Source organism: Lytechinus pictus, chromosome 9 (assembly GCF_037042905.1).
Source record: "Lytechinus pictus isolate F3 Inbred chromosome 9, Lp3.0, whole genome shotgun sequence".
NCBI lineage: Eukaryota > Metazoa > Echinodermata > Echinoidea > Temnopleuroida > Toxopneustidae > Lytechinus > Lytechinus pictus.
In genome coordinates, this window is record NC_087253.1 from 13,864,651 (window position 1) to 14,008,829 (window position 144,179).

The following is a 144,179-nucleotide window of genomic DNA, read 5'->3' on the forward strand; positions in this document are numbered from 1 at the left end:
TGTACAGTCAAGTCAATCAAAAACTCACACAGGTCACAGACAGTAGACACAGTCACACAGTCAGATTCATAATATTCATCATATTCATAACAACACAACCCACAATCAACCTGTCCACATCATCGACATCGACAACACTCAACAGCAACTCAAGCGAAAAATATTGTTAAAGAGATTTTCTTTTACTTACTTCGACAAGTGTTTGATGATCTGATTCTTAATAATCGACGTCATGATTCTCTCTGTATTCTACCGCTGAAAATGGAAGAAAGGTGTTATTAACTTCTAGCTAGGCCTAGGATGGCAAAGTTTGTGATGACATTTTTAGTGTTACTGTCGACGAAACGAAATTTGTTATCCTACATGATCGATAGCCCTTTCGATCGCGCGCGTCACACGATCGATATTACCTAGGCGTTTACCAGGACAATTTTTACAATATTTAATCACGTTATCATAAATGATGATTATACAATTAATAAGATTAATACACATAATTTTTTAAAGCATGAAAATTAATTTTTAAAGCTTAAAGTATTCTACAAGGAGTAAAGATCACATTAATATAAGCAGTTATGGTTTATTTCGAACCGCAACGTCTAACATTAATTCAGGAATTGCTGGCGTAGATGGCGCTCCAGCAGATTTCATTTTCGGTACGTCTCTAAAATTTTGTTCAATCAAAATCAAAGTGCATAGAGCTAAACTAAATTACGGCAGTTCAAGAGTCTTCCCCCAAAATGAGGAGGCACAATCATTGCTGCATAGTGCATAAGGGGAAAAATTATAAATTCATGAAAGAGCGACTATTGTGAACTTTGTATAAATGAAAATTAAAAATTGTGAAGATTCCCGGGGTAATACTGGCAGGGAGTCCAAGGCACTTACAAGCTTTGCTTTTTAGTGGACCCCGGCCCTCATTTCCAATTATACTGTTTTTTGTTTTACGAAGTAAGAATGCTCTTCTGTAAAATTGTACTTGATTTGTATTACTTTATATTACTTTGTATTATGTTTTGAATGGAAATGGAATAAAGAATTTAATTTAATTGAATGGGAGTCGAGTTATATGGACCCTATTGTCATTAACTGCATGAAAATTAATTCGTTGGGTGATTAAGACAATAAGTAATAAGATGTTCTTTTTCCCCTTCACAAAGGGGTAACAGACAAGTGCTGTGTGAAGGCAGACTTGTGATTTTCACAGCAGTTGCTATTATTACAGAAAAAATGAATATCTTCTTTTTAATGTGAAAAATATGCCCTAGTTTACAGGGGGCCATCGGCGGGGGGGGGGGGGGCATGCCCGCGGGGACTCGGCGAAAGGAGCAACAACCGAGTGAGAGGGAGGGAAAGAGAGAGGGTGAGGGAGGGGGGGGGAGAAAAATTTGAGAACTTAAGAAAACGGGTGATCATGCAGAAAGAGATTGAAGGCGGAATACTAGAGAGAGAAGGTAGAGGGAAAATGAAGGTTGCAAGGGGTAGAGGGAGAAGAAAAGGAAAATATGGGAGGCAAAATAAAAATGCCTGAAAAAATAGAGAAAAGGGAGGATGATTAAGAATTAAGACGAAAGGAAAACAAAACTAATATTAAGGGGAGAGCCGCCCTGCGCCAAATTGTTGTTCAAATTGGGGCACCAAATTAATGTAGGCATGGGGGTACCACTATACTTTATTTCAAACTCAGGGGGGGGGGCACCATGTTGATTCGAAAAAGGAGGCTTGAAATCTTAAAATCGGGGGCGGGCCCCCAAATTATCTAAAACTTATAGGGGCATAAGTCCAAAACTTTGGAGGCGCATATGGGCACCAAATCAGAAAAGGGCTAATATATAGGCCTAGATTAAAATAAAATCTAGAGGAATGCCAATAGGGGTGGCAGTCACTATATCTACACCGCTATAGCTAGCTCCACCTTTATACATTTTTATTTATTTGGGATACTGATATGGAGGTAGGGCTCAGTTAGGTTCCTCATATATTGGTGTTAAAATTAAGGGGCGGAAAATCAACTGCTGCGCTTGGCGCCCGAATTCAAGTAAAGTGAGCCAAAACTTAACTTGGGTGCAAATTATTATTTTTTGTTTCCTGCAAATTTCATTTTCAGATAGGGCCTATGGCGCGGGAGTCTGAGGTAGGATTGTTGATTCGATCGATAGAGAAGGGGGGTCAAGACCATTATAATAAACTTATATTCCCACAAACTTAATTGTTCCACACAAGGACTATATCATTTCAAAACTGACTTTTTTAATTTTCATGGATCCAATCTGCTATAGTAATGAAATGTAGTGCGAAATTCGATTTTTAATATGTTCCCAACAAACATTGAAAGAGGAAAATAATACTATGAATTGAATACTTTTTTTTCTTCTTTGGAGCATTGTATTTTCGGACTAGTAAATGTGTTTGATCCCAATTTCAATTGATCTGCCTATATATATCGAATAAAACTTTATATGTATATAATACCTTTCTTGACATATTCGTACCCAAAATATAGGATACAAATCATATAATAATATATTTTTATTAGACCAAAATTATTTGTCACTCTCATTTTTTTCTTTATGTTATTGAACTTCTTGGCGACACCGTAGAAGTACTAGAACTACCTGTTTGTGTGGCCGTGGACGACAATTCAGATAATATCAGCATTTCTAACGGTAAATCGAATTTGAATCCTCTCTCAAAACAACATATTGGGTATTTTGAATAAAATATAGTCTTTTTTAATGTAAAAGTGATCTAGTAATAATGTTTTTCGCCTTAATTTGGGATAATTACGCTCTGTTTTTTTTAATTGTCCCACCTATTCGAAATGCTGTTTGTAAATACAGTATTCAGTAACCTGCCTGCCCACAATTCGACATGTTAACCTTTTCTCCAATATTTTATTGTTCTAAAATGCCTTCTCACAAAATGAAATTCGTATAAATGTTAATATGATATAGGCCTATTTGTCTATTTTTAATTGCTATTTTTATTTTGAGTAAGCTGCCCAGTTTGTAATTGTAATTTGTATGGCAGAATTTTGACATTTGTTTTTTTTTTCAATATTTTTTGTTCTAAGACTAAGTTGGTAATTAAACTAAATAAAGGCAAAGCCACTCACACGTATTGCGAGGTTAGTATTAGTATGATGGGGTGTCCAAACTTCGCGCACTTTTCAAAAATATTCATCAGATCAGGCTTAAATTTTTTCACAAAATATAATTTATACAAAACCAATTTAAGAAATAGTAACCACATTGACGGCAAGGGAGGCAGTGTAGCTCAGTCGGTTAGAGCGCCTGTTCCGGAAAAGATCGTAGATCTCAACGTGCGTGGGTTCGAGTCCCGCAGCATGCCGGAAGACGTCTAACAAAAAAAAACTGATGCTAGCGTTGTGTGTTAACGTGCCTCACCGCTGTGTTCAGTGCGGGTGTGAATGCAGTTGGAAAACACTCCGTCCATCGGAAAGGACGCAAATGTTGGTCCCGTGTATAGGAGAGTCACAACCTATGCACGTTAAAACCAATACACTATTCGTCAAAGAGTAGGGTGTTCACCCGGTGTATTGCACCTGCCGGTCCCCGGTACTACAATACTGCAATAATCTTCAGGATTGAAGGAGGCAGTGTAGCTTGAAGAAGAAGAAGATCGTAAACTATAAAATCATGGACGAAAATGTAAAGTAGGTCAAGGGGATTCACCGGTATCGCGATCTCAAAATTCTATTCCGATCGGCGAATGCGCGCTGTGCTGGAAAACCGTTCAGAAAAAGTGTGACCTAACTTCGCGGACCAAAGTTTTTGTGGACATTTAAACAAAAACTCAAGCTCAAAAAGGGAAATATTTATATCAGATTGATGACAAAATGCTATAGAATTGGTTAGTACCACATTTAACTCACATTTTTGATGATTTCTGCTTGCAAAATGGTGATATCGTGATGCTTGTTGAGAATATCAGATTTCTTCAAAACGGGCGCTAACAGTGACAAATTTGCCGATCTTTTGCCAATATTTTCATGAATACTGAACTCATCCTAAAGAAACTTACACTAACGGGTAATTTTAGGTCGCTTTTCACATTGATTACGTCAGATTTTAAGGACATTGGCTAGTTTTTTAGATAATGACCGTCCGCGAAGTATGGACACGCGCGAAGTTTGGACTCACTGCCATATACTAACCTCGCACCATAAACTGCGTTTGGCAATGGATTTCTAATTAGTGGGTCGTGCGTGCCGCGATCCTACATCTGGTGTCCACAACACACAACTTCTATGGCTTGATTTTTCTGTGCGCGGTGGCGTGGCATGTAATGAACCCTTGAGTGGGCAAAGCTAAATTAAAATTTTTTACACAAAATGAAATTTGCATCAATGTTTGTGTTTAATTGCAATGTTAATTTTCTCCTTCTTTCTCAATATTTCATCAAATCTTGAAATGTATCACCATGTTTTGCTCCCACCATTCCGCCCGCACCCTCAGCTCTCTGAAAGCGCATCGCATCGCGCGTTCAAAAATCAATGCGTGCGAGAGCCTAGTACCAATGAGGTCAATACATAACAGTATTGACTTAATTGGCAGCAATAGCACACAGTGATGGCGACAAGGCTTGTTGCGGGGTAAACTCTGAAGTGTGATTTTTATTTTTTTCTCTTTTTGCAATGTAATTATGAACTTTTTTTGAGTGAAATTAGTTAGTCTATTGTGTATTGCAGAATAGATATCACAAATTATATCTAAGGTTAAAATTTTTGATTAAATATCTGTGGATTTTGTACAGTGGTGCTTGAATTGAAAGTCTGACACTTAGCATTTTTCAACTTATTGAGGTCCCACTGCTCCCGAGAGTGGAACGAAGATGTTCCTGCACATTTCTTCTTCTTCTCCTCCTTCTCCTTCTCCTCCTCCTTCTTAACTCCTTCTCCTTCTTCCTCTTCTTTTCTCTTCTTCTTCCCCTTCTTCTTCTTCTCCTTCTTTTTCCCCTTCCCCTTCGACCCCTTCCCCTCCGCCTTTCCTTCTTCTTGTTCTCCTCCTCCTTCTTCTTGTTCTCCTCCTCCTTCTTCTTGTTCTCCTTCTTCATCTTCTTCTCCTCCTCCTCCTCCTCTTCCTTCTCCTTCTTCTTCTCTACAAGTACAGGCTGGCGTATCGTCGTACTATTGACTCTGTGAATAGTCTGTCACTGCGGAAATGAAATTGCCCCAAAGTAATTGGTTTTTACTGTTATTTGAGGCAAAGAAAAAGGGAAATGTGTTCACTTGGTGCAAGTACACATTTGCACCTCCAAACAAATCTGGCGGATTTAACGGAGGCTGGGCATAACAACAAACTTAACCTTCACAACTTGCGCACTGGCTTGGCTGGTATTTGGACACATCGACTGTGTCACAGTATAGAGTAGAGGCACTAGTCTGAAAATGAGGATTGTCCCTGTTTTAATAATACAGGGATAATAATAATAATAATAGTTACATAGCGCTTATTACACTTGTTTCTAAAGCACTTTACATTGAAATTATTACCCCGGTCATCGGATCCTGGCATGCCTGCACACAATGTATGCACTTTCTCCACTCCCTGGGGAGCATTCTAACAAGAGTTCCAAGACTCAATTGCTAGGCATACTACATAGGCTTTCGCATCCTACCGGGTACCCATTTAACGCCTGGGTGGAGAGTGGATAGTGTTCACCCATAATGATTTCTCCACACAACAAGAAATCTAGGAAAATTTATTCTCCTGTTCAGTCCCAACATCAAGTGTGCTAGTCAGTGTAAACATATCGGCCCATATTCTGAAGTCGGGTTTAACTTAAACTCGGGTTTAAAGTTGTTGTTTAAGTATGGGAAGCCAAAAGTATCAAATTTTTAAATTAAGTTTTATGTTTCTTATGTTTACTGTGCTCTTTCCTGATTCATCGATGGTGAAGACAATAATCTTTTTATAGACAATTTTTTTAAAGACAATTATGAATGATTTGAGAGCCAAATGAGCTGAACTATTATATCTCTACTGTTAGTGATTTATGTAACAATTGGCTATCCATACGTAAACCACAACTTTAAACCCGAGTTTAAGTTAAACCCGACTTCAGAATACGGGCCATCAGGTTTCATGATAAGATAGTAGGAAGATGACAAGTCTAATATAAACTAGAATGGTGAACTGGAGGGAATGGAGGTCGCAGAATCTACCATATTTTAACACTCCCAGTTCGCGTAATTGCTGTCTCACAGGGGGAAGTGAAAAAAAAACTGTCTTCATAAAACAGGGACAATCTCAATTTATCAAGAAATAATTTGTCTTGATTCATAAATGAGGATATATCCTTATGGGATGATCCTCATTTCTGGACTCTACTGCTAAAACAAAAGTGCTTTGAAGTTCTGCTCTCTATTCTATTGGACAAGAAAGATACACTAGCTCCAGTTCACAGCTGTGATAAGTTGGTTTTGATGAATATCTTTAAAGTGTCTACACAATTTTTTTCTCCCTGGCTGTTTCTTTTTCATCTAGATGAATAATATTGAATACAACATGAATGAAAGTTCAGTATCTTGTTTCAATAAGACCTTTGTAATGTTTAATGTTTCCCTCTGCCTTTAAGATGATATTCTTAATTGAATACTTTTCTTGCTTGTTTGATCCATGTAGTTCCAATATGACGGCTGCTAGCGTGAGGGCTTCCAATATCTGGGCAACGTGGAACTCGATCAGCGACGATGGTCTGGTTGGGTGGGTACCCTCTACGGTAGCAGCTGAAGGCATCCGGGAAGCGTTTGAATCCGAGACCGGAATGAAGTTCGTCACGGAGTGGAAAACGGGACCGTGGAGGAATCCCAACGGAGATGATTCTGATGTCGACCTCGTGGTGGTGAGGAAAAAGTCAAAGAGTTCCAAGTTGAAGGCAAAGGAGGAGAACCAAACGAATGGAGAAGAATGGGAAGGTGCCGCTGACGAAGATCTTGATGAAACGGAAGATCAGACCGAACCTCAGAAGGGAGGCCAAGAGAAGGGTAAGTTATTGATGGATAAAAATCAACTGATCATCATCATCATCTGTAATCTTCAAAGGGCTCTGTAGCCTATCTCAAAGATGAAAAACTATTCATTCATATGCATTTGTTTCATTCATAGAGTAAAAAAAAATTGCAAACATGTTGATATAATAATATAGGGTATTTATATTGCGCACATATCCACCTTGTTAGGTGCTCAAGGCGCTCCTATATTACCAGGCTAAGCTCGGCGTTCATAGCGCACACAGCTTTTTAAGGAATTACTTCCTACCGGTACCCATTTACCTCACCTGGGTTGAGTGCAGCACACTGTGGATCAGTTTCTTGCTGAAGGAAAGACACAAACAATATAAAGACACAAACAACAGAAATAAAGTGAGGAGACAGCTTGAAAGGCAAAAGAGCATTATTGGTGCTGCCACCAAGAAAAGGCAAATACAAAAAGTACAAAAATGCATTGCTATTGAATGTGTTTGCATATGCAAGATACACGAAGGATTGATTTGTACATCAATAATGTAGTGGTAAAAGCTGGTATATACATGAAGAATACAAAACAAGGTTGTAAAGTATAAATCTTTCTAGTGGGCTATGATTGAAAACTTCTCAGTAGAGAAATTGGCTTCTGTAGTTTTAAAGAACAAGTCCACCCCAACAAAAACTTGATTCGAATAAAAAGAGAAGAATTCAACAAGCATAACACTGAAAATTTCATCAAAATCGGATGTAAAATAAGAAAGTTATGACATTTTAAAGTTTCTCTTTATTTCACAAAAGAGTTATATGCACATCCCGGTCGGTATGCAAATGAGGGAACTGATGACATCACCCGCTCACTATTTCTTTTGTATTTTATTATATGAATTATGAAATATTTTTATTTTCTCGTCATTGTCATGTGAAATGAAATTTCATTCCTACCCGATTCCGTGGAATTCCATTATTTTAACATGTTGTGGTTCAGGCAAGGAGGTCCTAATCGTCAAATTCGTAAAAATTGAAATATTGTTTAATTCAAACAATAAAAAACACAAGAAATAGTGAGTGAGTGACATCATCGACTCTCTAATTTGGATGTAACTGGTTCGTTCATATAACTATTTTGTTAAAAATAAACGAAACTTTAAAATGTCAGAACTTTTTTATTTTACATCCGATTTTGATGAAATTTTCAGCATTGTGCTTGTCTGATTTTTCTGTATTGATTCAAATCAACATTTTGTTGGGGTGGACTTGACCTTTAATTACAGTTTTATGATGGAGAGATGTAAATGAAAATGATTTGCTAGAAACTAAATCTACTCAAGCTCAGATAATCATCAGGTATGGTAGTGGATCGTATTACAGAACACTTTTCATGAATTCAATCATATCAAACACATTATTCTCATAAAATTCACCAAACTTTCACCATAAATACACAATTACCTACAAAATATAAATATATAAAAATTTTGCCGAAATCGTTTTTCATTATCGGACCCCTTTTCGCATGTGAAATATTTTGGTCACTTGAAAAAGGTATCGTATTACTGGACGTGTGTTTTCTATGGGAAAATTTGAAAAAAAAAAATCACTGATGAGCTATTTTGACCATATTTTATTATTTTTAGAATATTGAGACTTTGCAAATGTGTTTTTGACCACTTTTTCATCATCTTTCTATTCAAGTTCTCTTTGGAAGGGTGTTGCTAAATTTTGAGCATATGAAATTATTTTCTGATGCGTATGATGCGCGCGTTCGGTAATACAAGGCCGGTCGGTAATACAATCACTCACTATATAGGTATAATAATCATTATTGCTACTATGAATATAATATGGACATTTCACAGTTTTGTATTCATTCAACATATCCAGTTCATATTCATTTTGTAATGCAGTTTTAGCAATGTTAGTGAACTTTAGCAAAACAGTTGTCTGATAATTTGAATATCTTGTGATACTTTTGTTTTTTCCAGTTGTGCCATTCAAGACGCGATTCACAGATACCATATGGAAAGAAACCACTGTGCCGAATGACGGTGTACCATTCTTTAGCATATCACGGTTCATATGTTCATGTATCTTCGGCAAAGACAGACACGATAGAGGTAAACAAAGAATGCGAAGACATGAACAGGAACAAAAGGTATAGTAATTGATTAGTTGTGAATCTATTGGGGTGTTGCTAGAAACTTGCGATCAATTGCAAGTCAAAATTTTCAGCTCCTAAATCAATTGTATGTCTTTTGATTAAATGCAAATTGTGATTGATTGCTTATACTGCTCCTTGAAACAAGGAGTGTAATCTGATTTGCTACAGCTGATGTTGATCTATCAGTTGTAAAATTGCTACAGAATATTTGCAATTGATTGCAAATATCAAACCCCTTTAATTGTGCAATTTTTTTATAAAAGTACATGTATCAACTCAACTGTTCATTATGAACTTAAAATAATCATCAATCCAAAGTTTTATAATCCGTTTTGTCCAGTGAAGTTGGGTAGCTAGATTTACTTGCAAAAATTGACTTGTGCTTGATTTAGAATTGAATTCAAGTTTCGTGCAAAACCTTAGTAGTGCCGTCAATTGAGTACAAGTACATGGATATAAACACTGCACAAGTCCATCTCTTGGTTAAAATGAGTTGAATTTGGGTAATCGTTGCTTATATAAGCCCATCTTGTGAGTAATTTATGATGTTGAAATTCTACCTACCGGTAGATATGCCCCAAATGAATGAAAAAGTGACAAATATCCTCATTGGAGTAACACAAATATTGTTTCATTTTTCTTAATTTACCTAACCAAAATGAAATACCATTGATGTAGGTCATTCTTCTATTCATATAACTTTATTCTTTGATGTGTTTGTACAGAGATCTGAAGAGGAAGGGACCCCTCTTCCCAAGCGGAGACAAAGAGCTGCTACAAGAAAGGTCTGCTGCCCGGCCATGCTGGCTATGAAAAAAGTTGTGCGGTTTCCAGACTTTAAGGTTTGTATTTGAACATTCTTAAAGGACAAGTCCACCCCAGCAAAAAGTTGATTTGAATAAATAGAGAAAAATCCCACAAGCATAACACTGAAAATTTCATCAAAATCGGATGTAAAATAAGAAAGTTATGACATTTTAAAGTTTCGCTTAATTTCACAAAACAGTTATATGCACATCCTGGCTGGTATGCAAATGAGGAGACTGACGTCATCCACTCACTATTTCTTTTGTATTTTATTATGTGGAATATGAAATATTCTAATTTTCTCCTCATTGTCAAGTGATACAACAATTAATTCCTACCTGAACATGTGGAATTAGCATTGTTTAATACTATATGGTTCAGTCAAGTTGGTCCTTCTTGTCAAATCTAAAAAAAAAAAAGAAATATTGTATAATTCAAACAATAAAAAACAAAAGAAATAGTGAGTGATGGACATCATCGACTGAGTCACCAAGTTGTGCATATCACTGTTTTGTGAAAAATAAGCAAAACTTTAAAATGTCATATATTTCTTATTTTACATCCGATTTTGATGAAATTTTCAGCCCTATGCTAGAACTTTTGATTTTTCTCTATTTATTCAAGTCAACATTTTCCTGGGGTGGACTTGACCTTTAATCATGGTCAGGGGGGGGGTGGGGGGGGGGGGAGATTTGAAATTTCCAATGTTATAATCAACCCAAAACCTAGGCAAATTGGTGTATGGTACCCACATCATCTACTCTCTGTCTGGTATCGTCCGACGTACCGGTATTCTAATCCTAGTTTATCTACAACTAGATTGTCTACGATCCATTTGGTCTAATTGCCATTTAGCCGATTTACCATTTTGTGTGATATCGATAGGCCATGCCAATTTTATCCAATATTCACTTGGTCTAATCTCACTTACCAGGAAATAATTGTCATGGTATCGCATCGCAATTTGCTCTACAATTTTGAAAGACTGCTATGCATTAAGTCTTTTGTATACTTTAGCATATTTTTACATAGGACTGTACATAGTTGAGAGCTTTTCTCTGATGACCAAAAATGCTATTCAAATTTGTAAAGCAAAATTATTCCCTGCTTAATTTGTATGGACTATAAAAGTCAATTCTTTAATTCGTCGAATGAAATATGGTTCAATAATAATTATTGAACCACATTTCATTTGATGAATTGAAGAATATTAAGTAGACAGAGAGAAAATGAGATCAGCCACAACGAGACGAAAGAAAATTAGACCATCCAGTACGAGACAAAATTAGAATTAGTATAAGTTTATCGCACAGACTACTGTTCAGATATTTTAATATTATTGCTATGATTGTCATTATATAATCCATTGACTGATGACTTCTGTTACTCCCGTAGACTATGTACAGTGACCATCCAAAACAAGTAGGCAACCGGTATTAGCAATGCATTTATATTTGACATCACAAGATGACTTGTATATTAACCAATGACCGGTGTTGAGCGGTCATTGGTAAATTCAAATGACCAGTCACAGTATTGAGGTGAAGATGGTGTATCAAATAACAAGGATCCACATCACTCTTTTATAAAACAAATAATGTACAGGTTTTTTGATGAGGATGGTTTATCAAATAACAAGGATCCATATCACTATCTTATAAAACAAATAATGCACACGTTTTGAGATGAGGATGGTTCATCAAATAAGAAGGATCCACATCACTCTTATAAAACAAATAATGCACAGATTTTGAGATGAGGATCGTTTATCAAATAACAAGGATCCACATCGCTACATTATAAAACAAGTAATACATACATTTTGCTCAGGCATTATAATGATTACATACCCATGTTTCCTTTTTAATAGTACAAAGTCTTCTGCTATGAATTGGGCATGTTGGAACTGTTCCAGATGTATGTTGTGCGTATAATTCTTACTAACGCCCTCGATAACATGTATCATCCATTTTCCATTTTTCCTATGTATTCCTTTGTTCATACAGGTGAATGAGTTCACACCCAAAAAGTGTCGTGAGATGCGGGAGACCCTACGAGCCAAGCTCCTTTCGGGGGAGGAGGTTCGGAGAGAGATCCGCGTCTACATGAAGCTACCAACGGAGGCAGACCACGCAAAACACGAGCTAGTTGGGGTTGGTATATGTATATATTTCATTTGGGATGATATAAAGATCTTGATAATGTTTGACATTGATTTATTGGGGGACGATATATCAACATATTGTAGCTGGAGATAATGATGTCATAAATGTATGGTATATGTATCATCAAGTATGCTGTCATCTACTGATCTCTCTCAATTAACGAGATGGAGTGATGTCTAGTAACAAATTGGTGCAAATTGTGCGGATGTATGATGAAATACAAAACTTAAATACCCAAATATGTCAATATTATGGAGCCCTACTCTACATCTTTTAAAAATCTTGTTATTTTTAATTTCTTTTAGGAACCAAAGAAGAAACGAAAGAAACTGATCAAGTACAACTCCAATGCCCCAACAGCTACGCTTGAGGACATCGAAAATGCCTACAAGGTCGTTCAGAACAGCGCCCTCTGTAAGCGAACTCCCATGATGCTCCATGCCGAAGTGCTGTTGGACCTGGACGTCGGTTGTGAACTGGGTCTGAAGCTGGAGAACATGCAAACCACTGGTAAGTCTATCAGTATACTGTATAACATGACTGTCCAAAAGAGAATTAGATCGGATGAAAAGGAAATTGCTATCCTAAATTTTCTTTTTTGCTTTTTTTCATTTTTTTCATACGCGAGTATTACATGTAGGTGCCTAAAAAAAGGGCTTCCTGCATGTGCAAGTAAGGCCATGGGTTGTGCTAGAGACCGGAAAAAATGGAAAGAAAGCGTGGAGGCCTTATGTGCCACAGGGCACGAATGAGGATAGTAGAAGCAGTAGCATGTGCAATATCAGTTAAATATCAGCATTGCGCATAGTGTATTTTTGTACATTCAAGATGTCTGCCACATACTCTTATTCAGACAGCACCAAGATAGAAATGAGGCAAGCCTTGGGGCAAGTCTCATTCGGAGTTGGGTTACATTTATCTATAACGTGATTTTGATTTTGACTATCTTGGTAAACTCAGATGAGGTATTGGGGCAATGGAAGTCATTCTAAGTTGTGCTTCCAACGCTAGCACCTTCAATAAGATTGGTCGAGGGACAGGCCTAGTTTGGATTTATCAGTGACAAGATTTTGAACATCTTTGTTAACTCTGATTAAGGCCCCACAACACAGGTTAGCGATTAATCGCCTAATGAAATAGCCTATCAAGATCATCGTTGCATGCACATTTTGCTCAGTAGACTGACTAGGAACCAATCAGAATTGTTCTTTCAAATTAGTGATTAATCACTAACCTTTCTGCTACAGGCCTAGGTGTTGTAGCGAGGAAAGGCATATAATATTACTTCCAATACCAACACCAATACAAAACTTGAAAACTTGAAATGTGACTTGAATTGATATCTTCATAGGGTTCAAGATCTTTTAGTATCATTGATGATTTAAGGAGTATCTTCTACAATGTACATGTATTTTAGGGTTTTGAATCATCACATTTTAATGCAATTTAAATAAATAATTCATTTCTCTTTTTTTTTTCATTTTAAATTCAAATTAGCAAAACTTGACTGCAATTTTACCATTTTGGTTTTATAAATCTATTGAGATTATCCAAATTTGACTGCAATTTGAATGAATTATTCTTTCTTTTTCTTTTTAAATTAGTAAACTTTGCCTTCAATTTGAATACCTAATTTGTTTTATTTTAAGTTAACTAAATTTGATTGTAGTTTAAATAAATCATTCTTTTAAAAAAAAAATTCCCCTTGTAAATTATCCAAATGTTACTGCAGTTTCAAATGTACATTTTTTTTTTCATCAGGCTCTTTCAAAGTTAGGGGCTTAGCCAATCAGCTCGCTCAGATTCCTCAGAGCATCAACAAAGAGGAAGTAGAACTGGTTACCATGTCAGCAGGGAATTATGGGAAGGCGTTTGCGTTCGCCCTACAGGATTCAGGTTTCAAAGCGAGGGTGCTCATGCCTGATACAGCCCCAGCCAACAGGGAGGAAGTTATGAAGGTGAGATTGACCTGTTCCATGGCATTTGCTCTGGCAACAATTGCTCCGCTCTAAATTCCACACACTAATCAAATGATCAACTTCAACTCATGGTTTGACACTATACCCTACCCTAAACCTAACATAAAACCCTATTGCAACCCTAACACTAACCCTACATCTAAGACAAAATTAAGCCCGTAGCAATTGTTTGTCATGACCAGATTGACCTGTATGCTGAATCCCATGTAACTTCGCCATTGTCTTACTCTGTATGGAAATTATGGGAAGCCAAACATTTCAAAATTGCAGTTTCATTTTCTGTTTCCTGTCTTTACCTCACTCTTTCGCGTGTTTCAGTGATGAAGAGAACTATTTCAGGTATTATTCCCGGCCAATTCTGAATAATTTGAGTGTCAAATAAGCTGTCAGATTGAACTTGTACTGTTAGAGTCCCCTGTCATAATTGGCTATCCATAGTTAACAAGTTAAACTGGGATTTGAATAAAAAAAAATTATCAGAATATGGGCCATTGTCTCTAAAACTTGCTCTACTTTGCCTTGTAACCTTCCAGTCAAAGCAATTATTTAGACCAAGGCCCCATTTCATAAAAAGTTGATATCATAGCAACTCCTGCTGGGATATATATAATCTTTCATTGGAGGAGCAAATCTAATCCCTAGGCTTTCGCTGGTGTTATTTCCTTTTTAGTGTGTTTTTTTTTTCTTTCATTCTGATATTCACTGAAATTGACTATTGTTATGAGTGTAATTGTGTTTCTGGAAATAAAATAGAATAAATCAAAAAGCAGAATAGCAATTATTGTTAGAATATCATCTTTCAATTGAAGAGCCAACCAAAAATCAGAATTTTCTCTGTTGTCATGTTAGTTGACATTCAAGCAAGACTTTGGATCTTAGCAACATTTTATGAAATGGGGCCCTGATTATGCTGAACATGTATCATGAACCTCTTTTAAGTCGAATCTACATGTATGTGAAAAATTGAACAGAATTCTGTTTTCCTAAAAGATTTGACTCTGGCAAGGTAACCTGTACTTGCTGACAATGTCCATGGTGGAGCGTTGTGGCCCAGTGGATTAGTCTCCGGACTTTGGAGGGTCGTGGGTTCAAATCCCAGCCATGGCGTAGTTTCCTTCAGCAAGAAATTTATCCACTTTTCCACATTGTGCTGCACTCAACCCAGGTGAGGTGAATGGGCCTAGTACCTGGCAGGAATTTATTCCTTGAAATGCCGAGCACGTGAAAGCTGCTTGAGCTACAGCCAATGTAATAATATCCAAGTCCTTTGGAAGTGCATAGAGATGTTATTCAGAATGTGTTATGCACTATACAAGAACTGACTATTATTATTATAATGAGATTCATGAAATCCTGATTTTGTTGTACAATCTTGTTTCAGAGTTATGGTGTAGAAGTTGAGAGACTGCCTAATGATGTGCTCAAGCCCACCATCGATCACTATGTCACAGAATATGGAATGCACTATCTACATCCCTTTGACGATTTTCATCTGATTTGCGGTCATGGAAGGTAATTGTAACCCTATCGAGGCCGTTTACTTCCAGCCAGTTTCCCTGTGGTTTACCATGTAGTTTTCATTGTCAAATGGAGTTACCTTGCAATTCCAATGTTGAATTAGAGCATTAGGAAACACCAAATTAAGCCCAAATTCTTTACACTTTCAGCTTGGCTTTTTTACCTATTTGTTTATTTTTTTAAACCTAAAATAAAGGTTAACAGAAGGGAAAATTAATAAGATATCTGTGATCCAAAGTGATTTGATATAGGCAGATTTATTTGTACAATAGTTCTTGGTTTACTGTGACAATATAATGGAATATTTAGGTATTTGTTCTAAATCGTAACAGTGACATGGACAAGTTTTGACTTGATGAGAGAACAACTGCCTACATGTAACAAGAAGTTGATGACTGGCTTATTCCTGCTGGTTCCAAGATTTTTTTAAACAAATTTTCAATTTAAGCCAGATCAACTGATATTGTTTAGTGGATATAAATCCCAAATTGTCTCTCTGTTTACCCTGCTTGGAATATTTTTTTTTCTAAATACAGTCTTCATCTGTTTTGCGGTATCTGGGGGCCTGTTTCATAAAGCTGGTTGTATGTTACAATGACTTTACCCATTATTGACAACTCTTTCCCATGGTTAATGATATTTCCCTTTGTAGCTTATTTAGCACCCTTAGAACCTGTTCTTCTGTTTTTGTCTCACCTGCATAGCAGAGTGAGACTATAGGCGCCGCTTTTCCGACGGCGGCGGCGGCGTCAACACCAAATCTTAACCTGAGGTTAAGTTTTTGAAATGACAGCATAACTTAGAAAGTATATGGACCTAGTTCATGAAACTTGGCCATAAGGTTAATCAAGTATTACTGAACATCCTGCCTGAGTTTCATGTCACATGACCAATGTCAAAGGTCATTTAGGGTCAATGAACTTAGACCATGTTGGGGGAATCAACATCAAAATCTTAACCTAAGGTTAAGTTTTTGAAATGTCATCATAACTTAGAAAATATATGGACCTAGTTCATGAAACTTATACATAAGGTTAATCAAGTATCACTGAACATCCTGCATGAGTTTCACGTCACATGACTAAGGTCAAAGGTCATTTAGGGTCAATGAACTTTGGCCGAATTGGGGGTATCTGTTGAATTACCATCATAACTTTGAAAGTTTATGGATCTGATTCATGAAACTTGGACATAATAGTAATCAAGTATTACTGAACATCCTGTGCAAGTTTCAGGTCACATTATCAAGGTCAAAGGTCATTTAGGGTCAATGAACTTTGGCCAAATTGGGGTATTTGTTGAATTACAGCCATAAATTTGAAAGTGTGTTGGTCTAGTTCATAAACTTGGACATAATAGTAATCAAGTATCACTGAACATCCTGTGCGAGTTTCAGGTCACATGATCAAGGTCAAAGGTCATGTAAGGTCAAAGAACTTTGGCCACGTTGGGGGTATTTGTTGAATTGCCATCATATCTCTATAAGTGTATTGGTCTAGTTCATAAAACGTGGAAATAAGAGTAACCAAGTATCACTGAACATCTTATGCGAGTTATAGTAGTTTTCAAAATCAGCACTGCTGCTGTATTGAATCGCGTGATGCAGGTGAGACGGCCAGAGGCATTCCACTTGTTATATATATATATCTAGGCCTTTTACAGAAAAAGTTGTGATCAATCACAATTCCAAAAATTAATTGCAAGTTGACTTTAAACCAATGAAAATCATGTTTTAGGGACTTCTGTTTTATTTTATTTTTTGTGTGTTGCGCTTAAGTGCTACTTTTTCTGAAATGGACCCCTGGTGTTTCTATTACAGTGTAGGTTTAGAGATCCTGGAAGACGTTCCAGACCCTGATGTGGTACTGGTATGCTGCGGGGGAGGAGGTTTGCTGGCTGGAATAGCCGCTGCTGTTAAACTATCAGGGAAATCTGAGACAAGGGTCTATGGGGTTGAACCTGAGCAAGGTAATTTTTGGGTGCTTATAAGTTATCTATTCACTTCAGCGATATTTAGTCAATTAGATGAAACTTTCCTGATTATCATTATCTTTATTCTATCCTTTCTGTATGTGAGACGTAGAGCCTAGAACATATCCCTGAGGTACACCACAAGGTTTTGTTAAATAATAAGAACAATAATATAGGGTATTTGTATAGCGCACATATACGCCTCGAGAGGTGCTCAATGCGTTCCTATATCACCCCAGCTAAGCCACTCTACCGATTCCGATGCTCTCAGATTTTCAACGATTTGCTATCTGCTGAAACCAATTTACCTCACCTTGGTTCAGTGCAGCATAAATAGAAATGCAACCACCGTGTTGGACATGTTGTGCTCTGTTATACAGATATCTGAATCAGAATTATTAATTTGATGAACCTTTACTGATTAGTATCATTACTGTCATTCTTGTCATTCAGCAAGACTTTATGTATTTTAGAAGTAGGTCCCAGAACAGGACCTTGTGGTACACCATAAGAGGTTACTCTATTATAAGAATTAACTTTTTTATCATTCTATTCTTTCAGCTTGCTTGATGTATATGAGCATGCAGCTGAACAAAGTTGTGATAAATCCCTCGGTTCAGTCTGTCGCCTCAGGATTAGCACCACCCTTTGCAGGTAAGTTGGAATCATCTAGTGCATCACTTGGTCAAAGGTAAAGAAAAAGGGCAGGGGTCAACCACCCCCATGGCTTTTCAAATAGTGAAGGAAACAAACCTTTAAAAGTCAAAGAAAAGGGAGGAAGAATATTATGAAAAAGAAAGGTTTGGGTCATGTAACTCTTTGTTACCCATGTCATTGAGGAAAAATAATGTCACCTTAGGAAATTAGAAAAAATAGTAGATAAGATGGGCTATTGGCAATTGGACCAAATCGATAGATGAACTAGGATTAGATCAAGTGAGATGATGCCAAATGGAAGTAGACCAAGTGCCAACTTATCCTCATAGCATACATAGATGGATGGATGGATATATGGATGGATGGATGGGTAGATGGATGGATGGGTGGATGGATGGGTTGATGGATGGATGGGTTGATGGATGGATGGATGGGTTGATGGATGGATGAATGGGTGGGTGGATGGTTGGATGGATTGGTGGATGGATGGATGAGTCGATGGATGGAAGGAAGGGTGAGTGGGTAGATGGATAAATAGATGGATAATGTTTTCTGGAAAATAATAATTCCTTGTAGATTCATGAAGAACCACTCAAAGTTGTCAATCCCCTTAAAACTGATAAATTCTTTCTCATGTTCACCCCCAGGTTACAACGCGTATCGTCATGCTGCCAAGTACGTAGATGATATCCTGTTGTTGAGTGAGGCCGAGATCATTGCTTCCGTCACACGTCTTTACCATGCTGGCCTGGTGGTGGAGCCAGCAGGAGCAGCAGCCTTTGGGGCACTTCTCTTCGGCAAGGTACCCGACATCGAGGGCAAGAAGGTGGTTGCTGTCATCACTGGAAGTAATGTCTCACCGGAAGAGCTTTGCAATATCATTCAGACAGCATCGTGACAGGGTTCATAGTAGGTCATCAAGAGTGAAAAGGCAGTCACTGAGATCACTGGAAGTAACGTCTCACCAGAAAAACTTCGCAATATTGTTCAGACAGCATCGTGACGGTTCATATGACATCAAGGACAAGAAGATGGTTGCTGCGATTACTGAAAGTAAAGTCTCACCTGAAGAGCTTTGCACTGTTGTCAGACAGTATCGTGACTAGTTTCATAGCATGATATTAAGGGCAAGAAGATGGTCGCTGTCATCACTGGTTGTAACATATCAACGGAAGAGGTTTCTAATATCCTGCAGATGGTATCGTGACAGGGTTCCTATGACATCAAGGACACGCGGCAGTCGCTGTGATCACTGGAAATAATGCTTTACTAGAAGAGCTCTGTCTCATATGATTCAGACGGCATCATGACAGGGTTCATAGTATGACATTGAAGGTAAAAAGCTGTTCGCTGTCGTCACTGTAATGTCTTGCCGGAAGAGCTTTGCAATATTGTTCAGACGGCATTGTGACATGGTTCATAGTAGGACTGACGGTTGGAAGAAGCAGCTTGGACCTAAAAATGTATCAAGAGTCTTGGCTATCAAGGAATAGCAGTACAGCAAGACAATCCTGTTGCAGGAATCATTCTGCAATGATGGTTGAAGATACAAGGTGCACCATGTCTCGCTTATCAAAGAATGGCAGTACTGTGAGGCAATGATTTTGCAGGAGTTATCCTGCAATGATGGTTGAAGGTGCAGTTTGGACCTAAAGATGCATCCTGTGTCTCGACTATTGACAAACTACAGTAAGAATTTGCCTGCAATGATGGTTAGCAATTTGGACCTAAAGATGCATCTGTCTTGCCTGTCAACGAGCTGGACAATTCCATAAAATGTGTATGTCAGACCCCCTATATGTGGGACATTTAGGAAATATTTTGTCTCTGATTTCTGGTTCTTTCGACAGTCTGTAATGTTCTCAGAGGACCATGACTTGGTCAGGTTAAGAAGTAAAGTAAGACTTGAGAAAAATGGGGGTCTGACGTACAAAAAGGTTGATTTTTTAATGGAATTGCCCAGCTGCAATACTGGAAGGCAACGCCTTTACAGGACATTCTGCAATGATGGTTCAAGACGCGATTTGGACCCAAGATTCATCATGCCTTGGTTATCAAAGAACTGCAATACTGCAAGGCAATGTTGCAGGACCCTTTCTGCAATGAGAGTTGAAGGCAGTAGGACTCCTCAATATACATGCTGAATTAAGCGCAATTGCACAAAATCTTCATCCATCAAAGAATTAGACGTGAATTTAAAAGAAATGTTCACAGATGAGCAGCTCTTCTTCATATGTCATGTGATATTAATTCCCCTACATATATGTCCATTTCCTCCAAATGTTGAAATGATTTAATTTGTGCTGGGGATATATCATCAATATCATCAGACACATAATTTTATATCCTCTTCTACGCGATATTTTTATTAATGTCCCATTAAAAAATTTGAATTTATGGAAGATATTTAACATGTTGTATTGAGAAATTGCTCGCTTATGACCTCACAAATTATATCCAGATTAAAAAAAAATTTCTCTTAGTCTCTTCTTCCTTGATGGATTTTCATCAGTTTCACCAATATTTTATACCAATTTATCTGCTTTTATTACAACAAACTATTGTCAGTGTAAATTTCCCTTTAAACTATAAAATTGTTGTAGGTTTTCACAAGCTCTGCAGATTCAGTATTAGCATTTTTGATTAAAAATCAAAGATCTGAATAATTATAAATCAGAAATTCATAGGAGTCCAGGACCTCGACAAAGCTTGGCTATTGATTGGGGAACTGATTTTTACAATTGATTGCATTGACTATTGTGTGTGATCAATCATAAAAATCAACCCCGTGATCAATTGCTAAGCTTTATGTTTATGTTACTGGGGGTCGTTTCATAAAGCCGTTTGTAAGCCAAAAGTGACTTTAAAAAATGACTGCTGATCCTTTCTTGTAAATGATATTCATCACTAAATATTCATTAGTGATTATATAGAGCAGAAGGTTCACCAGTTCTTAACTTACGGACAGCTTTATGAAACAGCCCCAGGGCCCCAATACAAGGTGGGTGTTACGTAACGCTATTAATAAGTTAAGAGCGACCTAAAGAACAACTGGTGAACCTTTCTTATGTACATGTACTAAATAATCACCAAGGAACATTTAATGGTGACTATCATTTACCACAAGAAAGGATCGCCAGTCGTTCTTAAAGCCACTCTAACTTTATAGGAACAGCTTTATGAAACGCCCCCAGCATCCTAACCTTTTTTGCAAGGCAAACTCGAAAGTTGGTCCTGTTTTATCTTTACTTTAAATATGTACCTTTTTTCACTTATCTATGATTTGTGTCTTGTTGGATTGAAATATGTAGCTGTTAGGAGACAATATTAAGACACATGAATCACTATGAAATATTGTTTCGATTGGAAAAAAATACATTTATTTACGATGCTACTCAAAGGCAAACAGTTATCCACAAAGATCACATTCTTTAAAACAAGAATAACTGAACATAAGCCAAGGGTGCAAGTGTAAAACATTAATGCAAAAAGACAATTCAATTACCATTATACCATCATTGATTCCTCAACATGTATTTTTCAATTTTCAAAATAAACAATGCAATATATTTTTTCAGGCATTCATAGCCATTCCCAAAGATACATTTTATGGTGATAAATGTATACCAAATAATCTTTATAATTCAACACACTGTGTAGTGAAGTAATACACAAGCTGTTACAATAACTGTGTGGCTTATTTAGCAAGGGTTTTCTATGTTAAGTATTATTCTCCAATTCAACATCAACGACCGCTGTGCCAGTGATGTAAGAAAAGAAATATATATGTATATAAAGAGGGGCTAAACATGCCTATTATGTAATATAAAATATTTCCATACAATACACAACGATACTGGGTATTCCTTGTTTTCTCTCACTATTTCACAGTATTGTGTGCGCCTCAATGAGTGTCTGGAATACTCCCCAGGGAGTACAGAGTGTGTATACGTTGTGTGCGGGGATGACTGATTGAGACCGATTTCAGGGGTAATAATAAATCTGTTTAGCGCTGATAAATGTACAAAGTACATCCCTAAAGTGCCACATAAAAATAACCAGATTATTATTATTATTCCAACGTGATAAGCACTATAAAATAGTTAAACATTATGATCATTTATTAAATTGGCATAATTACTTGAAAGCTTTAAAAGAGAAGTAGAGTCTGTAAATGATTTTCAAGTGTGTCACCATGGAAACTGCATGAAGGCCATCAGAACTTGGATTTTGGACAAAAAAAATGTAGAGTATTAGCATTATGACACTGAAATAATTGCTTGAAACTGAAACATTAAAACTAAATGAAAGTGGTTGCAGTAAAACACTGATTTCGTGAGAAAGTCTGTAAAACCAAGGTTAAGTATTACTATATCATCGTGAATCTAGATCTGGTACAGTTACATAAACTGAACTTTGTGAAATAATAAAATCTAAGCTAAAAACGATCACACTGAAGATTGCCAACACAGATAGGCACATGTGGGACAGTGTATATTATTATTGGTTGAATAAAGACCCGACGGAAGTGCCCGAATCCACGCTTATTTCTCAGCAATTACACAATTTCTTCTAGAATCCTTTGGCACATATTTTTATACATACAAACAGACACTTGGGTGGTCATTATATTGGATTCTGTGAAAAGTCATTTTGAGATCATTACCACAACTGGCATTTATCTTTAAAAGAGAAGTAGCAACTGTTAATCACTTTCAAGCCTTTTCCAAAGTAAACAGTGTGATGACCATCAAACACTTGGAACTTCCACCACAACTTGTCATTTCCATAATGGCTTTTAGACAATTTCATGAAGAACACCCTAAGTCGAACAAACAATTTTTTTAGACCAGATGATTCAAGTCATGTGATTTCTTTGGGTCTCAAAGGATCCACCTGAGGCAGAGTTACCTGTATGTATACCATGCCCACAGTTTGCGGGACTTTCCCTGAAATGGATCGGCCCCTTATTTCATTTTTTTAGCTATAATTACTATTTGTTTGCTTAGCTCATGGAAATTTTAGATGCTCTCAATTACCATGGAATAATCAGTTCATGAAGTGAAGAAAGAATTGAATAAACTGGGGATTGGATGTATAAAGGGATCGATTAATTCATAGAATTGCCCTCTTAGTGGAGAAAACAGAATATTTCCTTAGAAGTCTGAAGAAATGAACAATTACACTTTAGGATGTTGGTTCTCTTCCAAATATAGTCCCAAAACTTTTTTTTTCTTTTTTCAGCTGCAAAGATTACCAATCCAAAGCTTGAGTGTGAAAAAAGTGTAAAATTCACAATAACAAAAATTGCAGAAGCATCTCTAAAGTTTTAGCACATCAAATCAAATACAAATAGTTGGAAACTTGTGAAGCTACGAATTCTCAATAATAAACGCAACTAATACTGAAAGGACCGGAGATCTCCCCTCTAACTCAACTGAACAGAAAAATTGATGAAGGTAACTACAATGAATGTTGATTTGTGTATTAAATCCAGAAGATACCAGATTAATGGGCAACTAATTAACGATTGAAAATATACAATCGTAAATTAGCATGCTTCAAAATATGAAATTGTAGAAATATCACAAATCAAAATTCATGTAAGGCAAAGTGGTCTTGCTTTTATATTTTGTGCATGAAATGTGAAAAAGATAATGATGCAATGGCTTCAGAAAACAAGATCATTTCATGCTGTAAATTCATTGATATAATATACCCTTTCAGAGGATTCCAGCGTTCTCAAACATATATCAAATTTCAATTATGGTTCCTTGATATTGAAATGAGTGAACTCAAAAGAGAAAAGTAAAAATTCTTCTTTTACTAGTGGCCAGGGCCTCTTTACACACAGACTTGCAGTTTATTGCAAATTTCAAACAGAGATTCTAATTTGTCAAGTATAGGCAAGTTGAACAAAATGCAAATGAACCTGCAAATCTGATTGCCCCTTGCAAGGTTATGACTTATCAACCCTTTTGTGTAACCCTGACTTAATTAGCGAATCATGAAGAGCACTTTGAACTTTCAGACTTTAAATTGTGAACACACAAACATACTTAGTAGAATCCTACATTATACAAAAACAGATACGAAATATAATATCTAGTGCCGGACGATCATCAACTATTCAGGAAGTCGTCGAGCTCGTTCAAAAGATCGTCGTCTTCTTCATGGGCTGCTACGGTGACTGCTGGAACGGTATCTAGGTCATCATCGTCGTTCTCCTGGAGGAAACGATGGAGGTCATCATCAGTAACGCTGGAGAGACGTGCAATGGATGGTTTGGCTTCAGTTACCCTGCAATATTTTGAAATAAGTTGAGAAATTTAGTTAAACTGGGTCATATTTGTTAAGTCTGAATATTCCTCACAATATATTCATTAAATATTTTGAGGGGTACAAATGCTGATATATTGCTCATTCATTGAAAATAAAAAAAATCCATGAGGTTAATAACAACTGCCAAAAGTTCTGGTGACCTTGTAGCACAATTTCAACAAAATGCTCGCTCGGTATGGTACATTTTGTACAGTCTTGTTAGGCAAAGTGCCCACATCAACTGCAATGCAAGTATCTGGTTTACAACATTTAATATGTTATTCCGATATCACACGTCACTCTCAAATTTCTAGGTCAACAATGACCTGGCCACTAATAATTGACCAAAATGAAATGATTTTGAATGAGTCATAAGTTTTTTTAATAGATCTTAAAATCTGAATCTCAAGAAGCCAACATATCATATTTGTTGTATATCCCCAGTCTGCTGGATCTATATTCCACTCTAGTATCTTGTCCAGTTCAAAAGTTTTTAAACTCTGTTATATCTGCATTCAATGCAACATTTGTCCCATCTCGCATCAGATTGAAAACTTACACTGCTTCTGTTTGCACTATAGCTGGCGATATTGTAGACGTGGTATCAGGCTCTACCTCTGCCGTAACCTCTGGAATGTAGACTTCTTCTCGGCTGCTAACTTCAGGCACTACTTGGCTCACCCTGCTCTCTTCGGGAATCGGTCGGCTAACTTCAGGCTCTTTGAAGGTAGCAGCAGGTCTGCTGGCCTCTATTGTTGTGGTCGTGACGGCCGATGAGGCTTGTGGTGGCGATGAAGGTTCAGGCTGGGTTTCAAATTGGACGGACTAGAACAAAAAGGAAAGAGATTCAACACATAATATTCAACGAAATAAATCAGTCGTCATCCTCACCAGTAAGAAAGTCATCAGTGAGAGACTGGGTAAAATTTGCATGCAAATGAAGTAACCTCAATGAGCTTATGCTCTGTAGTGCAATATGCCTCTATCATGTGTATTGAATAATTCACTATTTAGCTTCACTTATCTCATTCTGAATTAATGATTACTTTGTAACCTTTGTTTGTATCAGTCTCAGGACTGTTTAAAGAGCCGAAATGAATGAATGAAAAAGTTTGATTTATTCTATAATTGCTAACGTGTCGTTCTATTCATGCCATGCTCCAAAATGGCACGTAATAAAATGCAGACTACAGATGCAGATAAAGAAGAAAAAAGAAGTCCTGGCAAAAGATGAAGCACCATCTATTACATCACTCAATAGTATTGATGTGAACTTGTACAGTACATAGTATCATGGCAACTTAAATTTTTAATTAGGTATAAATTACATTTCCACACATATACTCTATTTTTTTTTCTCCTTCAATCAAATACAAAGAATCAAAATTCCATTATATTCACCAACGATGTACTGGATCACCCCAGCCCCCATACTTTCCTGGCTTATATTGGTTTAGAGATGTTTAACCAGTCTGATCCCTTCTTACCTGTACATAAGGTGTTGAACTGCTTGGGGTAGACTGGGCATTTCCATGAGATGTGATAGACACCGGTCTACCTCTTTTTCTCTGAACTGGCTTTCGTGTTAGTTTAGTACCTATAACAAATTTAAAAAAAAACAGAACTGTTAATGAGATGTATAACTAGAAACCGAATAAAACGAAACAATGATTTTTAAAAGTGCGATAGGCATTCATGTATGGCAGTTTGCTTTGACAGCTATTTAGATATGAAAATATAAAATGAAAATGGACAAAGCAACTTTGAGTCAGTGCAATTAATTTCAACTGCAATGAAACAGAACTACCAGTATTGAGAAAAGTGGACAAGATTTGCAAGAGGGTTATGAAATCTACAGACTGAACAAGTTAAATTCACAGAAAAATCAAACCTTTGGTCAATCACATTGATTTAGTGAAATGCTTCAGATTCTGTTTATTTTAAAATTCAAAGTTACCTGGATTATTCACTGATGTGCCTCCAGCCAGGCTGACTGGTGCTGACTCCCTTCTTGAGTCAGCATCCCCATCCACTCCTGTAGTACTTGTAGCTGCAGAAATGTCATCAGTCTCTGGCTCCCTGACTGGTGAACTATCAGTTCTCAGGCTATCCTGTGTGGTAACCTGTGAGATCTGGCTACCAGTCTGCTGCTGCAGCTGCTGTTCCCTGAGTTGTTGTTTCTCTCTCCTGATCTCGGCCAGGGTCTTGATTTTGATCTCAGGGGCGGAGCCTGAGAGCACCTGACCACCAGGCTTCCTGATGATTGGGTTGGAGGGGGCATCGTCCGACGAGGTCGCCGTGTTCCATAACCGTGCTCGCCGTTCTCTTCGGATTTCGTCGAGGCTCTTCTCTTCTCCAGTTTCTGTAGTGATAACAATTGTCACAGACTTTACAGGATCAAAATCAAATCACATTTGGGGTATTTCAAAAAACTTACCTTCAATTAAAAAATCAAGGACATGAGTCCCAAAATTAAGCTTTAGTCCCTTGATTAAATGCAAAATTGCAGTTGATTTGCAATCTACTTAAATTTCTTTAAATGCCCCATTAGATTAGCTTATAGGACTTATGCTTGATTTGCAACTGAACATAAGTTTCTTGCAATGCCTCAAATCTTCACCTAAAATAATACTACTAATACCTAGTTACTTTTAGGGCTAAGTTTATGTGGGTGGTCCACTGGTGACTGACGGACACTGAAGGTCATCGGTGCAATTTCTTCCAGACCAGTGGACCACTAAAATAAAGAAATACATAATAAATAAAGTGTCACCAAAGGCTGAAAAACTTTCATATGATACTATTGTGTTTCAAACCATTAATGAACCAAGCAGAGCTATTAAAATAAGACCAATGAGCAGGATTCCCCAATTTTCTTTCATTAATTTTTAAGCCTGTGACAGTGGGAACCCAAAGTTCCCATTTTGTCCTGTTTGCGACTTTTAGTTACTCCACTGTCGTAAGCAGACGAAGCAACATGGCCAGTGCGCTTCAAACCCCCAATCCATATGCCAGTGACTTCTTGTAAGTTACCTCTTGTTGATGTCTTTCCTTTCATTGGCTCCTCCTCTGTTTTGGCTTTCACAGGGGAGCGGCTCCAGATCTTTGACCTCTTCTCCCATCGTTTCTCCTCCTCTTTCTTCGTCTCCTCCCCCTCCTCCTGGGCATCCTCTTCGCCTCCTGAACCCTCGCTCTCTCCACTCGACGCTGCTTCCACCTTTTGACTGAGACGTTGCTTCTCAGCTCTGATCTCGGCTAGACTCTTAATCTGAAAATCAAATATTTTTATATTTGGTACTACTTTAACAAATTTTTGTTGCAAAATTAAAATTTGGATGTTGATATAACCATAGTGTATAAAAAAAGATGGCAAGAGTGATGATGAAGAGGAAGTGATCGTGGGATAATGATGATGTTGATGACCATGGTGCAGACTTTGATGCCTGACAGTTAAATCAGAAACATAATGTTGCATAACTTTGCCCTCAATCTACAAATATCTTTATTCTGATTGACAATTGCAAATAATGACAAAGATACAATTAATTATTAAGTTTTATACAACAGAAGACTGATTAATCATGAACTTACTTTTATCACCGGAGCATCACCTTTGATGATATCTTTCTTCTGTTTGATGACAGTAAGGATAGAGTCTGTTCCTTTGTTGGCGTTCTCTACAGACTTGGTAAGATTCAAACGACGTACCTTGATCGCTGGCTTCTCACTCACCTAAAAATGATGATGATATAGAAGTGTGAAATTTGGCACACCTCAGGGTACAATATTGGAACCACTTTTGCATTTGCTAATACAAATGATTTCATAAATGTTCTAAGAAAAAGTGAGAGTGAAATGTGACACACCACCGTGTTCAATACTGGAACCACTGTTGTTTCTGTTTATAGAATTAATTTGATAATTGCTTTGATAATTCAATATGAGAGCAAAATGTGAGACACCACAGGGTTCCATTCTGGGACCACTGTTGTTTACACAAATATGATTTGATGATAGATATCAGATACACAACAATTCATTTGTTTTGATGATAGTCTCTTTCCTTGTTGCAGTTCTTCACAGACTTCAAACGATCTAGGTTATGTACCTTGATTGCTTGCTTCTCTTTAGCCTTAACATAACAGGAAAATCAGTGTAAAGCATGATCATTCAACAAACTTACAACTGAAGTGTTCTAAAGGGATAAACCATTTGAATGAAATCAACTACTGTCCCAAGCTTAGATATCTAGTTGATCTCCTTGGCATGATATATGCTATAAAGTACTCAAACACAATAATATAAAACAGAAAATTATAGAGTCGAACTATTCCAAAGGTGTATTTTAAAGTTTCTTACCTTCTCAGTATCATCACTGATGTCTACAGTTGCAGCTCTCCGCTGACCGATGAGAGACCCCTTGTTCTCTTTCAAACCTGCAAAATGATAAAAAGAATTATTTACAAATCTTATTTAAACATTTTCTTACAACAAAAATTGGCTCAAAAAGTATAAGGTTCTTCCAATACACATGGTATGAGCTTGAATTTTTGCATAGCTGACAATTTAGTCAGTGCAGAGAACATTTAAACAAGTGGAATGCCTCTGGCCGTCTCACCTGCATCACGCGATTCAATATAGCAGCAGTGCTGATTTTGAAAACCATATAACTCGCACAAGATGTTCAGTGATACTTGGTTACTCTTATTTCCACGTTTTATGAACTAGACCAATACACTTATAGAGATATGATGGCAATTCAACAAATACCCCCAACGTGGCCAAAGTTCTTTGACCTTACATGACCTTTGACCTTGATCATGTGACCTGAAACTCGCACAGGATGTTCAGTGATACTTGATTACTATTATGTCCAAGTTTTATGAACTAGACCAACACACTTTCAAATTTATGGCTGTAATTCAACAAATACCCCAATTTGGCCAAAGTTCATTGACCCTAAATGACCTTTGACCTTGATCATGTGACCTGAAACTTGCACAGGATGTTCAGTAATACTTGATTACTATTATGTCCAAGTTTCATGAATCAGATCCATAAACTTTCAAAGTTATGATGGTAATTCAACAGATACCCCCAATTCGGCCAAAGTTCATTGACCCTAAATGACCTTTGACCTTGGTCATGTGACGTGAAACTCATGCAGGATGTTCAGTGATACTTGATTAACCTTATGTATAAGTTTCATGAACTAGGTCCATATATTTTCTAAGTTATGATGACATTTCAAAAACTTAACCTTAGGTTAAGATTTTGATGTTGATTCCCCCAACATGGTCTAAGTTCATTGACCCTAAATGACCTTTGACCTTGGTCATGTGACATGAAACTCAGGCAGGATGTTCAGTAATACTTGATTAACCTTATGGCCAAGTTTCATGAACTAGGTCCATATACTTTCTAAGTTATGGTGTCATTTCAAAAACTTAACCTCAGGTTAAGATTTGGTGTTGACGCCGCCGCCGCCGCCGTCGGAAAAGCGGCGCCTATAGTCTCACTCTGCTATGCAGGTGAGACAAAAACACCCCCTGATAAGAACTACTTTTCATGGGTTGCAATATTTAACCTAATGCAACATCTTGTGGCAGAATACAATCAAATACTTGGACAGAATTCTATTCATGTTACCTCGAGCAGCACCTGGTGGCTTATACAAGGCAATCTCTCCCCGCCTCTTATTCCTCCTCTCAATAGCAGACTGGGCTCCTTTCTTCTGAGTCTCTCGTACAGGATCTTTGTCTGGAGCCTCACTAGACTTGGACGAGAGTGGTAGGCGACTTTGTTTTTCCTGACGTATCTCAGCCAGAGTCTTGATCCTGAAATGTGACATTTGTAATGACTGTTGCTGAGAATAGGACAAAGATAGCAGGGGAAGCAGCAGCAGCATCATCATGAACTACACTAACACTACCACCATCACCATCATCACCTTCACATTACCATCAATATCATCAGCATAACCATCATCACCACCACAACCATATCATTAACACCACCCCCAACACAACTACCATTGTCGTCGTCATCATCATCATTATCACCATCACCATATTCTTCATCATCACCATCATTGTTTTCTTCATTAAATGGCCAGATAAAATTCCATTCTTACCGGATCTCCCCTGGTGATTTCTCTTCATCACTCTCCTCCTTTTCATCCTCCTCCTCTCCCTCATCATCTTCTTCTTCAGAGTACTCTTCTTGCTCTTGTGATGATTCTTTTTCCTTGTCCGACATCCCACCTTCACCATCAGAGTCAGGGAGAGGCTTCCCAAGCCTCCTCAAGAGTTTGTCCCTCTTGATCTCAGCTAAGCTCTTAACTTTAATCCCAATGCTGGGATTATCCCCTTTACCCACTTCAGAGGATGGTTTTCCTAACCGTGCAGCCAGGTTTCCTCTCCTCACAGAAGGTTTATCAGGTCTGTCCCCCGCAGCATCGGCTTCGACAGCATCAATGACCTTACCAAGACGCATTGCTAGAGATGTCCTCTGTACAGCTGAGGATTCTTGGATGGCAGTCTTGGAGTCTTTGTCCTTACCAAGACGCATTGCTAGAGATGTCCTCTGTACAGCTGAGGATCCCTGGATGGCAGTCTTGGAGTCTTTGTCCTTACCAAGACGCATTGCTAGAGATGTCCTCTGTACAGCTGAGGATCCCTGGATGGCAGTCTTGGAGTCTTTGTCCTTACCAAGACGCATTGCTACAGAAGTTCTCTTTACAACTGAAGGTTCCTGAATGACAGAATTGGAGTCTTTGTCCTTACCTAGACGTGATGCTAAAGATGACTTCTTTAAAGCTAAAGATTCCTGGACAACAGACTTAGAGTCATTGTCTTCTGGAACAGTCCTGACGATCTGTCCCAATCTGGCTGAAAGACGCCCTCTAGGGCCAACAGACAAGGACACCTTATCCTCAGACGGGTCGTTGCTTTCAACTCGCTTTCCCAGCCGATCTTTTAATCGTTCTGCTTTGATCTCTGCGACAGTCTTTATCTTGATAGAGTCCAGCCCCGAACTCTCTGAATCTTTAGCTGGTTTTCTCTCTCCTATACCACCACCACCACCACCAACCATTACTCTCCGTACAAGGGCTTTCTTCGAGACATCCTCAAGCGGTTCCTTCTCTGCATCAGGAACATTTTGCACAACCTGCACAAATAGTATGAGATGGACCCAAATACATTTTCATAAAGCACTTTAGCAAGTCAGACTCGCCTTGTATTTAATTTTTAATAGTTTCAAAATAAGAAAACCTAAAACTAGGTCAGATATGCTATCAGACAAGTTTTAAAATGTGGCCAAATAAGTAGAACATATGAAACAGAGGTAATAGTGAATATTGCTATAAAGGTATCAGTTTCTAGTACAGAAATAATCAGGGGCCCAAGCTACAAAGACTTACAATTATGGTAACTTTGCCATTAACTACCCTGAAAACCTTACTTTTAATTGGTTATTGAGCGTTGTTACCATGGTAGTTGACACAATGACAGTTGCCATGATTGTAACTCTTTATGAAACAAGCCCCAGATCTTCATCGAGGACACTAAGATGCATAAGACATGAAACTGTACCAGAAAAAGGATAAAGGCACACTCACTGGGCAGTATTCTCAAAAGAGGTTTCAATTGTACCATGGTACATAACCATTATGGACTATGCAGATTCCTTAATTTTCTTAATGCGCATTAATCTAGTGCCCTCTGCCGAAAGCTGCAATTATAATTGGATTTTTCTTATTGTACGCAATAAAATAAGCAGAATTATGACCACAAAACCTCTTTAGAGATTACAGGCCACTAAAACAACATGCCTACCTTGAGTCGTTTAGCGAGGTTCTTTGGTACTCCTTCCTCTTATAGAGGCAGACCCACTGGCCAGTGTTCTCAAAAGAGGTTTCAATTATACCATGGTCACAACCATGGACTATCAAGATTTCTTGTATTATAAAACATGTATTTAGAGCCCTTTGCAAAAAAAGCAAGCATTAATACTTTGACTTTTCTTAGTGTATGTGATGAAGTAAGCGTGATTATGTACACAAAATTTGCATAGTGCATGGTTTTGTACCATGGTAAATATGAAACCTATTTTGAGATTACGGGCTACTGAGTACATGAACACAGTCTTACCTTGAGACGTTTAGCGAGGTTCTTTGCTCCTCCTTCCTCTTGCTCTGGACTGCTTCCCAGCCTCTTAAAACGTTCTTCACGTAATTGGGCTCGACTCTTCACTCCAAGCTTTCCCGCATGCTGAGACACAGTTGTAACTTTTGGTTTGACCGCATCCTCCTCTACCTTGAATTTACGAGAACCTGTACCAAGGAAATAAGATATTCTAATGTACATAAAGACTCCTGTGACCTTTGACCTTGATACTCAAATAATCATGGTCACTCCTGTAAGAATACTTGAATTTTGAATTTATTTCTAGAGAAATCACAACATTAATATTTAGGTGGAACTCACTTTCCAGTGTTCTGTTTATTTCACATACAGAATTTTTAACACAACAGACCGCATATGTGATCATAAAATATCCCCTTTTAGGAATGTGAAAAACTTCAAAAAAATATATCACAGTGTATACAAAAACTTACAATTTTTAAGAGTGACATAAAACACATAATACTAAAACTAAAGAATTTCTTGAACATATGTATGTATTTAGTTTATTTAACCCATAAGGAAAAATTAATCTGCTTTTGTTCCTTAAGCTGGCAATGATTGTTAATTTATAGTGTTTAATGATTAGCTTAACTTACTGCTTTTACTGACTGCAATGATTCTCCTTGACAAAGGTGGAAACATTTCTTCTTCTATATCTTCCTCCTCTTCCATCTCTTGATCTCCCTCCTCTTCTTTTTCTTCTTCTCCCACATGACCTCTCTCGATGTTCTTCTCTCGGCGGATCTCAGCCAACGTCTTGATACCGAAAGACTGAGGCTTCTCTGCTTAGGAAATTAAATCCAGCATTAGACACAGAACAACAGAAAGTTACATGCAGGAACATGAATTTCACTCTCTGTGGATATTGCAAGAAGTACATTGTAATTTGCAATCAACTGTAGGAATGTACACAGTAGCCCATGCCCAGTCAGAATAATACTGCATGCAATGTGGAATTCAACGACTCAATTAAAAAATATTGATAAAACATGATAAAAGATAACCCAAGTAGCATGTTTTATTGGTCAAGAAAACTTAACAGGTTTTAACAGTCTGATTTAAAAAGTTTTGATAAATATCCCATACAAACCTAAAAGATTTGTGTAACATTTGGCTTATAACTTTAATTAAATTGCTCATGACAAATGAATCTGGCTTGAGCAATCGATGTATTTTGCCCCCAAAAGAACAAATTATTAAATTCCACAGGTTAATGTTTATAGCTTGTATAGATACTGGTTCATCTTGAAACAAACTTGGGGGTGTTTCACATCGAGTTGTAAGTGTGCGATGATTTTATTTTTTTTGCTGTATATCATCGCAATCATAGGTCTGGGGGCTGTTACAGAAATAGTAACTGTTGTAATCAAACGCAAGAAAAAAAAATTGAGCAAAACCAGGGGCCTGTCTTATAAAGAGTTGCGATTGATCCGACCATCAATCGCAAGTATGGAAAGCCAGCAAAGTCAACATATACCATGCGTGTTTGTTTAAAAAAAATTCCAGATATGAATGTATATCCATAAATTCATTGATTTCTTGACAATTTGGTGTGTTCTCCTTTGTTTACAAAGGACATTTTGCAAATTTCCTGTAGAAAAAATTATGACACTGATGGATTTTCCATAGAGTTACAATTGATTGGACCAATCATAACTCTTTGTAAGACAGGGCCCTGATTTTCAACCTGTTAGAAGAATTGGTTTGGCCATGTGTGATTTATATCCAATGGTGCCAAATTCATTGTGAAAATAGACAACAACCCCTGTTTAAGTCAGCTACTTTCTTAAATGACTCCCCGATCACTCTGGAGATTAACTATAATTTCCAGGTAAAAGAAAGGAAACAGACAAAAATAGAAAGATGATAATTTCAAACCTTGACTGATAACTGGTCTTGCATTGATGGTGGGTCTGATGGTAGTCTGACGATGTTGCGAGAGCTTCGCCTGACCTAACGACAGCCTGATCGGGGAGAGGATGACCTTCTTACCAGGACTCCCATCTGTGCTCATCGTACCAAGGCTTTCATCATCTACCCAAAAAAAAGGCATAAATCTTCAAACACAGCCCCTTCAGATTATTCTGCCCAAGTCAAATCTCTTGCCAGGGATTAAATTTATCTAAGGCCACCAATGCCATGGCATGTCTGAATGCCCCCTTTTACTGACATATGATATTTTGTATGCACTTTTTTTTTCCAATATGCCCTGTAATAAAAAAAATGGGCCCTTAACCCTAATTCTCCCGGGGGGGGGGGCCATAATGGCCCCCCCCTCGACAATTTTTGCGATATATCCGCTGCGCAAATTTTTTTGACCTCGCCGCTCACTGACTTTTTACTTTCAAGTCTCGCGCAAATTTTGAGACCAAATTTGTGACGACCGGATACGCGGTTACGACATTACGCAACATTATGTAAGTGCATGTCAGACCCAAAATTGCTCACAAACGTGATTTCATGTACAAATCCAATGCAAATTGTGTATTTAGCCAAAATTCATAAATGTATCATTATTTCTACTTTTACTGATTGAATTTAATTAATTTTGCCTTGCTTATGATCAGAATTAAGTCTGGAACGATTTCCATTGAAAAAACAATAAAAAAACAAAAAGTAAAAAAAACAAGGAAATACATAAGAAATTCATAAAACAATAAAATACATAAGAAATTGATTTCCAAACTGAAGTTTTTTTTAATTGCGATTGTTAAGAATGCTACAAAGAATATTTTAACCAAAAATTAGCATTCTAGGAGCTTTATTTAGTGAATTAGAGCAAAAAGTATGATTTATGCATAAATTAGCATAATTAATTCATATAAAATAAAATCTCATTATTTTGGAAAATTTTACCATACAGCCTTGTAGATTACATCGCACACAACCAGCGTGCAAATTTTTGCGTCGCTCGAGCGATCAGCGGCGGAGATCTTAAGGGGGGGCCATAATGCCCCCCCCCCCCCCCCCCCCGAATGACAAGAATCAAAATACCCCGGGAGATTGAGGGTTAAATGAGTGGCTTTGCCCAAAAAAATATCAAAATTTAAGGCCTATCTGGTGACCAAAGAAATGTCTGTGACTTGGGCAAAATGAGACATGGAGGATGCTTATGACACATGCTTTACAAGATCTTTTCAAATGAATTGCTTTGATTTTGGCAATTATTTAACATATGGACGGTTCATTTGAACAGATAAATGTAATGTTATTGCACTAAAGCAAAAATTTTGTATTTATATTACTTTTGATAACAAATGTCAATGTGCAACAGAAGCAAGACAACATATTCCCAAACACTTAATATGATATAAATAATATAATAACTTATTACTGGTGAATTTAAGAGTAAAAAAGAAGTAGTGCACAGAGTACAGGATTATTTTTTTTAAAAGTCAGAACAGCCAGTCAAAAGTCAGATAGTTTTTCTTTTTTGGGTGCAAAAATTTGGAATAAATTATCACATTTTTTTAAAGAAATGCAGTCAGAATCCTCACAATCTTTAGCATTAATCAATGAGCTGGCCCTTAGTGATGTTTTGTTTTCTTCTTGTGATCTGTTTGAAAGTATTTGTCTTAACTTCGTATTGTTTATTTTTCATGTTTATAATATTTGTAGATATGTTGTGAGGCCTCCAAGGACAACATGTACTGATGGATCAACCCTTCTAAAAGACTTATAGATATTTCAACTAAATAAATCAATAAATAGATTAGGCACATTTTGAACTCTTAACATTCCATTCTTACCTTCGCTGTCCATGGGATGGACGACTACTGGATTGACCGTTGGTAGGCCTTGAAGGTCATCTACTGAGAGTGTGGGTGGGGTCTGGACACTAGGAGCTACCATTGTAGCCACAGGGGTGGCTGGACTGACCGCTGGTGGGAGGGGCTTGGTCACTGGTAAAATGTAGTTGAAAAATACAAATCTGTAAATGTAAGTCTCATAATACCCATAGGAAGTATTTATAACTTGGGAAAACTCTGAGAAAATGCTTGAAAACATTCTCCTCGTTAATCGTTGGGTATTGTCATGGCCATAGCTACCAAACCGAACAAGAACATTCTATTTTTTAAGCTGAAAATCAATATTTTCAAAGAAAAAACACGAAATACATAAAAATGAAACTTTAGCAAGTCAGTATTTTGCATGAAGCCATCAGTATTTTTCTCATTTTTCAGAAATACTGAAAAATCAGTCCAACTTGGCAGCTCAAAATGGCTTGTTCAATTTCTTTAAGACTTAAATGAAAGAATTTTTACTACTCTAAAACAGTGTAACAGACAAGTCATATCATGTATTTATACATAAATCTCATTTCTACTTGAATTTTTAATAATATATGCTCACAATGTTCATGTACAGTATGTTTAAAGGGCAAAGTAGGTCAGATTCATTCATGATCATGAAATTTCACAAAGTAAATTCTCTTCAATTTACCTGGGCCCACAATGGTAGGTATTTTATTGATGAGTGATGTCGAAGACGTTGGTACCGATTCTGACGTTGTTTGGTTGACATGTTTAAAAGGACAGTGGGGTTTCTGACATCCCAATGGTTGACTCTCCCAGAAACACACTATCTCAGAACGATTCTTCTACAAATCAAAACACATTTAACACTTTCTGAAAATAGACAGACTTACATGTATTTAATCGATATAGGAGCATGATGAGTTTTATTTTCCATATTTCACTATGTATATGTATAATGCAAAAAAACATGAGAAATAAAATAAATGGTTCTCGTATAGTTTAATACAGATTGATAAAACTTGAAATAAAGTTTATACATTAATCGGAATAAATCAATGATGTATGGAGGGGACAAAGTTGAAAACAAACCTTGTGGATTAAATCCTTTTTGTTGCAAAACTGGATGGGGGGTGAACTGATTGTGGCCTGTCATTCATAAATAGCTACTGTGGAAATGTACCTTTCAGATAGCTCTTTAAAGTCAGAGAACAAATTAGCCTATAATTTAATCAATAAAGAGAAACTAAAATTTCTCTACAGGAAAGGTACTTTTTACAGCTACTTGGCAAAACAAAATTATTGCAGCATGAACGTGAAACCTACTACACTATTCTTCTTTGCCATGGAAACCTTCAGAAGTTACATGAATGTTAATTAGTGTGCTATCATTCAATTGGGTTCATATTACAAGACTACACTGCTGAGAATGATGCATTATGGGTTACGAACCTTGCCAGATATGAGAAGTTGAGGGCTTGAGGTGGCTCCTGGTTCATATTTGCTTATATTGTTTTTTAAACCATTGATAAAGGAGTAAATGCAAAAAGTACAATTCGTGTGTGAAAGGCTGAAGAGCATGTCTCTGAACTTACCGTTATCTCCATGTGTCTGAAGGCACAGTTTGGTCGGAAGCAGTAGCCTTGCTTCCAGTTGATACAAGTTACTTCATTTCCTCTGGCGGCCTCAACATGCCGATAAGGGCAGGACGGACCCTATACAACGGAACAAAAAAAATTCACACCAATAGTGATGTATGATCCAGGACTTGTGTGGTCTTTATTGGCAGACAATCTGTATGGACAGATTTAATGGCTTTGACTTATTGTCAAATTCACTACTTGCCATATGATTGGACCATTGAAAAATTACACATAATGTTGCTCCTCTGAATACCCCCCCCCCCCCCGAATACTCATGTTTTAATCAACAGAGAAACCACGAAGTCCTCACAGAACATGATTACTAGCGACAAAAACATTGAACACAGTACATAGAAAAATATACAGGGAACTATCATAATAGCATCCTTAAAACAAGTTGATGGTTTAAACCTACAAACTTCCCCATTTCACCTAGTTACATGTATAAATTGGACCTCTACAGCATGTTCAGAATTTACTAATCGTTATTAAATGTACAATACATGTTAAACCTCCTTGCTTCTTAGACTGGTCAATAATGGTAATTTATGTGGAAGTCACACCAGAGTGTTTTAACAAGTACATACAGATGTACAGATGTATATATGGTAAGCCATGCTCTCATTTACATGTAATCCTATTTTTTAATATCAAGAATTACCATTTGTTATTAACATGAAATATTGTGAAAATCAAATTCTTCATTTATCAAGTTTTTTCATTTTTGTGATGAAAAAACAATTTCTTGATATATCAAAAGGGTTTTACATCAAGAAATCAAATTCCTGTGAATGATATTATCGGTTCATTTTTTTATATCAAGAAATAAGATTAAATGGTAAAATGGCCTGCCTTACATATTAATATATACTGGCTAAAAAATCCAGGTGTGACAGCTCTTTTAGTAACTGATCTTACCTTTGTACAGGTAGAGTAGTAGAAGAAGTAGCAGTCATCTCCAGTGGTAGCCATAGTGACAGCTGATGCCTTCCTTAGAGAAGACAGAAATATGACTGAAAGATGCCAGGAACGTGATGAACAACTGGTGTCAAGTACTGTTCTGAGTCAGTAGATCTGAGTGCAGAGAACTTTGTTCACTGGGAAGTGCAGATAATCAGGCGGTATCCAAATGTGGCAATTTTCTTTGGCGTCAAAGAATGTCTTTCCTTCGCATTAAAGAATGTCTTGAAACTCTACCGTGTCAGAGTTGATTGGGTGTAGGCTAACTGTAAAAATTCACCTTTGTCTTGCATACAGTAAGTATTCTGTTGTCACAACATAAAATACAGGGGAATAAAAAAAGATTGAACTTCAACAAGGCAGATGAAGATTGATCTGCAAAGCCAAAGTTCAGAACATTATTCTTTCAATACTGATCTTAAAACTTTAATAAAAGGAAATGTGGATTGCAATTACATGTAGCACTGGTCAAGACGAGATGATGCTATCAAGATAAAGTACAACGTTAAGATTACGAATGTTGTCACAATTGATGTCATCAAGAAAATCAGTTCACTTCCGAAGTGCCACAGTATCTATCTTCAAGTCAGCAACAGTATAAAGGGTACTTTCACAATTATACTAGCCTGTGCACACATGTACATGTGAAGTTCTGGTGAATTTTAGCAGATCCAAGTGCAAAAGAGGTAAACTACAGTGTTTCCCCACAATGCATCTGAGTTTTGAAGTTCTGATGAAGTTTAGATGATCCAAGTTCCAAAGTCAATAATTACAGAGGACCTCACAATGTATCCGAATGGTGAAGTTCTGAGGTCAGATCCAAGCGCCAAAGTATACTGTATGTTCAGGTTGGCAATGGCTATGTTGTAATCTAACTACGTATCTATAATGTAGATTCACAGTTCTGATGAAATTTAGCTACTCTAGAGCCACAGATCAATGTTCATGATAACAATGACAGTTATGTCACAAGAAATCCGAGGTTTGAATGTCAAATGAAATTCATCTGATCAGAGTGCCTCGTATCAATGTTCCAGTTGATGAAAGACACATTGTATGTCACAGTGAATCCTAGGTTTGATGCAAATGTTCAAGAATTGGAGATGATATTCCTCCTCAGCTTCCGATATTCAGGCAAACCACTTGAAATCTACACAAGAGAACAAAAGAAATTGAAAAAAAAAACACAAAAGGATTTAATAGTTGACTTAAAGTTATTTCATATGCTTTTAATATCTACTCTGAGTTAGAATGTTACAGAGAAACAAGTCTGGAGGGCTGCAAATTTTTATTTCATTGCAAGTCCATTAAATGAATGTTACATGAGGTAACAGGATCAGTGAAAATGAATAGATAAACATTCACTTTTTATCTCAAATTTTGACTTGTTTTTTAATAGTGTCCATTTGTTCAAATAATTCATTCAATATGAACTTCAATTGGCACTTGGATTACATGTATGTCTGTAACTTAGAAGAGCTTTAAATTAGTTTAAATAGGGTTCATTTTCTGTTTGTTGGTACTGAAATTCAGAATTTACCACTAGAATGTAAAAGGGAAAGACTACATGGACTCTTTATTCTTTATCTTTATTCTAATGAGCTTAAAAATATATATTATGGTATCCTCACCTTATCTGTATTCCAAGCTGAAGCATCAAGAAAGTATCAGTCCCATCACAGTATAGTCAGGTTATAGTGTTCATCCTTTTCTTCATAGAACATTTCCTCAAGATCAAATTAGAGTTAGTACAACTTCTTCAGAAAAGTTTTAACAAATTAACTTCATAGTAAAGATGAAATTCTTGATCAAAATCTTGGAAAAGTTGAATTCCTGATATAGCAGATCATAAGAGAAATCTGGAACAGGCTGAATCCCTGACTAGGTAGATTATCAAAGATAAATAAAAACAGCTGGATTTGAGATTAAGCTGGTCCGAAACGAAGCAGTAAGAAGAGTACATCCATACATAGCCCAGTAAAACTGAACACTGAAAATCCAATATCCCAATAAAAGTGGAACCTTGTTGAACTCTGAGCTGGCCGATCTTCCTAGCAACATTGACCAGACTGAATCCAGGTCGAGGTTCCTCTCAATGATGACGTGTTGTTCCAAGGCAATGAAGATATGGTCCTACGACTAACAGATAAGCACAGAAGTCCGATATATGTGACATTCACATTGGCCCGATGAAACATAAGCACCGGCTGAACATTCGCAATGATGGATCCGAGTATCCCGAAACGCGATTCCCACCGAGTACCCCATTAACGGACAATATATGAATAAACGCACACGGAACGAACATTAAACGTGAAAATATCATAACTGAAATGCAACAGTGTCTTCATTACAACTGATACAGTTCTTGAAACAAGAAGATTTTGTATTACGGAAGATCGAATGATAGGTGTACCTCCCGTCGTATCATATCCGGAATTAAGCACAACGGTAGGCCTCATCTTCTGCTGTAACCAATCACATAATACGCTTACTGCCGTCTGTTTTACATCGACTGAATTATTACCCTAATCAACACGGTCAGATCTTTGTTTCGAAGGCAAGTGTGAGCTTTCACGAAAACATACAGTACATGAGCACGGACATTAACTTTGTGAATTTGCCATTCAAAGCAATACGAAATTAAAAACTATCGCGAAAGTAAACGAAAAATCTGGTTTTCACATGCCTGTACCAGATTCAGTGATGACAGAACAGATGTTTCCTTTGGAGTAGGTGTCCATGATCCGAAGTAAAATCCAACAAGGCAGTTATTGCTCAAGAGTTCCAGTCGTAACGGGGTTAATTTTTATACATATCAGTCTATATGGGACAGAGGCTGATCAATTTTGCACGCAAGTCGCCATACATGTACATGTAGCTGGCCACATTCAAAATAAGATGGATAAGCCTTTGATAGGTACAGTATGTGTTACAAATTCAGAGTTACCTCATATTCCAAAATGCTCTGAAGTGCAGATACATACATGTACCATCCTGTGTGGCTACAGGACCAAGAGTTCAGTGGGAATGATGGCTTGTAGGTCTGAGACATGACATGTATGAATTGATGTGGCATTACAGGGCTAAAATGGGCGATATACGTAATACAGCATACATGTAGCTCCTTATTCTGCACACATTCATGTACTACACATGTTTAAAGAAATAGATAGCCATCAGCAAGAACTCTCAGTTGTCTCACAGATTTGTGCAATATATCATTTGATCAGCAATTTTGTATTGGTGACCGTTCTTTGTAGCATGAAGAATTTGAGTGGAGATGAAAAATGAGACAATCCCATATCCTTGACTGAGCAGATTGACCCACAATGCATCATTCTGCTCCAAGGTATCACCATTCTGATGAGTCTATAAATAAGATGTATAATTTCTATGGTTTCTCATCAGTTTAAGTACCCCATATGAAGTTCCAACATCAATAGGGAAGATGCTTGTCAATGAATTAAAATGCTGCACGGTCCAAGGTCTTGGCAAATTGCAAAAGATTGCACACTTTCCATAAAGTTAAAGATTGTCATTGTTCCTTTCATTGGGGAATAGAGGCATTCGTTTTTAACGGACAAAAAAGCAACACGGAATATATATCTGCCGTGAACATTGGGGACGATATCCGCAGAAGTGCCTCTCCAGTCTCTTGTCTCTTCAAAAGGATGCACAAGGTCCGAATGATGCTTTTCTTGTTCTTTCGGACAAATTTACGCAAAATTATTCAATTAAAGGTCAAAGAAACGCAGAATCCACGAAAAATGCAACTGCTATTAAAAGCATGTGACCTTTTGAAACGGGTTGATTGGTTTAATATATATGGTAGAAACGGCTCAGATAATTATCGGACGATCGTAAGTAAATTTAGACTTTACGCAATATTGCTCACACACACTTGCCTCATTCGAGAAGTACAAAATCCCATTTTCCCATATTAAATTGATAATTCTATGATATTACAATAAAAATGAAAGTAAATTTAATGGATCTATGCTTAATTTTGGAACCATCCTAAGCCATATTATTTTTTCGAATTTTTTTATGCCCCTCTTTAAACTGCACTTCAAAAAAATATTTCTCATTATTACAAGTATTATTTCTAATATCATAACATTTTTACCCCCCCCCCCCAAAAAAAAAAGTACCATAATTTCTGGTGCCCCAAGAAATAAACGTCTTAGTATGTCTGGATGATGTATTTTATATAACTTTATAATAATACACTAGCCAATGCAAATTGTAGGATTGCTTTTCCCAAACTTAAAATTATCTGAGCTAAATCTCTCTTCATAATTGATGTCTTAGTTTTATGATTTTATCCCAATATATTTCCCACATTCTTAGATTAAAAATTATCTTATGTCCCATTAACTAAAATTATCTAAGCAACAACTTTTCAATATTGAAGATCCCTTTACTTACCTTAAAACACATGCAATCAATAATGTAAACAATACTGGTTACTGGTTCCCCTCCCATTATAAATATATCCTGGTACGGTAAATTTGAAATTAATTCAAACTTGTTAGATTATTATTTAATTCATATTATAAATGCTCCATTTTGGGTTTATTTTAACATCATTTCAATGTTATTGGTAGGATAATTTCCAAATAGCATCATTTTCAAGGTACTTCATTTATATTTCAAATGTTAGTATGAGAATTGTCTTGGCCAAGTAATGAATACATGGGATTGATTTGAATCCATTATTTTCCTGGTGTTTTTTTTTGTAGGATTAAAAAAACAAGAACAGAAATGTGGAGGAGGTTTCTTCTGACAGAGGACTGTGTAGGACCTTGTTCCTGAGATTGAATATCACCTTTCTTCGATTCCATTGGGAAAAATAGAATAGATCTTGTGAAGCAGGGTTTATCCTTGTATAGGACTGTATAGAACCTTGTTATAGTAAGAAAACATATCCAAGTAAAAATGTTTTCCTTTCTTTCATGGGATGAGGTATCGAGCAGAGAACAAATAGAGACAGAATGATTGTCAGGAAAATAGATAAAGAAAGGGGCCAGATTCTAAAGAAAGGTGCTGGGAGAACTAGGCAAAAAGTACCTTATCTTAAATTTTATTTATTTATTTTTTTATTTATTTATTTATTATTATTATTTTTTTTTTTTTTGGGGGGGGTACTTTTCACGATCGATTGCCTAAATCTGCAATATTGAATAATCTCTAGTATTGCGGTGAACTGGGAATCCCAGGGACTTTTTTATTTTTATGGCTTTTTTGAGCATTTTGGAGGTGAAATCGCCCCAAGCCCTGTGTAATATTTTTTTCCAGTGGAATAATCAAAAGATTCAAATATGGGAGGGGAGACTGGGAGTGAGAGTGATTGAGAAGGAGGGAGACAGAGATACGCAAGGAAAGAGAGGCAGAAAGAGAAATAGAGAAAGAAGAGAGGGTTAGTTCATGCTTAAAGGAATGGGCTGGAGAATTAACAGTATGAAAAAAAAAAAAAAATTTATGACCACAGAGCAACAGAGAGAGAGGGGGAAAGAAAGAGGCAGGAAAAAAAAAAAGAATAAACAATTTCAGAAGCAGCTCGTGGATGAGAATGAAACTTTGACTTCCTCCTGTGGCCCGACCATACTGAGCATTGAGCACCACCCATCTACTTGAAGGTGACCTTCATCCATTCTCTGAGTGACCTTCGCAGCGACCTTCACCCATTCTCAAGATGAACATTTGAAGATGTGGATCTTATCCCCTCCATCTTAATCTCCACCTTTTCGCTACTCACATTAAGATGCTGCATGGCTGAGATGGCTGGAAACATCCGTCTATTTCTCACGTTGGGATTTACAGCTTTAAGTCATCTGTAACACATGAGTGAAAATACAAACTGGATATTCATTAAAGGTAAAAGAAATTTGTTGCAACAAACAATTATTTCATGAGAAAGTCTTTTAAATCAAGGTTAATTGTCACCATATTATCATATATCTAGATCTGGTACATTCATGTTTAAAGTTACCTTTGTGGAATCATGATATCTTAGCTCAAATCCGCTAATTCCTATGATCACTTATTAAACAGAAAAGGGTATGTGGGACTGTGTATTAAGTTGCTAGGAAAAATACCTGACATTTGATGGAATTCGTGCTTAATTTGCTCATTTCTGAGCAATTACGCATTTTCTCCCAGAGCCACTTGGCACATATACACTGTACATGTACATACAAACACTTCAAGGAAGACCAGTATATAGGGATTGACACTTGAGACGATTTCTTGGATAGCCGACTGTCTAAAAGGATTTTTTTTATTATGCATGTTGTATCATTTTGTTTTTGTATTTGTTGTTTTTTTTAGCATAGGAAGCTGCATGAATTCTAAAAATTATGAAAAAGAGTCCTAAACAATGGTGTTCTTGCCATCTTATGTTTCAAAACTATTTTTATTTACCTTAAAAAAGCTTAACTTTATTATTTTATGAATGGATAATTTTTCAGAGATCCTATTTGGGGAATTTTCCAGAGATCCTATTTACAGAACTCTAGCGAGTCTAAGGCTATTTGAGCATTGCGGGGGCAAAATCGCCCCAAATCCAAGCCGCTGTGTAATATTTACCCTGCTGCTTGCTTGTCAAATGCGTATTCTATCTCATTCTCAGTCATCATGCTACTGCACTTGCTAGGAGTCATGCTCTTGCAGAGCCAGAGGAGCCTCCTTACATTCATAAAATTACACATTTTGATGTACAGTAACTTGCCCAGAAATCAAAATTTTCTCTGCAAAATTTTTGTTCTAAATTGTCTTTCCACAAAATGAAATTTGAATCATTGTTTGTTGAAAACATTTGTCTCTTTTTAATTGCAGTCTTCATTTTCACCTTCTATCTCGATATTTCTTAAATCTTGAAATGTATCACGTTTTGCAGCCGCAATCTGACAGCCCCCGCCCTCCGTTTGACATAGCGCATCACGTGTTAAAAAATCAATGCGTGCGAGCACTGCTGAATTGCACCGCACCGCACTGCATGCAATATGCAACCCGGGAGTTGCAGAAGCCATTCACTCCTGCATTATGTTCGGACCCCGTGTCAAATGAAGGCCTGCCACTAGCATGCCGTCAACTTGATTTCTGTGCAAATTTAATGCGGTAGATCTTGAGTTTACAGGGGGTTTTTTACTTTAAAAAAAAGGTCATTCTGAATTATGATCCAAAATTTGTGAAAAATTTGCGAACTCGGATCAAAACCAAAGATTTCTTCACTAGACTACTACATTGTAGGCCTAGTACTAGTTTAACTTTTAGCGCATTTTCAGCAACCCCACTTCTTAATCTTGAGCAGCTAAGCCAATGCGTGCTCTGAAAATAAGAAGCAGATTCTGCATTTTTAATGGAAATATTCGACTTTTTAAAGGAAAGGGGATTTTGGAGTTCAAATCGGGAGTGGTGATAATGTCTGTAAAGTAGGCCTAATGTGTTTGGAGTGTGTTGTGGTGATTGACTGTGCTAGCTTGTGAAATATGTTATGTTTGCCGCCATGTCAAATCTATTGGACCCCATTCTAAGCTTGTAACCGATTTTGAAAACGGCAACCGATTCCATTCGATTTCACCACAATCGGCGATCACTTGCCGATCTTCGATAATGCCCCTTGAAGGAAAAAATCGAAAATAAAAAATCGGCGTAGATCTAGTAACAGTGCGTGATCGTTCAGAACATATTTCAAGATGGTTTTTGAGGTGCTAAGTTAGCTATTTAGAGGTCGCATTATTCAGGGAGAAAGACGCGGTATTATCTATTCCGATGTTTAAGAGGATAGATATCTTCTCTTCCAACTCATGGTGATACTGACAGCGGATGCCGCCGTGAAATTTTTAAAGGTTGTATTACTGACGGAGAACACATGCGCTACTCTCTCACATCGTTTAAGATGATATACATCTTTTCAACCTCGTGGTGATAGCGGATGCCGCCGTGAACTTTGAAAGGTCGTATTACCGACGGAGCTCACTGCGCTACTCTCTTGCCCCCTTTATGATGATAGACATCTTCTCTTCAACCTCGTGGTGATAGCGGACCCCGCCGTGAACTTTAAAAGATCGTGCTACTAACGGAGCTCATTGCGTTACTCTCTTACATCGTTTATGATGATAGACATATTCTCTTCAACCTCGTGGTGATAGCGGACCCCGCCGTGAACTTTTAAAGATCGTGGTCCTGACGGAGCTCATTGCGTTACTCTCTTACATCGTTTATGATGATATACATTCTATTTTCAACCTCGTGGTGATAGCGGATGCCGCCGTAAACTTTGAAAGGTCGTATTACCGACGGAGCTCACTGCGCTACTCTCTTGCCCCCTTTATGATGATAGACATCTTCTCTTCAACCTCGTGGTGATAGCGGACCCCGCCGTGAACTTTTAAAGATCGTGCTACTAACGGAGCTCATTGCGTTACTCTCTTACATCGTTTATGATGATAGACATATTCTCTTCAACCTCGTGGTGATAGCGGACCCCGCCGTGAACTTTTAAAGATCGTGGTCCTGACGGAGCTCATTGCGTTACTCTCTTACATCGTTTATGATGATATACATTCTATTTTCAACCTCGTGGTGATAGCGGATGCCGCCGTGAACTTTGAAAGGTCGTATTACCGACGGAGCTCACTGCGCTACTCTCTTGCCCCCTTTATGATGATAGACATCTTCTCTTCAACCTCGTGGTGATAGCGGACCCCGCCATGAACTTTTAAAGATCGTGCTACTAACGGAGCTCATTGCGTTACTCTCTTACATCGTTTATGATGATAGACATATTCTCTTCAACCTCGTGGTGATAGCGGACCCCGCCGTGAACTTTTAAAGATCGTGGTCCTGACGGAGCTCATTGCGTTACTCTCTTACATCGTTTATGATGATATACATTCTATTTTCAACCTCGTGGTGATAGCGGATGCCGCCGTGAACTTTGAAAGGTCGTATTACCGACGGAGCTCACTGCGCTACTCTCTTACATCCTTCATGATGATATACATTATATTTTCAACCTCGTGGTGATAGCGGATGCCGCCGTGAACTTTGAAAGGTCGTATTAACGACGGAGCTCACTGCGCTACGCTCTTACATCGTTCATGATGATATAAATCTTCTCTTCAACCTCGTGGTGATAGCGGACCCCGCCATGAAGTTTTAAAGATTGTACTATTGACGGAGCTCATTGCGTCACTCTTACATCGTTTATGATGATAGACATCTTCTCTTTAACCTCGTGGTGATAGCGGATGCCGCCGTGAACTTTGAAAGGTCGTATTAACGACGGAGCTCACTGCGCTACTCTCTTACCCCCTTTATGATGATAGACATATTCTCTTTAACCTCGTGGTGATAGCGGACCCCGCCGTAAACCTTTAAAGATTGTGCTACTGACGGAGCTTATTGCGTTACTCTCTTACATCGTTCACGATGATATACATTTTATTTTCAACCTCGTGGTGATAGCGGACCCCGCCATGAACTTTTAAAGATCTTACTATTGAAGGAACTCATTGCGTTACTGTCTTACATCGTTTATGATGATATACATTTTATTTTCAACCTCGTGGTGATAGCGGATGCCGCCATGAACTTTTAAAGATCGTGCTACAAACGGAGCTCATTGCGTTACTCTCTTACATCGTTCATGATGATATACATTCTATTTTCAACCTCGTGGTGATAGCGGATGCCGCCGTGAACATTGAAAGGTCGTATTAAAGACGGAGCTCACTGCGCTACTCTCTTACCCCCTTTATGATGATAGACATCTTTTGTGGTGATAGCGGACCCCGCCATGAACTTTTAAAGATCGTGCTACTGACGGAGCTCATTGCGTTACTCTCTTACATCGTTTATGATGATATAAATCTTCTCTTCAACCTCGTGGTGATAGCGGACCCCGCCATGAACTTTTAAAGATCGTGGTCCTGACGGAGCTCATTGCGTTACTCTCTTACATCGTTTATGATGATATACATTTTATTTTCAACCTCGTGGTGATAGCGACCCCGCCGTGATCTTTTAAAGATCGTGCTACTGACAGAGCTCATTGAGTTACTCTCTTACATCGTTTATGATTATTACATCTTCTCAACCTCAATTTATTTGTCTTTGCAACTTCGTCGGGAGATGCTTTTATATTTCTTCCTAGATATCAAAAGTTCATTTCTCAAGATAGTAATTAGTAATAAATTGATTTAAAAACGCTAGCTACCAAAAACACTTTAATAACATTTCAAATCATCGTGCGTGCTTGCGTCTTGTACTACATTTTAATTGCACTTGCGACTTAAAGATGATGCGTCGTACGAGATCAAGAGATCATTCCAATAATTCTTAATCGCTAGCACCTAAAAATAGTTATAAAAGATGTCCCGCCGATCGTTCATTAACCTGTGAGTGAACTTTGAGAATTAATTTCATTTTATTTTCCTTTGCGCCTTTGCTCGGAAGATGCGTCTTTCGTTTATCTTTCTCATAAAAATCACTCGGTTTATTCTAAAGCAATAGCACCTCAAAACCCCTTTAAAACATGTTCCAAACGATCGCGCATGTTGGCGACTTCCATTCCAATGCATTCGTCTTTGTGACTTTGTCAGAAAGATGTGCGCGACCGCGAACAAAATTTTGATGTATTCCTTTGTTTTTAAACATCGCCGATTCGATTTTCGATTCGATTTTAGAAGCTTAACTGCAGATCCGATTTTCGATCTGATTTTTTATCCGATTTACAACATTACCCCATTCTCATTATGCTTTCTAAAAGTTAGTTTCCTGGAAACCGGTTCAGGAAACCAGTTTGGAAGATCACTTTGCTAGCATTTTCATTTGATCACCCGAAAGTGGTTTTCAAAATCACATCACGTAAAGCGATTTGTTGCTATGGGAACACTCTCAGTGGGGTGACACGTTTCGCGCGAAATTCGAAACCGGATCGTAGGCATTCTACACACATTAGCGTGTAGAATAACGCGCTCAAAATGTGCAAGAAACGCTTCCCGTAGAACGGTTGTGTCCTCACCATGCTCACTTATGCTAAAATCAGTTTAACGCGGCAAAGCGATCTTGAAGTTGAAAACTACATCGCGAGCGCGAGGTGGTTTTATGAACCGATAAGGAAGATCGCTTCGACCGTTCTCATTTGTAAACACAAACTAGTTTCCGGCACTAATCTAGTTTTCAGTAAACTAACGTTAGTTTTAGGAAGGTAACGTTAGTGAGAACGGCGTCTCTGACTCCCCCATTTTCTCCTCATGATCATGCTCCTCGCCTCGGAAATGTTCGACATAAAGTCATATAATTGACCATGTCAATTGTCATGTTGACTGATTGCCAAGTTCCATCTTGCACACAGAATCAGCTAGTCTCTCAACTAAACTCAAGATCTCAATCTCAACTCATCTCACTTCATTAACACAGACTGTCGACTGAGTCTGACCCTCTCTCAAACTCGAATTCACTGTCTTTATTATGATTCACGTCACCGACCCTCTTTCTTCTCTCCTTTCGCACTCGCAGCACGCGCACTCGCCACTCAAGTGACATGACTCAGGTCTCAGTCTCTCGACAATGTCACTTTTAATTTTTTATCAGTCTCTGTTTCAGTGAATTTATTCATTAATCTTGAACATTAAAATATGCTTAAATATCTTACCTCTAAAATGGATATGTTGTAGCGCCATTGTGAATGAATTCAATGCTGTTTTTGGCCGCTTTCAAACAGGAACTCTATGCAGTAGGCCTACGTCGAATTGACGTAGACAAATAATGCACTTTAAAAGTCGTCCCAAGGCTAGGCCCAGTTCCGAGTCCAATAATATCTTCGCCTTCACAGTTTCGCTCGTGATCGTTTCTAGCGGATAACGCTTTAAAATTCCGTTTCTATTCTTTTTTGCTCTTAAGTCTTAAGGATATTGTGAATTAAACTTCAGATTTAGTCATTGAAATTTTAATTGGAAATTTTACTATTATTTACGTACATGATGTAGTTTATGTTTTACAAACAATTTTTTTTTCTATAAACCCTCACCTGACGCAGACCTCCGCTCTATTTTGCAGAAATTTTTTAACTTTAAACATTCCTCTATTTTGTTTCCTCTTGGTAAAAATTATGATGCTGAAAAAAAATGCACATTCTTCTGAAATTTGGGTCTGTTATATATGTAAGAAATCTCTGGGCTCCTTGATTCCTCATTAAACTAAGAATTATTAATTTATTTCTATATGCTCGTGTCAAATATGAATATTATTACAAAAACGTTTTTTCATAACAAGAACTTTTTGATGAAATAGTTATATGCTTTGAATTATCCATCGAGTTATCTAATTCTGTATTTCCTATCCCTCATTTTATTTTTGATATTGTTGCTTTTGTCGCACTGTCTTTTTTTTGCTGAACTAGAAATCAATAAATAAAAATGCTAAAATATGTTCAATAAAATTCTATTCATCTTGTGAATAAGCTAAACGTTAGCAAGTTTCCATTATACATATCTTAATTGCATTTTTAGAAATGGTTTGTTGATATCTTGAATCAATATTTCCCTTGTCTCTCGGGCTTTAATCCTTCTCTTTCTCCATATTTTCCAACAACAAATTACAACCAGTACGTTGCCCATCCCCTCCCCTATTCCTCCCTCTGCCCCCCCCTCTCTCCCCTCCCTTTATACTCTCACTCCCTGTGCATCTCTCTATCTCCATTTCAAACTATTACCTTAAAGGTCAAGTCCATCTCAGAAAAATGTTGATTTGAATAGAGAAAAATTATTAAACTAGCATAATGCTGAAAATTTCATCAAAATCGGATGTAAAATAAGAAAGTTATGACATTTTAAACTTTAGCTAAATCTTCAGAAAACAGTGATACACACAATATTTTATTCAGGGACATGCAAACTAGACAGTCGATGATGTCCTTCACTCACTATTACTTTAGTTTTTTATTGTTTGAATTATAAAATATTTCATTAAAAAAAAAATATTTGACAATAAGGACCAACTTGACTGAACCATATAGTATTAAACAATGCTAATTCCACACGTTCAGGGAGGAATTAATCATTGTTTCACTTGACAATGAGGAGAAATTAGACTATTTTATATTTCATATAATAAAATACAAAATAAATAGAGAGTGGATGACGTCATTAGTCTCCTCATTTGCATACCAACCAGGATGTGCATATCACTGTTTTGCCAAATTAAGCAAAACTTTAAATGTCATAACTTTTTTATTTAACATCTGATTTTGATGAAATTTTCAGTGCTATGCTCATTAGATTCTTCTCTTTTTATTCAAATCAACTTTTTGTTGGGGTGGACTTGTCATATCACTTCAAGAATGCACTAGAAATTTCAGCAAACATACCATTAAATATATATTCTTTATTTTTCACATCTCAAAAAATTTGACAGCAGTGCAAATGTATGTTTAATATATACAGGGAACAGTGAATGCATGTGAAACATCAAGTGTGAGCGTACAATAAGAATCATATACCTTAAACCAATTATTGCAAGTAGACCATATATCCAAAGACCATTTCCAACAAAACAGTGTAATATATTATAAGAAAATATATTATCACTTGTTTTAGTCATATAAAACACCTATAGTAAATGATTAATCAACCATTCTTCCTTATTTAGTTATACTTTGCTGCTATGTTAGGCTAGGCCTGTGACAATGTTCACTATAAAGCAAATATAGGATTTTCTTATACATGTGACAAGACAAGATGTTTCCTGGCCAGTGGCTAGTATATATATAATTCTGTTGTGATGTCAGCATTACCTCAGACAGAGCAAATGAAAGGCATGAGAATTTATTTGATATACATGGCATAATGCGAAGGATTTGGGACATTTTATACATTTCTTCTTTTTGCAATAGTTCCATATGATACAGCACTGGGCACACAACTAACTTTGACTTCTTTTAGTAAACTTTCGAGAAAAACAAAAATCATTTTAACCAACCCTCTACAGGGGACCATAACACACAGCTTTAGCAATGATCGTAGAACATTTATCTACGATTGCATTGACTACAATGTACAATCAATGGTGAAAATCAAGCGTACGATTAATCGCTGACCTTTGTGTTACGGGACCCAGATCTGGAGCAGAATAAAACTTACCACCATAATAATCTTGGAGGAAAACATTTCCTTTCTTTACCGCCATAAACATTAAAATAATATATCACTTATCTTAAAGAGAATATACACCCCTTTTCATTCAGATTTTCACTCATAAGCATTTATTTCATCAAACTACCTTTTTAAAAATCATCTTCAATGTTTATCCCCATTTTCTGCCTTTTCTGCAAGCCTAATACATCCACAAAAAGGAGAAATATCTACAAATGTAATTCAGACACATGCAACAACATCTTTTAAAATGAAGAAGGAAACGGTAATGTCAGAACAAATTCCCTCAAAACATAAAATGCACAAAAATGTGAAATGAAACTTCTAGGCTTACAAATGATGCTCCATTTAAAAAAAACAAATTAAAGACAATAAGGTATTTTATTCATTAAGAAAACGTTTTTGAAAAATAATTAATTTAGATGACAGAATTACACATAAATCCATACCCACTATGTAAAATGATGGCACAACATTTTGGAGGACTATAAGTGCATATGTATACCAGCAGGACAAAAAAAAAAACTTGACAGCATTTTTTAGTTTTCAGAGGGGTTTCATTAATAATGAATTGTGAAATTAACCCCAGTATACCAGTGAAATCCACAAGATTTTAATATTTACCAATACAGTCAAACTTGCACAGGTCTACATGTACCTCCCACCATGTCAGTTGAATATTTGCCAAAGTCAAATCATTTTTTTAAAGCAGATTATGCTTAAAATGTGTCATATACCCCTTCTTTATTTGAATTTCTCCTAAAAGAGGGATTTCTGTAGTTCTTGTAACTTGTTTATCGGTCTTAAACAAGTTACTTGTATAATTTGTAAACCGTTTGTCTACTGGGATCTAGTGCTCTTTGTACAAAGTCTATGGGAAGTTTAGAATTCAGTAGGCAACAGGTTAATTGTATTAGTTGTTCTTACCATAATATACTCCTTTCATTCTCGGCTCTCTTTGCTGAGATTTACGTTTGGAGACATTTAAAATATAGCTCTGGGGAGTGTTTCATCAACATTTTCATCCGACAAGTTGTCAGATCTGACATCTTTCTCTGATGTTGATTGGCTGAGAGGTACTGTTACTATAGTAACTGTCGGATAAAATGGGACTTGTCGGATAAAACGTCCGACAAGTCCTTTCATGAAACGCCCCTCAGGTTGCGAGCACGGTGCATGCAAGAATACTGAAGTGTTTCATAAAGAGGGTCTTATTGGCAAATTTACAAACAAATCTACTATTAGCCAATTGGAAGCAAGGATTTCAGCAGCTTATAACATGTATCACTTAGTGCAAACCACTGATACGATGCTTCACTTGTGAACACCCCCTCCCCCCTTTCAGCTACAGGGAAGGCCTTGTACATATAATTACATCAGATTATATTCTCTGAAGTTTCAAGTGTCATGTCAAAGATATTGTGGATCACGGTTATTAATCATCATATTTTCAAATTTGCTTCTTAATTTAACAAACAAACATAATTCAACATAAAACTTACACTGATGCAAATAACTTACATAAAATCTCCCCCTTTTCATATATAGAAGTGCTTAAGCTGCTATAAAATGAAATACACACATAAAAATATCTTGAACACAATTTCTAGCTGCCTGCAAAATAACATATTTACACTAAAAGCACTTATCATATGTATTTTTTCTTTCTTTTTAGCACATGTCACTGTCTCATGAAGTCATCAGCACTTACCAAATTGTAAGTTCTGATAATTTCAGTAAAGTAATTGATTTTTTTTTATTGACTACGAAGCATCGTTTTCTATGGCAATAGTCAGAAAATTGCAACTCTTTGTTAGTCCTGACAAGCTTCATAATAGACCAGTTCGTAGTTACTCATGGACAATTTTCGGTCAAATTACCTTTCATTTCTTTCATTATGATAGGCAGATTTCAAAGCAAAATATTACGTAAGCTTGCCTTACATAGCAGGATGAAGAAATTGAATAGACCAGGTGACTAGCATAGCACACCAATGAACACTTTATGAAGGTATTTGTTGCATTCCTACTTTGAATGCATATCATAGCATGTTGCACAATGTACATGGCAAACTGTGAAAACCAGTCGTTCGTTGACGCGTTGTTTTTTGTGGATGTAAATGAAAACCACAATTCAAAAGAATAAATGAATAATCAAAACATCAAAGTTGGTGCTTATCTCATTAGATTTTAAACCACCATGTCACTTTAGTACAAATGACCTTCCTTTGATCATGCGTAGAATCTTTTGATCATGCGCAGAAAGGAACTACGAACTGGCTTATACAGTGCCCAGGAGGGGTGTTTCACAAAGATTTCAGAATGACTAAAAATCACACTATTCAAAGTTTCATGCGGTTTATAACACAATATCGCATTGGTCAAATCACTGAGGGCTGTGAAGACCAGCAAACTCCATAATCATCAAATGAGATCATGCGTCGAATATCGTGTGCACATTGTGATTGAGCATGGCTTTAAGTCGGACTCAAATATTTGTGAATCACCCCACAAATTTGCGAATATTTTGCCAATGCCATAATAAATCACATACACCCTGTACATGAAATTTCTCGGAGGGGGGGGGGGGGGGGTGGTAGAGATAAAAAACATAGGAGTTTTAAAAACATACATATAAAATCACAAACGAGAATACAGCATTGATTATAATCTCACTCCCACATAAAAAAACTAAATTGTAGGTATATATAGCCTATTTTTCTTCTTGAGCCCACGATGGTAAGAAGGAAATCGTTGAATTTCAAGTTAGTTCTTGAACGATTAAATCATGAGCTCTATGAACATTTGTGGTGTGAAAAAATGTTTCTTTCTGCCTTAAAGGGATGGTCCGGGCTAAAAATATTTATATCTTAATACATAGAGTAGAATTCACTTAGCAATATGCCGAAAATTTCATCAAAATCAGATAACAAATAATAAAATTATTGAAGTTTAAAGTTTCGCAATATTTTGTGAAAACAGTCATCATTAATATTCATTAGGTGGGCTGATGATGTCACATCTCCACTTTCCGTTTTCTTATGTTATTACATAAAATAATACTTTTTTCATTATTTCATACTTGTGTGAATAATATGTCTCCCTTATAATGAAATAAGTTGCAGCAATAAATATCTAATGCACTAAATCAGTTGCCAATCCAATTTTTCTAGTTCTTGGAGGAAAAAATTTGAATAAACCTAATTTCATTTAAAAAAAAATACAAAAGAACAAGTGGAGATGTGACATATCATCAGCCCACCTAATGAATATTCATGACGACTGTTTCCACAAAATATTGCTAAACTTTAAAATTCAATAACTTTGTTATTTGTTATCCGATTTTTATGAAATTTTCGGAATTTTGCTCAGTGAATTCTACTCTATTTATCTAGATATAAATACTTTCAGCCCGGACCATCCGTTTAACAACAAAAACAAAATAAAAAACAGCACACAAAATGAAAATGTTGGAATACACTGTGCAATAACTTTAGCAACAAATATTTCATAAATAGCTGGAATAGTACTAGCAAAGAATATCATCTTGAATACTAAGGTTTGAAAAATGTAGCCTCTTATATTAACACAAGCAAATTCATCATATATTTATGCACTAGACATTGTTAATTTTGTAAAGCTGACTATTAAAATGAATAAATAGAAATTACTTGAATGTATCGAATTTGAATAGTCAATCTCCTCTTGATAATTTAATTCACAGATTGTTATAAAAATGTCAAAAGTTACAGGTATATACAGTACATATAATCATACATGAATATACTGGTACCCTTACAACTTGTGTATCTATATATAAGCAGACCCATGCTGCTTTGATCTTGTGAATTCATTGAATAAGGTCCTTCCAAATTAATGTCACCAAATTCCTTCATCTTTTAAAGATGATGTTCCTCTCATTAATTATTGCCAAGTCTTTGTATGATTCATAAAAGAAAATATGAATTGATACAATTTTCATGAATCTTAGGCCCTTGCATTGCATACTCTCATAGCACAGGCGTAGCACACATGAAAGATGATTTCACGAAATCCAAGGATTGATCATACATCTTAAATATAGACATGCGACTAATCTCACAGATGTGATTGATTCCTTTCAATTGATCAGGCCTAGTGCATTTGGGATGTGAATATCATCCTATAAGTTCCATTCAATTGCAAAACTTCATGCAATTGGCTTAATGTAGAATATTACAATCAAATGCAACTCTAAAAGTCACATGCAACTCGATTTTCAACCAATTACAATAATGCATTCAGTTCTTGCAATTAATTTCTAGAGTTACGAGCGACTTGAAGTTGTGGCTTTTTTATTCTCATTACAAAAATCATATGCTTCCCAATAACAAATTACAATTGAGTCTTCAAAATCGAAAGCTCAATCCTGATTGGCCAATGGGGAACATGTGACTCTAATAAGAATCAATCAGACATGGCATGATGATAAGCCATTGGGTGGTCTGGACAACATCGTTTCCCTTGTTATGTGATGGACATGACTTCCAGTAGAAGCTAGACCAAGGGGGAAACTTTCACTAAATTGTGATCAATGACGAAGTCACTCGCTGACAATACCAGTGACGTCCTCGGTTATGACTGGCTGATGAGCGCTGCACTATGGCAACTGTCATTGAATGAAAACTTGTCGGTGATGACAAATTTATGAAACAGTGCCCAGTTTCCAATGAATCAATGCATTACCTTGTTGTTATAGTAAACGGGGCAATCAAATGACAGGTTCTTAAAATACATGGATATTTCATACTTTTTATCATTAATGTTAAATTCCTTTTTCAATCTGTTCAATTCACATACCAAGGCATTCATACAGTATCTTATCTGCTTTAAAAGCAAAAACAGCACACAAAATGATATCATATGAGAACAATGTCACAAAAATAGAAAATTAATCCTTCCTGACTTTTTCTGAGAGAATATCATTCATATTGTTTATCAAGAGACATTAATTCTCGTTTTATGAACAATTAAATAAATACGTGTAGCTGATTTCAGTGTTAAAAACGAACCATTCAGAAGTTTGCTACCCTTACTATGATGCACAGGGTGGCAACCTTCAAACTTGTTTTTCTCAATGTTAAATCATGCAAGGCCAAGCCATACATGTGTAAACACATACATGCCATACACATTCTCTGTAGATATATATATCTTTCCTTTGAAAAACTGAAAATAAAATATGCCTTAAGGCCACCGCACACCTTATGACTGTTCGCGACCCGATTTTGGAACAAATCGCATTTTGCTCATTTCCTGAAAATGTGAATGGAACATATCATTTTATTTGAGGTTAAAATCACTAGAAAGAATACTAATATAACCATTTTGTAAGATTGTAAGCCTCTATTTTGGAGTAAAGGCCAAATTAGTTTCAAATTGTAGCCAATCGTACGACTGCTATGACGTCATTACGACTAGATAAAAATTTGCTTTTATTCTAAGGATGATAGCATAGTCACAGATTTGAATAAAGGTATTCATACAAAGATTTCGAACATTACACAGTAAGATATTCCAAGTCTCAATATTAGCAAGGTGTGCGGTCGCCTTTAGTAAGTCAATCTCAGACCGTATTTCAGAACGCAAGTAGTGATATGTAAAATAAATGCACCTATATATATATAGAATTTTATTTTCACATAAACAGCAACATGTGCTTCCACACTTCCATGTACAACTTTTGTTTACACATCCACATAAAGAAAAACAAAAGACTTCAAAGGAGACAGGATACTAAATGACATTTAGACTAAGTGATGGTTAGACCAAGTAGTAATTAGACCAAGTAGTAATTAGACCATCTGCTAATAGACCAAGTGGGTTTAGCCATGATGGCGTTAGATGGTCTGAGAGTTAGACCAACTACTAGTAGACCAAGTAGGATTAGCCATGAAGGTGTTAGATGATCTGAGAATTAGACCATCTGCTAATAGACCAAGTGGGTTTAGCCATGATGGTGCTGGACGATCTGCGAATTAGACCATCTGCTAGTAGACCAAGTGGGCTTAGCCATGGTGGTGTTAGATGATCTGAGAATAAGACCATCTGCGCGTAGACCAAGTAGGTTTAGCCATGATGTTGTTAGATCATCTGAGAATAAGACCATCTGCTAGTAGACCAAGTGGGTTTAGCCATGATGTTGTTAGATGATCTGAGAATAAGACCATCTGCTAGTAGACCAAGTGGGTTTAGCCATGATGTTGTTAGATCATCTGAGAATAAGACCATCTGCTAGTAGACCAAGTGGATTCAAGCTCTTTCAATGACACTTATAATTTATACGGTTTTCATCGTCTTTCGTAAAATAAAATTATTCCTAATCTTTGAAACAGATCATGAAAATATGAAAAAAAATTAAAGACTAGAATTGAAAATAAAAATATTCAGTTAAATAAAAATTGTTTTGAAACATAAGATGGCAAGAACACCATTGTTTTTAACTTTTTTCAGAATATTCATAATTCATGCACCTTTCTTCTACAGATGCTAAAAACAACAGAGCAAAAACAAAACAACATGCATAACAAATCATTTGCGCGATGGCTTTACAGTGAGTTCAATGGAGAATGAAATGTACAACATTAATGTATAATACAACTTGCAAATAACAGATTAAAACGATGAAGAGGTTTAAAGGGACAGTCCATCTTAAATGAAAATGCTTCAAAAGAAGAGGCGAATTGGACATGCAGGTCAGTAAAATTCTGAGAAAATGGTGATAAGAAAGTAGTATTAATCATTGATCATTAATTTTTTTCTTCTACGCAGAGATCTGCAGAATATGCATCAGAGTCAAATTCAGAAAGAATTAAAAAACAGAAATAAACCCTCTAGCTTTGAGGAAATTGAAGGGATGCTTATATAATTGATTATGACACAAGAGTTTGCAGAAGACAAATTTATTGCTTTTAACTTTAACAAGTTATCACTTGATTTTTAAAAATTTATAATTCATGCAGAACTGTTTTCGTCACTATTCTCTTTCTTTCAAGACCATCTTCAGAACCAAGGGAGCATTCCACAAAATTTTCACTGCCAAGTCTCTCTCTGCCAATCAGATGCACCGATTTGAGTAGCTTGTAACAGAGGTCGATTTTGTGAAACACTCCCCGAGTGGATTAACCATCCCTTTAAAGCCTTCATAAAAGATGAATGAAAAACTCATAATGAAAATAAAAGAAACAGGAAGCATTGAATTTCACAAAGAGAACATCAGGGCACGGTCTTACAAAGAGTTACGATTGATCCATTCAAATCCATTCAATCGTAACTCCATGGAAATCCATCAGTGTCATAATTTTTTATACAGGAAATGTGCAAAATGTCCTTTGTAAACAAAGGAGAACACACCAAATTGTCAAGAAATCAATGAATTTATGGATATACATTCATATCTAGAAATTTTTTTGAACAAACATGTATTTTAGATGTTGATGCTGCTGGCCTTCCATATTTGCGATTGATCGGATCCATTGGAACTCTTTGTAAGATGGGGCCCAGGGCTCGGTAACATAAAGCTTCGCGTTTGATCATAAGGCCGATTTCAAGGATTGATTGCATTCCCAATTGTGTATGATCAATCAACAAATTCAGCCCTACAATCAATTGTTATGCTTTATGATACAGGGCATGGGTGGGTATTTCATAAAGATAAAGTTGTTCTTGAGTTAAGAGCGACTTAACAACGACTGGGGATCATTTCTTATGGTAAACGGTATACACCAAAATGTTCATTGGTGATGGTTTAGCGTGTAAGAAAGGTTCAACAGTCATTCTTAAAGTCGCTCTTAACTTACGAACAGCTTTGTGAAACAGCCCCCGGGTGTTTTACGTAATACATTATTGCTATTTCAGGTTTTATGTACAAAATACTATTTCTCCGACACTAATACAACCTCTTTCGCACTGCGGAAATGCACACAAGTTTTCAATACTTCATTCGCCCTCCTGATGATCCAACCATTTCACCTTATTTCTGCCGACATTCACTTAACCATAATATTTTCCCCAAATACGACGAGAAAATGAAGCCTATTAAAAGCGTGAACCACAAGATACAAAAGTTGGTCTAAAAATAATGGTAAGCATACGATACACCACCCATGCAGTATATGCTACCTCCCCTGCCACATTAATACTATCTGGAAACGAATTAATTAGTTCAGTGCGAAAGGGGCATCCATATGACCATTTCAATCCAACCCTCCTTTCACACCCAAATTTATTACTCATATACTTTACTTGGATTTGGATAATGCATACAGACTAAACGGAAGATAACCAGAGTACTAAATAGAAAGGTTAGTGTGAACAGGGACAAACAAATATTTATATTACTGTTTCATTGCTCTGACAGCACAACTTTAAACAATATTACCAATTTCAACCGACAAACAGATGATTCATAAAATACATAACATGGATAAGAGAAATATCACAGAACCACAATGGAAAGTAAGATATGACTTAAAAATGAAATCAGCTGGTTCGAGTAGCCCGGCTAAAAAGCTGGACGAGTCGACCATGTTACCAATAAAAACAAATAAGAATCATGAATACAAGGAGGGAAGATAAAAATGAATATATTATGAGATTGCACAACCAAGCCAATATTATGATACATCAGGCAATCTTCGAAGGAGCGTTCATACGTGGTACAAATACCACTGGAGTTCACTGCTGGGGGCATTTCATGCTTCAGCAGTTTTCCGTACATGTGAACACACTGACTGAACGTGAAGCACTTTAGATAACAAGGTGTTGGAGGAGGGGTGAAATCGGTTAATATACAACGGTCATCTCTGGCAAGGGCATGACCTCCTCTTGATGAAATTTGACCTTTGACCTTGCAGGTCAATGAACTCTGTGGGTGAAGACAGGTAATGTTCAGTTGGCCGAGCTGCTAATCGTTTCCTCGTCGCTGAGCTCGAGGTCGATGAGTTCGTCGATCTCCACGGCCCACGGATGACTGACCCTTCCATACTGAAAGAAAGAAGAAGCCAGAAATATTGGTAATGATGATAGTAATGATTTTTTTTTTGGCATGGAATATTGGAAAGAGCTCCTTGTGGTTGAAGAAAGAAAATGAGATAGACAAAGAGAAAGAGACCGAAACAGATGAGAAAGAGAGCAAGATCGAGACAGAGACGGGAAAAGAGATGAGAACGAGAAAGAGCAAGAGAACAAGACAGAAATAGAAAAAAAAAAGAACGAGTAAGAGAACACGAACGAGACAGAATGAAAAAAGAGAATGAGAAAGAAAGAGAAAGAATGAGACAGAAAAAAGAGAAAGTGAACAAGAATGAGACAAAGACGGAAGAAGAGAAGACAACGAAAGACAGAGAGACAGATAAAGAGAAATTAAGAGAGAGATATATAAAATAAAGAGAAAGACAGAGTCAGAATAGGATAAAGAGAAAGAATATTAGTGAAACTGACAGAAAAAGAGAAAGAAAATGAAGATGAGAAAGAGATGAAGCTTCATGAAATGAAAGAGACATATAAAGAGAAAGACAGATAAAGAGAAAAGGAAAGAATACGGAGACAGATAGGGAGAATTAAAGAGAAAGAAATACAGAGACAGAAGAGAGAATGGCAAGGATCAGAAAGAGAGAGAGAGACAATATTAAAAAGAATGAAAGAAAAAGAGAAAGACAGATAAAGAAAAACATGAGAAAGAGATAGAGAAGGAAAATGAGAACAAGAAAGAAAATAGAAACAGAAAGAGTGAGAGGAAAAAGAAATAAAGAGACAAGAAGAATGACAGTGAGATCGGGCATACCTGAATATCCATGAGCGTATTATAGAATCTCTTGCAGAGCTCCGCCCCATTGTCCATGGTTGGGATGTCCATCATATCACCCTTGAATAAGATCTTCCCGATCGGACAAACTACGCAAGCTGTACCAGCACCAAAGAATTCAATTATCTGGAAAAAAAAGAGAGAAGAAATGACCAAGGTAATTATCTAATGGAGCATTGTGGCTCAGTGGATTTGTCTCCAGACTTTGAAATGGTAAATTGCCAATTTGTCTACTGCCAACTCATCCACTCACCACATGGTCTACTTGCATTTAATTTAGTCTCATGCCATTCCATCCATCAACATTTCGTCTAGCAACCATTTGGTCCAATCATCACTTCGTCTAATCACCATTTCGTCTATGACCATTTTATCTCATAACCAGTTGGTCTAATATCCATTTCATTTTCATTTATTTTTCACAATTTAACACTTAGTCCAATTAGACCAAATGGTATATGGACTAAATGGCTACTGGACCGACTGGTTATTAGACAGAATGGTATTAGACTAAATGAAAGTAGACCATATGGTGAGTGGACGAACTGATGTTAGACCAAATGATGATAGACGAGTTGGCAATTGGACGAATTGGCATTAGACGAATTGGAAATAAACCCTTTGAAACAAGAGGGTTGTGGGTTCAGATCCTAGCCATGGCGTAGTTTCCTTCAGAGAAATTGATCATCATTGTGCTGCACTGACAGGAATTTCTTCTTTGAAATGAGTGCGATGTAAATAATTACGGCCACCAAGCTAGAGCCGAAGTAATAATAATATCCAAGGCCTTTGGAAGCGCATAGAGACGCTACAATCAAAATGTGTTATGCACTATACAAGAACTGCTTATCATTACTATTTATTATGAAACTACACATAAGTATATTATATTGGATGGCTCAGAATGGGATAACGGAAATATTCCATGAGAGATAAATTTTTCTTCAATATTCAATGAAATTATATCATCCAATGTCTATACACCCAGGAAAGTTATTGAGAAAATAATGCCACTTATCACATATTTGATGAAATTTTCAATGTTCTGTTTGTCTGTTGAAATCATATCACTTTCAACCTGGAGTACCCCTTGTATAAGTTTCAAGTGTTAAAAAAAAAAAATCTATGATTGTAAAATGAAACTTACCCTTTTCTCAGAGAGTGCCTTCTGAAATTCTTCCATATCAACCCTGCGCTCTGTCACCTTGAATTCATTCTGGTAAGGAAAATGAGATAGTAAAAAAAGGATGCATTTCATACACTTGTCATCAACACCTTGACCTTTAAATATATTAAAAGTCAATACCCTTTATTATACCAGGGGTATTTCTACACCTGTATTTCCTGAAGTTGCCCCCCCCCCATTATCTCTTTGGTGAATTATGTTATCACAAGAAAAGATTACATGGTGGTAAAAAAGACAATCTACTGGGCTGCATAGCTAAATGTCACTAAATCATTTTTATCTTATTTGTCAAGAATTAATTATGCTCATTTACAGATAAAATTAGAATTCAGCTGTAAATCTACATAAAGTCCCTCAACTGCTAAAAATTATTTTCAGTCTCTGATCAAATTTACTTAAAAAAAAACTAATTTCAAAATGAAGCCTTTATAATCATAATCATTATCATAATTATTCTTAATATCATTATTATTATCATTACTAATACTACTATTATTATTATCATTATCATTATTTTGATGTGATTTTTATTGAATAGTGGTAAATAAATGAATTGAATTATTATTATTATCGTCAATATCATCATCATCATCATCATCATCATTGATTATTATTACTATCGCACTCACCCATTCCCTGGCAAGATCCAGCAAGCTCCGCCTGGTGACCCCCGGTAGGATGGTACCATCGAGGGGAGGGGTGATCAGCTCCTTCTCTCCTGCGTCGTTATACCAGTAGAGGAAGATGTTCATGGTGCCCACTTCGGTGAGGTAGTGTTCGTCGCCGTAGAGCCACAGGATCTGCTGACAGCCCTTGGCCTCGGCGTCGTGTTGAGGTTTGATGGTTGGAGCATAGTTACTGAAAAATAATAATATATAAATTTATAGAGCGCGGAAACTATTCACTAAATTATTAGGTATGCTTGTTGGAATTGATCAGAAGGCCTGAAAATCACCTAGAATACAATATTTTGTACACAAAAATGCTCAAACTATGGCCTGAAAAAAATTGCCAGAGCCTGAAAACTGGCATCCCTGAAGTATATATTCTACTGCGCTCTTTAGGACTCCTAAGATGAGGTAGTGTTCGTCGCCGTAGAGCCACAGGATCTGCTGACAGCCCTTGGCCTCGGCGTCGTGTCGGGGTTTGATTGTTTGGAGCATAGTTGCTGTAAACACAGAAGGATTGAAAGAGATTAATTCTGGTCTGAGATCAAATTGTAAACTGAGAAAGATTTTTAAAAATGGTAACCATGGTGCTGGGCTTCGACGGTTGCAGTTGCTAGAAAGAAAAAAGGATTGATAAAGATTAATTCTGGTCTGGGATCAAATTGTGAACTGAGAAAGTGATGGAAACATTTGCTGACCATGGTGTTGGGGTTTGATGGTTGGAGCGTAGTTGCTGAAAAGACAAAAAGATTGGTGATAAATTATCGATAATGAAGATTAAAAGGGATCTCATTAACCTTACAATTCTTCCTAAAAATAGCCTTTAAATGCTTTCCTAAAATTGACCTATTCATACAATGTTATCTTAGTAATGGACATAGAAGAGAAAATGAATCTATTACTACATAACCTTCACAAACTTCATCAAGGCAACCCTCTTAATAAAACTGTGCTTTTCATTTAAACTTTGCATGTGCGGTCTAATCCTTTTCCTAAAACCACACTATTCATTTAACAGACTGCATCGTAATACTACCAGCATTTACAGCAAACAGCTATTTGGACAGCTGTTTCAAGGCTGAATGGTGAGTGCTGTAGTACTAAAAGATGATAAGTGAAAGATGAAGAATTACAATCTTTATATCCATTACATTCCTCCTTTTGTAAAGTTTTTTTTTAATTTTTTTATTTCCTTTCTATGGTTCATTGAATACAAAGACATACATGTAGCTATCCAATTAACAGGGCAGATTCTTGGCTGAACCTGCTTGTTAACAAAATGAATATAAACCTCAAATAACTATAAAGTACATCCAAGAAAAGAGGAAACCCATATTCATTCACATTTCAAATGCTTCTTGATCCTCTATGCCTAAGCCTTTCCTACATGTATCACATGAGGTATCAAAATAAATAGGAAAATATGAAGATGTAAAAGAAATACCACAAATCATTTGATAACTTCAGCAAAACCAAAGGGAATCCAGGCAAATTTTGATTTTTTTAATTTTCAGGGGCTACTTTTCACAACTTACTGCCTAAATCTGCAACATTGGATAGGCTTTAATATTGCGATGAATGGGGATTTCAAGGGCTCCTTTTTTCAGTTTCCAGGGCTAAATCGCCCCCAGCCCCGTGTATTTTTTTTCCTTGCAGGAATCCCCATTTACTTTTTTTCTGGGACGCACTGTACATTTACAGGAGCAGTCCTTACCTTCCCATCTTGGCGTAGCCGACGCCTCCGTGCCACGCCCTGATATGCATGGTATCGGCATAGAGCGTCACAGGGCTGAATGTACCCGTCTCAAAGTAAGGTCCGACCGGTCCCACAATGCAGTAGAGGAGAGCATGCTTGGGGTAGGTTACACCAAGTGTCGGCTGGAAGTAAAAGAAATCAAATGAAGGAATGGGAATGAAACACTCATACTGTGTTATGTATGCAGACAGGAACGTCAATCAATGCTTTGGATTGAGGGGGGGGGGGCAAAAGTGAATAATAAATTCTGACATTTTTGACGTGCTCTGCATGCCAAATTATGATGTGCGCAAAGCTTCCCGTAAAATTGATAGTTTTGTATGTTTAAAATAATTTTCATGGCAAGTTTAATGGTTTTATATTGCTTTTTGATGCTTCTTAAAGGACAAGTACACCCCAACAAAAAGTGGAGTTGAATAAAAAGAGAAAAATCCTAGAAGCATAACACTGAAAATTTCATCAAAATCGGATGTAAAATAAAAAAGTTATGACATTTTAAAGTTTTGCTTAATTTCACAAATCAGTTATATGTACATCCTGGTTGGTATGCATATGATGAGACTGATGACGTCATCCACTCACTATTTCTTTTGTATTTTATTGTATGAAATATGAAATATTTTAATTTTCTCCTCATTGTCAAGTGAAACAACAGGTATTTCCTCCATGAACATGTGGAATTAGCATTGTTTAATACTATATGGTTCAGTCAAGTTGGTCCTTATTGTCAAATCTGTAAAAAATGAAATATTGTATAATTCAAACAATAGAAAACAAAAGAAATAGTGAGTGAGGGACATCATCGACCGTGTCATTTGCATTTCACCGAGTTGTGCATATCACTGTTTTGTGAAAATATTAAAGCAAAACTTTGAAATGTCATAACTTTGTTATTTTAAATCCGATTTTCATGAAATTTTCAGCGTTATGCTTGTTTGATTTTTCTCTATTTATTCAAATCAACATTTTACTAGGGTGGACTTGACCTTAAAAAACATATATTTGTATGGCATATATATGAACTTTCAAAGCTGTCAAAGTTAGTGGGGGGAGTGCCACTTTAAACAATAAAAGAGAAACGTGACAAAGAGAGGTTGCTAGATATTTACAAAATCAAAATTCAAATTTTCACAATGTATGAGAAAAGATTCAACGGCCAAGTTGGAATGTTCATTGATGCTCAGAATTCACCCTTGGCCAAAGACAAGCTTTAATTTTTAAGCATGACTTTACGAATGCTTGGAATAAGGCAAGCCACACAGACTTGATTTTGTACTCACCTCAGTTCCAATAAATGTGGGCCTCATGTAAAGGGAACTGGTCCTACTATCTGGAACCCAGTCCCTGTCTGTGTGAACAAGCCTTGCCATACATCGGATCATTTCCTCACCACTGAATCTCTGTATAAGACAAAAAGATAAGCACAAGATTATATCTTCATGGAGTTGTTTAATAAAACAAATAAAGCACAGGTGAAAGCGTAATACAAATAATGCACAGTAGGAGCTGATCCTACTATCTGGAACCCAATCCTTGTCTGTATAAACAAGCCTAAATGTAGCCATGCATCGGATCATTTCCTCACCACTGAATCTCTGTATAAGACAAAAAGATAAGCACAAAATTATATCTTCATGGAGTTGTTTAATAAAACAAATAAAGCACAGATGAAAGCGTAATACGAATAATGCACACTAAGTCGATTCCGTGCTAGAAAAATCAGCTATTTTCGCAACATTTTTCAACCTATTGTCCAAACAAACAAAGGACTTCAATTTGTTTTGTAGTAATAATACTAGAGTACTACTGGATAGACATATGAAAAACTGACAACCAACAAAAATATGCTGTCCATGGGTGAATTAGAGGTGAAAATGTTGCGTGTCGTACGGGACATTTCTGAGTCCCGTACGACACACAACATTTTCACCCTTAATTCAGCCATAATCAAATATTTTTTGTTGGTAATCAGTTTTTCACATGACTACCCACTATAACTTTATTATTGACCAAAAATAATTTTTCATTGCTCAAGCAATCAGCTAAGAGACTAGAAATTGTTGACAAAATGTCCCGTACGACACGCATGGAATCGCCCAGTAGGAGCTGGTCCTACTATCTGGAACCCAATCCTTGTCTGTATTAAACAAGCCTAAATGTAGCCATGCATTGGATCATTTCCTCACCACTGAATATCTATATTTATAAGACAAAATATGCATAGATTCTTATTTTCATTAAGCTGTCTGTGAGAACAAGCCTCACCATGCGTCAAATTATTTTCTCACCACTGAATCTCTTTGTACGAAAAAAATATGCTTAAAACCATATTTTCATGCAGTTGTTTACAGTAGAAACAATAAAATCATGAAGCCTGTACAAGCTCTTTTTTATAGGAGTTCGCATTGTCAACAAAATTGTCCTTGTCAATCAACAAGAGCGACTGACGGTGGAGATGCAAGTAGAATGGGTCAACAGTTGCGTCATCAATAATTTTACAAGCAAAGCAAAACAAAAATGAATCAATCGCAAGTCCCTAATACACACTTCTAATTGGTAAAAAATCAAGTGATATAAAAGAATCAAATGATTTAAGAGTCACATTTGATTGCAAGTCTTTCTGCAGTGGTCCCCTTTGCCTCTGCAGATAATCATTCACAGAACAGCAAATTCACTTAAGGACGTTCCACAGTTATGTTTGTGCACATTATGATCTGCGCATAATTTACACTCTGCGCGCTGACGTCACAATGGATGAACAGGTGATTAATTAGCTGCGGGTATGAGCTGATTTTTCTCATCTTCTGCATTTTAACTGCAGATCCGATGCGTTATTTCATGAATATAAAAAATTGAATTATCCCATGGACCATTCAAAAAAATATTCTCTACAATTTCAAAATACTTTACTCTGCAGTGCTGCCAAGAATCACGAATATTACCCCGAGTTTGAATAAATGGTAGAGTGGTTTTGATTTTTTCTTCACATAGATACTAAGCATTCGGCGCATTTTTGGTGTTTTAAAAAGCACATTTGCTCTAATAAAAATGCTGATAGTTTAAAAACAAGCACATGAACCCCTATTTTTAAATGTTTGTACCTCTTAGGTATACCTTCCTCTACAACTCTGCAAATTTTGGTGAAAATGACATGGATTTTGAATAAAGTGCAGCATTTATTGTACGTTTGTACTTTGTTACTGAAATTTTACATTTTTTAGATTGGGATTTTGTTATCTTTTACGCCATTTTTAAGAACTGACAGTGCTGTTAAACTTAAAATTGCAAACAAATAGCACTATAAATATATTATCCATTCTAACGATACAATTATTAACTCTCTTGCGAAATTTGATGACTTTTTCATGTATTTTGACTGAGTAATAGAGGTTTAAACTCATTGTAGTAATCTTGGGCGGTCTAAAAATGCCAAATTCTTTTGAATGCGCAATTCTTAAAAACATCAATTTGGGTGAACTTTGAAGCTCTATAGCAAAAAATCAAGCACATGGACCTATGTTAATTTTTGCATATTTCAAATATTAAGGTTCTAAAGTATCTATGTGCAAAGTTTGGTGAAAATGACATGGATTTCACTTTAACTGTGGAACGTCCTTAAGTTTTTTTTTGCTCCCACCCTACACAGATTAAGCTGAAGGTCTTGCAATTATTCACGTTTAGTAAGCATAACATACAGATAATGGATACTATTTTAGTCCCTCTACTAAATGCTTGGCTTACTCAGCAAAGAGAGGAAAAGGCAGACCTGCCAACCTCTGGGAATGAAAAACTGTATTCTGTGATAAAAAAAACAGTTTTTCCCAAAAAAGTGTATTTCATAATAAAATGCTTGGCGCACTCGCTCATCGCGGCGCTCAAGCTGCATGCAAGCTAAAATGCGCACTGCTCTTGCAGATGAAAAAAAAAACATTAAAACATGTGTATATCTTCACCCTGGTTTGAACAAAATGATTGAAAAAAAAACAAGTTACCTGAAATTACATTGATCTAATAACCATATTTGTGCACGTTTTATGAAATAGAGACACATAGAGATTATTTTTCTCAATAAATTACGATTTAGTTTAAAAAAAAAAAAACGTACTGGTCGGCAGGTCTGAAAAGGGTGATTCTCTATTAAAGCCTCACTTATAAAGCCCAAAGTTTTCTGCTTTCTAGACCTGAAATTCTGCTTTCTTCTGCTTTACAAACCTCAAATTCTGCTTTCTTCTGCTTTCTAAATTTTTTCACTTTGAAATTCTTCGAAAGCTCAGAAAAGACACTTTTAAAATTTTAAATGAGTAAAAACTGTAAAAATTCTTATCTGACTTCCCTTCCTACGTACTCCAAAGCATGGGCGAATTCTAATAACTAAAGTCATATGCGCATGCAAGCAGAACGATCAAAACAACAACAGTGCACGTCACAGTACCTACATGTGCATATTGCATGAATGAACATGCATATCAACGAACGTAGAGGGCAATAACACTTGTTGTTGCTGCCCTCTACGTTCGTTGATGCATACATGCTACTAGTACGGGTGACCAAGCGTTCCATCACCGGAGTAACGTGATGTGCACGTGAATATTGCTTTCGCTATGCATGGAAATTTCCAGAACGAATCACGCACAAAGGCTGCTGGGATAGCTGCATTGCGTAAGTAGTACGTAGTGTTGTACTTATACATTTATTGTGGGTCAAATCTGGTAAGGTTTGCGATCGCGATCGGTAGGCTGGTTTCAAAGAGCTTAATTTGTGCAATTCCTAGACTGGATTTATAGACTGTATAGTGTATTATCAATTAGGATACTTTGGAACCAATTTTTTATACTTTAACGTTTAAAACTAAGATTTCTCACCGAATTCACTGTTTTTTTCAAAACTGTGTTTTCCGCTTTCTACCCCGGTTTCCGCGGAAAATCCGCAAAGTGGAAAACTTAGGGCACTAATTAAAGGCAACAATAGATTTCACACATGATAAACACAAACTTGGTAAGAACCATACTAGACCTTGTGAAACCCTTTGTTTTTAACCAGCCACTCCTTGATTTAAGATAAGCTCATGCCAAAGGAGCATTCAAATTTTCACAGAATTAACGAGCAAGGGAGCGAAGCAAATTTTTTTTTTCCTTCAGACAAATAACTACTAGAGAGGAAGGTATTTCAAGCTATTTTACTCCTGTGTTTAATATAGTCAACCTAAGAAAAGTATTTATCATAACATTATGTGATTTGCTAACCAATCAGTAAATAATTTCATGAAAACTTAGACTTGGCGTCTGCACCATAGACTAAATGTGTTGTCCTGTTACATCATCAATAATTTTACAAGCAAAGCAAAACAAAAATGAATCAATCGCAAGTCCCTAATACACACTTCTAATTGGTAAAAAATCAAGTGATAAAGAATCAAATGATATAAGAGTCATATTTGATTGCAAGTCTTTCTGCAGTGGTCCCCTTTGCCTCTGCAGATAATCATTCACAGAACAGCAAATTCACTTAAATTTTTGTTTGCTCCCACCCTACATAGATTTAGCTGAAGGTCTTGCAATTATTCACGTTTAGTAAGCATAACATACAGATAATGGATACTATTTTAGTCCCTAGCTACTAAATGCTTGGCTTACTCAGCAAAAAGAGGATAAGGGTGATTCTCTATTAAAGGCAACAATAGATTTCACACATGATAAACACAAACATGGTAAGAATTTATGAATCTATACAGTGCGTCCCAAAAAAAACCATACACTTTTGAAATGGCTGCCAAATGAAAAATATAGCACTTTGGGGGAAAACACTTACATGTATGGAAGTCAATCAAGTCAAATCTCAAATGACACCAAAAAGTTAGAAAACTATTCATGCTTGAGCGAGCACTGCCCACTGAAACAAAGGGTATGAAAATTAGGGTGGGCTGGAATTAGCCTTCCAATTTATGTCAGTTTTTGAGAGGCAAATCCTTTGCAACTTGCAAAGTTAAGGGCGTTGTGATAAATTAATGATCAACCGTGACCAGTTTTGGTTGTTTAAGCAAATTTAATAAATTATTAAATTGAACTTTAATGCATGAGTGAACACAAATTACACTTTTTGGGCAGCATTTTAACTTTATAATTTGGATCTCTTTTTTGGCAGCATTTCAACTTAATCATGTGGATCACAGCAATGTGTTCATGGGTGAGATAGGACTTAAGTGGGAGAAGTAGGTTGAAGGAATAAGGGTCAACGGAACATTCAGCTCCCGCCCCCTTCCTCTTTACTGCCCTCCCCTCCTGTTGAGAGATTGATGGCTATTGTCATGTACGCGTGAAGTCCAGAGCAGAATGTTGATTTAATGATAAATTCTGAATTGGGGCATCAACTTTTTCCTATCAATCATTTAATCAAAAATTTATCAGTAAACCAACTCATTCAATGTGTCATGTGATCAATCAAACATTCAGGGTTTTTTTCAATAAATTATTTCATTAATCATCATAATCAGTAAATTTCTTGGTAATCATTCAATGAAAAAAACTCAGCCACTGGTCACTTGGCAGTTAAGCTTTGAATAGGCTACAATCCAGGAAGTGAGACAGAGAGAGAGGGGGACTGGGAAATGGAGGTGGACGGTACATATGACTTTAAATTTGTAATAGGACAAAAAGAAGAGGAATGCCCTTTTAACGAAGTCTTAGCATATCTCGCCCTTTTGCTTGTAACAGGTACCATCACATTACTCTGACTCTCACGAACACACTTTTGAGGTCAACAAGATGAAAATGCTACACTAAAATTCCAATTCCTGTTCACTCATGCATTAAATTTTAATTTAGTAACTCATAAAATTTTCCTAAGAAACCAAAGTTTTCTCATTCATTAATTTAGCTTAACACCCTTAGCTTTGCAAGTTCCAAAGGACTAACCACAAAAAAAAAACTGTAAGGCTAATTCCTGCCCAGCCTAGTCGAGCTTAGTCTCTCAGGAGAGAAGTGGAGGGGGGGGGGGTAGAGATGGAGGGAGGGGTTGCTAAATGTTCTGTTGACCTTTATCCCATCAACGTACTTCACCTACCTAAGTCATATTATCCCCTCATCTGACTCTCATGAACACATTGCTGAGATTCACATGATAAAGTCAAAATGCTGCACTAAAAATTGCAATTCATGATCACTCATGCATTCAATTTCAATTTGATAACGCATGTAATTTTCACAAACAACAAACTGATCACAACTGATCATTAATTCACCAAATAACCCTCAACTTTGCAAGTACCAAACAAAAAGCCTGAAAGAAATTGGGAGGCTAATTCCAGCCCACCCTAATTTTCATACCCTTTGTTTCAGTGGGCAGTGCTCGCTCAAGCTTAAATAGTTTTCCAAGTTTTTGGTGTCATTTGAAAGTTGACTTTATTGGCTTTCCATATATATAAGTCTCTTCCCCCAAAGTGATATATTTTTTTATTTGGCAGCAATTTCAAAAGTGTATAGTTTTTTTTGGGACGCACTGTATACAGGTTCTAAATGATTTTTGTAATTTGGGTGAATCACTCCAAGGTCATGTTCTATTCAACTTTTATCCCTTTATTACTCTTATCGAGTGTTATAAGAAACTTGTAGTATAATAAAGAGGCTTTTCATAGGAGGTAATAATAATTTGTGAACAAATTTTCGGCATTACTCCTATAGATGTGTTTAAGATCGCATGCTCGATCTGGAATGAAAATCATAAGTCAGAAAAAATTGGAACCAGTGGGATTTGAATCTGTCATCTACTGGGGGTGGGGTTCTAATCCCACTGGTTCCAATTATTTTTTCTGACTTATGACTTTCATTCCAGATCGAGCATGCGATCTTAAACACATAGGAGTAATGCCGAAAATTTGTTCACAAAGAAACTTGTAATCGCTTGAAAGTCAATCTTAGGTCCCAAAATCAATCATAAGTTTTGCAATCAATTTGCAATCAATTGCAAAAAATTTATTTGAATCAATAGAGAAAAATCAGACAAGCATAATGCTGAAAATTTCATCAAAATTGGATGTAAAATAAGAAAGTTATGACATTTTAAAGTTTAGCTTATTTTCACAAAAATAGTTATATGCACAATTTAGTCACATGCAAATGAGAGAATCGATGGTGTCCCTCACTCACTATTTCTTTTGTTTTTTATTGTTTCAATTATACAATATTTCAATTTTTACAGATTTGACAGTAAAGACCAACTTGACTGAACCATAAAATGTTTAACAATGGTAATTCCACAAGTTCAGGGCAAAATAAAACTTTGTTTCACAGGACAATGGGTAGAAAATTAGAATATTTGATATTTCATATAATAAAATACAAAATTAATAGTGAGTGATGTCATCAGCTCCCTCATTTGCATACCGACCGGGATGTGCATATAACTATTTTGTGAAATTAAGCGAAACTTAAAAATGTCATAACTTTCTTATTTTACATCCGATCTTGATGAAATTTTCAGTGTTGTGCTTGTTGGATTTTTCTCTTTTCATTCAAATCCACTTTTTGTTGGGGTGGACTTGTCCTTTAACAAGAATAAATTGATTTGCTTTATTTAAAATTGATCTAACACTTGTAAATTTGCAATTGATTGCAAATATTGTCGTGCAACACCCCCTAAGTTGATTTCAAATATTAAGAGGGGACTCAAATCTTCAATGTTATTTTAAAACATTTGTAAATGATCATTAAAACGTTTTCAATTTACAATCTCAAATTTCAAACACCGTCTAATAATATGTACCTGTAAAATTATGACATACATTACACTGAAAAGTTGTTTTTTTCTAATTAATTGCTTGTTACACATCAATAATTATTAATGGCAAATGTGTATTCATGATAGTATTCCCAAACATCTATCAGTTTTCCAGGTAAAACATCAGGATATCCTGACAAAATTTACTGGTGAATTGCGGATTAGTCTCGGACCAATTTGTCTACTTTCCCTTTTAGTCTTGTCCCATATGGTCTAAACCCAATAGTCTGCAACATATTCATGTAATTATCATTCAGTCTAAATTGCCATTTAATCCATCGATAATTTTATCAATTTTCATTTAGGCTACAGACATCCCTTTCATAAATATCTACTTGGTCTAACACCACTTGAGAGTCAGAAGGTGAGATAAAGTGTTTAAGAAAGAAATTTTCATTTGACAACTTAATAGCAAAAGGTACTAAAAAGTACATGTAGACAAAGTTGAAACTAGGAATTAGATTAAATGAGAATTAGACCAACTGGGTATTAGATCAAGTATAATAATAATAATAATACCAACATGCTCACATAGCGCATATCACTGCCAAATGCGTCCCTATGCACTTAATTGGATATTATTACCCTGGCTTTAGCCCCGCAGCCTTTACAGTGCGGTGGCATTTCAAGGAATAAATTCCTGCCAGGTACCCATTTACCTCACCTGGGTCAAGTGCAGCACAATGTGGATAAATTTGTTGCCGAAGGAATTTAAGCCATGGCTGGGATTCGAACCCATGACCCTCTGTTTCAAAGTCCGAAGACTAACCCACTGGGCCACAACGCTCCACAGTTAAATGAGATTAAATTACTTAGAGTAAATGAGAATTAGACTAACTGGGTATTAGATCAAGTATAGTGTAGATCAAACAGCAATTATATCAAATTCATAGTAGACCAAATGGGTACAGCCTCTGTGGTATCAGACTATCTTGAGCAGTTGCAACATTGTGATCTAGTGGTTAGGACTGCCGTCTTTCAATGAGAGGGACGTGGGTTCGAATGTCAGCCATGGTGTGTTTTCCTTCAACAAGAAATTTACCCACATTGTGCTGTGCTCAAGCTAGGTGAGGTGAATGGGTACCCAGTAGGATTAATTCCTTGAATGCACTGAGCACTGGAAGGCAGCTAAAGCTAAAGCTGTGGTAATTATAATAAAAGTAATGCGCCCCGGAATAGACTATTTCTAGATAGATGGAGCTATATAAATGCCTGTTATTATTATTTCAAAATGCTTGCAGTCCAAGTGAAAATAAATTAATTTACTTACCGGCAAGGCAGCTCGTTCTGCACTGTTGTTCATTCGTTCCATGTTCTCGTACGGTCTGAAGAAACGGATCTTGCCATCCTCTCCCTTATAAGCCTTCATCCCTTCAAAAAGCTACAAAACAAACAAAAAGGAATCATCAAAAGAATTGTTAAATATTTGTATCAATTGAATCAAATACAATGTTCTGGCAATGTTTTCTTTGATCAAAGTACAATCAGAATTTATAGAAAAGCTCATCCCCAAAGGACCCAATATCAAGATCTTTGGATCGGCCTGTGTGGTGATTGCAGCATACTTTATCGTCGCTATTACAAATGTCATCATCATCATTATCATAATTATCACACTTATCACTGCCGTAATTATCATTATCAATCATCACTCATCATCCTCATCATCAGCAGCAGCAGCATCATCACCATAATAAAATTTGGCCATATCATCTTGATAGTCGTTGTCATCCTCCTTCTCCTCCTCCTCATCATCCTCATCATCATCATCATCACCACCACCACCACCACCGTCATTGTCATCATGTTGTCATCATTATAAATAATCCTTACCATCATTACTATCATCATCATCATCGCCATCACCACCATAATCAAATTTGGCTATATCATCATCATCATCACCACCACAACCACTGCCATCATCACCATAATTGAATTTGACAATGTCACTATCATCATCCTCATCAGCATCAATAACTTATTTTATGAATGTCTAGTAACTTACACAGATTGCATAGTGAAAGACAGAGCACGCCGGATGGAGCGAGAGGTTCTTGAGTGGGGTGATGCGAGGGGTACTCCAGCCGTCCCTCTCGGTCCAGGGAACAGTCAGCATGTGGTCACTCATGTTGTGACCGAAGAGGAGGTTGTTTGGGTCAGGCTTGGGCTTCAGGACCTTGGAATGCTCAAGCTGGACCTCAGAATACTGGAAATTAAAGAGAGAGAGGGTTAGAAATAAAGATAGCTCGGAAATGACAGTGGTAATATAAACAGAAAGAAAAGGACAATAAGAGTGGATAAAATGTATAGATGGTAAATTGCCAATTCGTCCACTGCCAACTCGTCCACTCACCACATGGTCTATCTTCATAGTCTATTGCCATTTCGTCCATCAACATTTCGTCTAACAACCAGTTGGTCCAATAACCATTTGGTCCAATCATCATTTAGTCTAATTACCATTTCGTCTATTACCATTTCGTCTAATAACCAGTTGGTCTAATACCCATTTTCTTTTCATTTACCAAATGGTATATGGACTAAATGGCTATTGGACCAACTGGTTCTTAGACGGAATGGCATTAGACTATGAAAATAGACCATGTGGTGAGTAGACGAACTGATGATAGACCAAATGTAGTAGAGGAGTTGGCAATTGGACGAATTGGCATTAGACGAATTGGAAATAAACCGTATAGATAATGGGATGATTGCAAATGAACAAAACATCAAGATCAACTATACAGTGGTCATTTTCAAACGTGAGTGACACGACAATCGGAGAGGGTTAAGGGCTCATATCTTTAAACTTAAAGGTTATGAATCAATCATGACTACTATATTTTATACAATGTAGGACTGGCATGGGCCACTACCAGTTTGATATGAATTCTACAATTTGTTTAGTAGATATGATTGAAAAATGATGCGTGAGTGACACGACAAATTTTGGACATGGGTTTCTGACCATTATCACTTATGATTGGATTCGTGCCCAAGTAGCTGTCCAGGAGTACTGTGAGTACCCATACATGTACGTAAATAGTGTACATATCTAGCACATATAGTCAGAATCAATCAAACCTTCTCGATGGAAAATGGTGCCCTCCTATATACCGTGAGTGACACGACATCCAAAACGTGAGTGACACGACATCCAAAACGTGAGTGACACGACAAGTGCAAAAATATAACATTTATCTCAACAACGAAAGTATTTTTGGCATGATGTACAAGAGTGAAATCCCATAAACCAAAAAAACAAGCTTTATTACATAACAACTGCCTTCTTCAAAGTTGATAATGTGTCATCCTAATGATTTATTCTTGGTTTATGGTCATATTTGCCCATCAACTCACATTCCCTATACCATACCGCATTATTGTCACACTCGGGCTTCTACCACTCTCCTCTTTGGAGGAGGAGGCACTTGAAGGAGGTGTTATGTGGTCTTGGCATTGACATCAACTTAAACATTCTTTTTGTGGCCTGATTTCATTCAAAACTTTAACTCTTTCTCCCTATCTGTATATGACAGTTTACGGGTTAACAATTCAGCATCCACAACTAATGGAATAATTTTTCCTTGTAAGAAAGGTATTCTCAATAGTCACTCGCATCATCTGGCATGGTCTGGTAGCCAATGATGTCATGTATGACTTCTTTTTCTTGAAATATTGGATTACAATATTATCCTCCTTAAAAATAGGCATTGTCCAAATAGGACTTGGCAGCTTCAATTTCTTTTTTGTACACTGTTGCAAACCAGTTACTTGGCTGCACACTTCAGATGGACTATTAGCAAATCCTTGAGAAACTTTAATAGGGATCAAGTTCAACTCATCAAGGATTGGTTTTCTCCTGAACACTGCTTGTATGTGGACCCCTCCAAAGGCACTGTACCAAAATTCAGAGCTATGATTTTCAGCAGGAATCTTGCAAGCTGCTTTTCATTGCTAATTATCATATTTGATAATAAACCAAACCACGGGTAATACATGGAAAGCCACAAGGTGAAAGACGCATAGTCAGTACCTGATTCTTGCAAAAAGCCACAGCACAGTCTGTTGGTATTACCTACAACTACAAGTCATTAGCCTTTCCTTTGGTGAGCCCTTGGATGTTACACTGAAATTCAATTCAGCATCCCAAACCATCAAATACTCCCCCTATACCTCCATATGGCATAGCTTTTTCCCCACGAGGTCCAGCTCAGTTCTAACCAGGGTACCCCCCAAGAAAAATTGATCTACATGAAAACACGGCAACTCACATTGACAAAGTTGCTCAAATGCAAATTCGGTCTTGGTTTGGACTTGTCTTGTTGGGACCTACATAATATACATATTTTACTCTATCAATTTGTTGTGTGTAATGCAAATCTGCTCTGAACCCATATCGGCCCGCTCACGGTAGTTTGCTGTGCAGACCCTAGTTCATCACTAGTGGTACGAATGGTGGTCGAACAAAGAATGATTTTGAACCAGGCATGTAGCTACTTCAAGCAATATCCAAATGCTCTTTTAAATCTCAGTATATTCTCACCTGAGATGTTCTTGCAAAAATTTGTTTATTTCATGTCCTCGAATACAAGCTTTGTGGCAAAAAAGGTTAATTTTAATTCATAAGAAGGGAAAGAGTTTTTTCTGATTTTGAAAGAATGTTTGGTGTTCACGGAGATCTCTTCATACACTTTTCTACCATTAGAATATTTTATATATTTCTGCAAATTTCAAAATAAGATCCCAGACCTTGCTAGCTTTAAACCTTTCTTGATTAGTAAGACAAAGAAATAACATCCCTAAAAAGATAGGTGAACGTTCTGCTCAGTTCCATAAATGGAGACAGAGAATGTTCAAGTCATACCTGACTATTAACTTGAACCATTCCCAAATCTTTATGCACTGTAAATATGTTCATTACTATGTATAGTGGTTTTTCTCTTGATATTTTCATAATTTTGTGTTGATTGATTATGTTAGTATATTCTTTTATCTCAGTACATCATTAAAATATGAATAAGGATCTGAGTCTTCACACGAATGGAAAGTTGTCATGATTTTTGAAACTGAGGAAACCATGGAGAGGAAAGAAAATAGATGAACTAAACGTCAAGTTTAATATTTCCATTGATAGGGGTGAAGTTGGGAAAATGGAAAAAAGATTAGCCTTACATAGGCCTACATGTAAATGATGTCAGGAACAACATTTTGACTTCATCCCAGAATTTATCTCGTAAAATGCTTTAAAAATTATTCGATGTCCTTTTTTATACTCAATATGAGACTGTGAGTGACACGACATTTCGTGAGTGACACGACATTGTGAGTGACACGACACAACTTTAACAGTTAATTTTAGCTTAACCTTAACACATTGGACCAAGTTACTTTATATACAATAAGGTATGGGAAAACTGTATTTGCTCCTGTACTGGGATAAATTAATTTTCAGAATACACAGCTCTAGAAAACTTTTTGTCTTTAAAACGTGAGTGACACGACAACCAGTTTTGAAAACTTTAAAGATCTACTTTTTTCAGAAAAACACTTCAGATAATATTTTTATTTTATTTAGAAGTTAGATACAATACAGAGCTTGTATCTTGCCAACAAATATGCTTCTAATACAAATTTTATATTGTGATAGGCAATATGTGAATTTTAATGCAAAAATCAGCATTTTGTAACATTAAATTTCCCTTGCACTAAATTCACTGTATTTCAAGACACAATGAATAATTTTATGTAACTGAAATGGAAAAACATACTTTGAGATGTCTAGTTTAAAAAACCATTGAAGCCTACTGATTTCTAGCAAGTTTTAATTTTCACCCCCATGTCCACTTATGTTTGAAAATGACATGTATGAATGCATTTTTTCTTTTTACATGTAAATAGTTTGAACTGCACTTTAGTAACAGCAAATAAAGAATGATACAAGTTTATCTGGAATTAACTAAAGAAGAAATGCTGATGTTTTGTTACAAATTGTTAATATTTCTTTTTTACATGGTGAACGATAAAATAAAACTAATAAATCACCACGGCACAGTAAAATGCACATGTTGATTTTGGTTAGCCCAATCTGTTAACGACTGTGATTTAAATATTCCATATAATATTTAACTTTGAGTATTTGTTTGTGCTATTGCTCTTGTAGTTGTACTGTATCTGTCTTCTTTCCACATAAACATGTAAAAAGCTACAATTTCCTGTTATTGCATTTCAATAATTGTGGAGGTATAATCATAAAAAAGAGAGAAAAAAAAACATAATGCATGGAAATTCAACGACTGTATGCCTGTATAAACATCTACCTAAAAATTTTTACTTTTTTATATTTTATCATACTTAATGTCTTTAAACAAAGTTAATTTAATATTATTTTTTGGATTTTATTGTATTTCTTAATTGTCATTTAGGGCCTCAAATATAAGCACAGGTTGCTCTTTCAGAGGTCCTGGCTCATTCAAATGTATTTGTTTACTTTGAAACTTGATTGTTTTATTTTGCCAAATAAATTAAATTGAATTAGTGCATGCATGCAGAGCTGCCAACTTTTACAACACTGTATTTTCACTTTCTAAATGGATTAGCCGAGTAAAAAACTCATCACAAGCCAGAAACACAAAACATAAAGAATAACTGACTGACCAGTTGATTTGTACAATTGATTGCACAGAATGTTCAATGTATTCAAGCATAAAAATCAGCTCGTCGATCAAACGCTATTAGCTTTCGTATTCCAGGGTCATGGGGTATTGATGAGTCAAGGTCACATCGAAAAAGGATGTATCATCCTTGATGCTTGACAGACAGCATGTTGGCTGATGTCACCATTCACATAAATACATTTCTACATGCTATCCAAAAGAGATTGGGGGTTTGTTATGTTGTTTTTGTTTGTTTTCCTTTCATTTTCACATTGCAAATTTAGACTCAAAAGTTGTGTGAGACTTGAAAGGCAATAGGCCCCCAGAGTATTAGGATTAAGATTAACCAGTTGTACACCATTTGATTTTAAAATTACATTATTTTTTGTGTGTTCAGAGACCCCACAGTATAAAGTTATCTAGCATACATGTATACCACAGAATGCATTTGATGTTGAGCTATCAATAACACCATTTTTGTACCATTTTTGTATCGAAAAATCAGGGTTGGAGCTCAAGTTGGTAACCTGCTTTATGCCCTGAAAATTAACACCACGCACTGTACATGTACTTGAAATCAGCTGAGACGTTAATACCATGTATTCAGGGGTGATATTCCCTTGTAATAGGCAACTTGTCAGAATGTTCAATGTATTCAAGCATAAAAATAGCTCTTCGATCAAACGCTATTAGCTTTTGTGTTCCAGGGTCATGGGGTATTGATGAGTCAAGGTCACATTGAAAAAAGAATTTATCATCCTTGATGCCTGACAGACAGCATGATGGCTGATGTCACCAATCACCTATAAATACATTCATACATGCTATCCAAAAGAGATTGGGGGGGGGGGGGGGGGTGATTATGTACTTTTGAAATCAGCTGAGATGTTAATACCATGTATTCAGGGGTGATATTCCCTTGTAATAGGCAACTTGTCAAACCCCAAAGCCGCATCTTTCCTGTAAGAATCCAGCAACGACTTTTTATTACCAATCCTCACAATAAAGAAAACAAATGCTGGAAAGCTGCTATGGAAAGATGCATAGCACCTTACACTATAGTGAAGATTCCTGCAAGTTAGAAGGATTCTTGCAAAATATGTGGCAGAGACTTTTGACAAATTGCCTAAAAGTGCAAGGGGGCCCTTGTATGACATGAATGTTAACTGACCTTGAAGCCGTTGTGATTGGGGTGAATACATCTAACAAAACAATGGAAAATGCGACGAAGCTGTTAGGGAAAGATGCATAGTGCATTTATAGTGCCAATAAGCGCAAAGGGCCCTGCATTACTGCATATGAATGTTAACCAACCTTGAAACTGTCGTGATTGGAGTGAATACATCGTACAGAACATACTGGAACAGCTGTCTTCCCCGTCTGTGTCAGGTGTAAGATCTAGGGATAACACACAGAGAACAAACATAGGTTATAAATAGAGGTGTTAATGGGGACGGGAAATAGGATGGGATATCATGAGCACTGTAAATCATATATCTATCTACACGAATACATGTGGGTTAAAAGCAACATGATCACATCATTTGGAATTTCTGGAGATATGGGGATCTTTTCCCCATAATACATGTAAATATTTGTATTTACTTCTCTTCACTATTTTCATTGATTTTTTTAATCTATTTTTTATTTATGAAATTAATATTTTTTATTTATATATATATATTTATTTATTTATCCATTCATTCATTCATTTTTTTTTTTTTTTTTTTTGGGGGGGGGTTCTTATAAAAGAAAGAAATACTAAAAGTTTGCAGGGGCAGTTACCCTCACCTCAATGTGAGTGACATATGAACTTTTGTCTTCTGTATTGACCATTCTAAAAATATATTTATACATGTAATTGAACGTGTAAAAGATACAAACTGGAAAAATATCAATACCAAAATTCTAATTTTTTCTTTGCTCCATTTTAGAAATCCTTTTTGATAAATTCTTGAAATAGTAGTACCCTTAAATTGCTCTTTTTTTTTCTTTTTCCTTTTTTTTTTTGCTCGACTTTGTGTGATTTCAATGCGCCAGATCAAGATAAAGACATTATTGAGCGTGCACTTTTGAACAGTACAACTGTCAGAATAAACCCATTTCTCGGTAAAACTAGGCAGGCTACATGTACATAAACACTTACTTAAAGGTTAGCAGTCTGTTCATAATAATGGAAAGGTGGATGGTTTACTATAAAACCATCTGCTATTTTGAGCTGAAAAAAATATTTTTGTTTGTAAAAAAATGTTGAAAACTAAGATTAGGAAATCTCAGAATAGAAACTGACCATGCATAAATTTCCTAGTAAACATACCGGGTACTAAATGCTTCATTTTGATAGTACAATGTAAATTTATTCCTTATACTCACGACAGACAAGAATAAGGCTACAAGACTACTTTATACCAAATTTACTGAAAAATATAATTTTGTTGTTTCATTCTTTAATGAAGAGCTGCTCTACTTTTAAAGTAATATTGCCTAAATTTACATCAAATAGTTTTTTTTTATCCCGGAGCATGCTATACACTTGAGCAGGCAAAATACTGCTTGGTCACGTATGCATGAGCACCCAGGCAATGGATTTGGACACAATTTGCCATATTCAAAACATTCAATTATATTTATTCAAGTATGTACATGGATAGGATATTTACACGAGAAGAGATACATGTAGGATAAGAATAGGGGGCCGGCATTTAGCCCTTGTACATGTTATGTCCAATTTTTGCCACAGTCTATCTTTAAAGGTCAAGTCCACCCCAGAAAAATGTTGATTTTTAATCAAATGAGAAAAATCAAACAAGCATAACGCTGAAAATTTCATCAAAATTGGATGTAAAATAAGAAAGTTACGACAATTCAAAGCTTCGCTTATTTTTCACAAAACAATAACGGTATGCAAAACCTGGTGACACGCAAATGAGAGAGTCGATGATGTCACCCACTCGCTATTTCTTTTGTTTTTTATTGTTTGGAATACAATATTTCAATTTTTACAGACTTGACAATAAGGACCAACTTGACTGAACCAAATAGTATTAAAATAAAGTATGTTCAGGGAGGAATTAATCTTCGTTTCATTTGCCAATGAGGAGAAAATTAGAATATTTCATATCATAAAATACAAAAGAAATAGTGAGCGAGGGATGTCATCAGTCCCCTCATTTGCATACCGCCCAGGATGTGAATAAAACCATTTTGTGAAAAAGAAGGGGAACTTAAAGATGTCATAACTTTATTATTTTACATCAGATTGTAATGAAATTTTCAGTGTAATGCTTGTTGGATTTTTCTCTAAATATTCCAATCAACTTTTTGTTGGGGTGGACTTGTCCTTTAAGCTCAAGCAGTCCCTGCCAGCACCCAGCGCATTCAAGGGAATAATCCTGATGTGTACATTTGTTCATGGCACATGATACAACACCCTTATGAAGAACTCGCTGTCCACAGTTTGAACACTCTAAATCAATTATCTGAACCCCAAAACATCTGGCTCAAATCTGCTGACGGGCTGTATTTAGCATGTTTGTTCATAAGGTGTAGTCCTGTATTCACGCATGCTTGATCAGACACAACACAAATAAATTACACAAACTTGTTCAAGACCCTGTTACATAAAGCATGGCAATTGATTGTAGGGCTAATTTGTTTACGATTGACTACACACAATAGTCAATGCAATCAATCGTACATCAGCCCAAGAATCAATCAATCACTATATGTGGTGGGGCTCCAGGGCCCCGTCTTACAAAGAATTACAATTGATCCAATCAATCGTAATTCTATTGAAATCCATCACTGTCATAATTTTTTTTCTATAGGAAATTGGCACAATGTTCTTTGTAAACAAAGAGAAGCACAGTGATTTTTTTAAAGAAAACAATGAATGCATGAATATACATCATATACATCATAGTTAGAAAATATTTTGAACAAAAATGCAAAATACATGTTGATGTTGCTGGCCGTCAATAGTTGCGATTGATTGGATCAATCGTTACTCTTTGTAAGACGTGGCCCAGCAGGTCTCATATTACTGATATCATTTCATGCATAAACAATTCATGTACCTGGTTGCTTGCTCACAGGCATTCGTGCTTTCTAATAGCAGTCGGGTAAAAAACCTCGGTATAATAACCTACATGTATAGTATAGTATTACCAGAAAAAGTTCTTGAAGCGTGTGAATGTGTAATAAAACTTTTGCATTCCTGCAATGCACGATTGGCAGCAAAAAAAAAATTCAAAATGGCTGCGGGGGGGGGGGGGGGGGGCAAAATACTCAGAAAAGCCCTGGGAAACAAATAAAAGAGAGACATGGGAGGTGTTTCACAAAGGACTTGCAACTGTTGTAAATTTGCCATTAAGGCAACTACCATGGTAACCTTGATTCTGATTGGCTGCCGAGCCCTGTTGCCATGGTACATGTAGTTGCCATTATGGCAAATTTACAACAGTTGCAAGTCCTTAATGAAAACGGGCCCCCGGGGGGGGGGGGGGGATGAAGATTTGAGTATAACTTTAATAGAGACGGACTTAAATGCCGACGCATACATGATATGCACCGCACAATCTTATCAAATCGATATGCAGCTGTGCACGTCCACTTGTCATGATCTGACCAATGCGGTGATGTCTTTTATATAATGCACGCAACAAGGCATTTAAGTGCAACTCTATAAAGTCAGGACTACTTAAATCTTTGTGAAACAGCCCCTGGAAGTTCCCATAGCATCCATACATGTAGAATCGTGTACAATTTAACCAATTTTGGCTGGTAAGTTAAAAATAAATGAATTATTATTTAAGCGAGCAACCAGAGGACCAAAGGCTTAAGGTCCTCTCCGAGGGACTTGGTCATGAGGATTAATGCCTTACCAAAGGGCACTAGCGTACTATAAAGTGGGAATCGAACCCAGGTCACTGGAATGCGAAACCCCCGCTCTACCAACTGAGCTATTGTGCCTCCCTCAATGGTCTCATCCGAGTTAATCTACTACCAGTACAAGTATAATCTACATGATATACAACTTGACTTTTTGTTTATGTACAGGTACTTTACCAACAAAAGGAATTTAATTCATAATTCAGTTATAAAACAAATCCATTAGAATAATTGGTTTCAATCAACAAACATGCTGATGGAACCAACCACAACAAACAATTTCATTTTCATGTGGTAGCGGTTTTCCAGGTGAGCAAGGAGGGTATTGTACTTTTACGATGACAGACATTTTAAAGTGCTCAGAAAGATTCATGATTTGCTCACTTTGTTGTTCCACATCACAAATCATCCGGATACATGTTTATTGTAAAAGAACCTGATTTATTTCCATCTGATGTTAAGATTTCCTGCATTTGGCATTGTTCATGCAAAACTGAATAAACATTAACCTGGGTCCCGTAACACAAAGGTTAGCGATTAATCGTACGCTTGATTTTTACGATTGATTGTAAATTGTAGCCAATGCAATCAATCGTAGAAAAATGTTCTACGATTATTGCTAAGCTTTGTATTACGGGCCCCTGGTCTCTCTCTTCATCCAAGGTAACAGCTCCGGTGTATGTGTAATGTACAATGTACGTGTACATGCTATAGATACATGTATGAACAGCAAAATATATTACAGAACACACACACATGAATTGATGATGATCCACTGCATTTATACTGCTCCATATCTGATTGAAATAAGCAAGCGGCGACAAAATACACCATTTGGAACAGTATTTATTTCATAGACCTGACTCTTTCTTTTTTCCTTTCTAAATTGCATTACAGGAGCTAATGTAACCTCAACAAGTATCTATTGTTTACTAAAAAAAAAAAAAAATCATTCTTTATCTTAGAATGTCTGTAGGCCTATGTGCAATCTACAGTATGTTGCACTCACTGCCTTCAAGAAATGCCTTTATTGAAAAAAAAATACTCCTGATAAAAAAATAAAAAGAAAGTGGAGAAGAAAAAAAAGTAAGGAATATGATATAATTTTCTGAATATCACAAAAATAGATACTTTGTGATTACCAGTATCACTAAATTATAAAAAAGATCAATATTTCAGGGGAAGTTCACTCTGAATGACAAAAACTTTATTGTAAAAATAGCAGAAACAATCATGAAAAACATTGCCGATGTTTGAGAAAAATCCATCAAATAATGAAAAATTCAAATTTTACTTTTTGTATGTTATATACATGTATGCAAGCATAATTTCTACAAGTATAGCGAATGGTAAAAAATAAATGAAATGTAATTTTCTCAGAAAATTGAAAACGGTTTTTACTGTCTTTTGTATATCAATAGACAAATTATTCCACACCCGATCATGAAAAGAAAATGAACATAGTCATCAGGAACCATTAAAAAAATGAAATTCATGCATTCTATATTTAATACATAACATATGGGGCAGCTGCTCGTTTATGATGTCACAAATGAAAAACTTAAAATTCAAATAACTTTCTTAATCTTTAAGAGATTTTCCTCAAAACTTCACCAATATTTTGTTCTGCTATTTCTAAAACAAATTTTTCTTCTGAAGGGTGAACTTCCCCTTTAACAAGTAAAGGCATAAAGGGAGTCTAAATTTGATACATCAAGTGCTGCTAAATAAAGAGCTAGCAAGTATGCAGAACACATTTTCCACTTATTTTTGTCTTCTTATCTACATGTGTATGACTCTACAAGTTCATCAGGCCATCGCTTTATTACTGTTATGCTTTTCACACTGCACTCTTTTTCCTTAACCCTGGGAAATTGGTGGGGCTAAGGGGGGAGGGGGGTCTTAGCCCCACCAATTTTCTGGGGTTAAGCTTAGCCCACTTCATTTTCACACTACGTTTTAGCAATTGCGGTGCTAAGAGATGCAGTGCGAAACGAAAGTGGGCTAAGGAAAAGTGGGGCCTAAGCATTAGCCAATCATAGAAGTCAAAATTGCATGTTAATCGCGCTCTGTGTAAAATCATCAATTTTCATGAGCTGTGCAATAGTCCGGGGTTAAGGCGTTAACCCGGCTATAAAGCAAATAGTATGCCATTAAGAAAGACAGTGTGAAACAAAAAAAGATAGTCTGGGGTTAAGGAAATGCAGTGTGAAAAGCATGTATGTTGATATCAGGAAAACTGGCAGGAAATGTACTAGAGTGGATTACATCCTGGAGGTTGGATCTGGGCTGGACCAATCACATGGCAGGATTAGGGGGCGTTGTCTCATTTGCATGTCAACTGACAAATCAGGCGAGAGAATACCCTGGTCTTATTGCATCATTCCATTCCATTGATGCAAGTCACGAGTGACAATGTTTACTTCAGAGCGACTATCAAATACTTGATTCCCCAAAGAACAAATATAGACAGCCGTAGTAGAAATTTTGTTATCAGAAGATAAACATTGATGATAAGTATTTAGCAAATACTTCATGACCTTATAGTAGGAATTTCATCAGAACGATTCTTATCACATCTTTAAAAATTGCTTTAGTATTTTCTGACGTTCATAATTTGGTTTTTCAACATAAAGATAAATTTGACAAAACATGTACATGATGACGTAGACTAGACCACACACAGAGAAAAAACTCTGCTCGCCCAATGGGCATTTTTCTTCTTCAAAATAATACATACATACATGTATATGCTTGACTGCCTAGAAAGAATAACTCATTTGCCTATATATCTAATAATTTTGAAAATTCATGACAATTTCAATCAAATTTCAAGTTGCAGTATCATCAGCCACTGCTAAAAACTATGATATGCTACAACGTCTGATATTTTTTTTCTAGTTTTAACAGAATTAGATGAAAGGTCATCTCGGTCATTGACAGCACAATCATGCCCCCAAATGGGCATTTTTCTTCTTCAAAATAATACATACATGTATATGCTTGACTGCCTAGAAAGAATAACTCATTTGCCTATATATCTAATAATTTTGAAAATTTGTGACAATTTCAATCAAATTTCAAGTTGCAGAATCATCAGCCACTGCTAAAACTACAATGTCTGATATCTCGGTCATTGACAGTACAATCATGCCAAAAAAATGGTTTTACAAGTCCATAAAAATAAAACTGCAAGAGGAATTTAATTGCACGTACGTGTACGATGGTTCAATGAGAGGTTTACGATTTCAAGTTCCTCGTATTATATTTTTATCACATCAGGGTTCAAATAGGAACACCAGTAATGAATGGGTATGAATTCTTGCAGTGTCACTGTAGTAGTATTTAAAAAAACTAACTTTATTTTCACGGGTAACTTTTCACAGCCTACTGCATAAATCAGCAAAATTGGATTATAACCTTTAGCATTGTAATGAATGGGGATATTCCAGGGCTTTTTTTTTTCACTTACTGGGGGCCCGTGGGGGGGGGGGCGTTTCATCAACATTTTTGTCCGACAGGTTGTCAGATCTGACTACTTTCCTTGATTTTGATTGGCTGAGAAGTACTGTTCCTATAGTAACTGTCAGAAAGAGCAGGACATGTAAGTATAAAATGTCTGACAAGTCCTTTCAAGAAATGCTCCCCAGGGCTCTTTTGAGCATTTCCGGGGGGGGGGGGGGGGGGGGGGGGGATTGCCCCCAAGCTCCCGTGTAAATTGTCTGCTATGAAGTCATGCAATCTGATCAGATGATCCATGATTATTAGAAATACTGTAAGTCACCCCCCCCCCTTTAGTTTGGAGGCACAGACCCTGATTGAATCTTTGATCAACAATTGGGTCTTCACACAAGACTAACTAGCACAATTTGCTGGTTCAATTTCAATTTCATGAGCACTGTAGGCTGGGCATTCAGACCACTTCACCCAAGTGAGGAATTTGCACGGGTCAGCAGACCCCCCCCCCCCTCCCCCTTCATATTAATGTGAAGCTAGATTGGGCTAAGCCTAGGCTACTGTATGTCCAACACAGCAAAACAAAATACAAATGTAGGAAAATAAAAAAGTAACCAGTTAATAGAACCACTTCATAAATACAGTACCCAGGCCAGAAATATAGTGAAACTTGCACCACTCTATTTACTATCATACAAACAAAAGTACATGTATCTATAACACTTCCTTCATTCATTAGAATTCATGCTAAAAACACAATGTCTAAAGGAGATGCAGCTAGCAAAGCAAGGCTTACACACGTACATCAGTCGCGCGGGGCATTCGAGAGTACTGCTAGTGCCAGTATCAAATCCTAATTGCTATGCAGTCTACATCATACTGTGGAAACAGCAGGAAGGCTTAAAACCTCATACCGTGCATACATAAACAGCCAATATACAGTATCTTATATTGTGTATTAAATGTACTTGCAAAAAAAATATTACATGTATTTCCATTTTGTACAGAGTATATCAAAGTACATGTTGCTGGCATTTCCATGATACATACATTGTACAAGGAAGATGGTTAATTGTTGTTTTCTTTGATTAGGGCTATTCTTCCTACTTTCTGTCATTTTAACCTTAATGTAATGACAAGACTCTTTGCTCTCAGAAACATTATGGAGCTTACAATGTAAGTGATGCTGGGCAATTTTCAAAGGTACAATGTAAATGTGTGTGGCATGGACAACAATAACACAATGAATTTACTATTGAAAATTTTCAAATGCACATTGACTTGTTAACTACAGTACAAACTAAAAAATATAAACAAATTGTGTACATTGTATTATTACCGTTATCCCAATAGGATTTGATATGGCATAATTTCATTTCTTTCATTCATTAATTCCAATTTATATACATGTATGTAATTTTTAACAATCTTCCTCTACTTATGATATGAAAGTCAGGGTTTTTTTTTTTTTTGGGGGGGGCAGGGGATGGGGTCAAACGACTCCGAGTTGATAGAATGCAGGGACATCTTTTAAAGTTCATTCACTCATTACAAGTCAGTATCGGTATACTAATCTCCCATAATGAATTAAGCTACATGTACACTCTGCAACCTAGCTATTGTGCAATTTGAATACAGGTATCATGGAAACATGATATCCCAATGGGGCGTCCATGCAGAAGAATTGCATAAGCTGGTAATGGTGACGTTCTCTTAGAGCCGTCTGAACCAGCCCGAGTTTTCAAATTAGCGCGCTACTTCTGATCCGGCAAATTATCCTAATCTGAACAATCTCAAAATTATTTGTAATGGAGACGCAATTATCGCGCTAGTTCGTAGGATTAATCTCGAGATTGCAATCCCAAGTCAACTTGGGATTATTTGCAAAATGGCACGCTATTTTACGAATTATCCCGTAATTCGATTATTTATTTACGGTGTCAGACCATAATGCATCGATGCCTCGCTTGAGCAGGAATCGCTCTTCTTGCGATGGTGGAGACGGTGTTTCTTGAATCTTGAGATTAATCGCGAAGAGGGCCGATCGGGCTAAAATCTCGAGATTGAGCAAACTCGGGCTGGTGCAGCACCGCCTTTTGTGTAGGCCTCCCATGCAGTGAGTGTATGCATAGTAAATTATGATTATTGTTTGCACATGTACACATGTACGTGTACACACATAGAAGTCTGATCTTCAAGCATTTTGTCTAAACTACTCCTTAGGCTTAGATCGCCTTTATATTATATATCACAACTGGTCTACACAGCACTTGGTCTAATAGTACCCAATTTAATAGTTACAATAATTCACATTTTGTCTACTTAAAATTTGTTAAATAAATCCCCTTTAATGAATAGTTGGTCCATTTAAATGATACTATTCATCTGATGCTGCATACTACTAAAGCTGTTATTTTCGCGTACATAATTTTTCGCGAATCGCGGGGGTCCCGACATTTTCGCGAGTTGTTGAATTTGCGATCAGAAGATGTACCAACCACTTCAAAAGCATTTCAGAGAAGCAAAAATAGTGCAAAACATGTGCAAAAATATGCTCCTCATAATCCTCATGCTGTGTCTTTTGTATGATGAAGACTTGTGAATATTAATGAGTATGCAAATGGCTGCCAATATACGTGTGTATAGAGTCAATCAGATAACAATAAAATCAAATTATTTTATGGAAAACACATTGTCATATTGAAGTGAGTGAATAAATATTGATAAACATATTATTGTTAGGAAAGAATTTAGGCTCTGATTTCATTTGAGAAATAAAAAAGTGAAATTCTAGCTTACTTTTTGATCTGGATCTGGAATCTGGATGTAATACAGTGCAGGACCGTTAGGTATAATGCACCGGGTTAGGAGAGGGCGCAAATGAGTTTAGTCGAAACGAAGGTGTCTTTCTTCGATCTTGGCTTTAAACGCCTCTGGTGATGTACTGCTGACAACTTCGTTAGGGAGTTGATTCCAGGCCAACGTTGTATTCACAAAAAAAAGAATTTCTTAACTGCTCTGTGTTACAATGTCTTATTGAGAAACACTTGGAGTTATTTGTTACTGTTTCTCTACCACATTAGTAGCATCAAAGTTTACAAATTTCTTAGCTTTGATATTACGTTTAGGTCTTGCTTTAATAAGAAATTTATCAATAGGAAGGGCAGGAACCAACCCCTCGACCACTTTGAAGTAGGATGTAAGTTTCAGGACTTGGCGTCTTGAGGCAAGAGTAGGCAGGTTGAGATTCTCTCTCCTCTTGGTAATCGAACCTGGTTCTCGAGAGCTGTAGTCCCCACAGCTCTCGTAATTTTTGAATTACGAACCATACTTTTTCAACCTTATTTTTTGTACATACACCTGTATATACATGTAGGTCACTAGGTGCTTTATATCTCCATATATTCAACACACAGGATGTTTGCAATAGCAAAGCTTTCCTGTTGGGGACATTGGCACCAATTACAAATGTGTCAATATTTTCGTGTGTTGTTAAATTCGCGGCAAATTTTTATCCCTACATATGCATTGCCATAATGCCATGCCATTAGCCTTAGGCGTATGAAGGTTCATAGATAAATAAAATAAATACATACAGATTTCCCCCTCTAAATATCATAATATGGATTTCCCAGGGAAATCCATCCAGGTGCGTAGGTCTCGCTTATACGTCTATGGGTGGTTCCTGATAGGGACGTTGAGGAGTATAGTAAAGAAGATGAGTTTCAACTCGGCTTCTTGATGAAGAAGTACCTGAGTACCGGTATTTATTATGTCAAAATATTAAAAAATATCATCACGAAGTCCTCAACTTAAGCCAGGCTACCCCCTGGCCCTAACGCCCGGGTCCACCTCCTAAGTCCTTTTTTTCTGATAATTCTCTATCACCCCAATAATTTCATAATCCGTCATCATCCAACTCAAGTCTCAACTCAACTCAAGTCAAAGACCAGTCTCCACTACCATACAGACACAACTCAAGCAGCAGCCCGGCACATCCGGGGTGCATCAGCAAGGCACCGGCAGACTGCCGGTAAATTTCCACGGCATTAATTTGCCAATCCATCAGCATTTGCAATTTATTTATTACACTTTTGATTTCACTCGCCATCATCAATTCTCCAAACACTCAGTTTATCACCAAATCATGATCTTTCAAATCATACATACCTGTCTGCCAGATTTTCCGATAGATTTGATCATACTGGAAAAGGCCATTTTCAGTGATTCAAAGCAATTTCTCGAGTTTTATAGAATTTGTTGACGTTGTCGACGCAGTATATTCGTGATGCAGAGAAAGTGTACGTTGCCGGTATATTTTCGCACATGTACTAGGCTAGCTACATGTACGTATCTTGTGTGTGTACGCTGCTCGAACTCGTACGATTATGTGTGGGTACTTTGCGTGTGTGTGTGTGTACTGTGTATCGGATCGTGACGCAATTTACGTCAGGCCAGGAGATCGCATATCATTCATGAACGAACATAATTTTGTCTGGAAAATACATATAATAATATACCAGGGACTAAAAATAAGACTGGTCAAACAATCCTCAAAGATATACCTATATATGTTATTTTTTTCTGACTCCCTCATCCTGGTTTATATATAGGCCCCAAAACTCACGATAAGCAAACCGGTAAGCGAAATGGTAGTCCTAGACCTATGCTATAGCCTCCTAAAACTGCCTACTACCCCCTATTTTTGTTACTTTTCACTGTAATTGAAACGATTTTAATATAAGTTATATGGTACGTTTAGTTGCCTACATTTTGATATTTCATTTTATTTATTTATTCTTCTTCTTCATCTCCCTCCTTCTCCTCCTCCTCCTTCTTCTTCTTCATCATCATCTTCTTCTTCTAACTATGAATAAGAGACCCATATGCATGTTTTACGAACTGAAAAAAATGATCGACCGAAGAAAAATAAAAAGGTCATCACTCGATTAAGATCGAAATAGGATGAGATAGGATTTCCAGCTCATTAAATCCAATGTGTAAGGTTTTTTTTTTTTTTTTTTTTTTTTTTTAGAGCAGCACTTTCCCCTGTATGCAAATACGCTGCGTGTATCCCCCCGAATGTTTTGTTCCCCTTCCGTGTTGCTTGCTTCACTTGGCAAATCGATTTTCAAATTGATCGCAATGGGTCGGGTATTTATATTGGTTGACTGAATTCTGCTGGTTCCATATATAGCAAGTAGTCGGCCTTATCAAGTAAATGAGAGACATATAAAGAGAGAGAAAGATGGGGGAAAGAGGGGGAAAGAGCCACAGAAAAAGACGAAGGATAACGTCTCCTCGATCTGCAGGTCTGGCGCGGGATAACCCGCCGAAATGATGAACTTGTACTAAATGCAGCAGACAGGCAATTGTGACGTCAGAGACGAGCCCCCAAGATAACAGCCAATCAAAAGAAGCAGAGCCTCATTATGGAGCCCACACCTCTTTTTTCCAGACATGTCCTTCGGGAATACTTCCCAACCGCGAAATTAATTATTCTTGATCGCAGACACGACCGATTAAAAAAATAAAACGATGCGCTTTCATCGATTAGAATAAAAGGCGATGCTTATAATGATATTATATTTTAGTTGAGATATAAAGAAATTATTATTGTTAAGGTTAAATATATTGTTGAATAGTAATTATTACAATTACGTAATAGATTTAACGCAGTTTGAATTAATTCAGACTATTTCTCTGTAAGAAGGTGAGTAAAAGCCTTTGTCGCGGGCTTAACAGAGCTAGAGAGATAACGTTGTTTGTTCAACATGTCCACACACTTGAAAATTTTCCATGCTGAAAGCTGTCTGTCTGTTTTGTGCATAGAGATGTATACTAACTACGCTAGAGTGCGGAGTCGCCATAGGCGCGCGTACTTAACGTCTGTGATTGTGTGGAGCGTGGCGGCCATTGCTCGATAGGTATAGATTCGCAAAAGTACCCGGATGTACCCATAGCTCGTGCGTTGTAACGCTGTGAAAAGGGGTGCCGTCTCCGGCCTTTATCTTGAAGAAAAGAACACAACCTCATAAAAATCGAAAATATGAATGACAAATTGCATCTCAATACACTATTAGAGTGATTACATGGGGATTATGCTATTAATTTGGCATTTTAAAAACCTGATTTCTCGGGATGAAATTCTAAATAATTTGCATTTACCTGTCCGTTTATAGGCCTGTAATAGATAACAATGTTGATATACTATCATATAAACAATCATATAAAAATAAAAACATACAGCGGACATTAATAGAAAGATTGACAATTAATTCAAAAGACTGCAGTGAATTAGCCCTTCTCTGGATTTCCCTACCTTTAACTGCATCGTCCTCCTTCCATCCTTCCCACATATACGTCCTTTGATTCTATATGTTTATGTTGGATATAATTTTGTAATTTCTATATAGGCCTACATGATATGTAACTTGCTTTAATTTGTATGAAATATAGGCCTATCATTTTTATATATTAAGTTGTACAATAATTCTGTATAAGTTAGTGTTTTGATCTACATGCGCTATTAAAGGGCATCTCATTATTGTTCTTGGTGAGCCTCCCGTTACACCATCAATGTTGAAATTTGTGTTATTTGGTGAACGTGCTGATTTTGTTCTTATAGGAACATAATAAATTCCCCAAAATCTGCAGGCCTATATGGCCCGAAAATAAAATATTGATTTAAAATGTCGAGAATATAGCCTAATTTGTTCAAACTTTTCAAAAATGACAGTTTTAATTCCCTTCACTTTAAGTTAGATTTGTTTTAATTCGCTTTTTAGGGGCCGTGTGTGCAATTAAAATAACAAACACACCTAAGCAAATTCGCTTTAACATACTGATCAAAATAAAATACAGGGGGCGCGACCGGACCCCTCCCTGAAATGAAAATGAACATTACACATAATAAATGATTGTGATTTTATACACCCCATCACTTTCAAAATCATTCCGCGACGCCGTAACATAATATAATAATTTTGTTCATCCATGGAAATCTTATTTAAAAAAAAATGATCGAATAACCAAACTCAGGTCCATAGGCCAGCAAATGACATTAAAGGAAGAAAACTAGAAAATCAAATTCAGTTATATACTTTTAAAATGAAAAACAAAACTGGATATTCAAAACGCGTGTTTATCTGTTTATATGTTAGGCCGGTGCCAGTGCTTACAAATATTTGCCATAAAGTTCATTTATTCAAGCGACACAGACACAGTTAATTAACACAATTTCAAGGCAGGTATCAAATTTGAGATTAAATTAGGATTTTTAATATCTTATTCCAAGTATTGTCACTTTTGCAATATTATTGTTTCATAATTATGTTTGGTTTTAGTACTCACAATTTTGCAACCGTTTTCATAATTATGATAAGTTTGCATTGATGTCTTTCATGATATTAGTTTTATACTCTCTTGCAGTAGTAATAATATTCTTTATAGTATAATACAAATTATATATCATAATCCCGCCCCTTTTCTTCTCTCCTTCTCCCCCTTCTTCCTCTCCTTATTATTCTATCCTTGATTTGTTCACATGATATTGGTCCAATCATTATAGGATCAGAAACAACGGCGATAAACAAAATATTTCAGCCAGTTTGCCGATCAGCATATTTTCAGCCGGGGAGAATCAAGTCTATACTTTCCAGAAAATCAAAGTAAAATTGTTTTGCGCATTGTGATTTGTTTACTCTCCGAAGTTTTAAAATGTTTGCAAGGCAATAACACTGTACATAAACATCCAACCCCCCATTAGGCCTCCTGTACATTGCAAAATTGTACGACTGCATGCGCGCATTTGATATGCAAATTTTGCTGTCAACAAACTTTTCTATACATTGATCGCAAGTAAGAAAGTATACTTTTATATACATATTTATAAATATGATGGGATGGTTGCCAGCAAAGGAAATCTAAATCATCAATTTTTAACTGAATCAATGCGTAAATCATTTCCAAATATCAATAAAAAGTCATTTTATGATTCGCGAGTTTTTGTGATGTTGGTTTATATCAGCGTGTAAGACATGCTAGGGGAAAAGGGATCGAGTTATTATAGGCCCTATTGTGTAGATATATATGGAAAATGAATTATAACAATTATCTAAAGTGAAGAAATAAATTATCAGCAATCAGCATAATAGTAATTAGGAAACTATGAACTATAAAAATACAATCGTGGCTTTTTTTTCGATACAGCGTCTCAGATGCATCAGACACTGTGATATGGCCTATGAATTTTCTTAGGTTAATGTACATCAAATCATATTAAAACACATTAAATTTATTTATCAGGACCTAGGCCTAAATGTTATTTTTGATATTCATCTCTTCCAAATCATTAGAAAATAGAAGTCATATTAATGTATCGAAATTTTACCTAAGCAAAAACAATTGGGACTTTAAATCGTTTGCCTGTATTATAGCTGTATCGGCCTATATTATGCGCTATAGATAGGCCTATATAGGCCTTTTGACCTCAGTTTTGCTAGATTTTTGTTGTATTTGAACTTTAATCCAGTGCAATATTTACAATTTTGCTTTTCCATATGCTTTCGTGCTCATATGTCATCAATTTGTCATGTTCTGTGCTCATCCGTGTACATGCCCCATAGGTACTGTACGCGCATGGCAGGCTGCGAATACCTATCGAGCAATGGCGGACGGTCTCCACGTAATCACAGCGATTTGACGAAGTACGCCCTCTAGCGTTACTAGTATACATCTCTATGGTTTTGTGCCACTGAACTCTCTCGGGTAGATTCTGTTTGCAATGCACGCTCGCGGTGCCGCGAGGAAAGGGGCGAATCGCTGAGCCCCCCACCCCGAATTCTATTTCTTTCTCGTTTACTTTTTAAATTAAAAGCCCATAAATAAAGCAATATCGCCATCTTTTATTCATATTAAATTGTTAATGACAATCTTCTGATACATGGTCATTAGATAAATATGTAAATGAATTTTGAAAAATAATAAAAAGTGCTTAGGGCCTAAGGTGGTTTTATGCCCCCTTTTTTCCAGGAGGTTAAAAGTCCCTTTTTGTGTGAGCACCTAATTTTGAAAATTTTACTTGTTTCTATCCCACTTCATCTGATTGAGTAGTTAACTGTCCATTTTATTTCATTTTTTAAAATTATTTATTATAGCCTCTATGAAATTCAGTTTCCTCTCTGTATTTTCGGGCAATAAGGCATAATATTAGACAAGCAAACAAAATTTTTTAGTCAAAATAAGGTGAGAAATAAAAAAATTATCTCGGAAATTTAAAGTTTTATTGCGGACTTGAGTAGACTCCTTGTTTTGTTTTTCATCATTGCATGTAATCATGTTTCTAGCTTTAACTGCAGAAGTATCAACATATTGGTTCTTTCGTCTTTACTTCAGATTTCAAACAAATATTAAATTTGAAAATAATAAGAGCCTAATTATAAGGTCTACCTCAGGGGCCCTGGGAACGATTTTTTTCTGGGGGTGCCGATGAAAATTTGAAAGCCCCCCCCCAAAAAAAAAAAAAAAAAAAAAAGTTTTCACTACAAAATGGAGATCAAATTGGTCCCGAGAAATTCGAAAAGCAAAAAAAAAATAGAAGAAGAAGAAAAAAGAAAAGAAAAGAAGAGAAAAGAAAAGAAGAGCAAAGAAAAGAAAAGAAAAGAAGAGAAAAGAAAAGAACTGAAGAAAAGAAATGAAAAGAAGAAAAGAGAAAAGAAAAGAAATGAAAAGAAAAAAAGAAAAGAAAAGAAAAGAAAAAACAGGGTATCACTACAAAATGAAGGTCATTTCGGTTCATTTATTTGCCTATGGAGAAAAATACACTTAGTACACTCTTAAAACAAATCAGTCAAATTGACTAGTCAGCTGGGTGCAACTGATGACGTATTTTCGGGTCAGAAATAACCCTGTTAGAGTGAAATACGACTATAGTCAAATACTATTATCTATAATAAAAATTGCACGGTTCCACCCAGCTGACCCTATTAACTTGTCATTTTTACTTCTTTTTTTTTAGAGTGGACCCCCAAGAAAATATAGTCAAATATAATTATCTAGAATAAAAATTGCACGGTTCCACCCAGCTTACCCTATTAACTTGTCATTTTTACTTCTTTTTTTTTAGAGTGGACCCCCAAGAAAATTGTTTTGGGATGCTTCAGCACCCAACACCCCGCTTCCCAGGGCCATTGTCTGCCCGGTGAGTTTTATTTTGGAGGCCTAAAAAATCCTTATCCTCACGTACGTTACGCTTTAGATATTGTCGCCCTCTATAGTTCAGTTCAGTATAGGACGGGTCTTGGTCACGAAATTCTGGTGGCTCGTTGCAGAAAGAGTTGCAATCAAATATTATATTTCCAAGCAATCAGCAGCGAGCCTTCGGGATCTTCATAGGAACTCTTTCTGCAACGGGTCCCTGGGCACATTCTGGAGATCTGTATACCCACTGGAGTATGAGGTGTGTGTGTGTGGGGTGTGGGGTGAGGGGGGGCAGGCCATACCCCCTAAAAGTTTGACGACCAAGGAAAAAGAAAAAAAAAACAAGAAGGAAAAGGAAAGGGACAAGGGTGAATAAGATATAATATATCTTTCTGGATATTATGTCATGAACCTGATATTGAAACGCATTGCCAGATTCACTCATTAAGCAGACAATATCATTTTATTCATTGAAACGAGCTATGAAAGAATCACAATCAAACCAATACCTACAACGAATTGAATGTTTTTATTATTATTATTATAATCATTATTATTATTGTTATTCTAGATGTATACAGTGCTGGACCAATTGGTATGAATGAATATTATTATTATTATTTTAATAAGATATTGACTATAACATGCATAAATTTAAAAAGGAAACAACACAAAACCTATGCTTTTCTTTAAAAAAATGTAATTTGAAGGACCATCTCCCTTCCCCCCCACCCGCTCCCAAATCCCTTCATGCACTTGCACGTTTTATGACACTATATTATTTTGGCTATTTTCTAGGGCTGTCTCGCTTTCAAGCTTTGCTTTTGTGACGACCCTTGCAACCATCTTATTTATTCAACAGGAAATAGGCCTATACCACTTGAATTATTTATTCATGTATAATACATTTGATGATTTATGTACAAAATTATCCGTTTATTATCTTTATGTCAAATTTTAGATATGTATCTTCTTGTCCATATGTTTATAAAGAAAAATGGGCGGGGGGGGGCTGCCAGCTACCCCCCCCCCCCCGAATAAAACGTGTAAAGTTTATTGTTTTTATGCCGGGATGGACAGCTCCCTCACCCCCTTCGGAACAGTTACGAGGGCCCCTGCTATAATATAGTAGCCAGCCAGTTGCTATGGATATCCGATCACATTTACAAATGAAAGGGTTGTTTTTTGACGATCGGGCGATGAAGATGCGTAAACGTGAAAAGTGGACCAAGTTAAAAAAAAAACTGAGGTAGGCCTATATACGTTTCAACAGCCTAAACTGTAAAAACGCTGTTCAAAATTTTAAGCACGTTGTTTAAGCCCATCGCTCTAACAACTATTATTTAAACTTTTTTTTAAAGTTGTTTAAAAAGTTTAAACGACTTGTTGTTAGAGTAACAGGCTTAAACAACGTGCTATTTTTGTTTACTGTGTACAATCGGGCGATGAACAAGCTAAAAGTGAAAAGGGGTCAAGTATGCCTGAAAAGGGTGTTGAGTGTAGAAATACGAACGGACCTGACATGCTCAGCACCCCGACTCCGTGGCCAGGTCCCTGGAACTACAAATGCTTCAAAATTATTTGAGATTTTTATCTAGAGTGGTGAAATTATAATTGTTGTTAGGCATGGCCGTATGCAGATTTTTTTTTCCGGGGGGGGGGGGCAGGTCAGGATAAATGAAAAATTCGAAAGCAAGGGAGTGAAGCAAAAGATCTTGTTGCTTGGGCATTTTAGCATGTTTTGATGTGAAATCTAAGGATTTCTTGCACTCTTTTGGGGGCGGGTGAAGTTTGTGAAAGTCTTCATTTAAAAAAGTATTTTTTTATTCTCCAAATTTCTGGGGCGGGACAACCGCTGCGTACGGTGGTGTACGTGTTTTCTGGACTGATTTTTTTTAAAGTACGTACAAGGAGCAGCATGGTGCCTGTCCAGTGTCCCTCGATCAGTAATCTTCAAGGGCCCCCTCGCCCCCCCCCCCTTCCCCGCTGTTGATTCCTTCGGAAGAGCGGTCAACCAATTAACCAAACGTAAACATGAGTCAGGCAACAGTTCATAATCAAGTATTGTTTTTCAGCAAACGAGATCAGTTATGATTTCAATTCTTTTTGTACTATTTTTTATATTGGGCAGGGAAATTGGTTCAAGGATGTTTTTGTCGTGCCTGGAGTTCCAGGGCCCATTTTGGCACAGGTGCGTAGTTGGTATCTTGCTTCCAGAATATTTCCGCAGGATTGATGACGAAAATACAAGATTGAAATCACGTCTTTAGTTAGATTGATAGTAATATCGAACCATGCGAAGGTATATTTAGTGTAAGAAAAACGAGTCCTGTCTGTGTCACATGATTCAACCATGATTCAACCGCAGCAAATGGATTTACGTGCGTGATCCCTGCGATCCCACATCCAAGTTTTGCATTCACTTCACATGCCCCTTCAAAGAGAACTTCTACATCTCGTCCAACAATTATTCTCTACAAGATTTTCGCCAATACGAGTTACGTACTTCCAAATTTATTTGTTTTGGTGAGTATCACAGAAAAGCAAAGGTAGTAAGGATCTAAGAATACTTTGATTAATAACTATCTTGAAAATGGTATTGTTAGCAGTTCAGTTTTGATTACAGGTACTTTTTATTAGAAACGAGAATTTTTTCAGACTTCAGTCAGAAAAGTACGCCGAATGCAATGTACTGGTGGCCGGCAATTGTGTGGTCGAAATGTCTGCTGTCGCTCTGCGCTCTTTTTATTCCAGCTGATAATACTTTAATAGAACATAGAACGATGACGAAGAGAGCGTGAATGATCGTGAATACCAACAATTAACATTGATTGATCAGCAAGCTGAGAAAGGGTTTGTAATATTGATAGGGTCTAGTCCTCGTTTTTGACAACCTTGTTCATTGAATGAGTGTTTTTTTATTAGTCTTGAGGACGCAATGATGATGACTTTAAAATCCTGACATCATAATTATTTTATACTTCTTCATCATTGACGAAGTCGAAGAAGTATAAGTCACAATTGTCAGGATTTTAAAGTCATCATCATTGCGTCCTGAAGACTAGTTTTTGATGTTTTTTGTTATTGATGTAGTCTTGTAGAGTACGGCAGATCTTACATTAGAGAGAAGGTCTGAGACTGAGAGCTGAGACTTTGATTTGAGCATGTTGAGAGTGAGAAAATGACAAGCACAAGAAGCAAGCAAGAGTCACAACTAGTTACAAATCAGTCACTGTGAATCAGTAGGTGGTTTCAGACCGCCTCGAAGTTCGTCAGTTCCAGGTATTTTGGTAATGTGAAAGCAAACTACGCGTAATTTCCCCGAAAGAAAATACCCGCTAAATAGTAGGTACTTGGCGAAATTACGAGAACTTTCGCGGGGATTTTTCCAAGGTCGCAGGTATTTTGGCAATGTGAAAGCAATTTACGGGAACTTTTAGCCCAGCGTGTCGTTGGGCGCGGGCGCCGTGGGTGGCTGCTGGGCTAGTGTAGTAGTGGTTTTGAATCTCGCGCCTTGCCTGCTTATTAGACCATACTGCGCATGCTCCTAACTTCAGGAATTTATCCCGAAGGGTATGTTTCGGGGCGGTGTGAATGCAGGAATAATTAATGGGTATTTTTTAGCCTAAAAATGTTCTCGTAATTTAACGGGGATTCTTGTGATCGAGGCGGTTTGAAACCACCTAGTGTTTGTGAATGATTGATAGGCCTAACTAGTAACTGTTAGCCTTAGCCTAAAAGGCTAAAACTAATGTTAAAGCTTAAGTTAAGATGAAGGCAAAGGCTAAGTAACAGATATAGAAAAGTCTAAAGACTGGACATTGATTTCTGTACTACTAGTACCTCAAGCGATGTTCGTGCAGGCTCCACTCCACTTCACTACCGCTACACTACGCTCCACCTACCCGAACATCGAGACCAAAAACTCGCTCTGATACTCCGAGTGACAAAGGTGGGATTTTATGGGGGGGAAATATAAAATTTATGCAACATCACGATCTCACGAGTAGAGGCGCACGGCCAATATTGGAGACTGTCTCCAATGTGGGAGATTATCTCCAATATCAGAGACTTTTGTAAAGAATTTGGGTATCCAATTTCAGAGACAGTCTCCAGTTTTGGAGACCAATTTCCTTTGTTTACATTTGCTGCAAAAGGATTACCTTGGCGGCAAATAAAAATGTGATAAGCAGATTCCTCATGAAAAATTACCCCTTTTCACCGTCTACTTTAAAAATTCACCGTCTACTTTTGTTTTGATTTTTGTTGTCAATCACACACAAAACAAATGGGCTTCTGACCTCAGTGAGACAAAATTTTGGATGGAAAAAATCCTGCTTTTGTTGGTGTTTCTTTTGTCCTTTTGCAAAGCAATTCTCCAATGTGGGAGATTGTCTCCCCTATTGGAGAGAGTCTCCCCTATTGGCCGTGCGCCTCTACTTTTAAAACAATTAAAACTAATATTCTTACTTTACACAAAGTTTCACTTTTCCATGCTTCTATCAGTCTCAAAATTGGTGATTTAGAGCCAACATGGCGTTCCTCACACGTATAAATAATTCGCTGCCGATTTCAAAACATTGCATGTGCGAGGGTACGAGCTCAGATAGCGTACTTAACCATGGCAACAGGCGTCGATTTGGAGCACTGACAAAAGCGTGCATCAGCATTGGTCATTTTTTAATATATGAGGTAAAAAATTGTAATTTATACAGGAAATCTGCATAAACCATGGGTTCAATCGATGGTTTTTAAAACCACCTTTATGAATTTGCAATACAGCGTCCGGTTCTTTCTTCGATCGTTCATCGTCATGTTTGTAATACAGCTTACTACAAACAACAATGACGAACGATCAAAGAAAAAACCTTACCCTGTGGCCCGTTTTCTGAAGTCGGGTTTAACTTAAACTCAGGTTTAAAGTTGTGGTTTAAGTATGGATAGCCAATTGTTACATAAATCACTAACAGTAGAGATATCATATTTCAGCTCATTTGGCTCTCAAATCATTCATCATTGTCTATGAAGTATAAAAAAGATGATTGTCTTCACCATCAATGAATCAGGACAGAGCACAGCAAACATAAGAAACATACAACTTAATAAAAAATTTGACACTTTTGGCTTCCCATTTGGGGTATTTGTTGAATTACTATCATAACTTTGAAAGTGTATTGGTCTAGATCCTGTGCGCATTTCAGGTCACATGACCAAGGTCAAAGGTCAATGAACTGGCCATAATGAGGGTATTTGTTGAATACTCTGTAAGTATATTGGTCTAGTTCATAAAACTTGGACATAAGAGTCGTCAAGTATCACTGAACATCTCATGCGAGTTTCAGGTCACATGACCATAGTCAAAGGTCATTTAAGGTCTTTGAACTTTGGCCATTTTAGAGGTAATTATTAGATTGCTGTCATATATCTTTCAAAGTTTATAGATATAGTGTATAAAATGTGGATATAGGGGTAATCAAGTATCACTGACAAGTTTTAGGTCACATGATCAAGGTCGAATATCAATGAACGTAGTATTGTATCATTATATGAATGGTGTTTTTTGTGAATAATTATTTTATAGTAGTTTTCAAAGTCAGCACTGCTGCTATATTGAATCGCGTGATGCAGGTGAGACCGTCAGAGGCATTCCACTTATTTTAATAGAGAGAGATGCCTTTTAAAGTTAAATTGTTAGGTGCGCAGAAATGAGGGGCCCCCTTCATACTTAAGTAGAGTTTCGTCACAAGAAGGCTGGCCTGTAGCCAGGTAGCTGTGCAGCCAAACAGAAAATATTTTCAGTGTCCGAAGGGGAGATTTGTACATGTACATGTGTGATATAATATTACAGATCTTGGCTGCATTGCCAATGGCAGGATCTCCATTGCATTCAATCTTGACACTCAAATGTTCCTTGTTCTCATTCATTGCTTGACCAATTTTGCTCAAACCTTTATCTTATTGGTTGATTTTCCTGCTTTCACACATACTGTATGCAAACTTGCTCCAAGGATTTCATTCTTTAAAGGTCAAATCAACCCCAACAATAAGTTGATCTGAATAAAAGGAGAAAAATCCAACAAGCATAACACTAAAAATTCATCAAAGTCGGATGTAAAATAAGAAAGTTATGACATTTTAAAATTTTCGCTTAATTTCACAAAACAGTTACATGTACATTATATGCACATCCTGGTCAGTATGCAAATGAGAGGACTGATGACATCATTCACTCGCTATTTCTTCTGTATTTCATCATATGTAGTAACAAATTCTAATTTTCTCATTGTCATGTGAAACAAAATTTTATTCCTCACTGAACATGTGGAATTTCCATTATTTTAACAGTTTGTGGTGAAGTCAAGTTGGTCTCTATTGCAAAATCTGTAAAAATTGAAATATTGTATAATTCAAACAATAAAAAACAAAAGAAATAGTGAGGAACATCATCGACTCTCATTTGCATATCACTAAGTTGTGCATACATGTATAACTGTTTTGTGAAAAATAAGCGAAAATTAAAAATGTCATAACTCTCTTATTTTACATCCGATTTTGATGAAATTTTCAGCGTTATTCTTGTTTGATTTTGTCTATCGACTCAAATCAACAGTTTTCTGGGGTGGACTTGACCTTCAATGTTTTTTTTTATTTCATTATTTTTATTTAGATCATGGGTAAACTAACCTGCGAGTGTCTGAACATCAACATTCACACCAAGGGAGATGACCTTCGACCTTTGGACCCCACCCTCCTTGGCCTGTCCATCGACCAACTGAGGGCGCCCTTCTTTGAACGTGACATCGCCGAGGTGCAGTTGGACTTGGGCGGAGTCACAGAGGTAATTACATTATCCACTTGTTGGAAAAATTGTGTTTCTCTACATGATTTGAAATAATTTTAGGTAACTGAAAATAAGGCAAGAATTTTAAGCATTCTGTGTGACTCTTGGTGAAATCAAGTTAACTTCATAATGATTTAATGACTAAAAAATCTTATGATGTTCAAAATTTGGTACTTCCAAATAAAGGTATTTTACGAGGTACGCAATAAAGGCTTGCCATGGAATGTACAATTATGTTAATAAATTTTTTTTTAGGCTGTGCTCACACATTCCGTCCCATCCTGGATCCCCACCTGTGTATTATAATGTAAATTTATTGTTTTTGATAAGAGTTCCAGAGTTTCTACGACAATGCAATCTGATTATTAGAACTTATCTTTGTATTGAAGTTCTCTTGTAAATGCAGGACCACACTTGTTTCACATCAAGCTAGCTATTTTTGTAACTTTGCCATGGTTACAGCGTTCAGAAGCCAATCAAGATCAAGGACTTCAGAGAAGCTATCATTGGATGGCAAAGTTACCATATGTACTAGTTACTTTTAATATGCAACATGTTTTGATAAAAAAGTTAAGATAATTGAGGTACATCCATGTTCAGTGGACACGTAGTCACTGAACTATTACTCTATGTTCTCTATTACTCGTAGGCATGTACATGTACATGTATGTGGAAAATTATATGCACAGTTTCTTGTAGAGAGGTAGACAGGCAGATGTTCAACTGTGAAATAAATTTCCTGCCTGTTTTACAGATTATCCCCTTCCTGGGCTGTTCATGTAAAATAAAAATCTTTTGTGTCTCGTCTGAGTGGTTGATACTCACTTGGTCTACATGCAGTTGGTCTACTTGTTAGATTGTCTGATGCCACATACATTATGTAAAACCCATTTGGTCTAATGTCAGTTTGGTTGAATTGCCACTTGGTCCAATCGCTATTCAGTGTAATATGTATTGTATTTTATTTTAACACCTTATTAACACCATAGGAGCAGAAGTACCTTGTGCACAAGACAACAGTCGCAGACTGGTGTATCAGGACCTGTGTTAACTGCAAGATACCGGCTTACGCTACCCATGCAACCAAGGGCTTGGAAAGGGTGCTAGTTAACACCAGACTTGTGGTATGTACTCAAGAGTTAAGATTACACTGCAAAATGTAGGTGGTGATTAGGCACCGACATTGAATCTAATTTGAGAAGTGTTGAGACAGCACCAGTTTATTATTAAACCGATGGTGTTTTAACATTCTGGTATTTAAATGACTATCGGGTGTTTTTCTAGATGTCAAACTGACGTTTAATAATACTGGTGTTTTTCTAGTGTTGATGTAATACACCTGTAGGGAACCGTACAAAACATTTTTAATGATAGGGGGGGGGGGGGCTGCTACTGTAGCATGTAACATCACAAAATTAAAATGTTTTTAGAATTTAGAATTCTGTTCTTTGAAAGAATTTCAATAATAACAATTTTTTATGATTTTTGTGTTTTTAATATTATTAACCTCACTTCTGGGTAGATTTCCCCAATAAATAATGCACCATTAAAACTTTTTGTAACATCACAAAATTAAAATGTTTGAATAATGTTATTCTGTTCTTTGAAAGAATTTCAATAATAACAAATTTGTATAATTTGTGTGTTTTTAATATTATCAACCTCACTTCTTGGTAGATTTCCCCAAGAAATAATGCACAAGTAAACTAGGGATACAAGGTTGTTATTCTTGACAATTTTTTTATTACATGCTATTATGAAAGAAACCTCTTTGCATTGTAAAGTGTAATGTACATTAATATTGCAAAAAAAATTCACTTCGAATGCTAATGTACCTCCATACTGCATAATTTATTGCTTTCATGATGTAGATTTCTATCTCACACAGGAACATGATATCCCATTGACATTTTGTTTCATGAGGTTGGTTTCCCCTGCCTTTCCCTTTTATCTATTTATAGCAGCTTGCTATAAATCAAAAGATCATTTGTATAAAAAAAATAAAAGAGAAAGAAAAGCCAAACTTGGATGCCAGCACAATGCTCTAGGCTTGATTTTCAGGAAAATGAGAAGGGAAAAATTATTTTAGCCCTTCAATGTTCTCTTCAGTTCTCAAACCTTTTGAGTCGTATCTATAGGCTAATCGCTTATATGGCTTGTTTACCTGAACGACAAGAGTTTTTTAACCCTTTGCACACTGATGTTGCAATTTTGCACATTCGTACAATCAAATTCAACAATCATAATACTTTGTTTGCTCCTCTACCTTCAAATTAGACAAGCTAATAAAAGGCAACAGTTCTTGGATAATATCTACTGTGTACAATAATAATAAGTATCAATGGTGCAATATGGAAATCTTGAATTGAAGAAAATAACAATAACATGGAAACAATTATCATTATTTTCCCCCAAAAATTAATGCAGCGTGCAAAGAGTTAATAAGTACAGGTTTATGAAAATCTTACAAGGAAACATTGAAGATTTCTATCAAACTCAGATGTACTTGTAACTTGTAAGTTGTACAAATTAGTATGATATAACAGTTTAAAGTTTCTATTATTGCACAGAATGTTGTATATATGGTTCCATGACATTTGCTCTGGAAAATCTGCACATTATGAAGCAAAACATAAAACCTAATCTCAAAAAAAGTAAAATAACCCTAATCTATATCTTTACATTAGTCAAAACCAAAAACTCTTCACAATCCTAACTAACCCTATGCCCTCTGAGATATCAAAGACCAGAGCAAATGTTGCAGTCTGAGTAAATATTTTGTCACCTTATATGTAAAACGTGTGATATGCACATGAAAGAGTCAATATCACACACTTTAATGTTATTTTTGAGCCATTTCAAGGGTTTCAAGCTTTATATTACTAGTATTAAACAAATGAAATTTTAACAAGTACTAGCTCCACAATGATAATATGAAACAGGTCCCTGTGGAGCACTTCATCAACATATTTGTCCCAAGTTGTCAAGGCCCCGTCTTACAAAGAGTTACAATTGATCCAATCAACCACAACTATGGAAAGCCAGCAATGTCAACATCCAAATTGCAAGTTTGTTAAAAATATTTACTAGATATGATGTGCATGTATATTCCTACATCCATCATTTCCTTGAAATTCAGTGTGCTTCTCTTTGTTTACAAACTAGGGATTGTGCAAATTTCCTGTAGAAAAACAATATGACATGGATGGATTTCCATATAGTTGAGGTTGATTGGATCATTCATAACTCTTTGTAAGACGGGGCCCAGATCTGACAACTTTCCTTGAATTTGATTGGTTGAGGAGAACTGTTACTGTTTTAACAGTCGGACAAACAGAACTTGTCGAATACAAAAGTCCTTTTGTGAAAAACTCCCCTGGTCTACTCATGCTAAAGCATCTTTTATTAATATTTTCTCTGTTACTGTTTCTTCTTAATTTTTTTTCTTCTCATAGAGCGATGAGACGAGACAAGATAGTATCCAGTCATCGGCAGCGTTCTCAACGCTGTACAAAGTCGTCTTGGCGGATAGTGGAGAGAAATCAAACAGTTCATCATTAGGTACACTAAATAGATTCACCCTGTTAAAGAGGAGAAATAATTTCTGTTTACCGGTGGGCCTGTATTAAAATACAAAATCTGTTTTGGTTCTTTACTTTTCATGTAAAAATTCATTGAATTGACCTTTGCAAAACGAAACTTAGATCAAGTTTGAAATGGAATTACAGTTTTTCAGAAACAGAAAATGATGGAAAATTACTGTTTCGGGGGGGGGGGGGGGGGAGCAGTACAGATAATCAATGTTATTATTTATTACATGTACATGTATCATTATCTGTATAAATTACAAGAAAGAAAAAAATATTTAAAATAAATTGAAATTTTTCCATTTTTTTTCTTCTAATCAGTACATCCAATGACTGGTAACCAGGAGGTGATAAGAAAGACAGTAGCCCAGCTACAAGATCATCTCAACAAATATATCAGCAGAGAAAAACTAGCCATGGAAGAAAGAATAAGGTAAGAGAGAGAATAAGGGAGTGATAGAGATGGAAAGGGGGGGTGCAGAGAAAAAAACTAGCTATGGGACATGGGATAGAGACGGAAAGACAGAATAAGGAGGGGGCGGTGGAGATACATGTAGGCGGGGGAGGGGGGTAGAGATAAACTAGCTATGACTACCCACATGGTCTGATTGCCATTTTGTCCACTCACCATTTCATCTAATAACCTGTTGGTCCAACAGCCATTTAGTTCATATACACTTTGGTGTAATTTGACTGAATGTTAATTGGGCAAAATCAATTTAAAGAAAATGGGTATAAAAAAATGGTTAGACGAAAAATGGTCGTAGATGAACTAATGATTAGATACAGTGATTATTGGACCAAATGGCTGTTAGATGCAATGTTGATGGACGGAATGGCATTAGACTGAATGATGGTAGACTATGTGATGAGTGGACGAATTGGCAATTTACCATTTTTTTTACCTCCCTTGGGTAGTCTTAATGTACCTGTCTAAATGTATTGTATCATTATACAAAGAGAGGAGCCCTAGTTGAATGATGGAAAGACGAAGGTGCAGGAATGTCGGAAGGGGGTGGGGGGCGTTAATTATGATAAAGTTGAGAAAGGAAAAAACTTGAAGAGGAAAATGAATGGAAAGAAGGTTTAATCATGTTGTTTTGCATTACCTATATATTTAGTGATTGTTGTTGACCGAGTTCCCTAACATTCTTTAGTCTATATATACACATGCACCTGTCACCTTGAAAAGCATTGTGTGCATATCATTGACATCAGCTTCCTAGGCACTCTATTGTTATCATCTTATGAAAACATCAAATCTTTCTCAAATACCCAGCATTCTGTTGTGTCTAGACTTGCATTATCTGCAGAAGAAACAAAAGAATTTTTATAGATAAACAGTCTGGAAGCAAGTACCAAACACTGTGTGTTTAATACAACAATTCACTTTGATCAATTCAAGTTGGATTTCAATAATGATGATGCTGTTTACTTGATCTGGAGGTTGTGTCTGGAAAGTGTTGGAAGATTTGAACTGGTAGTTTTCCATTGCCATTGGAGTCTGCAGTTGGTATACATGTATATGTAGAATATGAGAGATGATCAGTCCTTTGGCATCCAAATCCTTTGATCGTGTATCTCTAATCGAGTTGAGTTGAATTTATCTGTGGATTTTAATGAGGTCGACTACTTTGGATTCTGAGCACTTTATGTTTGAAGATTACTTGACAGTGTAAGTTAAATTTCCCCTGCTAGAATTTTATTTTGAAAAGTCAGATATTGATGATCATTTTGTCAAAACATTTGGAATGATAACGATATCTCTTGTTTACAAGGTTGATGGTATCATTGCCAGGCACGACAGTGATTTTCCAAGCCTTGTTATATGTGGTTATACATGTACCCCTCGGAAAGAGATCCATATGCACCCACAACTAAACAAGACAAAGATTGTTGAGGCTTCTGGTTTACTTCAGCTTTCTATATCGATTTTTTAGTTTCACTTACCTTGGGACTCGAACTCACCTCCTTGTCTGCAGTCAAGATCTCTTCCACTATGGTAGCGAGAGATTGCTGATACCGAAAGAGGCTTTTAGCAATTATAAGCCGAAAGTTCAACTTGTATACACTTACAGACCCTTTACTGATTAAATAAATTGACGTCTTTGGACAATTGCACGCACTCGATCCTGCTTGAAAATTTGACGGAATAAAGCCATATTTTGGTATGTATTTCCACTCTCCCATCATATACGTTCGAGATTAGGCTAGGTATATTATTTTAAAGGAGAATGAAACTCTTGGAGCAAATTAGCTTTTGTGAAAGCAGAAAAATCAAAGAATAAGATCAACAAAACTTTGAGTAAAATAGGACTAGCAATAAAAGAGTTATGAGCATTTGAATGTCGAGATCACTAATGCTATGGAGATCCTCCCATTGGCAATGCGACCAAGATCTGTGATGTCACACGCGTACAACTCTCCCATTTGGACACTGAAAATATACCCCAAAACATCTCTTTTTGCTCATTCTAATCATATGACAAACGATTCATCAATGATATAATGTTGTGAAACCTCTGTACTTGTCATCTCATAAAGAGAACACCTCACCTTGTGATAGACTCTATAAAAGTGAGAATATAAGTTAAATAAGTACTAAAGTAATGAGGGAGTTGTACGTGTGTGATATCACAGATCTTGGTCGCATTGCCGATGGGAGGATCTACATGGCACTAGTGATCTCAATATTCAAATGCTCATAACTTTCTTATTATTCATTCAATCTTCCTCAAACTTTCAACAATATGTTTCTTTGATTTTTCTCTTTGATATGGATTCAGCTGGTTTCAAGGGTTTCATTCTCCTTTAAACCTTTTCTGTGTTTTTATTTTCAAATTTGGGGGGGGGGGTGCATATGGAAATCTTGCCTACCCTTCTATCTTGGTGCACTAGTGCCCTTTGATAAGGCATTAATCCTCATTACCAGGTTCCTCGGAGAAGACCTTAAGCTGTCGGTCCTCTGGTTGCTTGCTTACAAGCATTCATGCTTTCTCAGCAATCTGGTAAAAAATCAAGACCAAGTGTTAGACTGAGATGAGATGCCAGACCACTCTTTTATTTGACATTCTTGCATGTGAGGGCCCTACACATTCATCTGTTTTGCCTCCGTTGGTACTTCCTTTGATGAGGAAAAAGTGATCATGAAAGCTATTGAATGTCCATTTCAATAAACATTTCAATATTTCTTTCTTAATTTCCTTCAGGAGATATAGTGAGGAACAAAAGGCAGCATTCAGCCAGCTGCAGAAGAGAGCATACCAGGATAAAAATGTTATGGTTGGGTAAGTTTTTGATTGTATAATAAACCAGTCATTAAAGATAAATAAAAGTAGTTGTAGTAAACACTAATTTCTTGAGAAAGTTGGTAAAACCAATGTTAATTTTGACTATATCACTGTAGAGCTTGATCTGATACAGTTACATAAACTGAACTTTTTGAAAACATGAAATTAATGCTGAAAAATGGTGGAACTGAAGATCACCAACACAGAAAAGCACATGTGCGACAGTTAAGTATTATTATTGATTGGAAAAAGAGTCGACAAACGGCTCGAATGTCATGCTTATTTGCTAATATCTCAGCAATTACACAATTTCGTACGGAATTCTTTAGTCCTTTGTTATCCCAACCTCGAATCCTAGAAATTTTCAATCAAATGTATAGGCTTCATATGTGTACCACCTTGAGCAAATAATCACACAGGCAAATGATGATGCTAGATATGTTCACATGTTCTATTATACAGATATTGCCTACCTAGAGTTTGAATAACATTTTTTGTTTCCTCGACGGAGTTATATTTTTCCCAAGGGATTATATTTTGCCCGAAGCGCGCAGCACTGAGGGAAAATATTCTCCCTAGGGAATAATATAACTCCGGGGGATGTTGAAAAGTTATTTATTCAAAAGATAGACAAGGCAATATCTGTTATATTACATAGTCCATGTAGATTCGCCATCAGAGACTGCATTCATCACTCTGACTTTATGATTAACCCGAAATTCTTGCTGGAGCTTTGATCCATCTACGTCATAATATAATTTTTTTTTGAAAAATACAGAAGCGCATTCTTAATGCAATCACGCGTAAACACTAGTGAGTACATCAAGAAACTACTGGATTACGCAACTTGTAAGCAGCGAGTGACGTCTCCTTGATGAATATAATGCCGCAGTTTTACAATGCAACTTAGTTATATTCACTGAGGTGACGTCAAAACCCAGAATATAAAAAATGCGATCCTCGCAGCTATGGTCACGTGATGGCGCATTGACCTATCACTGATTCGAATCTACATAACCTATGCAGTTGGTCTGCTTTTCAGATAGTCTAATGCCGGGTTGGCTCATCCACTATATTTATGATATAATAATATAGAGTACTTGTTTATTACGCACAAATCCACCTTTTGGTCAAGGCGCTCCTGTATTACCTCGTCTAAGCTTGTCTACTTATTCCGGTGCTCACAGCTTTTTCAGGAAATCCTTGTTCTTATACTCCCTTAGTCTGACGTTTGTTTGATCTAATGCCCAGGTGGGCTAATTTCCACTTCATCCATTTATCATTTCACAGTTGGTCAAATTCAAATTTCTTTCATAAGCAATCTATTAAATCATTTAGACTATGTGGTGTTGACCAAGTGCTTATCTTAGAGATAATGGGTAAAGTCTAAGTGGAAATCATGGAAAATGATAACAGTTTTCTTTCATTTCATTCCTAGTGTCATCCTAAATGCTGAAGAGAGAAACCTGGAAGACTCGCTATCAGATGCTATGTTGGACAATACCCTAACCCCACCTACCACGCCCATTTCAAGGCCTGGGACTGTACAAACTAGATGTGAGTAAAGTCACGAGTATAAAATAGGAAAATAATTATAATGAAATTATATTCAACATTTATGTTGCACAAAATAAAATAATGTGCTGCATACTATTGCCATGGCTTTAGCATGGCTATCCTAATCAGGTGCTTAAACAATCAAGGAATTCCTTCCTACCGGCTACCCATTTTCTACATCGGGATGGAATGTGACAAATTTAGATAAACTCATTTCGAAAGGACCGTAACGTAACCTCACCTACCATGTCAAGTTTAAGGCCTGGGACTGTTTAAAGTAGATGCGAATAAAGTAATGTGATAAAAGATAAATTACAGCAGAAACAATCTTAAATATTATATGTAAGGCTAGATCTGGTAACATTCCATGTTATTGTTTTCCATATGATCAGCTGTTTGATTGAATTTTCATCGTGCTGAATTTGAAACGTCATGGCATGTAGCATAGATTATCCTTGCATCATACCGAAGCTGAGCAAGTCGATTCAATTCAATACAACTTTATTTTCCACTATCATTAAAAAATGTATGTATAAAACTAAATCATTTACATATAAAAGATGTACATATTTTTTTATAATTCAGTTTTTATTGATAAAATAATTATACAACAATCAACAAAACAATTACATGGAATATCACACATAGCATTACAATATAAACAAAAATTGAATAAAAAAGAATAGAAAGAGGAATAAAGGAGCGACATGAATTTCATCACATAGGGATTAATAAAGATAACCATGGACATTCACAGCAAATTACAGCTCAAATCTCCATTTGCAGAAATGAAGAGTTAGTTTACCTCACTTTTTGGCTATCCTATACTCTGTTTCTCTATTAATATTCAAATAAATTTTAAAAGCTTGGTAGGTGGGAGAGTTATTTTGGAATTTACAAATATAAATAAAATATTTCAGTAAATGAAAAATATAAGTCACAAACCTATTCTCTTTGTATCCAAACATTCTTTACATGTTTAGGGGTCTCTGTTACAAAATGATCTGCCCCCCACTGTTTACTTAGTTTTGTGCTTCAATGATATTAAGTGATTATTATTTTCTTGCAGCATCAGACAAACTTGCCTCATCTGTACCAGCATCGAGAGCCCCTATGGGTAAATTCACTCCGTCCATGGCCAAGAGCCGACCCATCCCACAGCAAGCTAGAAGAGTACCGGTAGGGTTAATCAAATCTTCATTGATGTTGACGATGTTGGTAGTGATGATGATGATGGTGATGATGACGGTGATGATGGTGATGACGGTGATGATGGTGGTGGTGGTGATGATGATGATGGTGATGATGGTGGTGGTGGTGATGATGATGATGATGGTGATGATGGTGGTGGTGATGATGATGATGATGACGGTGATGATGATATGATGATGATGGTGATGATGATATGATGATGATGGTAATAATGATGATATGATGATGATGATATGATGATGATGGTGATGGGGTGGTGATGATGATGATGTTATGATGATGATGGTGATGGTGATGATGGTGATGATGATGGTGATGGTGATGATGATGATGAAGACGACGATGGGTGGTGTTGGTAGTGGTGGTGGTGATGATGGTGTCGGTGATAATGATGAAGATGATGATTATAATGATGAAAATAAGGAGAAGTGGATGTGGTGGTGATGATATGATGAAGATGGTGATGATAATGAAGATGATAATGATGAAGATAGCAGTAGGGGGTGTGGTGGTGATATGATGATGATTGATGATAATGATCCTCAGCATTTATATTGCACTGTATTTCTGTTAAAAACATTCATAGGCAATTCATTTCAATCATTTCATGGTTGAAGTAATGATGATGGAGATAATGACACTGTTTCTGCTGCTGATGATGGTAGCTCTGAGTTTCTAAAAGTGGCAGATCCAGGTATGGGCACATCTGGCCCGTGCTTTCTTATTTTACATCCGATTTTGATGTATTTTCAGTGTTATGCTTGTTGGATTTTTCTCTTTTTATTCAGATCAACTTTTTGTTGGGGTGGACTTGTCCTTTAAAAAAAATTGTGGAAAATGTGAAGCATACGCAAGTAGATACTTTTTTGGGGTGGTGGCTCGTCAAATTTTGAAATAAATCGCCTTCATTCAGGAGTGAAGCCTTGTTTTTTTTGCTTGTCAGAATTTCTTAACCAACCAACTGCCCCCCCCCCCCCCTGGAAAATTCTGGATCTGCCCCTGGGTTCTCACGGTGACAATATAAATTTTCATATAAATACAGTCTTCACGAATACTCCCGATTCCATGTGTTTTTTTACAGCATAGCAGTATTGCTAGATCCGTTCCTGCCCATACAACTCACCGTGAAGTCACAAGAACAAGCTCAGATGCAGACAGTAAGTTTCTAATGGCTTTCCATTGAAAAGGCTAGCCCTCTTATTCCTCTTAGTCTAATAAAATAAAATTATCATTTGCTTTTCATATCACCTACTTTATTATCTGGGGTTTCACCTCAGGATATAGAGTACCGAAGTGTGATGTCAGTTGCCATGGTGTCATGGCGGGCCGGTTCTAAACAGAGTCGCAGCTGACGATCGTCTGTACACATTTGTATGACTTTGGCTCGTCTGAAAAATAGGTTGCACGCGATCAAATTCCGATAGCAGCCATTTTCTCCAATGAGAAACACATGCTTTCATTCGGCTGGTTCATTTGTCTAGAACCAGGCCGCCATGACACCATGGCAACTGACGTCATCGCTTCGTATTTGCAGTTGAGTGATAAAATTTTGACAGCACCAACTCTATAAGTAATCATAATGTAGTAGGTGAAGGCTGGCTCGAGTCGGTGAATGGAGCAGGAGCAGGAAAGAAGACTTGGACGTTTCGGGCAGATTGATTGTCCGACTTAGTTTGATCTGAAATTGTAAAAGCGTAATGCATGATAGGGACTGCAAAGAATGTCCGGTTGATTATGATACACCATGTTAGGCACCTTATGTAAATTCATTTTCAACTATTAAAGTTAGTATTCTTGGATCAGCACCACAATACAGTCTTTCATTTATCAATTACTACAGACCAAGCAGGTCTTTGCGCTCATCCACTTCTGGCTTCCTTGTTATTCCAAAAGTTTCAAAATCTTGGGGGGAAAGATCATTTGCTTTTGCATGCCCCACTTTGTGGAATAGCCTTCCTAAAGACATTAAACTCTACAGAGTGGATTTGGCGCTTTATAAGTCACATTATTATCATTATTAAAGTTACTTAGCTTACTATTAAATCTATTATCATATAATGACAGGATGTAATATCTGCAAACAATGGTTTTCGTTTACTTTTATGGGTTAATAGATATGATTGCAAATAAATTGTTAAAAAACCACTTCATACTGCACATCATGATAAATCGGTGACATGAAAGATGCTCCTATGAAGACTCTTTCAAGCAGTCGGCTCTAGATTCTTGTAAAATACTAAATACATTTTCTTTTTTTCCTTTTATTTCAGCCATGTTTGATCTTGAAGGATTCACCCAAGACGAAGAACCTTTCTTTGAGTCTGATGAGAGCAGTACGGACGGTAAGAAACTTAGCTGAATTGCCACCAGCTAATCCAAGATTGTCTATTACCCATGGGCCCGTAATCCCGAAAGAGGTGTCAATTTTACTGTGGTACCAAACCATGGATTGTGCAGATCGGTTGTATTATCACGCTTCAGTTGGGTGCCCTCTGCCAAAAGCGTGCATTCATAATTGGACTTTTCTAAATGTACTCGATGAAAGAAGTGTTATATACAATGTATGTTCGAAATTCTGCATAGACTATGGTTTTGTACCATAGTTATTGAAACCTTTTTTTAGAATACTGGCCTAGGAGTCTATGTGTGGTATTTATGAATTGATCGGGTCCCCGTCTTACAAAGAGTTATGATTGATCCGTTCAATCGCAACTAGGGACGGCCAGCAGCATCAACATCTATTATGCACGTTTGTTCAAAATATTTTCTAGCTATGATGTACATTCATGCATTCATTGTTTTCTTGAAAATTCACTACATGTCTCTTTGCATACAAAGGACATTGTGCAAATTTTTCGTAGAAAAAATTATAATACTGATGGATTTCCAACCCTTTATAGGACGGGGCCCTGGTGAGCATTTCATGAAAAAAAGTTTCATCAGAAGTCTATTTCATCTAACGGCTACTTTACTAACAGACGGACTCTTGTAGTTCTCAGCCATTCAAAATCAGGGAAATTTCTTGTTAGACAATAAATGTTGATCTTGAGTCCCATATGACATACATGTACAAAAGCTTAGCGATCAATCGTGAAGTTGATTTTTATGATTGATTGCACATGATTATTAACGCCATTAAGTCTAAAACCCAGCTCTACTGTCAATGGCCCGTATTCTGAAGTCAGGTTTAACTTAGACCATGGTCTAACTCTGTGCTAAAATTATGGGAAGCCAAAAGTGTCAAAATGTTTATTACATTGTTATGTTTCTTATGTTTACTGTGCTCTTTCCTGATTCATTGATGGTGAAGACAATCATCTATTTATACTTCCTAGACAATTATGAATGATTTGAGAGCCAAATGAGCTGAAATATGATATCTCTACCGTTAGTGATTTATCTAACAATTGGCTATCCATACTTAAACCACAACTTTAAACCTGAGTTTAAGTTAAACCCGACTTCAGAATACGGGCCAATGAATTTATCTTTGCATTACTGGGTCGATTGGTGGTTAATTATAACATCAAGGCATTTTGGAAATGCAGTTATGTATTTGTATCAGGGAGATAACTGCATGCGGCAAGGTTCTCAGCCCATCAGGGAAATCAGGGAAAATATTTCCCTTTTTCCAGTCAGGGAAAAATCAGGGAATTTGATAAAAAATACCTCAAATCGGGGAAAACTTCCTTGAATGAGGGAAAAATCAGGGAATTTTGATCAGCCCAAAAGTCGAAAGCACGGTAGTCAGTCAGACTCTGTTATATTTTGTTGCATATCAAAACAACATCCATTGAATGGCTGGTTATGGTGGTACTAATTAGTTTTACATTATTGTTTTTATAATGAAAATACATGTAATTCACTGCAACAACTTAGAAAACATGCGAAACTGGGAATGGGTTTAAATAATTATCTGGGAACGTTTAAAACTTCATCAGGGAAAAATCAGGGAGTTTTGTTTTGTTGAAAAGCTGTGAACCCTGATGGGGGCTCGGGACGAATTCGCCCCCGAAATGTCATACAGAGCCCTTGAATACATAACCCCCTGAAATCCCCATAGGCCCGTATTCTGAAGTCTGGTTTAACTTAAACTCAGGTATAAAGTTGTGGTTTAAGTATGGATAGCAAATTGTTACATAAATCACTAACAGTAAAGATATCATATTTCAGCTCATTTGGCTCTCAAATCATTCATAATTGTCTAGGAAGTATAAATGGATGATTGTCTTTACCATCAATGAATCAGGAAAGAGAACAGTAAACATAAGAAACATACAATGTAATAAACATTTTGACACTTGGCTTCCCATAATTTTAGCACAGAGTTAGACCATGGTCTAAGTTAAACCTGACTTCAGAATACTGGCCATTGACACAAGAGCTGGGTTTTAGACTTAATTGCATTAATAATTATGTGCAATCAATGATAAACTTTATTGTCTTAACCATTGATTAATCAGGAAAGAGCACAGTAAACATAAGAAACATACAACTTGATCAACTTTTGGCTTCCCATAATTTTAGCACAGAGTTGGACCATGGTCTAAGTTAAACCTGACTTCAGAATACGGGCCATAGGGTCTAATGTAAAATGTAATACAATGTAGCAAAATTATTCTTGTGAGCTGAAAAAGTAGCGCCACAACAAAAATTATCAATATTTTTCTCTGATTTGTATTCATTTAGATAATTCGCTGAATGATGAGAATGTTGGAGCACCGGTGACCAGAGTGCATCACGAGTATGCGACCTCCGTACCCATCTCCATGCCGATGTGGAAGAAGGAGAAGCACTCGTTCGAAGAGGAAGCGGAAGAGAAGGTAAAGATTTATTTAGATGTAATCTGTAGATTCAAATTGGCAACGATTGACATTTATGTAACCCTCGTTCATAGTATAAAAAACAATATTGAACATGAATGTAACTCCACTCAGAATGCATCATAAGTGAAACATTGAGTTGAAATAATAGCCAATTTGCATGTCTAAATACCACTTTGATGACATGTTTGAAGGTGCATTGCCAATTTAAAGAGTATAATGATTATTAAACTGCAACTAAGGAATGATGATTACACTAAATCTATAAAAAGTGCATGCCAATGAGGTAGAAGGAAAGCACTCGTTTAAAAAATGAGCTGAAATGAAGGTATTCATTACTAAAATTGACAACATTGTGAATTTCGTTTCTCTTGTACATTGTGAAATACATATTGTATATCAATATAACTTCAGTTTTATCAGGATTGGCATAATTGGAAATCACAAAGCGCATGCAGTTGCTTTCAGAAGGGTTAGAATGTGTCCAATACAAGATGAAAGCAATGCTTGTTTTTATAGACTCTTTGTGTTCAAATGCTTTTGAAATTTTGAGCATGAATGTTATAGAAATTTTAAATAGATGTATTGGTTAAACGGTTTTGTTTTTGTTATTTAAAGGAGAATGAAACTCTTGGAGCAAGTTAGCTTTTGTGAAAGCAGAAAAATCAAAGAATAAGATCAACAAAACTTTGAGTAAAATAGGACTAGCAATAGAAGAGTTATGAGCATTTGAATGTCGAGATCACTAATGCTATGGAGATCCTCCCATTGGCAATGCGACCAAGATCTGTGATGTCACACACGTACAACTTCTCCCATTCGGACACTGAAAATATACCCCCAAACATCTCTTTTTGCTCATTCTAATCATATGACAAACGATTCATCAATGATATAATGTTGTGAAACCTCTGTACTTGTCATCTCATAAAGAAAACACCTAACCTTGTGATAGACTCTATAAAAAATGAGAATATAAGTGAAATAAGTACTAAAGTAATGAGGGAGTTGTACGTGTGTGATATCACAGATCTTGGTCGCATTGCCGATGGGAGGATCTACATGGCACTAGTGATCTCAATATTCAAATGCTCATAACTTTCTTATTATTCATTCAATCTTCCTCAAACTTTCAACAATATGTTTCTTTGATTTTTCTCTTTGATATGGATTCAGCTAGTTTCAAGGGTTTCATTCTCCTTTAAGAGAGAATCGGCATACATCAGAATTCTCAACAAAGATTAAAAATGCTCTTGAGCTAAAAGTCTTGAAATAGTCTGTAAATATTATTACTAATTTACAATGATGAAAATGACTGTACAGCACAGGACCACTCAACTAGATTCTGAAACTTCATGACATTTTTTTCCTTCAGGTCCCAATGCCAGAACCCGATCACATGGTTGCCAGTATGAGGGCGCTGTCATTCAGCGTCAACGACGGAACGGAGATGTTCGGCGACCTCCCGAGGCCGAGATTAAACACTGCCGGCGAGGTCCCGATCAAGAAAGGTGCGCGGAGATTGTAGTTTATAAATTCTAGCTTGTAGATTATAGCTTATAGATTATAGATCATATTGCATAGATACTGTTTGTGGTCAGAAGGAGCGAAACCATATATACTTTATAAATTTGTATTTTGGCGGTGGCTTTATCATTACAAAGGTTTCATTTTTGCGCATTTCGTGAATGAGTTCTCATAATTTTTTTTTTACTTTAATGGTTTATATTTATCATAGGGAAACGTCACGCAAAGCTTGAATTCAAAACCTTGCGCACAATCGCCACCTACTGCAAAATAGTTGGAATATATGGTATCATTGGTATGTATAGCGTAATTCTGCCCATTTGCGTTCAGAACTGATTATCCCTTTATTTATCGTATGGAATCAGACATTTCTGTAACCGAATGGGTGAAAAGAAACTTGATTTTCCTTCTGGTTACAAACAGATTTTATATTTTCATCCCTTTGGGAGTTGTAATATTAACAGAAAATGCCAAATATGCTGTTGAGAAAATAACTTTGTTGAAAGAAAATTGAAACTTTAGAATGTCGGGGTCCTGTTTCATAAAATCTGTGGTCAGTTAGAAATGCTCGAAATCTGTAACAATGTAGCGCTTGGCCAATTTCATCGCAGGATTTTGATAGCTTTTAACATTAGCGTGGAACTTGCCTTTGATAGCAGGTTTTATGAAACAAGATTCTTGTTTACTGATTGTTGATACAAGGGGGCCGTTTCAAGATGTGAGTCGTCAAATTGTTAACGACTCTAGATCAACTGGTTTGTTTCCTAAAAATGAAAGTCTGACTAAAATTAAACCTAAATTTGCATGTGATATGACTCATTACCTGTATTGGTTAGTTAGTTCATGCTTATTAGCAATAAGTGTTACATAATGTGCACATTTGCACTTAGCATGAATAAAGCCCTCGGTACACCTTACGACTGGTCCACAATCCGATTTTGGAACAAATCACATTTTGCTTATCTTATGAAAATGTGTGAAAAATATCTTCTTTTATTTTTGAGGTTCAAATTAACTGCAAGAATACTAATATAACAATTTTGGATGATTGCATGCCTTTTTTCTAGAATAAAGGCTAAATCAGCTTCAAATCGCAGCCAATCGTACGATTGCTATGAGTCATAATGACTATAGTCAATTCACTTTTGTACTAATGATGATGGTAGCTTAGTCATAGATTTGAACATGAGTATTTGTTCAATAATCTGGAACTGTACACAGTAAGATGTTCAATTTCTCGATATTCACATCACATTTTACCATGTTTCATTCCAAAATCTGGTTTTAGACCAATCCTGAGGTGTGTGGTTGCTTTTAGTCCCACTTAACTCTTTTGTGAAACACCCCCCTGGAACATATGTTTTTGGTAACGAGTCAGGCATCATTATGGAATGTTGCTGTGTGTATTTATTGTAGGATAGGATCTAGTCAGGGTTTCATGGTCTTGTGAAATGAATTCGGAAAGAAAATCGTGGAAGCGGGGAAAATAGAAACTAGAATTTAAATGCAATATTTTTTCGGGCATGACCACTTTTCTGTGGGGCACATTTCTGTGTTACATTTATTGCCCGTTTGAGGAGAAGGGCATGATCCTTGCTGTCAAATTTGATTGTTTAAAATATTGATGTGTTTCTTCTGAGCCAGTGAGTAACTGTTACACCATTTTCAGTGCATGGGACTGTACTATGTATAAATGCAGGCACAAATTGATAACATAATATGCATTGTGTGGGACGTGGCTATACTTGGTAATGCCAGTTGTGTTGGGTCTTCCTTTGAAGTATGTATTGTGTTTATCGCTAACAAAAAAACATCAAATTGCGTAGAAAGCTATGAAGTTGAAATTGATAGAATTAAATGATTTTTTGGGCAAAATTTGTACCTTGTTTGCCAACCTTTTTGTTATATTTCAGAGCCAAGTAACTTTTTTCAAAATACTTGTAGGCAGCTGTCACCATGGTGATTTGAGCATACTTAAAATTCAAATTTTGGTAGGATAAAACTTGTATACTGGAACATATATATGTTCATGTTGTAATTCTGCATATTTCTCCAAATTTGTCGTGCTTAAAACCAAGCAGGTAGCTTATTTTACAAAAGAGTTGGTCTCTTCTGAGATGAAGAAAAGCTTTTTGCCCTTTTAGGGGTTTGAATTGTTGGAATGTTTGTTGAATATATTAATAATTGTCTCATTTGAATATTCCATATATGCATGCAACATGGTACATCATATATATGTTTGTTGCTATATATTTCATACACAAGTTTTGAATGTGTGCAAATGTAGCGTACAGTTGCACTTTGTATAAACTTTCCTCCTTATACAGACAGTTGATGTGTTTTGCACATATATTGGTGAAATATTTGTAAGGAATATATAATAATGCCACCCAAACCAACATCATTATTCTTCTTTCAATCTTCGATGTCGTACACGCTCCCAGAGGCGGACATATTGGAGGTCAAACAATAAAAACCTGTGCATGAAAATCATGATAAATCATTGTTTTTATGGTCTAATGCAGATAGGAGTGTTGAACTCGATTCTTGTACTTATTCTAGGAATGGATTAAATATGGTTAAGACTATATTGGCGTTGATTCGGCAGACTCAGCACCCAATAGGGTTTATTTAGTCCGACTACGCGTCATGTATATTTATGGAAACAGATTACATGGTAATTTCCAATGCATCGATCAGCTTGACTATTGTGGCGCGATCGGTACACCGAACAATGCGCTATTGTGACTTTACTACAGTCAGGATCATTGATGCAGGTTCGAGTCTCGCCTTGAACGATTTTTTAAAGATCTCTTGTTTTATTAAAATTCGAGGCAAGACCCTGAAAAAATGAAGTCCAAGATTTGAAGTCTGATTCAAAGCCTCAAAACACAGAGTTAGGCTTTATTGTATGGTTATGAGTCTGCCGAATTGATGCCAGTATAACCATTACCGGTAAGTATAATAATAATAATAATAATGATATTTAACAATTGTAAAGCGCTTAATAAAAATGTTTCTAAGCGCTGCATACTATTACTGCGACTTAAGCAAGGCTGCCCTGATCTGGCGCACGAGCATTCAAGGAATTCCTTCCCACCGGGTACCCATTTACTACACCTGGGTGAAGAGTGGCAAATGTAGATAAACGACGTGCCCGAAGGACGCGAGTGCTGCGGTGGGATTTGAACCCCGACCTTGTGGTTCAAGGTCAGGAGACTTATCCAGTGAGCCACAACACCTATACTGCCTAGTGTTTGCATGAGGCATACACACCTTTCTTGGTATAGGGTTATGTTACAGTCACACTGAGGCAACCGACTCCAAACCGACCAATGTTATGACATTGATAATAATGTAATAGCTTTGATCGGTCTGGACTTGGTTGCACCGATGTGACTGTGCCGTTGCTGTTGTTAATCAGTCTGCCGGCACAGACTGTAATTGCCACTTCTACTTCATGCCTGTGTCTTATATGACAATCACAGTCACATTTATTTTTTAAAAGTGTTTAATTATGAAATACCCATATTCAATTATTTTTCTTTATTTTTTATATGAATTCATTTAGCGTCATGAAAAGATTCATTATTTATTTTTGAAAAATTTATTCTGTTTTGTGTTATTTCATTGTTTTTTCAAATTTTATTTATTTGTAATTTATATTTTTTGTTGGGGGGGGGGGTTAAAATAAGAGGACAATTTTCAGGTTGTATACTAAAAGCATGCTCACTCCTAGATTTTGTTATGGTCATTGACAGTTGTGTGACAGTGGTGACCGTCTTGACCATTCCGAACAGAAATTCTGAGAACGGCTCTTTTTCAGTCTACTTAACAGTCTACATCAGGGGCCCGTTTCTTAAAGGACTTACAACTGTTCTAACTTTGCCATTACGGCAACTACCATGGTAACAGGGCTCAGCAGCCAATCATTATCAAGGTTGCCATGGTAGTTGCCATAATGGCAAAGTTACAACAGTTGCAACTTTTTATGAAACGGTCCCCTGTTGTATTACTGTTTACTATGATCTAGGTCTTTAATTGCATATGGTATTATTGTATTATGGCATAACTACAGTAAAAATGTGTGTCGATCAATAGCCATTAACCATCAGTCATGATCAACACTAGACTAGACCATTGCTCTAGTGATAATCACTATGGATTTTTCTATGAATTCCTTCCTTTTAACAAGGTTATACATCCAATCGGTTATAAATAAATGAAATAAAAATGAAATCTTGGTTCATTGCATATATAACATGTTGCTATGTCTTGCAAGGCCCTGGAAAGTTATAAGCTTATCATGAATAACCTTTATTAGAAAGGAAGTATGCATGAAATATGATTATGATCATAGGTCTGTTGTATGGTATATTGTTGACAAATTCATGAGACATGTATTTATTTGTGCTACATTATATACAATCAGTATTTAGTAGTCGACATCAACGATATCAAAATGGAATGTTTTAAAGTATTGTAAATGTGATAAGTTTCCTACTTGATCATAAATAATTATCTTTGCATGGACTGTTAAAGCTTGGTAAAGTGTCATTAATATGAATTTGCAGGATCATGTAGCTTACCAATATCTAGATTTTTACATTAATGCTAAACATTTTGTTTGTAATGGCCTCCAGAATCAAACCAACACATGTTAATAGATTGAAAATGAAGAGGCTCCCCTCACTTACCGATTATTGTCTTCGTCACAGACCCTAAAAAATTCTTTAAACAAATGAGCATTGAGACAAGTCTAGCTGTAGCTCAAATTTCTGGGCTGTGTGGCATGCACCTTTAATCAAAGTTACACTGGGGAAGTTACAAACCGCCCTTTCACACAGTAAAAAAAATGTGCAATTTGAAAGATGATTCCAGTGAAAAATAACGCTAATGACGAATATTTAGCACGTGTGAAACCAAACTAGAACATGATTTGAATCACAAAAGATAATCACAGTCACGATTACAATAGCAATCATTATTACAATGACGATTCAAGATTCACGTGTGAAAAGGCCCAAACTGATTGTTAGTTGTTACACTTCCTTAAAAACCCATTTACACTCACATTGCTAGATGTAAATTTAAGGGAATGTGTTCAGTACCCATTGCAAGCCCCATTTAGCTCAATCAAATTTTTTAGCAAAACCAGACCACTTTCGAAATTAAAACCCAGGATTTTTTTATTGTGAAGTAGATTGATTATGTTGGCATGCTTTGATATAAATGTGCTATGATTTTCCGTCTGTGTTTCATCCGCTTCCTGGAATGATATTTTGTAGAGCACTATATCCATGAAATGTTTGGTGTGGAGCTTATATGCCCAGATTATGATTTTGTGCCTTGAATGTATTATTACTATGTACTATTGAAAAAGAGAAATGGTTAAATGATATCTTGTTGAAGGTTGTGTATGATGATAATCTTCACACTTCTTGGTCAATGTTTGTATCACGAGTGAGACATTAAAATGGCCATATATGGTGTTTTATTTGCAATAATACATCATTTTCTCCCATTTGTGCAGTTATTTATTGTGATGACCTGTTCAGAGCTACTTCAAGTAAAAACTAATATTGCCTTAATTTTTCTGAAGACATGGTGTTAAGGTAGAGTGGCAAGTGTTTTGTTTCAGAATGATTCAATGAGCTACCATAGTAGAATTTTTATTAAAGGGGAAAGTGACACTACATAGGATTTTTCCTCGCGGAAAAACAATTTCTGAAACTTGCGAGAATGATGATTTGTGGTATGTTTTTCAAAATTTTAAAGAAAAAAGGAGTTAAGGCTTGAAAATTTGATAAATATAAATAAAGAATAGGATTTTTTCACAATTAAGGTTTGCAGCTTTGTAATGAGTCTTGAAGCAAATGGCTTGGAAGGGTGGATTTTCATAGGAGCTAGTTTTGCTTGAACTAGCGTCCCGGGATCAGTTATTGTTTTGGAAAAATGTAACCAGATGTCAGAGAGAATTGAAAGGAGAGGGGGAATGATGGGGAGGAGGAAGAGGAAAGGTAGAACAATTGGAAGAGGAAGAAGAGAGTGAGAAGGGAGGAGGGGATGAGAGCGCGGAAGAAAAAAAAGGGAGGAGAAAAAGCAAGTGCAATGAGGAGGAAGAAGAAGAGGGAGAATACGAAAAGAAAAGCAGGTTTTAGGATACGGGAAGGAAAAGGAAGAAGATGACAGACCCGTACGCCCTTTAAATGGGTACCCTTTGCACTGGCGAGTTCAGGCACTCACGGAGTGCTAATGTGGGATTTAAACTAGCCTCTCCCTCTCTCATGTGAGCAGGAAAGAGGCATAACACGTCCCCGGGGGGGGGGGGGTACTCGACCAAAAAAGTGGTAGGGGTGTGCCGCGGGCGAGACAAAAAACGGGGGCCTTGGAGCGGGCTTATTGTAAAAAGGAGGGAACACGTCCCGGAGAGACCAAGGGGATTAAATGAAAAGGGAAAAGAATCGAGGAGCAATCATGAAACAAAATAATAATGTCATGACTTCCAGTTTTTCACTTTCTATTTGTTAGCTTCTGAAATCCTGACATTCGATTTGCTCGGAGTAATTTGTCAGTGAATATCATACATTAAGTCTCCATGAAAAGCTCCCCACGTACGCTGATTCGTGCTGTTTGACATTTACAGGTGGGTTTGACTTTCTATGGAAATGATAATCAAGGTGTTAGCTCTTGATCCACTTTCCGGAAACATTAAAAACTTTTAATCTATCACGCCCGACTTTTTTTTTTTTGGGGGGGGGGGGTGGGGGGGGTGGGACCACAAACCGCATGCAATAAGTAACTGAAGGCGCTGGTATTGTTCTACAAATACCAGGATATTTAGTAGTCAGATTACTGGAATAATTTTGACTCAGGATGTGTATTAATGCAATTATCCTCAATTTCTGCTGCGAAATATAAATATTCCTTGTAAGGTAATTCAGGAAATAAACTGTAATGATAAATTAAAGGACAATTCCACCCCAACAAAAAGTTGATTTGAATGAAAAGAGAAAAATTCAACAAGCATAACACTGAAAATTTCATTTCAAAATCGGATGTCAAATGAGGAAGTTATGACATTTTAAAGTTCCGCTTAATTTCACATAACAGTTATATGCACATCCTGGTCGGTATGCAAATGAGTAGACTGATGACGTCATTTTGTATTTTATTATATAACATATGAAATATTCGAATATTCTCCTCATTGTCAAAACTACAACGATTGATTCCTCCCTGAACATGTGGAATTAGCTTATAACACTACAACCGCGTAGCCAGGATTTCATTTTGGAGGGGGCGGTAAATGCACGCGAAGCGTGCCAACACTTACAGAGCGCGCGAAGCGCGCTCCCTAGGGGGTGGGTGCAGGGAGGGGGATTTTCCCCCTCCCGCGCGAAGCGCGAAGCTTTTGGTGTTTCATAAATTAAAATGAAAAGGAGCCGTCTCTCTTGTCTCTAGTACCTATATCAGCTCCAATTCAGTTGACTATATTGTGCTTTTGAACCTCGTTTTCATGAACCTTGCTTTCAAAAGTGATTGTGAACGCACAAAAAAGGCAATGGAGGAAATTAAAATACTAATAACCCCGCGCAAAGCGCGGAAGCTAAAGCGTTTTATCAATTTTTTGGCCATGAAAAGGGTCCCGAGAAACGGGTATTCTCAAAGATATATTGATTACTTCCCTTGGAAAGATCAGATTTGATTACAAACAATTTAGCGACAGTGCATATCTTTAACTCGCAAAACAGAGGAGAAGAAATGTTTATACCAGGAGGAAGATATTCCTCCCCGCGCAGAGCAATGAAACTCTGAAATTTTAAAGGGCGGACGTTTCATGAAATGCAGATAGGCCTTTCTCTAATACCCCATCGGCTCTAATTCAATTGATTTTCTAAGATTATTGAACTTCATTATACAAAGAAAATAATGCTCAAAAAGTTGAAACTTCTGCGATTTATTGAAATTATATAAAAAAGGATGCCTAATTTCTTTGACTAATCCTGCAGCGCTTCATTTTGAATTATAAAGAAACTTAGGTGTCATTCAAAATTTCAAACTGAGGGCGCAAAACATGACAGGAGATGAATGTGCAGGGAAATGACATGAAGTTTAATAGAATTTGATAAAAAATATTGTACTTTTTTATTTAGTATATACGACACGAATTTTATACCTTCCTCTTTTTAAATCAGGAAACTGTTTGCCCCAAAATTATGGTTGTTTAGTAATGAGCTGAAAAGCGGGAGAAGTTGACTTTATGGAGGTGACGGCAGAAATTGGTATAAAGATTTTACCCGCCCGGAACCGACCCGGCCAGAAGTTGCGCGATCAATCAAAAAAAGATAACTTCATATACTTCGATATAACTTTACTCTAATTCCATGCCCTAATGTATACATTAGAACTTTAACTGGCAAGAAACACATATAGCTGAGGTGGAAAAACAGGGTTAGAGAAAGGGTGGGGGAAACAAAGGAGAACTTCAATATTGTCATTTAACCGCGCGCAGCGCGGAAGCAAAATTCATATTTTAGAGCAAGAGTGAAGGAGTTTAATTCTCTTTTGAGAAAAAAAAACAAAAAAAAACACAAAGCTACCCTTTTTCCCTTTCCTCCCTTCCCTTTTCCTTTTCTCCTCTCTTTTTTCCCTTCTTTTTTTCTTTTTGGGGACGTTTTTTTTTTTGGGGGGGGGGCGACCGCCCCCACCGCCCCCCCCCTGGCTACGCGCCTGTAACACTATATGGTTCAGTCAAGTTGCCCCTTATTGTCAAATCTGTACAAAATGAAATAATGTATAATTCAAACAATAAAAAACCCCAAAAGAAACAGTGACTGATGAACATCATCTCATTGGCATGTCACTGAATTGTGCATAACACTGTTTTGTGAAAAATAAGCGAAACTTTAAAACGTCATAACTTTCTTATTTTACATCCGATTTCATTTGCAGCGTTATGCTAGTTTGATTTTTCTCTATTTATTCAAATTAACATTTTCTGGGGTGGACTTGACCTTTAAGAAGAGGAAATATTGAATGGAAGGTGATAGAAAAGGCTTCCAAGGAGCTGCTCTTTGGGCATTATAATACTATTATTATGACATATTATTATCTTCTTGATGATATACAAAATGGAAATCACCTTGACCTCTAATACCTGATGACTAGCTGGGAGGGGATGATTTTGCCCCCGTCGATGTTTCCACAGTACTGCAAAATCTCCGGCGTTGATTTAACACCAGCCCGCCTATATATGTCCACATCGCAAAGAAGTGTTAAGCAACACCAGTTACGTTTTGGTCTAACACCAAAAAGGTGTTTATACAACACCAATTAGTATTGAAACAGCATCGGTTTGATTCCAAACTAGTGTTGTTTCAATACTACTCTGGTGTGGACATATAGATTCCGGGCTGGTGTTTAATCAACACCGGAATTTTTGCAGTGCAGGTGCAAAAAATATCATACCTTGACTATCTTTTTTGCTGGTGGTCAAGGAAGGACAATTAGGAAAAAGTGCCAGTAGGGAAGCAAAATATAAGGAAACAAATATCATAGGGCAAGGCCAATGTTTGTGGCAGACGAAGGGAAAAAATATAGCAGAATGTATATTTTCTGTGCAATATACAAAATAAAAATCACATTGTACACAACGTGTTTTGGGGTCAAAGAAAGAACATAAGTAGAAAAGAGAAATAAAACAAGAAACCACGATATTCTTTTGTGACTGATATGGGCAAAATAGACAGAGTGTTTCCTAGCAGATTAGTGAGAAAAATTATTTTCGATATCGTTGAGGCTTTCAAAGATCGCTGCACCCACTTCTTAGTTCTTATACATGAACATAATAATGAGTTTGTTTAAGCAGGGAATTAACAATTCGCTCGTTCAATAAGTACAACAAAGTAATAGTTAATTGATTATATCAATACTGATGTTGTATATGTTTCACCGGTATAAAAGATGAATTTATCCGAATGAAAAATAATTCATTACGTCAACCGGGAGATTCAACGAGTAGATCTATTATTTACCACTTAATGTTAATAACAATAACATTATAACATTGAGAAATTGCTTTTGTTAAACTGGTCTCTTCGTTGACCCTAATCCATATCTTCCCTCCATGTGTATTATTCTGACCACGCCCATTTTACCAATACGACGCGACGCTCCAATACCAAAACATGACAGGTGTAATGGGTATATATACAGCACGTCTGGTGGTGTGCATTGATAGCGGTCCCGTTTGTGTATTCGATCCCGAAAGTAAACGGCAACAAGAGTTCCAAGACATCCAGATTAAGGTATGTTTCACCATAAAAAGAATGTTTACAGTGTTATATATATGTTTTGTACTAAACTCTTACTTAATGTGTATGAGATAAAATCCCAGTAATTTCAGCGTGTAATTTAGAGTTATACTAGGCATATGATTCAAATTTTGTCGGATGAGGTGATACAGATAGTGAAATTGAAGTGAGAGCGAGGGCAGCTGCATGTTCAGTGCCCGGGTACAAGTCAAGGGGTTGCGCTGTACTATTCGGGTGTGTACCCCGAGCGAATAGGAGAGTTTGGCCTTGGTTGAATGATAAAGAAAGGTTATGGAGCTGGGTGAAGTGAGCTGAGAGCTGGAAACCCAGATACTAAATGTTCATTTTACAAATTGATTATTTTAGGCTAAAATTCATGGAAAAGCACGGCATTCGAACTGTTGATGGGAGATAAGAACTGCTTTAAACTATTAAAGTTAAATTGTTTCTAGATCTACATCTTGTACAGTAACTTGTAGGCAAGTTGTATTGTACCGGTAGTCGATTGCTCTTTTTCAGAAATTTCACTTTTGTTGTTAAACTTTCTTTTGTAAAGTAGGGTGGCAAATAGGTTTAATTCTATCTGATGTTGTTGAATCAAGAATAGAAAAATAAATTCGGTGACAGTAATCATAATCATATCACTTAAAAGCACTGTAATAAAAATAAAAAAAGAGCATTTGACATGCAGCATCAAAAGTTTTGACTCACTACGCCACTGGTTAGAACTGCACCAAAGCTACCTCGCATATGTGTGTGTTTATACCAATGCCTTTGATGATGTGCGTTAGCATTGGCAGCAAGGGGGGGGGGGGGTACGGGGGAACATGCCCCCCTCAATATTAAAATTTTGTACAGGAGCCTAAGGGAGAGGGTCATCTTGGCCCCCCCCAAAAAAAAAAAGAATCTCACAAATTCTTCACCTTTGAGTTGTAATACTAAATAGTTATATTATATGCCACTGAATACTTTATTTTTCTAAGCGCTTTAAAATATTTTGTAATTTGCAATATAATTGGGGGGAGGGGGTTATGGGGGAACATGTCCCCGTTATAATACAAATATACATGAGCCTATGGGAAAGAGTCATCTTGTCCCCCCCCCCCCCCTCAACCCCCCCCCCCCCACAAAATCCCCACCTTGCACCCTTGATTTTTTATACAAATGATATATACTGCTTAATACTTTATGTTCTTTTCAATTACTAATTTATGATATAATCGTTCGATACTACCAAGCCTTGAAATAAGCAGCTGCAGACCAGGGGCAATTTTTCAAAAGAAATTGCCACGGGCTCACGGGCTTTTTACTGGAACCGCGGGCAATTTTCTGGAACCGGGGGCAATTAAAAAATATATATATAAGGGTGAACCACACCGCAAATTTGTTTATAGTAAGCGCAGCTCCTGCAATGTTTTAATTAGTACATTTATGCATAGCATGCTAAGTATTAGGCTTATTCAAACATTTAAGAAATCAGATTTAAATGTTTAAGTGTGTTTTGACACCCTTACTCCACATCCCCTTTACAACCACACACACATGGGCTTATTTATTTTTCATCTTTTATGAACCACGAACAATAAACCCCCTCAAAAAAATAAAAATAAATAAATAAATAAATGAATAAAAAAAATTAAAAAAAAAGATAGAGAGATGATGGAGAAAGAGAGAATTCAGATCGAATAATAAATTTTTTTAAAAATAGATAATTTTTAAGTTTTTTTTTCATGGTTAGAATCACGGGTGTGGGTGAGTGTTTGTGTGTGATTGTGACGTGCACTTGGATTGCATATAAATTATGTTAAAGAAATGAAGAAATGAAATCAATATCTAACTCAGTCTATTCAAATTCCAGCACATAGACACAGGCTATGTACATGTATTGTAGGTTCATGTACCTTAAGTTTTTCACAAGTTATTTGAAAACGCAGATCTCCACAGAAAATGCCTTTCATTCTGGGAGAGTCTAAATTCGGTGAAAATGTATTCATTAATAACTTAAATATTCATCACAATGAAGAAATCATAAAGTTTTTTGACAGTTTTAAAAAATTAACATGAAATCTAAACTCTATCTGAAACAGAAAATCACCATCACTTAGGCCATTACTGATAGAATTCCCACCCAGAGCTCTGGCAGATAACATGAGCTCAAACTGGCTAGCTAACACCACGGCGTCCTCCTATTTTTTTTTAGATGGAGCCTTGTTTGATGATTTATTGTCTGATATTTACCCCTCTCCAAGAAAGAAATTAAAAAGCTACAATACACAACTATAAGCTAAGTGATTTTGGATTATTAAGGCTCCGTTTTGACAAGCAAAGTCGGCGACTGTCAGGATAGAAGACTCGCACATCGTATGTGCTGTGAACAGGGATTTATCTCCTGTGCAATTCAAATTACTATATCGCAGAATTGTGATAAAATAATCCCAACAGGAAATGTGTGCATTAGAAATTGCACACAGTAAAGTATGGAAAAACCGCTACCGGAAGCACGCGCACACATGTATTACAGGAAAAAAAAAGAGGGACGTAGCTCACTTTTTATGGTACAGAAAAAAAGACGCACTTGGCAATTTGAAACTGCTTATCGTAAATTGAAAGTTACTTGATTTTGACTTTTCAGATATTTAAATTACATGTAGGATATGGCTTCACTGCTCACTCACGGCGGGCGCAATTACCTGGAAAATATTTGCGCCCGGTCGTCAAAATTTTGATGATTTTGGGGCTTTATGGGCGCAATTGATGGCTTTATGAGCGCGAATTTGCGCTCAGCGCCCGCTTATTTCAAGGCTTGGATACTACTAGTATTAAAATGATTAATTCCAATATTCTTCTAACCTAGCTCATACTTTTTCCTTCGCGATTTAGTTAGACGGGGGTGAGGGGCAGGGGCACATCATGTATATCTAGATCAAGGTCTCGCATCACTATCAAAGAGGATTCAGGAAATTGGAACCTGGCAAATTCGTTTTGATCACACTTTACATCTTTCCTTCTCTCGTCTTGTTTTTTAGAAGTGTTTATTTAGTTGTGAGTGGGTAGTGTAGGAAGTCGAATTTCCTTTCCTCGTCTTGCACATGTCAACACCCCCTACGATAGTCTTGTATTCAGACCTTGACTTGGGAGGTAGTTTTAAGTTACACCGGGAAGCATTTCTTGAAGTGAGTGGTGATTTTCACAGACTACTGTGATAAGCTACTGAAATGCTTGCATCTGATTGGCTGAAGGTTATAATTTCTTTGACAATTTGCCTCATGACCTTGATCTAGATTCAAATACTTGTTGTCATAAATATATGTCTTATTATTTCTCATGTTACTTTGACTGGACCTCTAGGAAGAACAGAGCCATTATATTAATGGCTCTGAATAGAGTGATCCATCCGTATATATTTTTAAGTGTTATACATGTATTAATATTAATCTTATATCTTGTGCAATATATTTTGTTGTTTTATTTATACGGTAAATAAAACAAACCAAAGTACTCACTATATCTGATGTTTAGTGGTTTTAAGGTTAAGAGGAAAATAAAATAATTCAGATTGGTTATTTCTTTTGCAAGGGGGGGGGGTGGTGAAGGGAGGGATGGTTAGAGACCCTGGGGTTGTGAGTGTGAATCAGTCAACATTTCGCTTCCTTGGCACTACATGATGTAATATGTTGTTGATTAAAACATGGAATGGAGCCAATGGCCCGTATTCTGAAGTCTGGTTTAACTTAAACTCAGGTTTAAAGTTGTGGTTTACGTATGGATAGCCAATTGTTACATAAATCACTAACAATAGAGATATCATATTTCAGCTCATTTGGCTCTCAAATCATTCATAATTGTGTAGGAAGTATAAATAGATGATTGTCTTCACCAACGATGAATCAGGAAAGAGCACAGTAAACATAAGAAACATACAACTTGATTAAAATTTTGACACTTTTGTCTTCCCATAATTTTAGCATGGAGTTAGACCACGGTTAAAGTTAAACCGACTTCAAAATATGGGCCATAGGCTTAATACATTTAAAAGTGACGTTTTAAAATATAAGATAGTGGGTTTGGTGTCTGGTCATTGGTCACTGCATAAGACCTTCACTTTTGGATTTCACAAAAAAAGTATGGATAGTTGTATATTTAGTTGTAAAAACTTATCCTTTGTGATTACTCTACTTCAAAACAATATTCAAAATATTTCTTACACTCTCCTTGACATTGATGTTTTGCCCCAATTTACAATCTGTTTCTGACATACTTACAAGTTACTCTGAATAATGATTTATGTGCATTTGTAGCATCAAAAACATATTTTCTTCCTTCTCTTTTTCTTCTTCTTTTCCTTCCTTTCTCTCCCCAGCCCCCTCTCTCCCTTTACCCCTTCTCTCTTTGTATGTCTTTTTGTCTCTTTCATCTGTCTTTAATTGCTTCCCTAAAATATGATAATATTATTTATAATATCTCATATATATCCAGGGTAGCCACTTCAGTTGTATGTTATTATTAGCCTACTCCATTCTCATATACTGAGCGCATTGACTGATGGCAGAAGGTCCCATTTTTAAACGTCTTGGCTGTTACTTGGCCGGGGGGGAGGGGGGGGGGGTCAAACACAGGACCTCCTATTTTTTAGTCTGATACTCTCTATATCTACCACCGAGCCACCATGTCTTTTATTCTCTACCATATATCTCTTAATAAATCTGTTTGCTTGTTTTGGTATTTACAATGAAATTCACATCCTTTGGTTGGTACGTACATGTATACACATTGTTGCTAGGCATGAGTCATTTTATGAATGGGGTAGTAATTCCTAAACCATCCTGTATTAGTGGTTTCTCTTCCTGTTATAAATCAATTAAAGTCATTCAAGCCTCGACTTTAAAACACCCACATATCCTTCAATATCCAGCAATTACATATCCTTGAATCTACAAACTACATTGTAGGCCTACTCATTTTTAATGTTCAATGAAAAAAAATATATAAAAGCGACTTTTCACAAGATATAGAGCGCTTTGAGTCATTTGAGATACCACCATTGGTCAAAATCAAGGAGAGAACTGGGTCAGCAAATAATTTGAGGGCATTTATATTAGAGGGGTAGTAGTAGTACGTGGTGCTTAGAAACATTAAAGCACAATTTATGTTCAAAATGCTCTATATTAAAGTATGTCATCTCCGTTTTTCTTTTTTTCATATTTCATTATTCTATGAAATCACAATTGTTCAAATATTCTGCTCCGGGCATGTAAAATATGATGGGGTGTCGATCGTCATTACAGCAAATATTTTGTTTCAATGAATTAGGTTGTTTTTTCACACTTATGAAACCACCCCCCCCCCCAATAAAAAAAATAGATTTTATAAAATACACATTGGAGAAGGAAAAGTGGGACAAGAAGACACCCATTCACTCATGGTACATGTACATACCTATTCATGAACATTGTTTCACTGAAATATTGCAAAACTTTGAATTCGATTTTTTTTTCCATTTACCGTTTATAAATCAATTAATTATCAATTCAATGAGAGTGTATTTTTCTACTCTGGAAAACCTCTTTAAATTATGTTTTTACTTTTCATTGAAACCCAAAGCTTGATGAAAGGTTGGAGTTGGGTACTTAACGGGCCGGCATACATAGTGAATGACTCATTTCATGTGATTACTGGAGTATGAAGTGCTTAGAAATATTTGTATTAAGCGCTATATAAATGTTGCATGTTATTGAACATTATTATTATTACTTTAATATTTTTGCTGGTTTGCCTGCCTTATTCTCACTTAATATAGGGTTGCTATAGGGTTTTATGTAACTAGTTTTAGTGTAGGGTATAGTTTTACAGACTTAATCCAGGGTTGAAATGACAAATTAGTAATTCGATTAGTGTGTGGAATTTGCAGCAGAGCAATAGTCGCCGGAGGAAATGTCATGGAACCATTTCATCTTCCCGTTCATGAAATTGTTGAAAAGAGTCTGAAAATGTCAAGACTAGCTCCTTTCTCCCACTCATTCTGTGCTCGTCATGCCCAGCTGGTCACTTAAAGGCAAGTATGTAGAAAATGCCTGTGATTAGAAATTTGTCCTTTCTGAATATTAATATAGGGCAGTCATGTTTGTGGATTATGAATATGATAATATGCTCAATAAACAATAGTACCTTTTATGTACATATCAATCAATATAGAGCGGGGGCAGTGCATTGATTTGTAATTATGATAATTAGGATCTCTAATACTATTTAAAAGAATTGTAAAAAAATCTCTGTTAACAGTTTAATTGTATTTTAGGACAGTTTGAGAAAAATGAACTGATATGTTCAACAGTCAGTAGACCCTTTCACTGACAGTTTTATAAGCCCTATGATATTGTATTAATCAGGGAAATTAACACACTCTAAAAAAATGAAATGGTGGAAAGGGGTTTACAAATCACTTGAGGAATGACAGCACTTTTTATAAGGATGGAAAATGATGTCTATAGTCGGCCTTTATTTCACCCTTTCTAAACTGTTTTTAGTGTGCTGTATCAATATTTGTATGGTTAAAGTCATTGAACAATTTATGCTGGAAAGGGGAGAGGAAACAAATTGCAGGATCTTACCTTCTCAAAATATTAAGGTTTTATACACAAATTGTTTTTAGTTCACAAGTATACAAGTTCTTTTGTGTTTTTTTGAGCCATTGGGTCCAAAAAGAAACCCACCTTTTCTTTTGAAAATTAGGACTTCAGTCTAATATCGTTAATATAAGGGGGAGGGCAATGTTTATTTGAGATAAAAAAAAATTATTGGGACTTTTTGAATAAATTCACATTTTTTTCCTTCCGGGGGGGGGGGACATACATGTATGCCCCTTCCCCTGCCCGTGTGTCTGCCACTACTTACACATTCAGTTTAGATGTACATGTAGACTGAGTTGAAGCCTTAAAGGACAAGTCGACCCCAACAAAAAGTTGATTTGAAAAAAGGAGAAAAATCTAACAAGCAAAACACTGAAAATTTCATCAAAATTGGATGTAAAATAAGAAAGTTATGACATTTCAAAGTTTCGCTTAATTTCACAAAACAGTTATATGCACATCCTGGTCGGTATGCAAATTGGCAGACTGATGATGTCACCCACTCACTATTTCTTTTGTATTTTATTATATGAAATATGAAATATTCTTATTTTCTCCTTCTTGTCAAGTGAAACAAAGTTTTATTTCTCCCTGAACATGTAGAATTACCATTATTTTAACAGTGTATGGTTAAGTTAAGTTGGTCCTTTCTTGTCAAATCTGTAAAAATTGAAATATTGTATAATTCAAACAATAAAAAACAAAAGAAATAGTGAGTGATGGACATCATTGACTCTCTCATTTGCATATTGCTGAGTTGTGCATTTAACTGTTTTGTGAAATATAAGTGAAACTTAAAAATGTCATAACTTTCTTATTTTACATCCGATTTCGATGAAATTTGCAGCATATGTTTGTTTGATTTTTCTCTATCGACTTAAATCAACAATTTTCTGGGGTGGACTTGACCTTTAATCATCATTTAATAGGGCAAACAGTCTTGACATTGTCTGGTCTTGGTACACGCCTAACGGAAGCTCCTGAGGCATGCAGACGTTCTGCTTCTGTGCTTGTATCTGCTGTTCACCATGCAGGTCTACATCTCCAAACCTGTTATTTTTTACCCTAGGGGCATTTTCACCACAGATGGACACAGAGGCAAAAAATAAAGTTGATATTCATGTCAAATGCTTTATGTTTTTTAATAAAACAAGACCTGAAGTTTCTGAGACAAATTTTTTTCCGACTCTGGCAGCCATTTTTTATTTCAAAATGGCTGCCAAAGTATGGATACAAATTAGTGTTGAAAATAGTATATTGATACATATTTTGTTTTGACAGATTTTTAAAGAACAGGTTTGATCATGATGTTTTCGCCTTTGATTTAGCTTGCTATTATAACACTTTTTAAAATCCCACAGAAAGAAACACCAGTAATTCATTCATCTGATAAAAAAAACATTGATGAAGTATTTGATATGGTATGTAATGTCAGTTACCGAAAACATGAACTTTTTTTTCTCATTTCCTGAAAAAGAGGATATATTATATGAAACTTGGTAGATTTCCTCTCTAGGTAACACCCCTCCCTTCTACACCAAAATTAAAGATTACCAATTAACAATAAAGCAATAGGGTACCATTAAATATATGTAATGTCAGTTACCAAGTGGAAAATGTAATGTCAGTTACCGAGATGTAATGTCAGTTACCATGATAAAACGTTGGTTACCAATATTGAAATGCAAATATGTGGTCAATTTTATGGTGATGAAATATTGTATACTTGTTATTTAACCCTAAGAAGACTGGGGGGGGGGGGGCTGATTCAGCCCCCCCTCGACATTTTTCGCGATAAATCCACTGCTCGAATGTTTTTGACCGCGTCGCTAGCTGACTTTTTACCTTCAAGTCTCGAGCAACTTTTGAGACCAAAATTACGCAACATTTTGTAAGTGCATGCAGACCCAAAATTACTCCAAAACGTGAATTTGTGTACAAATCCAATGCAAATAGTGTTTTCAGCCAAAATTCATAAAATTTATCATTATTTTTCCTTTTACTGCTAAAATCAATTAATTTTATCTTGTATAGAGCCAAAATAAAGTCCCTGACAATTTCCATTGAAAAAACAATAAAAAACAAAAAGTCCAAAAAACAAAGAAATACATAAGAAATCTAGAAAATAGAATACATAAGAAAATAAATGTGATGTTGAAATTTTTGAAAAATAAATTTGATCAGATGCCTATCTAGAGTATGTGAAACAAACATTAGCATTTTAGGGTCATTATTTTATTAATTAGATCAAACCTATGATTTTACGCATAAATTAGCATAATTAGTCAGCAATGCAATTTTCTGCAGAATTTGATTTTATAGTTTTGTAGATGGGTAATGCGCGTGCCAATTTTCATTGCGATCGCGCGATCGACGGCCGAGATCATAAAGGGGGGCTGAATCAGTTGCATTCCCATCGTGCAAAAAAAAATTACTATGAAATTGTTTTGTACATGCACTTTACCAAGTACCTAATTGTTTGTATCAGACAATTTTTTTTTTTGGTTTTCGGGGGGGGGGGGGGGGAGGGTAGGGGGTACTTTTCCCAACCTATTGCCTAAATCTGCAACATTTTTTAAGCTTAACATTGTGATGAAGGGGATTTCCAGGGTCCCTATTTTAGTTTTTAGGATTCTTTTGAGCATTGCCTCGCTAAAAGTAAATTCCTGGATTTTATACCTGTTAGTAGTGTGGATGTGTGATACAATTTTCTTTTTGGTTTACAAGTATAGATGAAAAGTGAAATTTGACAGTTCTGATCAATGTTGCATGGATCTACTAAAACTGTGGTGTTTTTTTCTAATTTACAAATAGTTCAGTTTCAGTTAAGAAGCTGGAGTTTATTTTTTGTTGACAGCTTATAAAAGAAATTAGCAAAGAAAATTATTAAACAAATTATGAAGAGAATTGAAATCCAACAGATATGAACAAGCATTGCTTGCACTGACCAGAATAGAAATCACTAAAACTACATGGCTGCATGAGATTCGGGGGAGGGGTAGGGGAAGGCGGGGTAAGTTGTGACACTTTTTGCATTTTGCATGTTAGAACTGATATGACTAATAATATTTTAGAAATAAGAACCTTGCCTTTAAATTTGATTCTTGGGAAATATTTTTCACCTATATAAAACGTTCTACCCCCACAATGAAATTCATTGTGACCTTTGAAAAAAACGATGTCAAATGGCTCAACTTGCCCCATATGTGGGGTAAGTTGTGCCACCTTCTGGGGTAAGTTGTGCCACAAAAACTATGTACAAAATGTATGCGGGAAGAAGCAGCATGTCATTTTTTTATTTCAAGTCTTTTCACTTGGGAATTCTCTATAAATACTAACATCCTCTACAAGTAAAAGAACTGTAATGTGAATTTACACCTTTCTCCCTGCATATCAATGGCTTTTCAAGTTTTTTTTTATTTTTCATACTTAGTACCATATGAATTACTATGGCTCAATTTACCCCATGTTGGCTGGCTCAAAGTACCCCAGTCCAAACTTAATGCGATATTTTCACATCCACACATTTCTTATGCATCCATCATTTAAAAGACTATGACAAGAATGAAGATCCATACCTGGACTAACAATATTGTTCTTATTTCTTTATTATATTTAAAGATGTGTGTGGGTAAAAAGCACTCCTTTATTTTATACCCTTTTATACTTTTTTGGCTGAAATTTGTATTTTTCC

General features: G+C 36.4%; 4 protein-coding genes across 13 annotated transcripts; 2 read left to right on the forward strand and 2 right to left on the reverse strand.

The window, feature by feature from the left end:
* The first annotated feature begins 2,578 nt into the window (after window positions 1–2,578).
* LOC129268252 (L-threonine dehydratase catabolic TdcB-like) lies at window positions 2,579–21,526 on the forward strand. Of its 2 annotated transcripts, XR_010294647.1 has the most exons (12): window positions 2,593–2,666; window positions 6,648–7,009; window positions 8,974–9,143; window positions 9,875–9,991; window positions 11,963–12,109; window positions 12,427–12,631; window positions 13,883–14,079; window positions 15,482–15,612; window positions 17,438–17,586; window positions 18,151–18,243; window positions 18,894–20,004; window positions 20,210–20,510. XR_010294647.1 is itself a non-coding variant. In XM_064104747.1 (11 exons), exons 2-11 carry the CDS (start codon window positions 6,655–6,657, stop codon window positions 19,142–19,144), a joined length of 1,815 nt encoding a protein of 604 aa, XP_063960817.1. In that variant the 5' UTR covers window positions 2,579–2,666; window positions 6,648–6,654; the 3' UTR covers window positions 19,145–21,526. The 2 variants fall into 2 exon arrangements, 1 of the variants encoding a protein (XP_063960817.1); XM_064104747.1 differs by having other exon boundaries at window positions 2,579–2,666; window positions 18,894–21,526.
* A 71-nt stretch (window positions 21,527–21,597) lies between these two features.
* LOC129267701 (apoptotic chromatin condensation inducer in the nucleus-like) lies at window positions 21,598–50,978 on the reverse strand. 5 transcript variants are annotated; one of them, XM_064104745.1, is made up of 20 exons: window positions 50,780–50,978; window positions 44,876–44,951; window positions 40,746–41,253; window positions 39,571–40,264; window positions 39,073–39,419; window positions 38,107–38,226; window positions 37,200–37,356; window positions 36,506–36,658; window positions 34,635–34,790; window positions 33,353–33,538; window positions 32,721–32,902; window positions 30,701–31,737; window positions 30,217–30,404; window positions 28,927–29,003; window positions 28,159–28,299; window positions 27,601–27,835; window positions 26,525–26,929; window positions 26,055–26,164; window positions 25,127–25,392; window positions 21,598–24,546 (listed from the first exon to the last, which is right to left on the reverse strand). In XM_064104745.1, exons 5-20 carry the CDS (start codon window positions 39,124–39,126, stop codon window positions 24,369–24,371), a joined length of 3,645 nt encoding a protein of 1,214 aa, XP_063960815.1. In that variant the 5' UTR covers window positions 39,127–39,419; window positions 39,571–40,264; window positions 40,746–41,253; window positions 44,876–44,951; window positions 50,780–50,978; the 3' UTR covers window positions 21,598–24,368. The 5 variants fall into 5 exon arrangements, with proteins under 5 accessions (XP_063960815.1, XP_063960813.1, XP_063960812.1 ...); XM_064104743.1 differs by having other exon boundaries at window positions 39,073–40,264; window positions 40,746–40,995; window positions 50,780–50,967; XM_064104742.1 differs by having other exon boundaries at window positions 39,073–40,264; window positions 50,780–50,940.
* A 1,511-nt stretch (window positions 50,979–52,489) lies between these two features.
* On the reverse strand, window positions 52,490–83,554 carry LOC129267704 (branched-chain-amino-acid aminotransferase, cytosolic-like). Its single transcript, XM_054905340.2, has 9 exons — window positions 83,475–83,554; window positions 77,510–77,710; window positions 76,772–76,882; window positions 68,010–68,129; window positions 66,688–66,851; window positions 64,935–65,163; window positions 64,267–64,335; window positions 63,099–63,245; window positions 52,490–62,299 (listed from the first exon to the last, which is right to left on the reverse strand). The coding sequence occupies exons 2-9, from the start codon at window positions 77,630–77,632 to the stop codon at window positions 62,204–62,206; spliced, it is 1,059 nt and encodes a 352-aa protein (XP_054761315.2). The 5' UTR covers window positions 77,633–77,710; window positions 83,475–83,554; the 3' UTR covers window positions 52,490–62,203.
* Window positions 83,555–102,587: 19,033 nt separating this feature from the next.
* LOC129268249 (uncharacterized) lies at window positions 102,588–129,052 on the forward strand. Of its 5 annotated transcripts, none has more exons than XR_010294649.1 (13): window positions 102,588–103,232; window positions 107,374–107,544; window positions 108,537–108,671; window positions 111,003–111,108; window positions 111,456–111,567; window positions 114,344–114,421; window positions 115,863–115,981; window positions 117,051–117,160; window positions 118,275–118,350; window positions 119,464–119,535; window positions 121,883–122,016; window positions 123,392–127,430; window positions 127,497–129,052. XR_010294649.1 is itself a non-coding variant. In XM_064104750.1 (12 exons), exons 2-12 carry the CDS (start codon window positions 107,377–107,379, stop codon window positions 123,542–123,544), a joined length of 1,263 nt encoding a protein of 420 aa, XP_063960820.1. In that variant the 5' UTR covers window positions 102,588–103,232; window positions 107,374–107,376; the 3' UTR covers window positions 123,545–129,052. The 5 variants fall into 5 exon arrangements, 3 of the variants coding, with proteins under 3 accessions (XP_063960820.1, XP_063960819.1, XP_063960821.1); XR_010294648.1 differs by lacking the exon at window positions 102,588–103,232 and adding an exon at window positions 103,398–103,559; XM_064104750.1 differs by having other exon boundaries at window positions 123,392–129,052.
* The last annotated feature ends 15,127 nt before the right edge of the window (window positions 129,053–144,179 follow it).

What these genes read in the sequence shown, in the direction of transcription:
- LOC129267701 (XM_064104745.1), bottom strand. Translation starts at nt 39,126, where the DNA reads ATGGCTACCACTGGAGATGACTGCTACTTCTTCTACTACTCTACCTGT. An exon ending in AAGACCAGTTATCAGTCAAG is followed by an intron (nt 33,539 to 34,634) that starts GTTTGAAATTAT and finishes TTTCCTAAGCAG; the next exon opens with AGAAGCCTCAGTCTTTCGGT. An exon ending in CATTGCAGTCAGTAAAAGCA is followed by an intron (nt 32,903 to 33,352) that starts GTAAGTTAAGCT and finishes TCCTTGGTACAG; the next exon opens with GTTCTCGTAAATTCAAGGTA.
- LOC129267704 (XM_054905340.2), bottom strand. Translation starts at nt 77,632, where the DNA reads ATGAGTGACCACATGCTGACTGTTCCCTGGACCGAGAGGGACGGCTGG. An exon ending in AGGCACTCTCTGAGAAAAGG is followed by an intron (nt 63,246 to 64,266) that starts GTAAGTTTCATT and finishes TTTTTTTTCCAG; the next exon opens with ATAATTGAATTCTTTGGTGC. An exon ending in ATACGCTCATGGATATTCAG is followed by an intron (nt 62,300 to 63,098) that starts GTATGCCCGATC and finishes TCTTTCTTTCAG; the next exon opens with TATGGAAGGGTCAGTCATCC.
- LOC129268252 (XM_064104747.1), top strand. Translation starts at nt 6,655, where the DNA reads ATGACGGCTGCTAGCGTGAGGGCTTCCAATATCTGGGCAACGTGGAAC. An exon ending in CTGATTTGCGGTCATGGAAG is followed by an intron (nt 15,613 to 17,437) that starts GTAATTGTAACC and finishes TTTCTATTACAG; the next exon opens with TGTAGGTTTAGAGATCCTGG. An exon ending in ATTAGCACCACCCTTTGCAG is followed by an intron (nt 18,244 to 18,893) that starts GTAAGTTGGAAT and finishes GTTCACCCCCAG; the next exon opens with GTTACAACGCGTATCGTCAT.
- LOC129268249 (XM_064104750.1), top strand. Translation starts at nt 107,377, where the DNA reads ATGGGTAAACTAACCTGCGAGTGTCTGAACATCAACATTCACACCAAG. An exon ending in ACTTGGGCGGAGTCACAGAG is followed by an intron (nt 107,545 to 108,536) that starts GTAATTACATTA and finishes TTAACACCATAG; the next exon opens with GAGCAGAAGTACCTTGTGCA. An exon ending in ATCAAACAGTTCATCATTAG is followed by an intron (nt 111,109 to 111,455) that starts GTACACTAAATA and finishes TCTTCTAATCAG; the next exon opens with TACATCCAATGACTGGTAAC.